Raw genomic sequence first — 144,179 nt, 5'->3', positions numbered from 1 at the left:
TTGCTGGTTGTTTAACACCTCGGCTTTCAAAGAAAGCGACCGACTGGACAGGGGGTTCTGCTTTTCATAGCCAACTTTACTGTGCTCATTTGCAATTTTCGGCAGGTTGCGTACTTCAGTCAGGCTGGAAGACACTGACGTCTTGTAACAGCCAGAACCGCTACTCGGCCGCCTCTCTGATGCATATATCTGCAAAGGTCCGTTCAGACTTAGCAGAAAGGGATCCCTTACGACGTAAAACGCCATTTTGGCGAAAACTGCCAACTTCTGAACTAACTGCAGTTTCGACCAGCAAAATTATGGGCTGTAGCTTTATGCCAGGACATTATTACTGTCTACTTGATATCTCTCGTTCGCCCTCGCAACACACATAAAGTATAATCAAATTATAGTCACAATTAATTACTATCACTGCTAGCCTAATAGGTTTGTTAATCTCTAATTATGCTATTTGTGATGTGGTCTGCCAATTCTGGAGGGAGTGACATCACAACTTTGTCAGACAGCGTCAGCAGATCTATCAGAACGCTTCGACGTTGTTCTCAACAGGGAAGTGTCGTCGCTAGATGATCGTACACAAATGTAGAAGACTTTGACGATATTTCCACTTGGCTTAGCGATGGAAGCTATGTTTAAGTGGTGTGGTAGTGGTAAATTCCTATTGGACCAAACTGCTGAGGTCATCGGTCCATAGGCTTACACACTACTTAATCTAACTTATTAAACTAACTTACGCTAAGGACAACACACACACCCATACCCGAGGGATGACTCGAACCTACGACGGGGTTAGCCGCGCGAACTGTGGCATCGCGCCATCAGACCGTGTGGCTATCCCGCGCGGCTGAAGCTATCTTTAAATATAGTTCAATGGTTCCGTGGAGTAATTGAGCCGAAACCTCTCGGTCGTGAAACAATTTACAACGGCATTAACAGAAGTCTGATGAAGAATAAAAAGACACGAAGCTAAAGACATTATATATAAAAAGTGAAACATTACACGGAAAAGCGAGGATATGTTGCACAGAGTGGAAGGTGCATAGCACAAGAAAACAGTTCAACGTAGATTTGAATATCTTGTGTTATGACTAAAGAGTTTTCAGCTGTGCTGGAAGGTTTTTGAACGTAGAACGCTCAGGACACTACTCATCTTCCTCAAAAATTGCTGGGGAAGTGAAAGTCATTTTACTGATTTCGAGTATTCGCTGAGCAAACGTTAGGGGGTTTAATTCGCACTATAATGACATTTTTAGCAATCTGAACAAATTCATATTTGCATGGGTCGTTACATCTCTGTCTCTGATGTCGCTAAATTATGAGCGGTTGTTGGCAGTGAATAATTCAATTCAACACAATTTTCGTATATGGAATTGTGTCAGCGGGAAGAGGAGACGAGACGCCGTACTCACCCTCAATCGGATAGTGAAGTGGAATACTTGTTTGTTTCGCAACCTCTCTGCAGTCCATTACGGAGCAAGAGTTGAGACACCTTTGACGGGTATTGCACTGCCGACCGAGCGAGGTGGCGCAGTGGTTAGACACTGGACTCGTATTCGGGAGGACGACGGTTCAATCCCGCGTCCGGCCATCCTGATTTAGGTTTTCCGTGATTTCCCTAAATCGCTCCAGGCAAATGCCGGGATGGTTCCTATCAAAGGGCACGGCCGACTTCCTTCCCCGTCCTTCCCTAATCCGATGAGACCGATGACCTCGCTGTCTGGTCTCCTTCCCCGAAACAACCAACCAACCTATTGCACTGCCAGTTGTGGTCGATGAGTTCGGAGGTGCCATCAGTATTTTCCTTGAGCAGTTAAGTCGTGTGCTTGTTCTGGGTTTCACCTTCTTTCTTGTCCCATCTCTACCATCATCAGTAATATCAAAAGCATTATCAGTGTGAAATACAATGCTTGATCATAACTGACATGTTTCACACTAAAAGTCACCAGGGTTGTGAATCAATAATTAGGGCAGCTGACGTATGAGTTAGAGCAGACACGAGAGTAACGCCACGAATCTTCACTTTACATTGGGAAGCTGTACTGAAAAGAATGTGTATTGTAAGGTAATGCCACTTTCCTATTACAACCAGTTATCTCTACGACCAAATGGTGGTTGTACGATTCACCATTATCACTGGCTCATCAGTTTCACGAATGTGAGATAGCTTGTGGAAAAGAATAGCAGTGTTTAAATTTTTTGTCTACTGTTGTCATGTCGTCGCAAGATGAATCACTGCAGGAAGATAATTTTGACAGAGATGAAGGCTGTTATCCGGTGGGAATTTGCGCCGTATCATGATTTCTGATTAGAGTTGATTCAGGTACTACATCAAACGTATAGGGGTTGGTCAAAAATACGAAAACACTGCGAGAAAAGCATGCCTGAACATAAATGAAGATGCTAGCCAAGCCTGCAGATTACGTTGTTGTACTGAGCCACGAACAGCACCTGAGCATTGACCCGAACACGTCGCGCCATTTGTGGTCAGAACAGTGTTTTGCGTGTTTGAGAGTACATTATGCCTGAGCTAAGTGAATTGGAACTTGGGCAAATTATTGATGTTCGTATAATGCGTGCTTCCGTAACCAGGCTAGGCGATTTGTTTGGTGTTTCAAGAGGCGCCGTATCTAAGATTTTTGCAAAACACAAGGAAAGCAGAAAGACATCATCCATTACGTCACAACGCGGAAGAAACTGTTAGTTGAGTGATGATGGACGGTCATTGAAGAGAAATGTAACGAAAAATAAGATGAAAATAGCTGAGAAAATAACGGGAACTCCAGAATGAGATTTGCACTCTGCAGCGGAGTGTGCGCTGATATGAAACTTCCTTTCAGGAGTGCTAGTTCTGTAAGGTTGGCGGGAGAGCTTCTGTAAAGTTTGGAAGGTAGGAGACGAGGTACTGGCAGAACTAAAGCTGTGAGACCGGGGCGTGAGTCGTGCTTGGGTAGCTCAGATGGTAGAGCACTTGCCCGCGAAGGGCAGAGGTCCCGAGTTCGAGTCTCGATCCGGCACACAGTTCTAATCTGCCAGGAAGTTTCATAAAGCAGAACTGAATGTCATACTTGCGAACTCCTGTCAGCACGGACGGATCTCCATAAGAAGCTAATTACAGAGAGAGCTGGAATTCCAAAACCACTTACCAGTGATGCAAATTCTCGTTACAAGAAAACGTGGTGCCGAAACCCATAAAGCCTGGACTATGGAGCAATGGAAGAATCATCACATGTATCACTTTCGTAGAAGCATATCCTGTATGACAATTCGTCTTGCAGATAAATTCTGTCCCGTTCGAACTCACCACCACGCTGAAACCGATCACTTTCATGGCGAAGGGGCGTATTGGAATTTGCTGATTTTGACGTCACTTGTCGGCTCTTCAGTGGCTTCCGGTCAGGTAAGAGAGGGCGCAAAGGGATTTACGTGGACATGGTCCCTCAGTCGTGTATTGACCACGTATTACTGTTACATTGGTCTTGCTTATTATTCGAGTATTTATTCTTCTGGGTTATTCATTCTGTGTGCTGCATACTTTACAAACAACTTTCAATTCGACAGGGCGCGGATCCCAAACATACGAGCAGTACTCAAGAATAGGTCGCACTAGTTTCCTATATGCGGTTTTCTTGACAAATGAACTACACTTTCCTAAAATTCTCCCAATAAACCAAAGTCGACCAATCGCCTTCCACAAAACAGTCCTCACAAGCTCGTTCCATTTCATAACGCTTCGCATCTTTACGCCCAGATATTTAAACGACGTGTCTGTGTCAAACAGGACACTACTAATGCTGTATCCGAACATTAAGGATTTGTTTTTCCTACTCATCCGCATTAACTTACATTTTTCTACGTTATGAGCCAGCTGCCATCCATCACACCAACTTGAAATTTTGCCTAGTTCATCTTGTATCAACCTACAATCACTTATCTTCGACATCTTCCTGTAGACCACAGCATCATTAGGGACAACTGCAGGTTGCTGTCTGCCAAATCATTTACATGTATAGAAAATAGCAACGGTCCTGTCACACGTCCCTAGGGCACTCCCCACTGGCTCCAATGAACACACGCCGTCGACGACAACATACTGTGTTCCAGACACGTATCTGAGAGCCTATTCCGTATGCACGTACCTCCGTTAACAGCCTACAGTGAGGTATCAAATGGTTAAAATGACTCTGAGCACTATGGGACTTAACATATGAGGTCATCAGTCCCCTAGACTTAGAACTACTTAAACCTAAATAACCTAAGGAGATCACACACATCCATGCCCGAGGCAGGATTCGAACCTGCGACCGCAACAGCAGCGCGGTTCCGGACTGAAGCGCCTAGAACCGCTCGCTCACAGCGGCCGGCTAGTGGGATATCGTATCGAATGCTTTTCGGAAATCTAACCACTTCACAGTGGTTTGCAGATTACGTCTATAGATGTAATGTAGTCGGAAAAAATGTCTCGGATACAGTTATTTAACTGGTACGTCACAATGCTTCCCAACGATAGTTAAGGCACGGACTCGCGTATAAACCGCTTGAAAGGGGAAATCAAGCCGGCGATTCTGTATTGCAAACTGCGGCGTTTGCAGATCATGATTCGAGCAAATATGGCTTGACACCACACTGGCTTCTCAAAATCAGAAGTCATATACGAGTCTGTAATTATAATCATTTACATGTTGCTGTGAGGCCAACCTGTGCCACTTAGTTTAATCCAGACACTCTTATCCTTCTTGGTGTTCGGTGTTTCACAAACCTAACTGCTCATGAATGATTTAACTGCTGCAGTTGCAATTTTCATTTATATTTCTGGTAAGTTCCTGAGCGACGTCTTTAGCGTTAGATACAAACGAAAAATTCAGTTGTTACCCCAAAGTAACTCCGGTGTTACTGCAAGAAACAGAGTCTTATAAATTCATTTGATTGACAATTTTCAATTCATTTCTGATTATTTTCTCGAAGTACAAAATTAACTGAAAAATTCGGAGCACATAAAGGTTTATTTTGTCATTGGTATCTTGGTATATCTTAAAGCTAAATCACATTCCAAATAGCGAGTTGTTCTATTGTTGCGCGGATAATGTGTTGCCTCATATTGTTCTCTGACACATTGTTCACAGCAAGATAGAACAAAGCACAATATCAACTGGACAAAGCTGGAGGATGGAATCTAACGCCACCTCGTTGAAGGAAGCATCCAGCATTCAATTCGAGTAGGATAATATTGGCCACTGCAATGAGACTGATAACAATACATGTTTCCCTGAATGCAATTTGCGAAGGGTTACGTGGGTAAATGCTAAGAAGTTACAGTATTGCATTTTCTCGTTTGAGATGTTTTACTTAGCTGCTCAGATGGTTTACAAAGCTTGCGTTTTACGTAAGTAAACTTACTCGTATACAACTATAAGGACCGAATGCCGTAGATTAGGGGGAACTGCAGATACTCTGCTAGATACGTTGGTGCAACGGTTTATTGTTCATCCGTGTGTAATCGGGTTTACATGAGGGCTGTAGTAACAAAACATCGAACGAGGCATGCAGCTTTTCTGCTGACTAAAAACCCCAAAACGCCGGAAATGCCGTGGACGTATAGAGGCAGGTAGCTCGAGTTGAAGGGAAAAAGCATTAACTATGTTAGTATTGTTAGAACGGAAATAAGATGACCTCAGCATTCTTTTTTTCATTTTTCCAAATTACACGCAGTCGACACATTACCGCTATCTTGACTATCAGATGTAATGATAAAAATCCAACATGTTGTTGTTGTTGTGGTCTTCAGTCCTGAGACTGGTTTGATGCAGCTCTCCATGCTACTCTATCCTGTGCAAGCTTCTTCATCTCCCAGTACCTACTGCAGCCTACATCCTTCTGAATCTGCTTAGTGTATTCATCTCTTGGTCTCCCTCTACGATTTTTACCCTCCACGCTGCCCTCCAATACTAAATTGGTGATTCCTAGATGTCTCAGAATATGTCCTACCAACCGATCCCTTCTTCTAGTCAAGTTGTGCCACAAGCTCCTCTTCTCCCCAACTCTATTCAATACCTCCTCATTAGTTATGTGGCCTACCCATCTAATCTTCAGCATTCTTCTGTAGCACCACATTTCGAAAGCTTCTATTCTCTTCTTGTCTAAGCTATTTATCGTCCACGTTTCACTTCCATACATTGCTACACTCCATACAAATACTTTCAGAAACGACTTCCTGACATTTAAATCTATACTCGATGTTAACAAATTTCTCTTCTTCAGAAACGCTTTCCTTGCCATTGCCAGTCTGCATTTTATATCCTCTCTACTTCGACCATCATCAGTTATTTTGCTCCCCAAATAGCAAAACTCCTTTACTACTTTAAGTGTCTCATTTCCTAATCTAATACCCTCAGCATCACCCGACTTAATTCGACTACATTCCATTATCCTCGTTTTGCTTTTGTTGATGTTCATATTATACCCTCCTTTCAAGACACTGTCCATTCCGTTCAACTGCTCTTCCAAGTCCTTTGCTGTCTCTGACAGAATTACAATGTCAAAAAATCTAACATACTGGATGCTTTTGTTAATAACTGTTATGAAATGTGTCCTTGACGAGTTGACGAACTTCGAGTTCAAGCAAAACCGCCATGTTTGAACGGTGATTATCCCGTTCGCAGCCCTCGTTTCACAGTAGGCAATTAGCGGGGAGCCCGCGGAGCGTGAAGCGCGCCCTGCTACAGTTACACAGTGGGGACACGAGCAGGCAGGCGTCTCTGGGCAACAGCACCAGCCGTGCAGTCCGTTCCGCTCTGTATGGCTCGCGGAAGTCACGAGACGGTGCGCTGACGTCGGGACTGGGAAGCTCATGTCACCGCGCCGTCTTTACGGCGATTTCCCTTCGCTATAACGCTGTGACGAGGAAATAACAGGCGTTTTCAATGTTATTCGCACTGAAGATCTCCTAGCTCATCGGACATAAAGCAAATAAACCCATTAATGGGGTAGAACAAATGGTCATGTGAACTTCTACCGCTGGCGCTAATCACGGCAGTGAAGTGGTGCTTATGTGTCAGTCGGTAGAACGGCATTAGAACAATAACATGGCTCGATGGGCATACGTGACAGAATGGTAACAACGAGCTAACGTGTTTGACCGTGGCCACGACCGCACCTTGAATGAAGAAGACCAATGTATTGGTGTATCAACGCGGAATGTCCAACCTGTCTATAAGGAATCGTGCACCATTCGCGGTTCTGTAGCAAGGCCTAACAACAGTGGTCGTCATGGAAATGGAAATGGGCGTTTGTCGTCATTGGCCGAGGGGCCCCTTGCGGGGCAGGTCCGGCCGCCTTGGTGCAGGTCTTATTACATTCGACGCCTCATTGGGCGACCTGCGCGCCGGATGGGGACGAAGTGATGATGAAGACAACACAACACCCAGTCCCTGAGCGGAGAAAATTCCCGACCCAGCTGGGAATCGAACCCGGACCCGTAGGACGGCAATCCGTCACGCTGACCACTCAGCCATCGGGGCGGACTGTGGTCGTCATAACCGAGGGGGACCGTAGACAAGTGTAAAGCCTTGACCGTGACAGCTGGTTTTAAACCCGATAGAAATTGCTGCTGTCAGTGAATTCACGTCCATCACAAAACAGTTTCCGGTCGAATATTGGGAAGGGTATTAAACGGAAATTTGGAATCGACTGCTCGCAGCGGCACATACACTGAGGTGACAAAAGTCATGGGATACCTCCTAATATCGTGTCGGATCTCATTTTGCCGGCGTGGTGCAGCTCGACGTTACATGACCTCAGCAAGTCGCTGGAAGTCCCCCACAAAAATATTGAGCCATGCTGCCTCTATAGTCGTCCATAATTGCGGGAGTGTTGCCGGTGCCGCACTCCGTGCACGAACCAATCTCTCGATTATGTTCCATAAATGTTCGATGGCATTCATGCAGGTGGTATGGCTGGCCAAACCTTTCTTCAAATCAATAGTGAACAACTGTGGCCTAGTGACATGGCACACTGCCATCCATAAAAATTCAATCATTGGCAACATGAAGTCCGCGAATGGCTGCAAATGGTCTCCAAGTTGCCGAACGTAACCATTTCCAGTCAATTATCGGTTCAGCTGGACCAGAGGAACCGGTCCATTCCGTGTAAACACAGCCCACACCGTTATGGAGCCACCACCACCTTGCACAGTGCCTTGTTGCTAACTTGGGTCCGTGGCTTTGTGGGATCTGCGTCACACTCGAACCCTACCAACAGCTGTTGCCAGCTGAAATTGGGACTCATCTAACGAGGCCGTGGTTTTCCAGTCATCTGGAGTCCAACCGATACGGTCGTGAGCCCAGGAGAGGCGCTGCAGGTGATGTGCTGTGACCGAAGGCACTCGCGTCAGTCGTCTGCTGCCATAGCCCATTTACACCAGATTTCGCCGCGCTGTCCTAACGGATATGTTCGTCGTACTTCCCAAATTGATTTCTGCTGTTTTTTCACGCAGTGTTGCTTTTCTGTTAGCACTGACAACTCTACGCAAAGGCCGCTGCTCCCGGTTGTTAAGTGAAGGCCGTCGGCTGCTGCGTTGTCCGTCGTGAGAGATAATGTCTGAAATTTGGTATTCTCGGCGCTCTCTTGACACTGTGGATCTCGGAATATTGAATTCCCTAACTATTTCCGCGTTCAAAGTCTGTTAAGTCCCATCGTGCGGCTATAATGACGTCGGAAACCTTTCCACTTGAATCACCAGAGCACAAATGACAGCTCCGCCAATGCACAGATGTTCTGTACCTTATATACGCGATATTGCCGCCATGTGTGTATGTACATATCGCTATGCCATGACTTTTGTCGCGTAAGAATATGGCTGTACGCCTCCTGCGCGCTAGACTAAACAGAAACTGGACGGTAGCTGAGTGGAGGCTCGTAATGTGGTCTGATGAATCGTAGTTCATTCTCTTTTCAAATCATGCATCACGTCGACTGCACCGATTGTCCAATAATCGTTTAATGCGCACTGTGCTAAGGGTGTTGTTTGGGGGTATTATTCGTACCATAACTTGGCTCCAATAATTCTCGTTACCGTGTATATGAACTAGGATGTTTATTTTAACATTCTAGATGAGCAAGCGCTGCTCTTTGATCTCTATTTCCAGGATGAAGGTACTGTGGACCACAATTCCTAATAGGGCAAAAACCGTATTCAGAAAACTGTATTCATTCGTTGCTCTTTTGATGAACACTTAGGAATCGTATATCTCCTCGAGTTGTCCGCTGAATCAGCCCATCTCAGTTCCACAGAAAATGCCTTGGACTATTTGGAATAGAGGGTGAAAAGTAGCAGTCATCAACCTCGCAATTTGGCACCTCTAACGGTTTTGATCATCAATGAGTGGATTCTACTGGTTATTCTTAAAAGAAACGTGGGCTCTTCCCTTTGCCGAATTGAGGCCATTATCAAAGGTAGAGGAAGTGTTACACGATACTTTTAGAGGATGCCCCAAACTATTAAAATCAAAATTCCACAGAAGGTAGACGACCACAGACTGCTTTGAAAAAATAACAATGTTTGTTGATACTCCACCGATACTCTCCAGATTGTTCTTCTAGGTGTGCATTTCACGGGCAGACTTGCGGTGGCGTACTGATGACACCTCTCTCAGACAATTCCATATCATTTCCTATAAATTTGTCACCGGCCGCGGTGGTCTCGCGGTTCTAGGCGCGCAGTCCGGAACCGTGCGACTGCTACGGTCGCAGGTTCGAATCATGCCTCGGGCATGGATGTGTGTGATGTCCTTAGTTTAGTTAGGTTTAAGTAGTTCTAAGTTCTAGGGGACTTATGACCACAGCAGTTGAGTCCCATAGTGCTCAGAGCCATTTTATAAATTTGTCTATGCGCAAAATCTTTGTCGAGGAAGCTGGATAATTCCCTGTGCCTTGAACGATCCAGTTACTCATATTTATCCATGACGATAAATTTCTACCAATATTAAACGCTTACTGTGAAAGTATTCTCCGTCCATTTCTGGTTCTACATCCTGCTGCACCATACATTAAACGAGTGTCTTCACATTTCTGTAACAAGTAATGCTCTATTTGCTACAGTCAGTCATGAACTACAGGCGGAGACAAACTCCGCTGTGGACAAATTACAATCGATTGCGTATTGTTTTTCAACGTCGATACGGCGGCCAGTTGTTTGTTACGGAACAAGACCACAAGTACGTGTCTCACACGCATTGCTTATTTAAGACCTCGTATCACATGAAATATTCATTTCCGATCATTGATTCCTGGCACCCAAATACACAGTTCAGGATCCTCAGTTGTCTGTATAACTTCCACGTTAAAAGTTGGGGACAATCTGTGTGTATGGATATCCTTCAATGAATACTAAAGTGGAGGTGATTCAGTAGAATGTATAGGATATTAGCTAACAAGAAGAACAGCATAACTGAGTGTAGCGGACGACCAGTGCGTCAAAAAGCAATGAGGTGCATCTCAAATGGGTAATGATACATATAAAAACCTGTGTAACAGTATCCATCTAAGTACCTTAATAGGAATTTTCTCTTATCGACAGAACTATGTGCAAAAGAAGCAAAAAACCCAACGAACGAAGACTGGGAATTATTATTTCAGAAATATTTACATTTTCGTTGCTGTTAGCTGAACCAGAATTGGAAGCGAACTGGAAGATAAAAGAACCATGTCTTACTATATATTGATAAAACTTTATCTTTCTGCTAGTATTTGACGCTCCTGCAGCCTGTCCTTTGGGAAAGCACCACGTACTCATACACATATAGTGCCTGACAAAAAAGTGAAGCAACCAGTAGGGGAAGAAGAAATTAAATGAAACTTCATGGGTTGAGAGGCTGTGTAATGTTTTCTCTGTGATTACAAAATCGCGTCAAAATCACCTACCCTATAAGTATGACACTGCACGTGCTCTAGCCTAGATACATGCACTGATTAGGTTGGGAGGGTGCCATAAAGCCGTTGTATCGTCTCGAGATGCAAGCTGGCCAACAACTGTTGTGACTAGTCCTTGACATCCTGGATACTGTTACTTGGATGGAGTCCACGTCCAAACTGGTCCCACAAATCTCCTATCAGGGACAGACCTGGGGATATTTCTGGCCACGGGAATACTCTAACATCGCTCAGACAATTCATAGAGACACAGACCATGTGTGGATGAGCATTGTCCTGTTGAAAAATGGCACCACGATTACATCACATGAGAGGCAACACACGATGATACGGGCGTCTATGACAACCGCAGTGTAGAGTTTCCTTAATCAACAACGGACTTGGCGTGAAGTCATACCTGATGGTTTGCCACAACATGATACAGATGTGCCTCTCGTAAACACAGTAAGAATGGGACTGCTTCCCTGGTCACCGCCGGCCGCGGTGGCCGTGCGGTTCTAGGCGCTCCAGTCCGGAGCCGCGCTGCTGCTACGGTCGCAGGTTCGAATCCTGCCTCGGGCATGGGTGTGTGCGATGTTCTTAAGTTAGTTAGGTTTAAGTAGTTCTAAGTTCTAGGGGACTGATGACCACAGCAGTTGAGTCCCATAGTGCTCAGAGCCATTTGAACCATTTGAACCCTGGTCACCGCCATACTCGCCGGCCACGGACATCTGAAGTAGCGCAGAGCTGCGATTCATTACTGAACACAATGTGACGCCATTCATCAGCAGTACATACTTCCCGGCCAGGCACCATTCCAAATGCAGCCGTTTGTGTTGCACTGTTAATGACAGCGTGCGCATGGGACGATAGTTCCCCAGTCCGGCTGCTGCTCGTCTCCGACCGATGGTATGGAATGACAGAATGTTACAGGAAGACCATAACTTGTTCTAGGTGCAGATGTGAAGGGGTTACGTTGTACTTGGTGCACAGTAGAGCTATCCTTCCTTGTGGTAGTCGGATTTAGCCGACCGGAACCTCGACAACATGTATACCTGCCCTCACATTTCCAAGCAGTCCAACATCGGACTTCTGTCACACCCGAATGCCCCACAACTCTGGATATTTCACGATTCGATCAGCCGAAGACACACAATGGTTCCCTTTAAGGTGCTGATAGCGCTGTCGCACACTTGCAGGCGGCATTTTCTTTTCCTTCAGAGCGGTAATTCAACATCTGACGCCGTTGACGCCCCTTATAGAGAATAATTTTTTCCACCGTGTGCAAACTCTAGCGATTGATAGATGAGAGCATACGGAACAAAAAACGTCTAGTGAGCTTATGTCCGGAAATGCATGGTTTCCATGCTAGAGACCACTTATTCAATCATACATTGTTACAGAGACTGAAGTCTAATACGCGCTGTACCACGCAGTCACAGTTACAGTATGTGCTGAAAATGGTTTCCATGTGCCTCAACGCACGCGTGTACGCTCCGTAGCATGTTCTGTCTCACACGTTCACGTCGGCCAGGCTGCATCAGAACAGTGTCAAAGGTAGCATGAATATGCGCCTCCAGTGTCTCCACATCTGGAATGGGCTTTGCATACAGGATACTTTTGAGATGGCTCCATAACTAGAAATCGCTCGGGTTGAATGAATGTCGTGTGACTAGGGCCTCCGTCGGGTAGACCGATCGCCTGGTGCAAGTCTTTCGGTTTGACGCCACTTCGGCGACTTGCGCGTCGGTGGGTATGAAATGATGATGATTAGGACAACACAACACCCATTCCGTGAGCGGAGAAAATCTCCGGCCCAGCCGAGAATCGAACCCGGGCCCTTAGGACTGACAGTGTGTCGCGCTGACCACTCAGATCCCGTGAACGAGCAGGCCATGCAACTCGACCCCCCCGTCCGATCCATCGACCAGGGAATACGCGATTGAGATGTGCCCGGACGTTAACGACTAAGTGGACTGAAGTACCATAGAGTAGCAGCCACATAACCCTTCGAATCAACAGTGGCACTTTTTCCAGTAGGGGAGGCAAAGTCACTCTCAAGAAACGCCGATAGTTCCGTCCTGTTAGGCGACGGGGAAGGAAGAGTGGTCCCAAAATATAGTTGCCAACTATCCTGGTCCACATATTCCGACTGCGCCGATGCTAATCATTCGCTGTCACCATACCATGGGGGTTCTGCATACTATCTCACAGATGACTGCTACGAAAGCTGAAGAAACAACTCTGTGTAAAGGTGGCCTGATGTGAACAGGATGAATGACATAAATTCCGGAATCATGCTTGCCTGGTGAAGAAACCAGTGACAAAACTGCGCCCGGTGTGGAACGTCTGTCGCTAGTAAGTCCTGCACATGCTGTAAGTGATAAGGGTAGTAAGAATTGTCATGAAGAATGTTACACACCGTCGTCTGGGTTACCCCCTACTGGCGGGCCAGTTGTCTGGTACTGACACGGCGGTCGCCTTCCACAGCGTTGATCACATTTTCCTCCGAGTCTGCTGTCCGAACATTCCGGATAAGTCCTTCATGGGGTCCTGCTTCCTGAAACAACCCTGTCTCAGACCAACGGCGAAACACTGTTGCAAACATTGAATACTGTGGTTGTTGTCGGTGGGGATAAGTCTTCTGATACAACCTTGTTGCCCACCGTCCGTTGCCATTTGCCTTTCCTTAAGTAAACACCGTGTCGGCAAGCTTTCGATTCGAATACGGAACCATTGTGTGCAACATTGTATCACATCCACTACAAGGTCAGTCAGCAAGAAGAGTGAGTCTGGACACAATATTAACAATAACTATGGCAGGAGAGGGCGCTAGGGCATGACGCATGAGTACCATCCTCTAGGAGGAAACCATGCAACTGTGGCTGCATGGTACAGCGCGTATCAGACCGCAGTCTCTGTAACAAAATATGATTGAATAAATGGTCTGTAGCATGGAAACCATGCATTTCCGGACGGAAGTTCATTATACCTTTTTTGTTTCGTATCCTCTCATCGATCAGTCCCTAGAGTTTGCACACAATGGAAAAAAATCGCCCTTTGTACCCTACCAGATCTGGTAACAACACTAAACACGAACAACACTAATGCACTCTGGTGACTGATGTATCTGTCACAGAGAGCTGCCATTATAATCATACATATCCCCGCCGATTGTGTGTATGTGTACGAAATTACATTGAGAGCCTTGTCTCCAGGGCACTTCATTTGTTTTGACCACACAGTGTATATGCTCTTCAAGGCACTGCACATTTAATGCCAGCGGGCCAGCCGGTGTGGCCGTGCGGTTCTAGGCGCTTCAGTCTGGAACCGCGTGACCGCTACGGTCGCAGGTTCGAATCCTGCCTCGGGCATGGATGTGTGTGATGTCGTTAGGTTAGTTAGGTTTAAGTCGTTCTAAGTTCTAGGGGACTGATGACCACAGATGTTAAGTCCCATAGTGCTCAGAGCCATTTGAACCATTTGCACCAATGCCAGCGGATACAGATGAATGAAATCGTCAGCTATGTTTCTTCTGCATAAAAATTAAATGAGGCAAAAAATGGAAATCCAATTCGTCTGCGTTTGTATATTCTACAAGGCTGTCTCTTCTCCGAGCCGTTGAGTGCGATCTTTCTCTGTGTTTCAGTAGATGCATTAAATTCCTTTATTGTAATGGATAGTTCAACCTAAATTATTACACTTGTATATTTCCTATCAGATTTTGTACTTGACAGATTTTGTACTTGACAGAGTTTGTACTTGACAGATTTTGTACTTGACAACTTGTTATAGAGTCTAATGATAGCCGGCCGCGGTGGTCTCGCGTTTCTAGGCGCGCAGTCCGGAACCGCGCGACTGCTACGGTCGCAGGTTCGAATCCTGCCTCGGGCATGGGTGTGTGTGATGTCCTTAGGTTAGTTAGGTTTAAGTAGTTCTAAGTTCTAGGGGACTTATGACCTAAGATGTTGAGTCCCATAGTGCTCAGAGCCATTTTAACCATTTTTTTAGTCCAATGATAAGTCTGTAGTAAAGTGCTCTTCCGCTGCCTCTGAGTTAACCGATTTTGACGAAGCCCGTTACAGCGTAAGGGCATAGTACAAGGTCGATAAAAGTATCGCGCACTAATACGCTATGACAAACAGTTCCTGTCAGTCCTTTTATCTGTGGAAACGCCAAAAATATCATTGAAGACTCCTAGAGGATACGGTCAGTACTAAATACAACTGTACATTCGACGTAAATATGTCCAATAATGAAACTTGAGATTAAATGCCTGGAAATGTTTTGGTAGAATCGTTTCAGTCCTATAGCGCGTCTTTTCTAGCTCTCAGATCAGGATTCGTTGCTCTATATTCAGTCAGAGTAATTAGCGTTTCGGTGCTTCATTTTAACTACATGAGAAACCCCAAACTTTGGCAAATCGTAAACTACGAGAGTAGCTTTCGCATTGCATTCTACATGCTCTTATAGAATACGTTGGGCAGCTGCTCTCATCTGTTCACTGGTGACAGGAATTGCTACATTCAGTAAACAGGGTCGTGAGGGGCCCTTCGGCAGCAACGAAAAGAACAACGACCCTAATCTTCGACGGCAGTTCTTGCCCTATCACCATACGCGAATGGAGACTCCGAACAGAGATCGTTTCTTCGGACGAGGGACTGCAGCATGTAGAACGGTACTTATTGTTAGATTTGTCGCTATTTCAGTATAGCTCCGTCAATACGGGTATCGCTGCAGACGGGACACTAATATTTGGATTAGGAAGGGCGTCTGGTGCAGCAGCTCTACACAAGTGACTCAGCTATTCACTTGGCAACAACCGAAGACCCAGAAGGTGATAAGTGCGCTGGCCGGTGAGATGGATAGTGATTCTGTTCGGGTTGAAGACAGGGTGGACAGAGCTATAACGCGTAAATTTAATAGTTTGAGGCGATCCTACCACCTCGTACTCAATGATAGTCTTGTCATAGTTTCAGCACAGCTGCAGAAACCTTTTTCCAAGCCTTCATCTTAACAGCGAAGAGGATAATACTCACGCAACGTCGTCAAAACATTGTCATTATCGTTGTTGAAGACAGCATAATAAGCTTACCTAGGCTGTTTTAATCTGCATAGATCATTTTCTTGTTCTTGAGGATGGTTTTTAGACGATCATCGTCACTTACGCAGGCTTTATCGATCGAGGTGGCGCAGTAGTTAATGCTGTGGACTCGTGTTTCTACCGTCCAGAATTAGACTTTTCATACTTTCATACTTTCCTTAAATCGATTAAGGTGAGTGCCAACTGTCCTTGTTCTCTTATTCGTTTTGTCTCTGTCTCGAATGACCTCGTCGTGATGGGACGTGAACCGTCGGTTTTCTTCCTTCCTACCAATTTAACGATTCCAAAGATCAGCTTGAAGCCGTCGGCATAATATTTTTAGACTGAATTGTATTTACGGATTAACAATACCGGGTACACTCTGCATTTTTTCTTACTTCTAGGAAGTTAAGTTCTCGTAAAATTGCTTTTCGATTCTACAATGAACCTATCTGAACATAACCTATCAGAAACTACCAATAATTTATGATATTCGCAGACTTCAGCATATTTATATCAATAGTGTTGTATACGTATTTATTGCAGACACGTCGGCAATTCCTTCAAACAATATTACGACGCTAGCTGAAATTTGGTCTGTGATCCGGAAAATGACTAACATTTCCTTAGAGTTTTGAGAAAAAATCATTGTCGTGGAAGAGGTCGTTTGGAATTGTTGTTGTTGTTGTGGTCTTCAGTCCTGAGACTGGTTTGATGCAGCTCTCCATGCTACTCTATCCTGTGCAAGCTTCTTCATCTCCCAGTACCTACTGCAGCCTACATCCTTCTGAATCTGTTTAGTGTATTCATCTCTTGGTCTCCCTCTACGATTTTTACCCTCCACGCTGCCCTCCAATACTAAACTACTGATCCCTCGATGTCTCAGAACTTGTCCTACCAACCGGTCCCTTCTTCTAGTCAAGTTGTGCCACAAGCTCCTCTTCTCCCCAATTCTATTCAATACCTCCTCATTAGTTATGTGATCAACCCATCTAATCTTCAGCATTCTTCTGTAGCACCACATTTCGAAATCTTCTATTCTCTTCCTGTCTAAACTATTTATCGTCCACGTTTCACTTCCATACATGGCTACACTCCATACAAATACTTTCCGAAACGACTTCCTGACATTTAAATCTACACTCCTGGAAATTGAAATAAGAACACCGTGAATTCATTGTCCCAGGAAGGGGAAACTTTATTGACACATTCCTGGGGTCAGATACATCACATGATCACACTGACAGAACCACAGGCACATAGACACAGGCACCAGAGCATGCACAATGTCGGCACTAGTACAGTGTATATCCACCTTTCGCAGCAATGCACGCTGCTATTCTCCCATGGAGACGATCGTAGAGATGCTGGATGTAGTCCTGTGGAACGGCTTGCCATGCCATTTCCACCTGGCGCCTCAGTTGGACCAGCGTTCGTGCTGGACGTGCAGACCGCGTGAGACGACGCTTCATCCAGTCCCAAATATGCTCAATGGGGGACAGATCCGGAGATCTTGCTGGCCAGGGTAGTTGACTTACACCTTCTAGAGCACGTTGGGTGGCACGGGATACATGCGGACGTGCATTGTCCTGTTGGAACAGCAAGTTCCCTTGCCGGTCTAGGAATGGTAGAACGATGGGTTCGATGACGGTTTGGATGCACCGTGCACTATTCAGTGTCCCCTCGACGATCACCAGTGGTGTACGGCCAGTGTAGGAGATCGCTCCCCACACCATGATGCCGGGTGTTGGCCCTGTGTGCCTCGGTCGTATGCAGTCCTGATTGTGGCGCTCACCTGCACGGCGCCAAACACGCATACGACCATCATTGGCACCAAGGCAGGAGCGACTCTCATCGCTGAAGACGACACGTCTCCATTCGTCCCTCCATTCACGCCTGTCGCGACACCACTGGAGGCGGGCTGCACGATGTTGGGGCGTGAGCGGAAGACGGCCTAACGGTGTGCGGGACCGTAACCCAGCTTCATGGAGACGGTTGCGAATGGTCCTCGCCGATACCCCAGGAGCAACAGTGTCCCTAATTTGCTGGGAAGTGGCGGTGCGGTCCCCTACGGCACTGCGTAGGATCCTACGGTCTTGGCGTGCATCCGTGCGTCGCTGCGGTCCGGTCCCAGGTCGACGGGCACGTGCACCTTCCGCCGACCACTGGCGACAACATCGATGTACTGTGGAGACCTCACGCCCCACGTGTTGAGCAATTCGGCGGTAAGTCCACCCGGCCTCCCGCATGCCCACTATACGCCCTCGCTCAAAGTCCGTCAACTGCACATACGGTTCACGTGCACGCTGTCGCGGCATGCTACCAGTGTTAAAGACTGCGATGGAGCTCCGTATGCCACGGCAAACTGGCTGACACTGACGGCGGCGGTGCACAAATGCTGCGCAGCTAGCGCCATTCGACGGCCAACACCGCGGTTCCTGGTGTGTCCGCTGTGCCGTGCGTGTGAGCATTGCTTGTACAGCCCTCTCGCAGTGTCCGGAGCAAGTATGGTGGGTCTGACACACCGGTGTCAATGTGTTCTTTTTTCCATTTCCAGGAGTGTATACTCGATGTTAACAAATTTTTCTTCTTCAGAAACGCTTTCCTTGCCATTGCCAGTCTACATTTTATATCCTCTCTACTTCGACCATCATCAGTTATTTTGCTCCCCAAATAGCAAAACTCCTTTACTACTTTAAGTGTCTCATTTCCTAATCTAATTACCCCAGCATCTCCCGATTTAATTCGACTACATTCCATTATCCTCGTTTTGCTTTTGTTGGTGTTCATCTTATACCCTCCTTTCAAGACACTGTCCATTCCGTTCAACTGCTCTTTCAAGTCCTTTGCTGTCTCTGACAGAATTACAATGTCATCAGCGGACCTCAAAGTTTTAATTCTTCTCCATGGATTTTTATACCTACTCCGAACTTTTCTTTTGTTTCCTTTATTGCTTGCTCAATATACAGATTGAATAACATCGGGGAGAGGCTACAACCTTGTCTCACTCCCTTCCCAACCACTGCTTCCCTTCCATACCCCTCGGCTCTTATAACTGCCATCTGCTTTCTGTACAAATTGTAAATAGCCTTTCGCTCCCTCTATTTTATCCCTGCCACCTTCAGAATTTGAAAGGGAGTATTCCAATCAACATTGTCAAAAGCTTTCTCTAAGTCTACAAATGCTAGAAACGTACGTTTGCCTTTCCTTAATCTTTCTTCTAAGATAAGTCGCAGGGTCAGTATTGCCTCAGCCGGCCGCGGTGGTCTCGCGGTTCTAGGCGCGCAGTCCGGAACCGTGCGACTACTACGGTCACAGGTTCGAATCCTGCCTCGGGCATGGATGTGTGTGATGTACTTAGGTTAGTTAGGTTTAAGTAGTTCTAAGTTCTAGGGGACTAATGACCACAGCAGTTGCGTCCCATAGTGCTCAGAGTCATTTGAACCATCAGTATTGCCTCACGTGTTCCATCATTTCTACGGAATCCAAACTGATCACCCCCGAGGTCGGCTTCCATCAGTTTTTCCATTCGTCTGTAAAGAATTCGCGTTAGTATTTTGCAGCTGTGACTTATTAAACTGATAGTTCGGTAATTTTCACATCTGTCAACACCTGCTTTATTTGGGATTGGAATTATTATATTCTTCTTGTAGTCAGAGGGTATTTCGCCTGTCTCATACATCTTGCTTACCAGATGGTAGAGTTTTGTCAGGACTGTCTCTCCCAAGGCTGTCAGTAGTTCTAATGGAATGTTGTCTACTCCGGGGGCCTTGTTTCGACTCAGGTCTTTCAGTTCTCTGTAAACTCTTCACGCATTATCATATCTCCCATTTCATATTCATCCTCTTCCATTTCCCTAATATTGTCCTCAAGTACATCGCCCTTGTATAGACCCTCTATATACTCCTTCCATCTTTCTGCTTTCCCTTCTTTGCTTAGAACTGGGTTTCCATCTGAGCTCTTGATATTCATGCAAGTGGTTCTCCTTTCTCCAAAGGTCTCTTTAATTTTCCTTTAGGCAGTATCTATCTTACCCCTAGTGAGAGAAGCCTCTAGCTATCCCTTCTTAGCCATTTTGCACTTCCTGTCGATATCATTTTTGAGACGTTTGTATTCCTTTTTGCCTTCTTCATTTACTGCATTTTTATATTTTCTCCTTTCATCAATTAAATTCAATATTTCTTCTGTTACCCAAGTGTTTCTACTAGTCCTCGTCTTTTTACCTATTCGATCCTCTGCTGCCTTGACTATTTCATCCCTCAACGCTCTCCATTCTTCTTCTACTGTATTTCTTTCCCCCATTCCTGTCAATTGTTCCCTTATGCTCTCCCTGAAACTCTGTACACCCTCTGGTTCTTTCAGGTTATCCAGGTCCCATTTCCTTAAATTCCCACCTTTTTGCAGTTTCTTCAGTTTTAATCTAGAGTTCATAACCAATAAATTGTGGTCAGAGTCCACATTTGCCCCTGGAAATGTCTTACAATTTAAAACCTGGTTCCTAAATCTCTGTCTTACCATTATATAATCTATCTGATACCTTTTAGTATCTCCAGGGTTCTTCCATGTATACAACCTTCTTTCATGATTCTTGAACCAAGTGTTAGCTATGATTAAGTTATGCTCTGCGCAAAATTCTACCAGGCGGCTTCCTGTTTCATTTCTTAGCCCCAATCCATATTCACCTACTATGTTTCCTTCTCTCCCTTTTCCTACTCTCGAATTCCAGTCACCCATGACTTAAATTTTCGTCTCTGTTCACTACCTGAATAATTTCTTTTACCTCCTCATACATTTAATCAATTTCTTCATTTGGAATTAACAAAGCAATTTCTCTCATAAAATGAGATCATTGTCACAGTAAATAACTCATTATCTCTGGATTAAGCCGGCCGCGGTGGTCTCGCGGTTCTAGGCGCGCAGTCCGGAACCGTGCGACTGCTACGGTCGCAGGTTCGAATTCTGCCTCGGGCATGGATGTGTGTGATGTCCTTAGGGTAGTTAGGTTTAAGTAGTTCTAAGTTCTAGGGGACTGATGACCACAGCAGTTGAGTCCCATAGTGCTCAGAGCCATTTGAACCATCTCTGGATTAAAATACAAAATTTCTTCACATTACTAGAAGACCAATCTTCTTCACACCTTTAGTATCAAGAAACACTATTACACTACTTGAATTATGAAAATTTGTTTCACATTTATCGTATGATGTCGGCAGATGGACACCATATTTCACACAGAGAACTTTTTAGTCAAGATAAAACCACTGTTCAGTTACATGTGAATATTTTCAACTAACAGTTATGATAGCCAATATGCACATGTGGCAGGTAAACTTGTAATATTTAATGCTTCCGCGTACCAGGAAATAGAATTTCAGATATTTTTGCAGCTGCCTATAGTAATAGAGCTCCTACACGTATCGTAATGTTACAATGTAATGTTTCGTATCCCACTTTTAGGAGTGTTACGTAAAGATAAGGGAGTTTTGTACACAGAGACAACAATTACTTTCGAAAATATAGGTCTGTTCTTTGTTGTTGTTAAAATGTCTCAGCATCGATGTATTGTCGTACTCATCACCCTATGCTCACTTGTCAGGAGGGGCCTCTTCGTTCGCTGTGACGACAGAAACTGCCGGTGGCGATCTCAGCTTCTTGAGAGCTTGATGACGCCCGTAGTTAGTGATCTCTTCGCATTTCACACTAAGATTTTCATCTAATATCACACGATGACTCACGATCGGATCCTCTCCTTCAATGAGTAAAGATAGCATTGGTTCAGAAGGTTCGTCGAGAACAGTATCGTGTTTTCACTCAACTATAAGCGTCTGCAGATATCCCCATCAATTCTCCTTCTTTTCGCAGTCACTTTATGTTTGTCTTACTAGTAGAGCATTGTTTTCAACGTAGCTTCATTCTTCCATCGAATGTAACTGCTGTAGTTACTAATCGCGGCTGTGGCGACGGTCTTCATACCTATCTAATGACGTTAGTCATTATAATTTAGTGGTCTTACTTGTCGGTTATCAGAAGCCGCCTCTCTAAGTATCAACAATTCTCCTCCTTTATTTCTTTCCGGATCTTCCGGCTTATGTGACTCAGAAAAATTACATTAATATACTAGAGCTGTTCACACTTAGTGACATCACCTGATAAAGGTACCTACAGATTCAGAGTACTATGATATGGTGTATGGCTACAGCCACAGAAATGGTAATGCATTGTCTTCTGTTTCAGAATAGTAACGATGTTTTTCTGCATAAAGAATGCGCCATAGAAAGGCCTTCTCGTATGTTTCTCATATACTACACAAACACAGCACTACTGTTGTATCGGAAAGATTTGGCAAACAATGTGCAAATGAAACGGAAAATATTCTTCGGGTGATTTATCCCAGCCCAAAGAGTTTCTGTAGAAGAATTTCTTTAGAATTAGGTATTTGACGTACGCATATATGGAAACCAAAGAGGTTACAGTAGAAGAATATGTTTCACAGTATCGAAGATGAACAAGTGATCACAGTTATTGAAGTAATCATTTCAGAACCCATTTTTACTAGATATTTTGTTCTTGTTTTGGTTTATAGTACACCTCTAAACGTTGTCTACCCTAAAATCTTAGTAACAACACTGTCAGACACATCAGAATGATTCTTTCGACTCTTTCGTTTCCGGACCATGGTACCGTACCTCAAATAAATTCCTTCTCCAACATATTCGAAAGTTTGTAACACCATCACTGGATCACCCTGTTTGTTAGCAGTTGACAGTATCAAGCAGACTGATGATAATGCTTTGATAAACACGCCTTCTATTTCCAATGAATTCTGGGAGACAACTACTTGGAACTGTCACGTATGTGAATGGTAGACATGGAATTAACGTGCCATTTTTTGATATGCTTTCATTATCAATGTCTCCATACAATTTCTGGGTGACATTGTACAGCGGTTTGGATATGACATATCATTTCCTAATCGTGCCTGATGCCTACCCTGTTCACTATTGTAGAAGCTAGAACTGGTTTCTCATATCTGGGAAATGGGAGTGCTCAATCTGAAGATAATGAGATGGTCTTTATCCGTCTGTATGGGTTGTGGCCTCGGCCGACTGGACTAATCTTATGGGTGAGTAATTTTCCTATAATCGCAAGTGTTTTCCATCATCTTGTGGAAATTAACTTCTGAATATCCTGGCAAGGTCGCCAGGTGAACCATCGTTTCTTCTAAGCCTCAAAGTCAGACTAACATTTTTTGTGGGTTTCCTGTGTCACTCAAGTAAAACTTCCTCTGAAAAAAATACGCTCTATTTCTGTTCACATCCTTCTCCAACTAAGCAAGAGTCGTGTCACTAATGATCTCATCATGGACGGGTCGTCAAACCCCAAGTCTCCTTCCTTCCTTCATCGACAGAACGTTACACTCTAATTGTCTTTCTCTTTCCTTCAAAGTCCTCAGATAGTTAAACCATAAGTTTCTTTTCCCTCCTTTGCTACTAATGCTCAAGAATGCCACCGATAACTTCAACGTTTTTGTGGATCGTATAGACAGATGCTATGTTGTCAATCGAATCTGACGCCTATGTTCTTCCGTAACGTACTCATAAGAATATAAAATATGGCCAAGTAATGTTTTCCTTGTTTGCACTTTCTTCCTACAGATCAGAGTCTTCAACCATCCCTTTGCTATGCTACCGACCTATGGGTTGATGCTTCAGTATAGCAACGTGCAATTAATACTGAAAAACGCGTTGGCAGGTACGTTCCGGGTCATGTTGCCAAGGGAGCATCCTAGAACTACCCTGACAGTAAATTCTCCGGGCACTGCAGATTTCGTCTTTCGTAACGCCGACTGTCTGTTATGACTGAACCAGTGAGGACGTTCACGACACCATATGCCAACTGCGAAAAAAAGTTGTTGTCTGCGAGATTTTCATCCACCCATGAATGGTGCAGCCGTTATTCACTCTGTTATAAGTAAACGTTGATTTTTAGTAAACAGAATCTCTGTAATGAATTCGTTCTTACCAAAACACCCATTTGCAAGGTTCCTACTTTCTCGGGGTACTACACACGTTAGCGATGGTAGGCATTCAAGCCCTGCTTGGGGAGATAGTATGGACCAAAACAAGAAAAAATGTTCAATAAACATGCGCTCTAAAATGCATACATTAAGAACTATGGGCACTTAAGGTATTCAGTTCAGAATCCGTGTTTACTGGACATTTCTGTACTTTGGTCCATACTACCATCTTCCAGAATAGGGGAAGTAAAGAGCTTGCAGTAGAAAAGATGTGTTTCAAAGTAGCGAAGACGAAAAGTTCTCATACCTCTTGAGGTATGCATTTTAGAGCTCACATTTAGTGGACTTTTTTTCTTGTTTTGGTCCATACTACCACCTCTAAAAGTTGCCTACCGTACAATCTTAGCAACAACAGTGTCGGTACGTATATTTCAATGTCAGAGATATCAGAACAATTTTCGCTTATAACTTCCGACTCGGTCGTTTCCGGACGAGGGTCCCCTACCCTGCTCTCCAGCATCCCTGAAAGTTTGTAACATCGTCACGGCATCACCCTCACGTCTGTTTCTTCTTGAACTGCGTGGTATAAAAAATCGTATGATTGTACGGAGTATTGGGGCCAGCAAGAGGGATGTCAGCGGACCGGTATTGGGCAAGTGTGTTAGGCGGCGGCGGCGCAGGTGCGGGACGGGACTTAGCGGCCGGGGAAAGCGGACGCGCCGGTATTTGGTGCGGCACACTTGCGGCGCAGCCAAGTGTGCCACGTCCGGCCGACGCGACCTCCGCGGCCTTCCTGCCGCCTTGTCGTCTTCCGGTTCACACCAGGCCTCAGCGGCAGCTTCACAAATCTGCCTCCGAGACCGGCGCCCTCACTCAAATTTCTCGCACTGACATTCCGGTTTTACAGTATTTCCCGAAGAGCTTGTCCCTAACGGCAGTGCGTACCAGAAAAAGTTATTGACGCCAATTCCTTCCCGATCTGTTGAACGTAGCAATAAAAAAACTGAGTTCGTATTTGGGAGAACGACAGCTGATACTACCGTCCGGCCGTCCAGAATTTGGTTTTCTGTGTTTCCCCTAAACCGCTTAAGGTGAATTCTGGGATGGTTACCTCAGAAAGACACTACCGATTTCCTCCACTATCCTCTCCGAATCCGAGCTTGTTCTCCGTCCCTACAGACCTCGTCGTCGACGGGACGTTAAACCGTATCTTGCTTCTTCTTCCCGATAAAGACGACAGAGGTGAGTTACGCAACTGCGTCCCTATGCATTGAATGTGGAAATATCAATCGATAATCTATTATCACTATTTCATAACACGTAGTCCGCCCCGATAGCTGAGTGGTAAGCGTGGCAGTCTGTCACGCCAAGGGGCCCGAGTTCGATTCCCGGATGGGTCGGTGATTTTTCTCTGCTCAGGAACTGGGTACTGTGTTGTCCTCATTATCATTTCATCATCATCAGTGGAAGGCAACGGGAAGCCACCACTGGAATCACTTCCCTAGACGCTCATGCGGTGGACCTCTCTGACGAGGCTTCCCCCAAGGCAACACCTGCCGTAAGGCAGAACACAAAGTTTTCAAAAAAGTTTCATAATACGTATGTGAAAGGTTCAGAAACGTGATGTAGTAGATTCAGAATGTAAATTACGAGCAATAAACAGCTTCATCTACACAAAAGCTTTAAAAAAAGGCGTACCGCGAAGGAATTATCCGCGAATGCGACGGAAATCGGTAGATATGACATACATGTACGGATTGGGTTGATTTGGGGGAAGAGACCAAACAGCGAGATCATCGGTCTCATCGGATTAGGGAAGTATGGCAAGGAAGACGGCTGTCCCCTGTCAAAGGAACCATCCCGGCATTTGCCTGAAGCGATTTAGGAAAATCACGGCGAACCTAAATCAGGATGGCCGGACGCGGGATTGAACCGTCGTCCTCCCGAATGCGAGTCCATTGTGCTAACCACAGCGCCACCTCGCTCGGTGAGCCTGTGCAGAGAAACAAATGATTACAATTTCAGAAAAATTAGCTGATTTAATGAAGCTAGTCAGTAACGCATTGGTCCACCTCTGGCCATTATGCGAGCGGTTATTCTGCTTGGCACTGATTGACAGAGTTGTTAGATGTCCTCGTAAGAGATTCCGTTCAAAATTCTGCCCAACTGGTGCATTACATCTACATCTACATCCATACTCCGCAAGCCACCTGACGGTGTGTGGCAGAGAGTACCCTGAGTACCTCTATCGGTTCTCCCTTCTATTCCAGTCTCGTATTGTTCGTGGAAAGGATTGTCGGTATGCTTCTGTGTGGGCTCTAATCTCTCTGATTTTATCCTCATGGTCTCTTCGCGAGATATACGTAGGAGGGAGCAATATACTGCTTGACTCTTCGGTGGAGGTATGTTCTCGAAACTTTAACAAAAGCCCGTACCGAGGTACTGAGCGTCTCTCCTGCAGAGTCTTCCACTGCAGTTTATCTATCATCTCCGTAACGCTTTCGCGATTACTAAATGATCCTGTAACGAGCGCTGCTCTCCGTTGGATCTTCTCTATCTCTTCTATCAACCCTATCTGGTACGGATCCCAGACTGCTGGGCAGTATTCAAGCAGCGGGAAAACAAGCGTGCTGTAACCTACTTCCTTTGTTTTCGGATTGCATTTCCTTAGTATTCTTCCAATGAATCTCAGTCTGGCATCTGGTTTACCGACGATCAACTTTATATGATAATTCCATTTTAAATCACTCCTAATACGCACTCCCAGATAATTTATGGAATTAACTGCTTCCAGTTGCTGACCTGCTATTTTGTAGCTAAATGATAAGGGATCTATCTTTCTATGTATTCGCAGCACATTACACTTGTCTACATTGAGATTCAATTGCCATTCCCTGCACCATGGGTCAATTCGCTGCAGATCCTCCTGCATTCAGATTTGGGTTCTCCATGATTTCCTTAAATCGCGTGAAGCAGATGCCGCAATAGTTTCTTCAACAATCTGAACTTGATTTAGGTTTCGTTCCCAGTGACCCGGTCGTGAACGGAACAGTAAAACATAATCTTTCTTCCAACGCAAACGGCCGAATATCGTAGCAAATAGTAGCACAGCTTTCTTCGAATATAGGTCCTCCAAATTTTCCCAATACACTTTCGCGAGAGCAACGACGCCTTTCTGATATAAATGTAATGCAATGTTGCCTTGCTCCCAAACGTTACCTTTTAAATTTCTCGACCATCTTTGGTACATTTTTTTTGTTGGGCTACAACAGTACAATCCGTGCAGCGCGTCGCCATAATAGTTCGAGGTCAGTTGTCGCAACTACTTGAGATAGAATCGAAATACTGGAGCGGTAGTCTAGAACTGATCCACTTAAACAACCTAATCAACATCTTTGATACTATTTTTGTCTATAAGTTCTCGATGATGTCGTCAAACAATAAAAAACTTTCTGGGCGATACACCCCACCCAAACATTTCAATCCCTTGCCGAAATTTGCTCCAGGATCATGCATCTTCAGCGACTGAACATGGGGTTTAAGCCGAGGAAGTAAGTCAGAACTCGCAGGTTTGCTCGACGCAGTTGATTAATAGTGCGCTTCCGCGTGATCTGCCAAGTTGTTGTTTCCATCTAATGAACAATATTTCGACAATCGACTAAGTTGTCTTCTTCAGGGCTTCGAATATAATCATGAAATGAAATACAATGATACCAGCATCGTGGTGCAAACTCCAAGTTTCTGAGACAGCATTATTAAGGAGTTTATCGAAATAACGATGTCAGAAAACCTAATAGACAGGGACGGCTGTTTCAATTTAAATAACGCTTAGGGTCTGGCACTCAGTTTATTAAAATCTCGCCGGCCATCACATACACCAGAGTTGGGAAACGCTGAGAGAATATGCGTTTCACGGAGCATCGGCGCAGGCTCTAAGAAAACCAATGAGCATAAAATGGCGTAGTAGGCGTCGGGAATCGAACTCGGCTACCCGGCTCTGCAAAAAAATGAGCATCAAAGGGCGTAGTGGACATCAGGAATCTAACTCGGCTCTAAATAGCGCCGTGATACCAACAATAGTCGCAGCCTGGTTGGAGTCCAGTCAGCGAGTACACGGTACACCAAAACTCGCAGCTGCTGAAGAAGATGGCTCGGTCAGGCGACGAAATATTGTGCAGAAAAGGGAAACGAAACTGGGCAGAACACCCGGCAACACGCTGTTAAGTAAGACAAGCTTCATCAAGTATTCTTCACACCGAACCACCAATGATCGAAAAAAAGGACAGTGTTCAGTCATTCAAACAGCACACTAGTGAAGAAGATCCCAGAAACGGAGCTAAAACAGTAAGGTCGGACTCCTCATATCGCGGCAGGGTGGACGCATGATTTGTTAGAAAGGTATCATACTCGTTGACGATACTAATACCCTGCGGGAGAAGATAAAGATGTTAATTAATATTTTTCTCCAGAAGGTGTGAAACAACGAAATTCGAGAAAACTTGATTTTTTGGAAGAAGTGCTTGCGTTATCAAGGTAAGCATTTAATTCTTTTTCTTCCTACTTGCAAGATTTGTTCTTTACTTATATAGCAGCATCAGTACCTATTCGACAACAGATGTTTTTCCACCACGAACGTGCGTAGGAACTCCAGTACTTAATATGTAAGTAGCTGTGATTGCATGTGCTGCTTATCAGCCCTGTTACTAACAACTTGCCTCGCAACCTTGAGCGTATATAATTGTAACTCACATTAATGAGCACTGTCACGATACGTGTCTTGTCATTTTCGGTTCGATAACTGACGATAACCGGTCGGTTTAGTATGACAGTCACTCTCTCTCTCTCTCTCTCTCTCTCTCTACCCCTCTTTGTGTGTGTGTGTGTGTGTGTGTGTGTGTGTGTGTGTGTGTGTGTGTGCGTGCGTGCGTGCGTGCGTGTGTGTGTATGGAGCTAAAGTCCCAGACAGCGTGTTCACAGCGTGTTCACAGCGTGTCACGGCTAAGTACTTCCCGTTTCCAGGTCTCACGGCCCTTCATACTCGACGCTCTTGTTTCAGCGGTTTGTGGAACTACTGAGCATTGACCTAGCACAGACACAGTAAGTGCCGTCTCTGTATATGTGCCGGCTCCCCGCCCCTCCCTTTTCCTCAGAGATCTGCTTGGCACTCTGCTTCACGGAATTTAATATCGCTGCCTGTTCTTTTTCCTTGTGATTTGACGCGGTTTTGCGTCAGTGGTGCTGTACTGGCAGCAGTAGTAGCAAGATCAAATGTAGCCGGTGTATACAGCAGCAGTTACAGTGACATGAAGAGGGTTGGATAGACTAACGTGAAGCGCTGCATCAAACGATTCTTCAAACAACAATAACCATTTTCAGATTTCATACTCGAATTTCTCCACTGCATGGACTCACTTGATTGGAATCATTTCAGGATTCTGGGAATTTTTGTGTATTATTCAAACCTTCCGAAAATGATAGACGAGCTACTATTCTTCGAAACAGTGCGTCTACATCGTTTCTTCTATGTCAAGATAAACGTTGTTGGTGACTAGTCTACCGACTGCAGTCGGCAGTATGATTGGAATGAGAAATGCAAACTATTTGTAAATTGATCACTTATGCTCATCGGTGCCATGTTTTTCATACCTAAAAATTTCCGTCCTTTCCAAATTTTTCGCTGCATTTCGTGTAGCTGTAGTTTTTTAGTATCTTAGAACATGTGTATGGAAGTGTAGCATGGACGACAAACAGTTTAGGTAGAATGCTGAAGATCAGATGCCTAGATCACGAACTAATGAGGAGATACCGAATAGATCTGGGGAGAAAAAAAATTGTAGTACAACCTAACTGGGATAAAGGATCGTTTGATAGGACACATTCTAAGACAGCAGGGGATCACTAATTTAGTATTGGAGGGAAAAGTGTGTCTGGTGGTGGCGGGGGGGGGGGGGAGGGGGCAAATTGTAGATGAGGACCAAGAGATCATTACAGTGAGTAGATTCAGAAGAATGTAAGTTGCAGTAGTTACTCAGACATGAAGAAACTTACACAGGATACAGTAACATGGCAAACCAGTCTTCGAACAGAAGAGCACAACAACAACATTTGTTATTCTTCCTGTGGAGTGTTCGTTTATGATAATATTGCTTACTGTCACAGACTATGAATTTCAGGATTCCGTGACCCGCCTGACACCGAAGGCATCACAGGTTGAACGGGGAAATGATAGGCTTGTGCCTGCCCGTCACGACATTGTGTACTTGAGCTGCAAGTTCCGCAGCTCGTGGTCGTGCGGTAGCGTTCTCGCTTCCCACGCCCGGGTTCCCGGGTTCGATTCCCGGCGGGGTCAGGGATTTTCTCTGCCTCGTGATGACTGTGTGTTGTGTGCTGTCCTTAGGTTAGATAGGTTTAAGTAGTTCTAAGTTCTACAGGACTGATGACCAAAGATGTTAAGTCCCATAGTACTCAGAGCCATTTTTGAGCTGCAAGTAGGCGTGAACCCAACAACCCACTCACTATGTGAAGGGTATCATTTAGAAACAATCCGTAGACGTGATGGCGCGCCAAAAAAATCATAGTGTGTCCTGGATACAGACTGTCTCTGCGTCTCTCTCATCTCTATTCTAGATACAAATATATAATGCGTTAGTGAATAACCAAGTCCTCTCCAGCATTTTCCAGTGCTCTAGTTTCTTCCAAACGCTGAATAGCTTTCAGTACATACATTCCTTTCACGCTGACTGAAGAAGCATGCTTTATTTGTGCATCCAATATGTTATATTTAACTTTTGACCTCGCTTTCTGCAGTTCCTCACAATTTATCTTGATGTTGATGTAATGTTAAACTGATATATTCCTTTCTGTTCGTATTTTGAAAGAGTACGACTTGGCTTGGTTCCTCTAAATGCGAAAATCGGGATAGTTTCACCAGCGAAATCTTTCCATCGTTCTCCTTCTGGACTGAAGCTCGACCACCACCGGTACTGCTGTTGACTGGTCGTCATATCTATTCTTCCTTCCTTCCAGACCGTTTTCTCTGGAGCACCTGATCTATTTCCGAAAACAAAATCGGTCTTCCTCTGTAGCCGAGCGAACAGCATGTGGAATTGAAGAATGGTATTTTTAAACCTCCTATCCGTGATCCGTCTCTAACGAGCTCGTCTTCGTTGGAGTACCAAACCCAAAGTTTCTTTCCTTTCTTTGCTCCTTCACAGGTACTTGTAACAGAACAGCTTCAATGACGTCGTCATACCAAAATACTCAAATTTCAACACTAGACAACCTTCAAGGAAGTAAAGGAAGATTGGTGTTTAACATACAGTCAACGGTGAGGGCATTAAAGATAGTATACAGGTTAAGATAACACGAGGCCATTTCATTTTCAAAGGAATCATCCTCGTTTTTGCTTTCAGTGATCTAGGGAAATAAAAAAAATCCAAAATATGAGAGGCCATAAATGGGCAATATTGAACGTACCAATTCCACCCCTGTATTTTGATCCATATCATCTCAAAGTGGCGGACGTAACTGTTCCGATTTAAGAGAGAGTCCGATGCCTTAATCAGAGTGGGGTAAATAAATGAATAAATTAAGTAACTCTTCGAAATCCAATACACATTAAATAAGCACCATAACAAGAATTATAGATATCGCATGACAATATATGCGTTGGCTTCGTCAACTCATAATCACGCTATCACTATACAACTTAACTTAAACCTTGAGCTGTACTACTGTCAGCTTGTCACCACAACTTTCATTTCAGACGATACCTTGTTGACGCAACAAATTCGTTGGCTTCTCCAATACACAACGAAGCTGTTATCTTTCGACCTATTCTAGACCTTAGGACATGCTACATTAGTGTGTCAGCACAACCTACATCTAAAACATAACATAGAATAACAAAGTAGGATATTGGGAGTACTCACTCAGGTGGAGTAGGTGGTGTCACGATTGTCAGCAAGTACCTACGCCAAGTGGAGGTATACAGGGGAACTATAATTGATTACAGCGATTACAAACGGCTATAATTATTCAATGCACAGTGATATATTGATAAGAATTACTCAGAGTGCAAAAGAAATTTCAAGTTTTTTTCATACTTTATAAGAGGTCTGTATGATGTCCGTTGATCACACGGATAGCATCTAAAAGATAATCCATTTTACACCATACTTTCTGAAGCATATGTGGAATCACTTTGCACTTTGAGTTCTAGAATATACCTAATGGATGTACGAGTACAGGTTCTAGACACATGGCTGACGACATATGGAAGTTTCAGCCAGGTAGCCGCGACCGTTCGCGATCAGCGGGAAATCCGGGTTCGAGTCCCGGTCTGGCACAAATTTTCACTGTCGCCATTCCATTATACAGCTGATAGTTGTCCATATTCGCAACTACGGGTACATTTCATGTATTTCATAACGGGTGTAGTCGCCGTAGTGGCTGCATGTATGTCCGAAGAAACACTGTAACGTAATTTGGAATAACACAGGTACTGCAATATCGTATTTCGGCTATTGAGCGTACAACCATCAAGGCTGGTCTCATCTTCATACACTGTCTGATCAAAAGTATCCGGTCACCTATTAGTGCACATTAATACGAGATGTGTCCACCTTGTAAGAAGGTGGGTAGGACGTCAAACGGGTCGACTTGCAGCAGGAGAGTCACCACAGGACATTTTCGTTTGTACTGTCTATACTTTTACAAATAAATTCATAAAACTTTGTCACCATGACCAGGAAGGATTGAGGACTCACACTCATCGCAGTGGAAGTTCAAAAACGTAGCAAAATACCTTTTTTTTACATGTGAAATTTCATCATTTTTTCACTTATTACTGGCTGCACTTGTTGCTATAGGTAGACTTTTCTTCCTAAGTAAGAGAGATTCTTCGATGAATTTTTCATAGCATACAAACAGTAGTTACAGGTGTATGAAACTCTAGAATTTTCCAAATCTATTAAAAAACTGTGGAAAAAATTGAGATAATTAACTATAAAACTTGAACTATTTCTAAACATGAAGTTTAAAATGTAACAGTTCACTCATTCTCTCTTGCTTAGGAAGAAAAGTGTACCTGTAGCAACAAATGCAGCCAGTAGTAAGTGAAAAAATGATGAAATTTCACATGTAAAAAAATGTGTTTTGTTACGATTTTGAGCTTCCATTGCTATGAGTATGAATCCTGAATCCTTCCTGGTCATGCTGTTAAAGTTTTAAGAATTTATTTATAGAAGTATATACAGTGGAAATTAAAATGTCCTGTAGTGTCTCTCCTGCTCCAAGTCGGCCCGTTTGACGCCATACTCCCCCTTAAACTAATACTAGATTAGATTAGATTAATACTTGTTCCATAGATCATGAATACGACACTTCGTAATGATGTGGAATGTTTCAGGTTAATAAAAGATGTCTGTACAAGATATTACATTACACAAAATATTGCATGACACTAATGTTTAAGTTGTTGTTTTTTTCCCTTAATTTATATCTAAAAATTCAGCCAATGAGTAGAAGGAGTTGTCATCTAGAAATTCTTTTAATATATTTTTAAATGTTAGTTGGCTATCTGTCAGGTTTTTGATGCTGTTTGGTAGGTGACCAAAGACTTTTGTGGCAGCATAATTTACCCCTTTCTGTGCCAAAGTCAGATTTAACCCTGCATAGTGAAGATCATCCGTTCTCCTGGTGTTATGGGTATGCACACTGCTATTACTTTTGAACTGGGTTGGATTATTAACAACAAATTTCATAAGTGAATATATATACTGTGAGGTTACTGTGAGGATCCCTAGATCCTTAAATAGATGTCTGCAGGATGACCGTGGGTGGGCTCCAGCAATTATTCTGATTACTCGTTTTTGAGCAATGAATATTTTTCTACTCAACGATGAGTTACCCCAGAATATGATGCCATACGAAAGCAGTGAATGAAAGTAGGCATAGTAAGCTAATTTACTGAGATTCTTATCACCAAAATTTGCAATAACCCTAATAGCATACGTAGCTGAACTCAGACGTTTCAGCAGACCATCAATGTGTTGCTTCAAGTTTAACCACCCATCAATGGACACACCTAATAATTTTGAAAATTCTACCTTAGCTACAGACTTCTGTCCAAAGTCTATATTTATTACTGGAGTTGTGCCAATTTACTGTACGGAACTGTATATACCGTGTTTTATCAAAATTTAAAGAGAGTCCGTTTGCTGAGAACCACTTAATAATTTTGTGAAAAACATCATTTACGATTACATCACTTAGTTCTTGGTTTTTGGATGTTATTACTATACTTGTATCATCAGCAAAAAGAACTAACTTTGCATCTTCATCAATGTGGAATGGTAAGTCATTAATGTATATCAAGAACAGTAAAGGACCTAAGACCGAACCCTGTGGGACCCCGTACTTGATAGCCTCCCAGTTTGAGGAATCAGCTGTTGTTTTAACATTACATGAACCACTTATTTCAACTTTCTGTTTCCCAGAGTCCGCCGTTAGAGTTGTGCGTGATGTGATGAAGGCTGACGGCACGGTTTGCGATGTGTTGCAGAATGAAGTGGGTGCTGTGCGTGGCGCTGCTGGCCGCGCTGGCCTGTGCTGTCTGCGACGCCGCCCCCGCTGCCGCCCCCGCCGCCCCCGCAGAATCTTCGCGGGCCGTCGACGGCGAGACGGGCCGCCAGCAGGCGGGCGCGCCTGCAGCCTCGACTGACGACGACGACGACGATGACGATGACGACGAGGACGTCGACCTGGACGACATAACGGACGACGATGACGACGACGACGACGACGACGAGGGCGCCGCGGCGGCCGCCGACGACGATGACGACGACGACGAGGACTACCTGGAGCGCTTCGTGGAGGACATCCTGGGAGGTGGGTCGTAGCGCCGGCGACCTCGGCTTCTGCTGGCCCTCCGCGCCAGGCTGCTTACCCAGCCGTGCCCCACACGAGCCTCGTGTGTCGAGACACGACCAGCAGCGGCCGTGCTACCCGTCCCGACAGCCAAACCTCAGGTTCTCCACGCGAACGTCTGAACTGTAGGCAGTGAAACGGGATTCAGATCCCGAACTCTACGTTGGGTAGAATCAGTCATGCCATCCCGATTACCTAGGAAACGTAGGATCAGTTTATTGTAGATATTGAGGACCCCTTCCGCGAAGGGATTACGTATTTATTTACGGTCAGAATACATCATCTCGTAAGCCAGTCTTCCTTCTCCACCAGTCAATCACTTTCAATAACAGAGTAGTTGTAACTTATCGCTTAAAACTGTAAGTTATTGTAATTAAGCTTTCGATTATTTATATATAACGGTATCCATCGTCGTACACGTGGTAGTATGTATGTTGTATATTTAATTGTTTAAATTCTCTCTTACTCTTCCAAAAAATTATTAAAATTCCTATCTTGTTTGTCCTACACTCCGCATTCTGTAGCACATGTGGCCCTCATTTACCTCCAGATAGGAACAATGAGGCACTAAAATGTAGTCACTGAAGAAAAACCGATCTTGATGCATAGTTCTTGATTTGCTCGAAAACATGTTGTTTGGTGAAAAATAAATTCTCGCACGCAGGTAATAGAATTGAACTTCAGTGGATTTTAGCAAAGAAGGCTTTTAAACAAATGACACGTCTATGTCGTGCTATATTGGTCTCATCGGTTGAGAAGTACTGCATTGCCCCAATCTTCAGCATGCCTCCGATGTTACACTCTTTTTTTCCTAACTTCTATCCACAAATACACAATTTTATTACAAGAACATGTGTGCTTTCAACCTCTCAAAAACTGAAAACGTAGCTCTGCTTTAACTAACCTGATTTTTCTTCTGTTGTGTAAATGAGGAAACAAAAACTACTTCCTCTCACGTATTCAGTTAATTGTTTTGGGACGCTTGGGAAACTGCCCGAGATTGTAGTCCACTAATGAAGCACTATTCATTAACTTATGTCATGTAACAAGCCATACAATCCGTTTGTAACTAACAAAGCGTGTCAATAAAACGATTTTTTAACTGTGTGCTTGGTGCTGGTTAATACTTCTTCCAATAACCTTTCCTTAACATAAATGATCAGTTCCTGTGAAACGTAGACTGTGCCTCTTTTTCTATTGCAGTGCGTGTTTTTCACGGTATTGTTCGCCTGGCAATTATCTATAGAGCAATGTACAGCATTACACTCAACAACACTCCGTTAGTATTTCTTGATTCCAGTGCAGTGTTACTTGTGTTCATACAAACAGCTCGGTGACAAAGTGACAAGTGGTGATAAAAGTACCTGCAGCGACTGCTCGAGCAGAAAACTACGCGCTAGAACGCCCTATGCATGAAATCTTTGAACTCCTTGGAGAAAACAAATAGCGACAGTTTTGAATAAAATTAAAAAATAGCGTGTAAATGAAATTCCTTGGGAATTATATTGTATTTTTATGGATCCTGAAACTGTCATGTTCCGGTCTGAGTAGGCAAGAGTTAAACCAATCAGTACTTAAAAAGTATCAAAAGTCGTACAGCCCTGTCTATGCACACTAGGTACATGAAAACATACACACTCAAAGAAAGAGAGTAATTATCTTTCCTGTCTGTAGGTTGAAATTCTATTAAACATAATATTTATGTGAAAGATTTTTACTAACAATGAAAGGAGATTTAACTGGAGCAGCAGTGCAAGAAATGTTACATTTTGTACGAAATTGTTCCACGTATACTTAACAGATGTTTGTTCTACCTTAACGTATTATAGGATATAGGTTCCACCTTTTTGCGAACACACCGCTTTTTTTTACCCAGATATGTTTCAGCACCTTTGTGCCATCGTCAGTGGGTTTTTTGTTTACTGAAAAACTGTAAAAAGTGAAAATATTTTAGGTTATAATTGATTTAACAAAATGAGACCTAAAGAAAGATTTTGTTCGTTTTGCTTCTTAGCGTAATTTTAAATTATGTGGTTTTGCAGGACCAGCTCTATAGTGTCCTGCACTGATAGCTTGTCATCTGCAGACCAGACGATGTAAATGTAAATTTCGTCGGCAGTTTAACACATGCCTTGATTTTTAAAAGCATGATATTTGGCGTGTGAAAATGTTTTGCGTATATAATTGTTACTACTCACACTTTGTTGTGACTGATTCTTCTTCTTTGGGTAACAAGAAAAAGCAGTGTCTTTGCAAAAAGCCGGAACCCATAGCCTATAATTTAGCTGCAAATATTGATAGATAGAACGACAGCTGCAGATTCAAAAGATGAATACTTAACAGGAGTATGTAAAAGAATAGAAGCTTTCAAATTTGGCGTTACAGAAGTATGGTGAAAATTTGACGTTACAGAAGTATGGTGAAAATTGGACGTATAGATCCAGTACCAATGAGGGGGCACTGAATCGAGTTGGGTAGAAATGAGATTTATGGTACAGTTTGGTTAGAAGATGGAATAGTTTGATATGACAGATTAAGAGGTAAAAAAAGGAATAGCTAATTCGGTAATGGTGAGATTGAGGGGGGGATTCAAATTGTAGGAGTAAGCCACGACTTGAATACAATACTAAGGTTCAAATGTATGCGGACTGCAGTAGTTATGCAGAGATGAAAAGACTTGCACAGGATAAACTAACGAGGAAATGGTGCATCAAATCAGTCTTCGGGCTAAATATTACAACATGGGCAGCAACAACAACATATCTAAAGGTTTTGTGAAATTTATGAAGGAATACTAGATTCCAGCTAACATGCCGACACCTAAGAATCCCATCAGGATAGCCATGCGCGTTAACACGCTGCTTCCGGGGAGACGAACCAGAGGATAGAACCCGGCCGGCAGATTAACTGAAAGAGCCGGAGAGCTGGGCAGCCTGGATGTGGCCTTTAGGCGATGTGTGCGGTCAAGGTGAATACTGGGCTTGTAACAAAACGTATAGAAAAAGCGTTCTCGAACTTTCACGTGGGATAACACTAGACGTAGACAGATGGGATACACAGATTCCGTCCCGGGAGGGGGTGGGGGGAGGGGGCAATAGAAGAAGCATCTGGCCACCCCCTAAGAGTCAAGAAAAACTGAGAAGTCACTTTCATTTCCTTACGAAAATTGTCTTGTCTGTACTACATTCACGGAAATAACAATTCGAAGTAATTTAACTTCTAAAGCAGTTTCGATATTGTATTGAAGTCTCAGTTAACTTAAAAAAGTTTCATGTATCTGAGGGGATAGCAAGAGAAATTTAATAGAGTAGTCATTACTGAAAAGTCGAACTCACATACGTTAGCATTTATCGAAGAAAATGAATTGTAGAATTAGATGTGTCATTTACTTTGCAAGAAAATATTTTGGGTATTCCAAGGAACGACTATATAGCAGCTTTTCGGTAGCGTGGCAAATGCTCTCGTCAGTTTATAAAGTGGAGACAGAAACACCAGACGCGAAGAAATCAGAAAGATAATAAAATACGCTGCGAAACATAATTAAAGGACCACTTTTTCGAAACCACGTGATAGTCTTCCATTGCGATGTGTAAGTTTGCAGGTTGAGTCAAAGGTGCCAACAACGTATGTCTGTAACGGTGCAAAAGTGTTGCGCCCGACGACGTCACCATTGGGCTCGACGATGATCCAAACAACATGGTGTCGACACTTGCGAAAAAAAGGCCAGAGCTCAGAACTGTCGTCGAGGCCTAGGACGTCGTCGCTGGTCGCCATGCTTTTGCAGCGTTACAGAGAAACGTTGTAGGCACCTTTGAGCCAAATTTCAAACTTGTACTTCGCAATTACGGAGTTCCGGAAAGTGGTTCTTTAACTGTGTTGCACAGTGCAGATTACAGACTCGTTTATCGCGCCTTTGAATGATGCACGAAATCATGAATAGCAGCTGAGTTGTTCATACGTTAGTGACGCAAGGAGATCACTTTTTGAAATTTCAGCAGAGAAATATCCTGCAACAGTTTTAAAAATTCTAAAATTCTGAAACTTCCCGGTAGATTAAAACTGTGTGCCGGATAGAGACTCGAACTCAGGACCTTGCAAGGTTCGCAGGAGAGCTTCAGCGAAGTTTGGAAAGGGAAGACGAGATACTGGCAGAAATAAAGCTGTGAGGACCGGTCGTGTGTCGTACTTAGCTAGCTCAGTCGGGCGCCCCCTGTAATAAAAAAAGACTGAGAGAATGGATCCACGATGGACTTGAACGGTTGTCATGTGACGTCCTCCCCGACCAAATGGAAAGAACAATAAAGGCAAAGGTCACTAGTTCGAGTCTCGGTCTGACACATACTTTTAATCTGCCAGGAAGTTTCATACCAGTGCACGCAGCGATGTAGAGTGAAAATTTCTTTCCAAAATTCTAATTTACACTGAAATTTCAATTCTCGATCGGCTTATCCTCTGCAGTACATGGTTTTCAACATCATTCAAAGGTACGTCGAATGTTCCTCTAATCAACTTTATTTCTATCTTTGAGAAAAATCATTTCACAAAGCATTTTATTGTTCTCATCCATTTATTTATTTTTAAGTCTTGCTGGAGATAAATAAAATGTTCAGCATCCTGTTAGTATTAAGAATATGTGGATCAAGACAAAGAAAGTTTCATTTTATGGTATGATTTGCCATTTTTCGACACTTTATTTACTTAGCTAGCAGCTGCTGTTCGTGAAATATTTCAATTTTCCCCTCAAGTCGCTAATTATGTTAGCTTAATTATTTTGATTACTTTCAAGCAATTAATCTCTCTCTCCCTCTCTCTCTCTCTCTCTCTCTCTTGATTTTTTTTTTTCAAAACTTAACCTCATGTTGGTCAATTTCGTACCCCATTTGCCTACTTGTCCGTTCCCCACTCTTGGTGTGGCTACCAGAAAAGTGTTTTTAGCGCTCTGCGAAGTGACATTTACTTTTCTCCGAAATGTCTTATTTTAACTGTAATGTAGAGAAGTGAACCAGAACTTTTTAATACGTCAAATACAGATTATTTTGTGTCACACTTGCTACATACGACCACAGTCAGGTCTAGAAATTTCTTGAGCTGAGTAGCAATGTAGTTAATAATTTGGCGCTACAGATTCCATTGTGTAATTATAATTTGCAATGATCATCAGGCACAGTTTCAGAAGGGTGAGTGCGATTTTTAAAGAGCTATTCATTTAGAAATTATCAAACGTAAAGATCACAAAAGTCAAAGATGAGAGAGAGAATCTCCATATTCCGCTGGACAGATTGTTTGACTGGCTTATCACGGTTAAATGTTTTACAATAGCATCAGTAATTTTTCCGCTGTTTGAACGTATAAGCAGTTGACTGTCCTGTAACTCAGAAATCATATAAGGCTCAATGTTGGACAGTATGTAACTCCTTCTGACGCTCATACTTTTTGGATACTACTTTTGTCTTTGAAAAAACCACGTAGAATATATTACAAAACCGATTTTAGAGACCATTAAGATATCAGTAGCAGCTCACTGTCAGTAATGAGACTGTCACAGAGTTAACGTCACTGTTCAAGCTCACAAAACAGCTGAGCACTAATGCAACACGACAAAAAATTCCTAAGTAATGGAATCAGTCTCATTTCTCTTTTGACACATCAAGTAAAATATTCAGAACACTAGCCAGTTACACATTCGCCAAAGGAACTAATCCATTCAGATTATCGCCTTGCAGCTTTTACGGACACGTGTAACACGTAGTGAAAATTTACAGAGTTCAGTCTGAACTGCAGCTGTCAGTTGATAAATTGACCAGTTTTTCGATATGTTTGACATCGGAAAAAAAGCTCTGCAGCATTGTAATCGTGTATAGATGCTCAAAGAAAATTTGGTCACGACAACTATATTCACAAGCGAAATGACCGCTTTTTCTAGGCGCGCAGTCCGGAACCGTGCGACTGCTACGGTCGCAGGTTCGAATCCTGCCTCGGGCACGGATGTGTGTGATGTCCTTAGGTTAGTTAGGTTTAAGTAGTTCTAAGTTCTAGGGGACTGATGACCACAGCAGTTGAGTCCCATAGTGCTCAGAGCCATTTGAACCATTTGACCGCTTTTGACAGAAACCATCTGCCTCATCGAGCTGATAAAGAAAGACAGCTGCCTTAGAAGTGATATAACTTGCACTACATTATACTAGTAGTGACCGCTACCTGCTTCGTACCATAGTCGTCACATTAAAACCCCTCTCGTAACGTAAGTAAAACTAGAGGATGGTGGTATATGAGAAGAGCTTTGGTGAATTCCGTTAATAATGAAGCAGGATTAGGGTTCAACGTTCTGTACCCGTGGAGCAAATTGCACGAAACAGCAAGATACAGTACGGCAAAAGTTTGAATCAGCCGGACGAATAATAATAAGAAGAATAATTCTCCTATGGCGAAGCCAAATCATCTATTATATTCGTTAAGGCTAAATATTGAATACCCAAATACTTCCCCCCAGTTCGTAATTCCGTTTTATAAATTCTTGATGAACATTCCATCTCTCTCTCTCCCCCTCCCCCCCCCCCTCTCTCTCTCTCTCACTCTCTCTCTCTCTCTGTCACACACACACACACACACACACAATCATAATAAACAAAATACAAACTACACGTCTCCGTAACTCACAGGACGCCACCTAAAACGGTTATACTTTCCAACAGGCACGCTAGGTATGTTATTCAGTTATTCAGAACGTATACATGCCATCTACAGCTTAGGTCAAAAACTTTCAGAGCATTCCTTGTAACAAGAAAATTTATTATATGTGCATAAAACTGCGAGTACTTCTTTCATTCCAAATCAGAACTAAGCGATCAACGGGTACAATGTACCAGCTACTAAAATGGTTAATATACAATTATTAATCGATATGAAGTAAGAAGTAGTTGAACAACCTCCTGAGAAAGCTGACGCATTCCTCTCATGTAACAACGTCTAATGCAGCTTTGGACTTACTTCATTTTTAAGACAGCCGCCATTCTAGGTTAAATTCCACTGGATGAAAATAAGAAAAAGTAATGATACCCCATTAATATAAAAGTAGTGGTCAATATTTCTTTATTAACATTTGACCATCATGGTCAAATAAACCATTGACTCTTAGCTTTACAGCTAAATCAGTGCAGGTTGTTGACCATAACAACAGATTTCCAATTGCTGCTGCTCTTTGCACTTCAAAAATCATAAAAAGTTTGGCGTAGAAAATTCTCCTAAGCTGAAAATCAATAACTATAGGTTCCCTTAACCAGTACTCTCAGTGAGAAACTCAATATTAAAGTCCCCACAAACAGTCGTTCTATAGTTAAGTCTGCGTAACCTTATTAAAAAATGTTTCCACCTGCTTCAGAAAGCTTAAGTAACGTCCTCATGGTGGTCCGTAAACATTAACTATTACAAGTATGTGTATGTCCTATCCTCTTTTGTGGCACAGCATTCGAAGAATTGTTCTGTAGGATAATCATTAACCTGAAGGATCTGCTACAGTTAGCTTGTAACTCCAAGAAGAATCCGATCACTTTCAAAGATTTCTATATGACAGCCTGATATGCAGCGATCTGCTTTCATCCCATACATCCTTCCAATTTCCTATTTGGATATAGGAGGTTAGTTCTTTTTATTAATGAGGCTTCTGATGTTTTCATTAGCTGTGCAAATAATCTGTTACCAGAATCATTCAGGTACAAACAAGGCCTTATGTGACGTACATAATTTGCATCCAAATTACGGAAATACTGAAAAACGTGAACTGGTAGCCCCCTTGAAGATGAAGCACAATTCTCCTGCAAAATTTCACTTACAGGGTTTCGGAAACCAATATTAAGTGAAGCTCCAAAAGTAAGCTCCCGTAGGAATCATGAAGACGATATTACACTGACTGCAGCGTGCACCGAGGTCTTTTCACGCTCAATACTCAATTCAAACAGGAAGAAACCCCGACACGTGGTGTTGTGCTAGGTGTCCTCAGCTATGCATTTCGTTGCGGTTTTTCAGAGATTGTATGCAGATGTAAAAGGTTCTTAGGGAAGGAACAGCCTTGTAATAGTGTGGTAGAACTTTTCTTTGGGGAATTTCATATCGGACCTTAATAGCGGCGCTACCGCAATGCTTTGTGTGACAAGTAACATCACGGGATAACATCTCGACACTCAGCGTTGACTTTAGCTGCTGCACAAGCTGTCAGATGTAGGACACGCCTCTTCCCACGGTCTGGTGGTTTCTGGCGCGGAGGTCCCGGGTTCGATTCTCCTGGCGTGCAACGGGGTCCTCTAAGCCTCGCGAAACCAGCAACTAGATGAGTGCATTTTTATTAAATAAGTATTGAGAGTTACATGAAGGGCGCCGAAATCATTGACACCGTGCAAGGAGCCAAAGACCATTCTTTTATTTACTTACTAGACATTCACAAATTCTATTCCGATTCAGCGGGTTTCATGCTATATTGTAGTACATCACTCGGCAAAAGCATTTGCAGTCGTCTGTGGTTCAAGAACATTGACTTCATGCAGCACATAATTGGATAATTGATGACTAGCAGCTTTACATTCATTGCGAAATTCGTTCTCAAAGACATGGATGATCCATGATTTTGCAGGTAGAGCCCCCCCCCCCCCCTCCCCCCGAGCTCGATGATGTCTATAAATCAGATTAAATGGAAGACATGACCGATTCTGGACTTTCGAAGTGTTACCAGCCTACTACTTTCACTGTGGAAACGGTTTGAGTGTGCACCTGAGAGTTGAAATCTCTCTCTTTTTTTTTTTTATACCAGTAACACTTGATTAAAAGATTACGATACATGGCTGGGAGCTCTGTAATCCACTATCACGTTCTGCCTCTGTGGCAGAAAACAGGAGCATCAAAAGCTTTAATGTACGAGAAAATAATGAAGTTCTCAGTTTTAGCAGAATAACAGGAACGATGCAGCGATCATAGTTATAATGAGTTGCTTGTGTGCAGCCTAAAATGAAGGACTCTGAGATAGTGAGGCTCACTTCCTCCTTTAAGCTCAGTTCCGAAGCTCAGTCGGTAAAAACGGGAACCCTTACAGGATCGCTCTTTTGTCCGTGTGTCTGTCTGTCTGGTCAATTGTTAACAATTATTTTTATCAGGAACCGGTAGACATATCAAGTTGAAATTTATATCACATACCAAAGGCTGTGGTTCCTTGATGGAGTAAAAAATTTAAGCTTCTAAGTCAATGCAACCAAGAGATCAGTCATTTGTGTCACATATTTTGATACTTGCAAATCCACTCATTAAAACTTATAGGGTACTTCCCGTTGATCTAGAATCATGAAATTTGCCAGGAAGCAAGGTTACACAGTACAAGTAAAGTAAAAAGAAACCGAAAACTATTAATTTGTAATTATATCACACGAAAAAATATTTTTGTCATTTTTTTGGCCATCTGTCTGTCTGTCCGTCTATTAAGACCTCATTTTCTTAGGAACGAGTGGGTGTATCACCTTCAGATTAATCTCACACGCATAGGTTTGCCGTTCCTTGGTAGTATGAAACATTTAATCTTTTAAGTCAATGCAATGAAAAGATGTGGTTATTTATGTCGCATATTTTTATACTCGCAAACTCACTCTTCAAAACCTATAGGAAAAGTCCCATTGACATAGAATAATGAAATTTGGCAAGAAGGAAGATTTCAAAGTATAAGTAAGAGAAGATATTCTAAAATTGATAAACTCTAATTATATCACACAAAAAGTAACTTTTTGCCGTTGGAACTTACATTGCACCCATAGAAAAATATTACTGCGTGCAAGTATAAAATATAAGTTGAAGTCCTGATTTAGTAAGTAAACAAAAATATTTTATTAGATCTTCTCCCTCTACATGTATAAACTGAAGTCATCTGCTCGCTTCTTTACGTATGTACGGTTAGTCTCAGGAACTACAGTAGAAATTTTGATTCGGACTTCCAATGCCCGCGACCGATGTCTCGCCAGTATCGATACCGATAACAGGCGAAAATCGTTGAGATTCCAGTTTCCCGGGATGGATGAACTACTTATATGCATAATTAAATTTGTACGTAGCCCTCAGTGTATGAGACCAACTGGACAATTTTAGTTAAAATAGTCCCTAAAGTTCTAGAGGCGTAGCTGACTCAGAATTGACTAGATCGATAGATAACTGAAAATTAAGGATTTTTCGTTATCATATAAGGAGTTCAGAAACGCATATCTTCTGAGAAATCGAGAAAACTGACTTTACGAAAGCCGCTTATGTACCAATTAGGCTAGCAGCTGCAAAGGCTCTGGCGGAGCGACTAAGGCTGTAGAGCGAAGGACCTGTCTTCGATTCCCACACGCTTTCTAGTTTTTTTTTCGTATACGTTTTTCTCGGTATCGAAATTGGTAGGAATAGGATGGTTAATAACATAAATAAATCAATAAGGAATAATTCTAAGACAGGTAAATATATTTCTCAAACAACTTCGGTTAGTGAATAATTAAAATTTTAATCTTGCTCGTTTTAGATAGCTTCACGTTCCTTTAAACAAAATTTCAAAAAACCTGTGGATGCAATAATGATCTGTAGTATCATTCACCGCCAACTTTCAAAAAGAAACTGTTACACCTGCCTAATATCGTGTAGGGCCCCCTCGAGCACGCAGAAGTGCCGCAACACGAGGTGGCATGGAGTAACTAATGTCTGAAGTAGTGCTGGAGGTAGCTGACACCATGAATACTGCAGGGCTGACCATAAATCCGTAAGAGCACGAGGGAGAGGACATCTCTTCTGAACAGCACTTTGCAAGGCATCCCAGATACGCTGAATAACGTTCATGTCTAGGGAGTCTCGCGGCCAGCAGAAGTGTTTAAACTCAGAAGAGTGTTCCTGGAGCCACTCTGTAGCAATTCTGGACGTCTGGGGCGTCGCATTTTCCTGTTGGAATTGTCCAAGTCGGTCGGAATGCACAATGGACATGAATGGATGGAGGTGATCAGACATGATGCTTACGTACGTGTCACCTGTCAGAGTCGTATCCAGACACCTCAGGGATCTCATATCACTCCAACTGCACATGCCGCACACCATTACAGAGCCTCCACCAGCTTTAACAGTCCCCTGCTGACATGCAGGGACCATAGAGACATGTGGTTGTCTCCATACCCGTACACGTCCATCCGCTCGATACAATTTGAAACGAGACTCGTCCGACCAGGAAACATGCTTCCAGTCATCAACAGTCCAATGTCGGTGCTGACGGTCTCAGGCGAGGCGTAAAGCTTTGTGTCGTTCAGTCATCAAGAGTACACGAGTGAGCCTTCGGCTCTGAAAGCCCGTATCGATGATGTTTCGTTGAATTGTTCGCACGCTGACATTTGTTGATGGCCCAGCATTGAAATGTGCAACAATCTGCGGAAGGGTTTGCATTTCTGTCACTTTGAACAATTCACTTCAGTCCTCGTTGGTCCAGTTCGTGCAGGATCTTTTCCGGCCGCAGCGATGTGGGGATTTGATGTTTTACCGGATTCCTGATATTCACGGTACACTCGTGAAATGGTTGTATGGGAAAATCCCCACTTCATCTCTACCTTGGAGATGCTGTGTCCCATTGCTCGTGCGCCGACTATAACATCACCATCAAACTCCCTTAAATCTTGGTAACCTGCCATTGTAGCAGCAGTAACCCATCTAACAACTACGACAAAAGCTTGTTTTCTTATAGTATATAGGCGTTGCAGACCCCGCAGCTGACTGAAGGAATGTGAAGGCGTGTAATAAAGTGAATAAAAGAGCAATTGTAGGTCTATCAGGATTAAAATTTTAAATATTCACTATCTAAGTTCTTTGAGGAATATACAGGGTCTTTCACAAGTCCTATCACAGGCTTCTAGGGTTTGTAGCGGGGACTAATCAGATAAAGTTTCAACTGGGAATCCACGTCTGGAGATGTAGTGCTTGGATGTAAAATCAGTTTTAAGGTCGGATCGAAGATCAGATCGCGGTACGCAAAAAGCAGAGACAGTGATGTCTGACATGTGCACTCTACAGCAGCTGTTCCGTCGCATGCTCGCGTACGTGCGATCCACACCCTGGCGCGCGTCCGTGAAGCACCGCAACCAACCCTCATAGTTTCTCGCAGCCGTTGTTGGACGAAAACGGCATGTGATGGACGGAGGCGACCCGAATTCGTTCTCGATGCATGCGTTGTGCGTCTGTTGCACTTCGTACCGCACCGTTAAGTGGGAGTTTTGAAAGGGATCTGATCTTGAAAACTTTTATTACATTCAAATGGTACATTTCCGGACTCTGGTTTCTTTCATAACATTGTCTATTTAGTTCCCTCTACAACCCCTGGAAGCCTATAACACGAGTTGTAAAACCACATCTATTTACCTACCTTGTTACTATTCGTTGTTGATTTATTTACTTCGTGAACCTCTTATCACCACCAATTTCGATACAGAGAAAAATACATACGAAGAAAACTGCAGAATGCATCTAGGAATCGAACAAATACCCTCTGCTTCTGACCCAGTTTCCTTGGTTGCTCGGCCGGCACCTCTTTCTTTGACAGGTGTTAATCTTATGGGTGCATAACGATCCAGCCGATTTTCATCCGATTGCGCTGCATGAACTTTAGTTCTAATTTTCTCAAAAAAAAAAAAAAAAAAAAAAAAAAAAAAAAAAAAAAAAAGATACAGTGAATCCAAATATTTTAGAGCTCTTCATTTTAGATGTTACATAAGCGATCTGCCAAACACAAAGTGAATATTGTGAAAAAAAAGAAACGTACTTGTGCCATCAGCAGTATGTTTATTCTCTACCTGTTTCAATTAGTACAACCATCTTCACAAGAGAAAACTGTAAGGTACAAAAAAGACGCACATAAAGTATGTACAAGCATAATACAAAGTGAGTCATTAAAAAGCTCATATTATAACCATAGTACTTAGACAGTGTACATCATTTGCTCAAAAATTATATTCGTCAAATATTACCCTCTATTTATTCAGAATGTTCTGTAAACCAATCGCGAGCAATTTTGGCCTGGTGACAAGGAATAAGAGGATAGTGCACATCCAGAGCTGTCATTTGTAGTCAGGTGGTTCATGTGGAATGTTTCCGACGTGATTATGGCCGCACGACAGCAATTAACAAGCTTTGAACGCGAAAAAATGGTTCAAATGGCTCTGAGCACTATGGGACTCAACTGCTGAGGTCATTAGTCCCCTAGAACTTAGAACTAGTTAAACCTAACTAACCTAAGGACATCACAAACATCCATGCCCGAGGCAGGATTCGAACCTGCGACCGTAGCGGTCTTGCGGTTCCAGACTGCAGGAACGCGAAAAGGTAGTTGGGACATTCAGAGGCATGGGACATCAGTTTAGGCGTCAAGAGTGTGCTGAGACTACCAAATGTTAGGCTTTACCTCAAATCACTGACAATGCAGGGGCCGACAGCCTTCAGTTAACGACCGAGAGTAGCATTGTTTGTGTAGAGAATGTAAATAAAGTTTGACATAAAAATTTCATCTTTGTTTTGGAACATGAAAGTCGTAAATAGCTGCAATTAGCCTCCAAGTAGCCGAACACATCCATTTCCAGTGAATGAACGATTCAGTTGGACCAGAGGACCCTGTACATTCCATATAAACACAGCCCACATCATTATGGAGCCACCACCGGGCTTGACAACTTAGGTCCACGCCTTCGCGGCGGCTGCGCCACACTCGAAGCCTACCATCAGCTCTTACCAACTGAAATCGAGACTCATCTGATCAGCCCACGGTTTTCCAGTAATCTATGTCCAAGAGAGGAGAAGACCTGCAGGTGATGATGTGCTGTGTCGGTCGTCTGGTATCGAGGCCCATTAACGCTAAATTATGCCGCAATGCCCTAACGGATACGTTCGTCGTACGTCCCACATTGATTTCTTCGGTTATTTCAAGCAGTGTTGCTTGTCTGTGAGTACTGACACCTCTACACAAACACTGTTGCTCTAGGTCGTTAAGTGAAAGCTTCGTCACCTGCATTGTCAGTGATTTGAGGTAAAACCTGACATTTGGTATTCTCGGAACACTCTTGACACCGAAACTGAATGTCCCATGAATCTGAATGTCCCAACTACCTTCCCGCGTTCAAAGCCTGTTAATTGCTGTCGTGCGGCCATAATCACGTCGGAAACACTCCACATGAATCACCTGACTACAAATGACAGCTCTGGAAGTGCACTATTCTTTCTTTCCTTGTATACGCGATACTACCGCCTCTGTATATGTACACTATTGGCCATTAAAATTGCTACACCACGAAGATGACGTGCTACAAACGCGAAATTTAACCGACAGCAAGAAGATGCCGTGATATGCAAATGATTAGCTTTTCAGATCATTCACACAAGGTTGGCGCCGGTGGCGACACTTACAACGTGCTGACATGAGGAAACTTTCCAACAGATTTCTCATACATAAACAGCAGTTGACCGCCGTTGCCTCGTGAAACGTTGTTGTGATGCTTCGTGTAAGGAGCAGAAATGCGTACCATCACGTTTTCGACTTTGATAAAGGTCGGATTGTAGCCTATCGCGATTGCGGTTTATCGTATCGCGATATTGCTGCTCGCTTTGGTCGAGATCCAATGACTGTTAGCAGAATATGGAATCGGTGGGTTCAGGAGGGTAATACGGAACGCCGTGCTGGATCACAACGGCCTCGTATCACTACCACTCGAGATGAAAGGCATCTTATCCGTATGGCTGTAATGGATCGTGCAGCCACGTCTCGATCCCTGAGTAAACAGATGAGAACGTTTGCAAGACAACAACCATCTGCACGAACTGTTCACCGACGTTTGCAGCAGCACGGACTGTCAGCTCGGAGACCATGGCTGCGGTTACCCTTGACGCTGCATCACAGACAGGAGCGCCTGCGATGGTGTACTCAACGACGAACCTGGGTGCACGAATGGCAAAACGTCATTTTTTCGGATGAATCCGTGTTCTGTTTACAGCATCATGACGGTCGCATCCGTGTTTGGCGACATCGCGGTGAACGCACATTGGAAGCGTGTATTCGTCATCGCCATACAGGCGTATCACCCGGCGTGACGGTATGGGGTGCCATTGGTTACACGTCTCGGTCACCTCTTGTTCGCATTGACGGCACTTTGAACAGTGGACGTTACATTTCCGATGTATCACGACTCGTGGCTCTACCCTTCATTCGATCCCTGCGAAACCCTAAATTTCAGCAGGATAATGCACGACCGCATGTTGCAGGTCCTGTAGGGGCCTTTCTGGATGCTGCCCTGGCCAGCACATTCTCCAGATCTCTCACCAATTGAAAACGTCTGGTCAATGGTGGCCGAGCAACTGGCTCGTCACAATACGCCAGTCACTACTCTTGATGAACTGTGGTATCGTGTTGAAGCTCCATGGGCAGCTGCACCTGTACACGCCATCCACGCTCTGTCTGACTCAATGCCCAGGCGTATCAAGGCCGTTATTATGGCCAGAGGTGGTTGTTCTGGGTACTGATTTCTCAGGATCTATGCACCCAAATTGCGTGACAATGTAATCACATGTCGGTTCTAGTATATTTGTCCAATTAATACCCGTTTATTATCTGCATTTCTTCTTGGTGTAGCAATTTTAATGGCCAGTGGTGTATATATCGCTATCCCATAACTTTTGTAACATCAGTGTACATAATCTGTATATAAGAGTGATGTGACCCTCACTAACGGCAGTGGTGCGCTGTCATTTGCAGATGACGACGACGATGACGATGACGACGTTCCAGTGCAGCCGGTGGTGGCCGCGGCGCCAGCGCAGCCCGCCGCCCCCGCGGCTGTCGCTCCGGCGCAGGCAGCGCCTGCCGCTGCCGCCCCCGCCGCCGTCGCCGCCGCCGCAGCCGCAGCCGCAGCCTCCGAAGAAACGGCCGCCTCGGCGGACTACACAGCGCCGGGTGAGCAAGCGCAGCCGCTGCAGTACGACGACGCGGAGGCGGACGCCGAAGTGGACAGCCAGGCGGAGGCGGAGTCCGCCGAGGAGGCGGCGGAGGCCGTGCCCGACGCGTCGGAGGTGCGCCCGGAGGCTGTCGCGGCGCCGCCCCCCGCCGTCCAAGAGCCGGTCGGCGCCGGCGGCGACGACGACGACGATGACGACGACGACGACGACGACGACGACCTGGGCGTCGGCGACCTCGACGAGGACGACGACGACGACGATGACGACGACGATGACGAAGACGACGACGAAGACGACGACGACCTGGACGTCACCGACGACGTCATCGAGGCGAAGAGATCACGTGAGTCCGCAAAAGCCAATCTTGCCTGATTACGCGCCCGGTCGCGGGGCGCCCGGCGAACGTACGAACACTCTCGCGCGTCTCGTTATTTATTTTAATTTATATATTTATTTTAAATATTTATTCGACGCCTACGTGTGGAAGATGAGAAGTGAGCGGTTGGCTTGGCAACTACGGAAGAGACACGTGTGGACTTCTCACAGACTACCTTTTTTTTTGTGGTGCGAAAAGGGCGCTACCTTTGGGCTGAAAATAACTCGACCAAAGTAGAAAGACTATTAACCTTCTTCTGTTGCCCTGTACACTCGGAAATCTGTGCTGCCTATAATGTACGCATGGAGGATGAGTCCTGGTTTCGCGACCAGTAAATGTCACGTTGTGTGGTGACTGTAGATGCTCAGGGATCTAATGTGTACATTTTTACTGACTGAATCCGTGTAATGTGTCAGAAATTACAGAGTGATTCAATACACAAATTTTAATCAAAAAATGTGTTGTTATTTGAGCAGAAACATGTACCTGTCGAAAACCTCAAACTACTAAGCGGCGTGACATCTACTAATTCACGATAACTGTTCTTATAAGACTAATAATCTACTAACGACCATCTAGCACATTTCAATGTAACACTGATAAAACAGTACGAACATTTTAACCCATAAACATAAACATGTGGTTTCGGCATGAAATATCACTTCTTTGTTTATTAGCTGTGTGACTGGCTTCTCACCTAACTGTTTTCGAATAACTGAGGGTGCTTCGATTTGTTAAGACTTGAAATTCGGAAACGCCTTCGTAAATATATCCTTCTTATAATCAAGGAAGTTCAGTATAGTTTTCCATCTGTCGTCTACCTGAGGTTGTGAAACTGTTGGTTATTACCGTTCAAAATTTCCTGCGAAATATTGCATGTTTCCTGATTACGAGAACTGTCACTGGCTAAAATCTCTAATATTAAAAGAACCATTATTAATCCGCCTGTAAATGCTTCTAACTACATATGAAATGTATTTCACAGTTCAATTCTCTTCAGATCCCAATTTGTACTCCTAAATTGTGATAGGAAAGTGACGAACATTTCCTTAACACAGAATAAGTCAAGGATTCTACCACGAGTTCGAATGACTGATAAATCTCACGAAAAGGATCTCTCCCTCTCTCTTTCTTTCTTTTTTTGTCAGTCAAGGTGATGTCAAAGTTTTATCATTTCGATCTATAGGGCGTTTTGGTCCTGTCTTGCAGGGCAATTTCTGTTAGCCTGGGTAAGATCATGTCAGTTTAGGGCAGTCAGGAAACACCATATCTTTTTCTTACTATTTACAGCTTTCTATCTGTCATGCAATACACGTTTACTGGAAGATCAATTAATAAAATTTGCTACGTGAAAGAAACGACAGGTCTTTCAATGGGATAAAATTAAAAGAACTGCTTACTGCACTCACTGAGTTTATTACATCAACGGACATCTACGGTTTAATCATCATATTTGAACTGCCCTAGTACAATTTGTGAACCGACTGAAAGCGTTAACTCATCACTGGCTCCTCTTCCTCCGTTCCAAAGATCACAATGACTCTCCCGAAATGGCAATAGCAGTCCAGAAAATGGATGTAGTGAAAACTGTGGCTTTAGTACAAGTGTAATGTCGTAACTGCAAACGAAGTTATTTTGCTCTTGGAGGATCAGGGGCAGAAAAATCCATCCTCCATTAGAATCCCAATCCTGCGTTCGTTCTCTGTTTCTACAGCACTGCTGGCGGCCACTGGCGCAAGACCAACTTCAAGTCGCTTCCTGAGGCATGCTCGAAACAGCAGTTTTAACCTGTTTTAAATCAGTGGATAAATGCCAAGTTTCCTATCCTCTGGGGTTCATCCCAGTCGGTACTAGAAATTTTTTTTCCTCGAACTAATTCCTTCTTTCACCACAGGCAATAACATGTAATGTAAAACATGCAAAGATGCACTGTGGTTCGGAATCCACGATAAACTGTAGGTATCCCTGTAATTTGTTTGTGTAAATCAGTTCAAAGATGGGGTAATGCAAGAGCATATCACCTACAATAGAAGCATGCCTAGTGAAACAGTGCGGTGTTGAAACTAAGCTTTAGGTTGAGGACAACATATTTTAAATATCCAACACGGATCATGCTCAGCCAAGACTTATACTGCATTTGACGTTTGAGTTGGTTTAAAAACAACTTGTATTTACTTAGTTCCTCACTGGTGCCTGTTAGAATAGCTTACGGTCCTCAACATTTATATGCAGCCAAAGAAACAGAACTGCTGATCACAGAGTCCACGCAAGAGGCCCAGGTGTTCCTCCCGTCCCTTTTTCCCCACTTCTGCGCACTTGATTTATTTAGGAGAGCTCATATGCGATCACTTGACTTATTGCGCAGAAGCGTCTGGTTCGACTTCTTCGGCTGGCGGCTGTTTCATTGATGATCTGCCGCTTCACCACCACTACTGGCTTAGATTCTCAAAGAATTATCCTCCATCGTCCGTGATGAGAATATCAGTCTCTCGCGCTGACCAAACGTCTGATTATCAGCCAAAGAATCATCGGGAAGGACCAGAAGAAGTCGCTTCCAGGCAACAAGCAAAGAATTCGCTGTGAAAGTCGGATAGATTACACACGAATCACTTGCCTCAACATTATAATTACGAACCAGTCCTGAATGTACCGGTGGTGTTTTTGAAACAGGGCTGCAATAACGTTGCACTGCATGACAGGGGTTGCCTGAGGGGAAAAAGACCTCTTCTGTATAAGAAGCTCCTTCTTTTGAGTTTGTCAGAAACATCAAGACTCATTCCGTACAATCCAGCACGTTCTCTCCCCATTCCTTGTAAGTTCACCGTCAGTTTTTACGAATGAGGGCGTTGTACAAGTTGCCTCACGTTACTCGATTATAGAAGGAGGATTTTGTGATCTGTTACTAGATGTACGTACATTGCAATCCCAATCTACAACGACCAAACATTTTTTTTTTTCTGAAGAATTGTCTAAAAGGAGGCGAGAAACGTGAAGATGAGTGCATGGCTTTTTCCCATCCGCACATGTGGCAGATTGTATTTGCTCGTCCCTCTAACTTCAGTAAGAGTGTGGCCACCGCCGTCGTTCCTGGAGAATTGGACAGTCCTATTAACAACAGCGAAGTTAAAACTATGACCTTATAACTGACACCTTGTGCTTCCTGTTACTAACAGAGAGTGGTGACTTGGCTTCGTACGCTTCTAACGCTTTTGTGGGAGACGCCTGACTAACACTACACTGACAGACTGGACCATCAGACACCCAACAGACTACCGCCGCCAGCCGCCAACCGCCAACCACCAGGTAAGTCCGGGCTCCAGCTCAGCAGCATCGTCACAACATCTTCGGCGGCATCCTCGAGGTAAGTGACCAACACCTGTTACAGGACACCGAGCATTCAATAAGGGCGTCGTAGATATACATTTACACACACTATCTGATCAGTAGTATCCAGACTCCTGTTACTGTCCACCCTTCGCCTTCATGACGACGCGAACTCTGCTGGCCACACTATCAGGAACTGTCTGAATTCTGCGAAGGAAACGCAGCTCATTCTTCCTCAAGATCCGAAACCAGAGAAGGTAGTCATGCTGGACACTGGGGTCTAGAGTGAAGTCGACGTTCTGACTAATAGGTGTTCCGTTTGGTTCAGTTCGGGACTCTCGGCAGGCCAGTCTATTTCTGGGATATCACTGTCCACAAATCATTATCTCACAGATGTTGCTGTATGACAGGGTGCATTATCATGCTGATACAAAAAATCATAACAACGATAAACAGGCCCATAATGTTCATTACTCCAAATTACTCGTTTCCAATCATCCACTGTCCAGTCCTCGAGCGTCTCTTGGCATTGGCTACAGAAATGTGTGGCCTGCGAGGAGCTGCTCGAACATATTAACCCATTCTTTTTGACTCCCTATGCACAGTCATTGTGCTAGCTGGTCTGCTGGTAGCACTTCAGAACGCAAGAGTGATTCCTTCCACTGATATGATGCAATGCACGACAGTCCCTTTCCGTCAGTACATGACGTCTGCCTGGTTTTCATTTTGCTGTGATTGCTCATTCACATTTCCATTTCACACTCACATCACCAACAATCGATTTGGTAGCTTTAGAAAGGTTGAAACGTTCAAATCGCTGTGAGCACTATGGGACTTAACATCTGAGGACATCAGTCTCCTAGAACTTAGAACTACTTAAACCTAACTAACCTAAGGACATCACACACATCCATGACCATAGCGGTCGCAAGGTTCCAGACTGAAGCGCCTAGAACCGCTCGGCTACTGCGGCCGGCAAAGGTTGAAACGTCCCTGATAGATCTGTTACTATGGTGACATCCAACGACTAGTTCGCTGAGGTGCTCTGACCGACCAATCTTGCTGTTACTGCTTCTCTACTGACAACACAATACTCCTCCTTTTGTACTTGCGGGTCCACCTCTCGTGACGTGTAAAAAATGGTAAAATGGCTCTGAGCACTATGGGACTTAACATCTCAGCTCATCAGTCCCCTAGAACTTAGAACTACTTAAACCTTACTAACCTAAGGACATCACACACATCCATGCCCGAGGCAGGATTCGAACCTGCGGCCGTAGCGGTCGCGCGGTTCCAGACTGAAGTGCCTAGAACCGCTCGGCCACACCGGCCGGCAAGTGACGTGTAGTTGTCAATTCCACATCACATAGGGGTGTCCCGATACTTTCGATCGGATAGTGAACATACTCAGCAAACCAATGTACAGTACTGGCAGAGTGTAGTTCGCCCAAAATTAACGGTTTACTGTCCCATTACATTCGCCTATTAAGGTCTCTATGCCAGATATAAGATGCTGACGGCAGAATGGTGGCACTGTCTTTCTCGAATAAAAGTTCTCAAATTTGGATAAAATCGTTTGGGCATTAGGCCGCGTAATTATGAAACACTAAAACAACTTTCCTTAGGTTGTTGCTCTCTTTATCTCCTAGTGGCGGCCGGAGTGGCCGAGCGATTCTAGGCGCTTCAGTCTGGAACCGCGCGACCGCTACGGTCGCAGGTTCCAATCCTGCCTCGGGCATGGATGTGTGTGAGGTCCTCATGGCAAAATTATTTGTTGTACACGATATATTGGATAGACTGTACACCCTCTGCCCTAAAGAAGAATTTAATAATTCCAAATGCAAAGAAGGCTAGTGCTGACGCCAAAATTAAGGTAGACATCTTTGTCTCAAACAATTCACTGCCACAGCGAAGTTACATAACGAGATAGCGAGAAAAGAAAAAAAAACTTTTCGAGAGTTCATTGTAGCCTGTTTTTCCGGGTCACCGCGAAGGTGAGGAAATGCTATCGTTACTAAGCATGTTTCTTCCAGGGAGTGCATTATGTAATGAAGTAGGACAACAGTCCGATGGGTCATATGCCAGTCACAGCGCAATGAAGCCATCCGTAGCACTGTTGAGGCGTCCGTTGGTATGAAAGTTTTCATTATACATTCAAACCCGAATGGCTGATACAACATTCCGGTTGAACTAACTCTTTGAAGTTTCCTCTTCCTTAGACATAGTTGAGCACTAAACGCCATAATCTAGTTTCTGTTTCGAACTATTTGAATATTTGTATTAAAAAAACACATAATTTTTCGGGAACGGTCTAAAAACAAAACTTTTCTGTCTACGTTTCGCCTTCTATCTGAGTTAGAGTTATTCGGTCCGTTATCGCCCGTGAGAGTTCAAATTCTATTTTCACGTCCTCATCAGCGTCTGTTAAGCTCCATATGCGCAACGCAAGAACAGGTGAACGATCAATGAGACCTACTTACTGCGTGTAATAACTGGAGGCTGAACCGGCCAATAAACGCGCAGACTTCTGCCGCGCCTGCGCACTAAGGTGATATGTTCCTTCCCTCACTGTTTCACTGTTACGAAACGAACGAATACTAATTAAACAGCAATAAAGAGCTCTCCATTGGCGACCATGATGATTAGCGTTCGTACAAATGGTTTTTTCTTTTTTCTTTCTACTAGTACGGGTATCGTTCCTTGAGACAAAGCAAGTTTAACTCTACCATCGGCAATAATTCATTAGATCAGACTTCCCTCTATGCGTTATTTTGAGCTTCGCTTATTGCTCAGCATCAGTGGCATATACCGAATTAACTCTGCCAAACGTCCGCTCACGCGTGGCACACACTCGAAAGTCACGAAAGGAAGCACAGAGCGTCGGGCTGTACGTGAAGCCACGCATTCCCAGCATCAGGTGTAAGAGCCTGAACAGACAACACATTGTTCAACACATTCTTGCCGTTGCGGAAGCCCGCGAACAACAATATGTTTGCTTAACATCTGTGGTATTCACGCTACACATACTGTTAAGGCGTTCAGAGTTTTTGGGTAGTTTACACTTCCAATTTTCGCTCATTCTCATCGCAATTTTCAGTCAAAATACCCAATATTTCATGGTTCCATCAACAAGATCCAGTTTTTGTTGTTGTTCGGAAGTCAAACTTGAGAATTCGTTCGAGAGATGGTTGATGGAAACTGTCATATCCTTATTTGGAGCTGCTGGCTTGCTACTGAATGAACAATGTCAACTGTCTGCGAAATACCTTTATATATCAGAATTCGAAGCTATGTGCTGAAACTTATTTTAGGTTATGCTTGCGGATCTTGGGAACATTGGAATGGGGTCTTTATCCTTTCCTCGTCAGAAAGTGTGCCGCGCAAGCGGCCGAAATAAAAAAAATGCAATATCCAAATATGATTTCTGAATGAAATACCAGTTGCATAATATTTCCTCATATAGGGTGATCCAGCTACCCCTGCCTATCGGTTTTATGCAATCTTAAACACCTTCAAACACCACTTGCACAATTTTTACATTCCCTCCGTCGCAACGGGCAAACTATTAGCGCTACGGAAAAAATAAACAAGACCTTTTTGTAGAATATTTAATGCAGTTTTATTTTGTACTGGGATACGTTTTCGCTATAGGGCGGAGATTTCGAACTATTCAAGAAAAACGTACGAAAGTGCCCTTCAAACACGTTTTTCATGAATAACTTGAAGACTGTGGCTTCCAACGAAAACACACCCCAGTTCAAAACTTAACTACATTAAACTTCGTACAAAAAAGGCCGTCTTCTTTTTTTAAGGACTAATAGTTTGTGCTTAGAAAGCGAGAGAATGTAAATATCTCGTGCTTTGTATCTGAAGACATTGCAGGTTGCATAAAACCCATAGGTAGTAGCAGCTGAGTCATCCCGCATTCAGAATGCAGATGACATTACTCTTACCCGCACTGTACAGTTACGCTGAAATAGTTATCAATTGCATATCCGAGTATGTACAGAACTGATCCAAAAAGCAAGTACCGTTCGCGCATGTCTCCCACGCATCTGACAACGCGATGGTCGCACTTGCGCAGTTGCATCCTTCAATTCGAGAAAGAAATAGCTTATCCATTTTGTTTCACTATGTTAACGTTTGAAGGCATTATTTGACGGCAATCACGTTAAAAACTATCCATCGGTCCGTCCGCTGTGAAAGAAGTGCCGTTTTCAAGTTTTTGAATGTGACAGATGTTCGACTGTGAGATTTTTATAATCAGATAAGTGAAACTTATGAAGAGAACGCGAAAGTGGGTTTGGTTGTTTGACGAAGGAAGGGATAATGTCCACGACGAAAAGCGCAGTGGACGCCCGCCGTTGTTTACCGTTGTATTGGTGCGCTGCTCCACGACCAAGTTCGTTACAACAGGCGAATAACGATTTCTGATGGGTCGCTTCATTTTCAAAAAGAGTCGTGATCTTTATTACACAAAACTGTGACTGAACACAATTGCACCGAAACGATTGTTTGGAGCAAGAGAGCCGGCCGAAGTGGCCGCGCGGTTCTGGCGCTGCAGTCTGGAACCGCGAGACCGCTACGGTCGCAGGTTCGAATCCTGCCTCGGGCATGGATGTGTGTGATGTCCTTAGGTTAGTTAGGTTTAACTAGTTCTAAGTTCTAGGGGACTAATGACCTCAGCAGTTGAGTCCCATAGTGCTCAGAGCCATTTGAACCATTTGGAGCAAGAGAAAGGGGGGGGGGGAGGGAGGTGTATTTTTAATATTTTGGAAGACGAATGGCGACTTGTAAGTAGCCACAACAAGTTTTCCGACCGCAGCATGTTAAAAACGTGTGTAATACTGACTTTTAAATCTCTTTCTTGAAAGGAAAACACCTGAATGCACTTTTTTTTCTTTCCCTGGGAGCTAGGGGGGAAGGGGAGCGGTTCCCCGTTGCCCATAGGTGTGAGCGCCCTTGACTGAACATTTGCGCTACAAAAAGTCATGTGCGCGATGGGTACCGAAAACATTAACTTTTGGTCAAAACGGAAATGCATGGGAACATCCTTGGAGTTTTTCCGGCGTTATGTGACAGAAGGAAATGATTTTTTGAAAAGGATTGTCACAGGCGATGAGACATGGATTTGTTACGAGACATCTGAAACGAAACGACAGTCACTGGAATAGTGTCATACTGATTCCCCAAAACCCAAAACAGGCACCTCTATCTTCAAGATAAATCGTGTGCACTGTGTTTTGCGACTGTCGAGGACTTTGTTAGTGGACTGGATGGAACGACACGCGACAATCTGTGAGACACTGAAGAGTTAACGGCGCGTGATACATGACAGGCGTGGACTACTGACTTGCGGTATTGTGTTCGCGCATGAGACCGCGTTACCGCAAGCTGCACTCGTAGCGAGGACGCTTCTTGATTCATTTCGCTGGGAATAATTCTGTCACATTTCTTACAGTCTCGACCTAGCTCCGTCCGACTTCCATTTGTTTTCCCATCTCAAGTAATCTTGCCTATTAGCACTGTGCGAGTAATGTTGAGATCAATGTAAACGTCCAAATCTCGTTCAAGTCGCAGACGGCCGAATTCCATGAAGCAGGTGTGTTGCAGTTAATGACAAGATATGACACATGCCATATTCGCATGGTGAATATGCCGAAAAGAGGTTTAAGGTGTGTAGATTTTTTTGTAATAAAATACACATGATGACAAATTGTTGACCTTTTCTGATATCCACAGGGTACTTGCTTTCTAGATCAGCTTTCTACTATACTTCATGCCAGTTTGACGTTCCTGAATGTGGCATTCATACTGTTGCAGTTTTAATGGCCAGCAGCATAAGATTCTTGTGTTACGTGATTTTGAGGCAGAAGCGAAGAATCAGACTATGTCCAAATGCCGGCCGCGGTGGTCTCGCGGTTCTAGGCGCGCAGTCCGGAACCGTGCGACTGCTACGGTCGCAGGTTCGAATCCTGCCTCGGGCATGGATGTGTGTGATGTCCTTAGGTTAGTTAGGTTTAAGTAGTTCTAAGTTCTAGGGGACTGATAACCACAGCAGTTGAGTCCCATAGTGCTCAGAGCCATTTGAACCATTTAATACCAAATGATCGTGAAGGAACGTGTAGAGGCTCTAGTTGTCACCGCCAGACATCGTTCTGCTTCAGCAGTTAAATCTGCACCTGCAGACGTACGAAATAGAGCCATAAACGTATTCGGTTTCCGTAGCAGATGACGCATTGGGTGCGTGACAGGTGTGGCGCGCGGGAGCTGGTGCCCGCTAGCGGTATGGGGGGGGGGGGGGGGGGGCAGCCAACCAGCCAGCAGGTAGCAGCGGGCCGTCGACCTCTGCTCGTTGTCCCACATCGGGATAACGGCCTACGGCACCCACAGCCGCGTCTCGAGTCGATATCAGTCGAAGCGCAGCCATTCACTTTTTACCCTTCCATTTACACCGCTGCGTAAAGGAGGCACGCCGGAAGAAGTGACTGGCAGTTTAGATATTTTCGAATGAACGTTTCACTAATCTCGGGGCATAGAGGAAAACAGCAACATCTGAATTATTGTCTAAGCCACATTGAGGTCATGAGACACGAAGCACTAGCACGGTTTTTAACGAAGATCGGGGGGGGGGGGGGGGGGGGGAATCGTGGTCTTATTGAAAACAAATAAACAAAAAACAAACTAAAGGAACCCGTCGTTAATGCACACATCAAAAAAAGGTTTGTATCACCTCAATTCCGAGAGTTCCGGAACCTATAGAGAAAATTGCAATAGAGGTCAACATAACCATCATTTCCGCCCTTTTTATTGCTCATGAAAACCACACATTGCATATTGTACCACCACACAGCAGAGCTGGTGGTCCAGATTGCTGTACACACCGGTACCTTTAATACCCAGTAGCACGTCCTCTTGCACTGATGCATGCCTGTATTCGTCGCGGCATACTATTCATAAGTTCATCAAGGCACTGTTGATCCAGATTGTCCCACTCCTCAACGGCGATTCGGGGTAGATCCCTCAGAGTGGTTGGTGAGTCACGTCGTCCATAAACAGCCCTTTTCAATCTATCCCAGGCATGTTCGGTAGGGTTCATGTCTGGAGAACATGCTGGCCACTCTAGTCGAGCGATGTCGTTATCCTGAAGGGAGTCACTCACAAGATGTGCACGATGAATGTGAATTGTCATCCATGAAGACGAATGCCTCGCCAATATGCTGCCGATATGGTTGCATTATCGGTCGGAGGACGGCATTCACGTATCGTACAGCCATTACGGCGCCTTCCATGACCACCAGCGGCGTACGTCGGCCCCACATGCCACCCGAAAACATCAGAGAACCTCCACCTTGCTGCACTCGCTGGACAGTGTATCTAACGCGTTCAGCCTGACCGGGTTGCCTCCAAACACTTCTCCGACGATTGTCTGGTGGAAGGCACATGCGACACTCATCGGTGTAGAGAATGAGATGCCAGTCCGGAGCGGTCTATTCTGCATGTTGTTGGTCCCATCTGTACTGCGCTGCATGGTGTCGTGGTTGGAAAGATAGGCCTCGCCATGGACGTTGGAAGTGAAGTTGCGCATCATGCAACCTATTGCGCACAGTTTGAGTCGTAACACGACGTCTTTTGGCTGCACGAAAAGCATTATTCAACATGGTGGTGTTGCTGTCAGTGTTCCTCCAAGCCATAATCCGTAGGTAGCGGTCATCCGCTGCAGTAGTAGCCCTCGGGCGGCCTGAAGGGGGCATGTCATCGACAGTTCCTGTTTCTCTGTACCTCCTCCATGTCCGAACAACATCGCTTTGGTTAACTCCGAGACACCTGGACACTTCCCTTGTTGATAGCCCTTCCTGGCACAAGTAACAATGCGGACGCGATCGAACCGTGGTATTGACCGTCTAGGCATTGTTAAACTACAGACAACACGAGCCGTGTACCTCCTTCCTGGTGAAATGACTGGAAGTGATCAGCTGTCGGACGCCATCCGTCTAATAGGCGCTGCTCATGCATGGTTGTTTACATCTTTTGGCGGTTTTAGTAACATCTCTGAACAGTCAAAGGGACTGTGTCTGTGATACAATATCCATAGTCAACGTCTATCTTCAGAAGTTCTTGGAACCGGGGTGATGCCAAACTTTTTGTGGTGTGTGTAATTTGGCGAAGACAAGTAAACCTAAATTAGAACTTCGCTCATGCAGTGCGATCGCCTTTTTCAGTGTGATATGCTGCGGAGGCAAGATTAAAGAAAAACCGAGACTTGCTCATAGCATTCGTCAACGTGGAAAAAGCGTTCGATATTGTGAAATGATACAGGATTATCAAAATTCTGAGAAGAAGCTGCAGGGAAAGACGGCTTATATACAATATGCTCAAGAAACAGGAGGGAACAATAAGACTAGAAGACAAAGAGTGAAGTGCTCGGATTAAAAACGATGTAAGACAGAGATGCAACCTTTCACCCCTACTGTTCAATCTATACATCAAAGAAGCAATAAAAGAACGGTTCAAGAGCGGGATTAAAATTCAGCGTGAAAGGATATCAGTGATAAGATTCGCTGGTGATATTGCTATCCTCAGTGAATGCGAAGAAGAATTATAGGTTCTGTTAGAGTGAATGAACAGTCTAATGAGTACAGAATATGGGTTGAGAGCAAAGCGGAAAAAGAAGTAATGAAATGTAGCAGAAAAGAGAGTAGCGAGAAGCTTAACGTCAGGATTGGGGATCACGAAGCAGACGAAGTTAACGAATTCTGCTATGTTGGAAGCAAAATTACCTATGACGGGCGAAGCAAGGAGGACGTAAAAAACAGATCAGCACAAGCAAAGAGCGCATTCGTGTCTAATATAGGTCTACCGGTATCAAGCATTGGCCTTAGTTTGAAGAAGACATTTCTGAGAATGTAAGTTTGGAGTACAGCACTGTGTGGTAGTGAATCATGGACAGTGGGTTCAAATGGTTCAAATGGCTCTGAGCACTATGGGACTTAACATCTGAGGTCATCAGTCTCCTAGAACTTAGAACTACTTAAACCTATCTAACCTAAGGACATCACACACATCCATGCCCGAGGCAGGATTCGAACCTGCGACCGTAGAGGTCGCGCGGTTCCAGATTGAAGCGCCTAGAACTGCTCGGCCAATGCGGCCGGCCATGGACAGTAGGAAAACCGCAACAGAAGAGAAGCGAAGTGTTCGAGATGTGGTGCTATAGAAGAATGTTGAAAGTTAGGTGGACTAATAAGGTAATGAATAAAGATGTTCTCCATAGAATCAGCGAAGGATGGAAAATATGGAAAACAATGACAAGAAAAAGAGACACGACGATAAGACATGCATTAAGGCATCAGGAAAAACCGCCATGAACTTGAGGGAACTTATAGGGTAAAATGTGTAGCAGAAAACAGAGATTGGAATACATCCAACAAATAATTGTAGACCTAAGGTACAGTACTACTGTAAGATAAAAAAAATGTCGTGTGACTAGGGCCTCCCGTCGGGTAGACCGTTCGCCGGGTGCAAGTCATTCGATTTGACGCCACTTCGGCGATTTGCCCGTCGATGGGGATGAAATGATGATGATGATTAGGACAACACAACAACCAGTCCGGGAGCGGAGAAAATCTCCGACCCAGCCGCGAATGGAACCCGGGCCCTTAGGATTGACATTCTGTGGCACTGGCCACTCAGCTACCGCGGGCGGACTGTTCTAAGATGAAGAGGTTAACGCAGGAGAGGAATTCGTAGCGGACCGCATGAAACCGGTCAGAAGAAGAACGAAGTTGCGAATTGAGGTAAAACGTTTATTTACTACTACTTTAAAGCGCATGAAATGTCGTCAGGTGTCATAAAATGTCAGTCCAACGTACTTGATATAAATAATACCATGTCAGCAATAACAAAATATAATATGTAATGTTCTATTACTGCCGTAGTCAATAAAAGCCTCGCAAGTAGATAATGATATGGTCAGTGTCGTAAATTGTGAAGAATGGGGTTCATTACAGGTCGCAGTGTAGCGTTCATGTCGATGGGTACTTCGAACCGCTAACAGCATATTTATGTCTTGTTTCCTTTCGCATCTTGAGCGAAGGAAAGTAACTATCTACGAGCGGCAGCCATAAAGTTTCAACTGTTATCTCAAAAGATTCGCTTTTGTAATTAATTTTTTGTTTGTTTGGAGTCACATGTTGCTGTTCTGATAAACACTGAAATTTTCTTTGCATAGAGCCGTAGCAAGCCGCTAGAGGAGCCAAAACAAAATGGCACTGTCCACTGAAACGTAATGAAATGTCGTGCGGCGAGGGCCTCGCGGCGGGTAGACCTGATCGCCTGGTGCAAGTCTTTTGAGGTGACGCCACTTCGGCGACTTGGGCGTCGATGAGGATGAACCGATGATGATTAAGACAACACAAACACCCAGTCCCTGAGCGGAGAAACTCTCCAACACAACCGGGAATCGAACTCTAGCCCCCCAGCATGTAAGCCGGCGCGCTGTCTACTCAGCTACGGTGGCGGACACTGTTCACTGATAAAGTCGAGTTGGTTTTGTTTGCAATAGCGACGTGTTTCAGTACGGTGGCATATACATTTCAGTGTGTACCAGCACTGTAGAAATGATTTTCTCATGCTCCCTACGCGAGTGTGATAGCGGAAGAACTGCCCAACACTTTTCTTAGAGTGTTCTGCGTACTTGTCAACCTTGCAAGTTACACGCCGTCCAATCACGTTAACGTGACCACCTGTCGAAACCTCGAATAGCCACCCTTTGCAGCGAGGAACGCTACCCAACGCGCAAGAAGCGAGTTAATGAGGTTCTCGAAGGTATCATCAGTGATGTGGAACCAGTGTCGTGGCCAGCTGCACTACGTTTGTCTGTTGAGGATTCAAGGTGCAAACAGCCCGGCCGAGGTGGTCCCACAGATTATCGATTGGGTTTAAATCCTGAGAGTTTGGTGGCCAATGCACGATAAACTCATCCTGGTTCTCTTCGAATCACGCACGTACAATGCGAGCTGGTGACACGTTGCATTGTCCTGCTGGTAGATGCCATCGTGCCGATGAAAACCAAACTGCATTGTTAAGTGACATGCTCCCCAATGATAGATGCGTAATTGTTTTGATTCATTGTGCCTCCCAGAGTGACGAGATCACCCAGGCAACGCCACGAAAACATTTCCCAGATCCTAAAGCTCCTTCCTCCTGCATGAACCATTCCGACGATTGTTGCAGGGCGTTTGCTTTCGGACGTTTCACACCATACACGCCAATGGCCATCTGTCCGATAGAGCATAAAACGTGGTTCATCTGAAAAGGCCAGTTGACACTACTCAGTGGACGTCCATTTCCGATATTGGCGTACAAATTCCAGCCACCGTCACAGAAGAGCACCAGTATGGTTGCAAGAAATGGGAACCTGCTGTGAAAGGTCATAGCGGCAACATTCGCTGAACGATCGTCGAGGAGACACTGTTGATAGCCTTCGGTTTATCTAGGCGGACAGTTGCTCAACAGATGCACGCCTATTCGTCCTTTCACATCTACACAGCCGTAGTTCTCGCCTGTCATCTACGGCTCGTGGTGCACCACAGTTGCCAGTTTTGGAGTTTGAGTTAAAAACTTGTAGATGCTCTGTACACTGTTATGTCTCCATTTTCTGTGTGTATTGTAGTTTTGGTGCTGTTATCTTGTGAAACCCTGGAGACACTTATGAACATCCCTGTATTTATGAATAACCCTGAATAACCTTGTAATGATTACGGTGAAATGATGAGTTTCTGTTTCGGTATAAGTAAATAAAATAATTTTGTAGGCCGTAACTTTACAACTGTGTCCCCTAGTTCGACTTCTAATGCCGTTTTGAATGTAATATTTATACAACAAAATTATGTGGAACGAATAGTGTTGCAGGTCACTGTCTTTAGAAGCCATATGAAGTAGATCAGACAATGCACAGAGAAACGAAAAAATATTTTATATGACGACAAAAGCCGGTCTTCTACGCTAGAAGAACAAACACACAGTTATGAACATTTCCTAGCACTAATTTCTTAGCTTATAGCTACCACATTGTTTCGAAATAACCTTTATACTCTTCACACCGCACAGGTACTGATGTCATCATAAACGAATTTAATGCCATTGCTTCTAGTTGTATTTAAAGGGTCGATTTACTGTGAATTATTCAGACACTGATGAAACTGTATATCGAAGACGCGCCTTGGAAACAAATGCTCCATTCATCCACGCGAGTGTATACAACCAAAAATCTAAAAAATGAGTCAAATGGCTCTGAGCACTATGGGACTTAACATCTGAAGTCATCAGTCCCCTAGAACTTAGAACTACTTAAACCTAACTAACCTAAGGACATCACACATATCCATGCCTGAGGCAGGATTCGAACCTGCGACCGCTCGCCACACCGGCCGGCCCGAAAATCTACTTTCAGGTGTGAGTACGAAGGCTTTTCAGCCGGAGTCATTTTCTGTAGCATTCTTCGAGTTTGACTTACCATGACGAAGGACAAGTACACTATTGACTAGGACTTTGGTTAATTTTACAATATGGTGTGACTACAGAAGATTATTACGGAAACTGCAATCATACTTCGATTGAAAATTTCTGTAATTCACCTATGTACGTATTAATGACCTGTCGTCACGATATTTGTCCGCCCCGATAGCTGAGTGGTCAGCTCGGCGCTCTGTCACGCCAAAGGGCCCGGGTTCGATTCCTGGCTGGGTCGGAGATTTTCTCCGCTCAGGGACTGGGTGTTGTATTGTCCTCACTATCATTTCATCATCAGTGGAAGGCAACGGGAAACCACCACTGGCATCACTTCCCTAGACGCTCATGCGGTGGACCTCTCTGACGAGGCTTCCCACATGGCACAAAGTTAAGACACGATATCTCGGGAGTAACCTTAAAGCCCCACCACAGTTAATCTTAAACTACGTTTCCGACCTTCCGACAGAATCATTCTTTCGCTCCACGGCCAAATCTCTTGAGAACACATGTCAGACATCAGTCTGGTACAGGGCGGGGCAAACAAAAGTGGCCCAGAGAACAGAGTTCCAGAGCACAAAGAAATCCAGCAGGGGAAAGGAAATACAGTATTAACCTGACTATAGCAGGTGTTGAAAGTGACCACAATTCATGTCTTGACACTTGTCAGCAAGTTGCCGAAGGCGTACCGAAGCTGCACTGCTGGAATTGCTGCGATCTCATCCGAAATGTTCTGCCGCAGTTCTTGAGGACTATGAGAGACGTTGCGATACACCCTAGACTTGAGGGCTCCCCACACAAAGTAATCGCACACTGACAGATCAGGAGCCCAGGTTGGCCAGCTACGGCCGCGATCAGACTGACCACTGCTGCCAACTCTGTCAGACGTGAAGATTGTGTAAATATGCTCCAACGTTCGGCAGGCTGAAAGGGCAGTTACCCCACCCCGTTTGAAGTAACTGTTGGTCTTTTCCTCATCCGTTAATACTGCCACAAATAGTTTCAAAATGCTGGAAATGTAACGCGCCGGAGTCAGCGTCTGATGAAAGAAGACGGGACACTGCACACCAAACACCAACCTTCTAATCACGCAATAGTGTTTCGCGGAAGTTATGAGGATTCTCCGCTGCCCAGAACCTGTGATTGTGTCAGTTGATATAACCACTCAGGTGAAACCAAGTTTCGTCAGACATAAAGAACAGAGCCATGTCCAAGCCATTCATTGTTATCTCAGTACACAGCCACTCACAAAACAGGAGGCGCTGTGGAGCGTCTGCTGGTTTTAATGCATCAGTAAAAGACACTCGGTAAGGATGCATGTGCAGGTCCAGATGGAGTGTTGAGCAGGAAAATTACACTTTTAAAAGCTATTAACGTTAGTTGACATTGCGGCATCGACTGATGCTAAATGCATATTGTTTTAAAGTACGGGTGAGTGAGCGGGCCGCACAAGTAACTGATTTAGACCGTATGCGGCTCACAGGTCGCAGTACGACGACCACTGCTCTATGGCTTATCGTACCTGCATGCTGTATCACTGATCAAAGGTGTCCGTTACTGCTAATTAATAACAAGAATGAGACAAATACGAAAATATCATTTTAATGTCCAACGGGGTGTGCCCGATATATACCATTCCATTTTTGATGTCAAATGAATTACCAATGAAATACGGATCCAGATAGTATCGTTATCCTCATTCTCTGCTTTCATCGACAACTGACCCGTTCGTGTGCTATTCAAATTATAGGCAAGCTTTCTGACCGTGAAGTTTCTCGCATTGCAGCACGGAAAGCGCTTCGATGGAACAGATCAACGTGACCCGGACTAGTGGATACGATTGGATGTGAATGCATGCATATAACCACACCTCGTGATGCACAAACCATGTGTACACCCGCCACGTGGTCCACACCCGTTCGCAGTATAAGCTGGGCTGTGTCAGTGTGAGTGGAGCAGTGCAAGGGGACGTTGGTACTCACAGTGGAGCAGAGGGTTCGTTGCGGAAAGTTGCGTGACAATACCGCCATGTTCAGTTGTTTGCTGAGGCGTTTAATGGTGTCAAAGTGCCAGCAAAGACTGCCGCCGGCCGAGTTGTTCTAGGCGCTACAGTCTGGAACCGCGCGACCCCTACGGTCATAGGTTCGAATCCTGCTTCGGGCATGGATGTGTCTGATGTCCTTAGGTTAGTCAGGTTTAAGTAGTTCTAAGTTCTAGGGGACTGATGACCTCAGAAGTTAAGTCCCATAGTTCTCAGAGCCATTTGAACCATTTTTTGAAAGACTGCCACACAGCATGAAACTTCCTGGCAGATTAAAACTGTGTACCGGACCGAGATTCGAATTCGGGACCTTTGCCTTTTGCGGGAAAGTATCCTCTGGGCTACTCAAGCACGACTCACAACCCGTCCTCACAGCTTCAATTCTGCCAGTGCCTCGTCTCCTAACTTTCAAACATGATCTCCTACCTTCCACAAGGTAGGAGACGAGGTACTGGCAGAACTGAACCTTTGAGGAGGCGTCGTGAGTCGTGCTTGAGTAGCTCAGATGGTGTGGCTCCCCCCGTCGGAGGTTCGAGTCCTCCCTCGGGCATGGGTGTGTGTGTTGTCCTTAGCGTAAGTTAGTTTAAGTTAGATTACGTAGTGCGTAAGCTTAGGGACCGATGACCTCAATAGTTTGGTCCCATAAGAACTTCCCACAAAAAAAAAAAAAAAAAAAAATGCCGGTACGGTAGCTCAGCGTGTTCGGTCAGAGGGCTGCTCGCCTTCTGTAATAACAAACTGAGTAAAGGAATCAACTATCAACTTGAACGGATGTTTTGTGACGTCCGCCAACTTCAAACGCAACGAACAGTACCGAAAAAAAAGAGAGAGATAGAGAGAGAAAGGAAAAGATGGTAGAGCACTTGCCCTCGAAAGGCAAAGGTCCTGAGTTCCAGTCTCGCTCCGGCACACAGTTTTAACCTCCCAGGAAGTTTCATATCAGCGCACACTCCGCTGTAGAGTGAAAATCGCATTCTATAATGCCACACAACGTTCAGTCCGAAAATGGCATCAGACAGCATCTATTTTGAACAAGTCGGAAAACATTCCTAAACGTGGCCGCGCACAGCAAGAAATGTGGCTGCAGTTCACCAGAAAATGCTTCAAAGTCCTGCCAAATCAACCCAATGCCTGTTGCAAAAGACCGACATAACACGTCGATCATGCAAACGAGTACTCCACCTGGACCTTCGCCGTTCGGGGTGGCCGAGCGGTTCTAGGCGCTACAGTCTGGAACTGCGCGACCGCTACGGTCGCAGGTTCGAATCCTGCCTCGGGCATGGATGTGTGTGATGTCCTTAGGTTATTTAGGTTTAAGTAGTTCTAAGTTCTAGGGGACTGATGACCTGAGAAGTTAAGTCCCATAGTGCTCAGAGCCATTTGAACCATTTTGAACCTGTATCTTCACATGCATAACTACCGAGTGTCGAGTGTCTGTTATTGACGCATTAAAAAGAAAAAAGCAGTTGCTCCTCACTGCCTCCAGTTTTGTGAATGGCTGTTCACAGAGTAATAATGAATGGCTTGGACATGGATCTGTTCTATATGTCTGATGAAATCCGGTTTCGCCTGAGCGGTTACGTCATCTCACAGAATCACAGGTTCTGGGCAGCGCAGAATCCCCATAACTTCCACAAAACACCATTGCACCATTGCATAATTAGAAGGCTGGGGTTTGGTGTGCAGTGTTTGTACACCGTCCCATCTTCTTTCACCAGATGCTGACTTCGTCCCGTTACATTTCCAACATTTTGAAACCATTTGTGTCAGTATTAACGGAGGAGGAAAAGTCCAACAGTTACTCCCAACAGGATGGAGTAACTGCCCTTTCAGCCTGCCGGACCTTGGAGCACATTTACACAATTTTCATGGCTGACAGAGTTGTTAGCAGAAGTCAGTCTGCTAGATACCTAGCTGGCCATGCTGGTCTCTTGATCTGCCAGTGTGCCATTACTTTGTGTGAGGAGCCCTCAAGTCTAAGATGTACTGCAGCAGAACATTTCCGATGAGATTGTAGCAATTCCAGCAGTGCAACTTTGATCCGCCTTCAGCAGTTTCCTCACAAGGGCCCAGAAGTGCCAATGGATTGTAGAGTTCCTAGATAACAGAACGCAGCATGTCACTCTCAATGGAGAGAAGTCTTCCGAAGTAAGAGTGATTTCAGGTGTGCCGCAGGGGAGTGTCGTAGGACCGTTGCTATTCACAATATACATAAATGACCTTGTGGATGACATCGGAAGTTCACTGAGGCTTTTTGCAGATGATGCTGTGGTGCATCGAGAGGTTGTAACAATGGAAAATTATACTGAAATGCTGGAGGATCTGCAGCGAATTGACGCATGGTGCAGGGAATGGCAATTGAATCTCAATGTAGACAAGTCTAATGTGCTGCAAATACATAGAAAGAAAGATCCCTTATCATTTAGCTACAATATAGAAGGTCAGCAACTGGAAGCAGTTAATTCCATAAATTATCTGGGAGTACGCATTAGGAGTGATTTAAAATGGAATTATCATATAAAGTTGATCGTTGGTAAAGCAGATGCCAGACTGAGATTCATTGGAAGAATCCTAAGGAACTGCAATCCGAAAACAAAGGAAGTTGGTTACAGTACGCTTGTTCGCCCACTGCTTGAATACTGCTGAGCAGTGTGGGATCCGTACCAGATAGGGTTGATAGAAGAGATAGAGAAGATCCAACGGAGAGCAGCGCGCTTCGTTACAGGATCATTTAGTAATCGCGAAAGCGTTACGGAGATGATAGATAAACTCCAGTGGAAGACTCTGCAGGAGAGACGCTCAGTAGCTCGGTACGGGCTTTTGTTAAAGTTTCGAGAACATACCTTCACCGAAGAGTCAAGCAGTATATTGCTCCCTCCTACGTATATCTCGCGAAGAGACCATGAGGATAAAATCAGAGATATTAGAGTCCACACAGAAGCATACCGACAATCCATCTTTCCACGAACAATACGAGACTGGAATAGAAGGGAGAACCGATAGAGGTACTCAGGGTACCCTCCGCCACACACCGTCAGGTGGCTTGCGGAATATAGATGTAGATGGATGTAGATAGGTGAGCTATGGTCACTTTCAATGTCTGCTATAGTCAGGTTAGCACTGCATTTCCTTTCCTCTTCTGTGTTTCTTTGTGCTCTGGAACTCTGTTCTCTGGGGCACTTCTGTTTGCCACACCCTGTAGATAACTGCATCATGTGCTAAAATTCTGGGGTTACTATTAACATTGTCTGCATGGTCATTAATGTACAACGTGATCAGCAAGGGTAGCAAATGCACTTCCCTGGGGCACAGCTGAAGTTATTTCTGCATATATCGATGACTCTTCATCAAAGATAATATACTGCGTCCTCCCTACTAAGAAATCCTCAACCAGCCTGAAATTTAGTTTGATACGTCACTAGTTGAGGTATTCTGACATTGGCCTCTCAGTATATATATTGTTTACTATCGTTTCTTGTTAACAATATCAGTCTATTACCAAGAATTAGCAACTTTCACTCAATTAATGCTGGGGAGAAATCCAATCTGCATTTGGCTCGCACTTCCTTGACTCTTGTGCTGAAAGGTGTGCAGTATACTGCTGCATCCATTTTCAATAAGCTACAAGAAGAATTCAAAAATCTTAGCAGTAATCCAAGCGCTTTCAAATGGAAACTGAAGAGTTTCCTCATGAGTCACTCCTTTTATTCTGTCGATGAGTTCCTTGAAAAATTAAGCTGATTCCTATATTATATTGTGGATTGCATTTACTTAAACTTGTGGCCTGGCTTGCCTTTTTTGGGTTCATAGATATTTTATTTTATCTCTTATTGCTATTATGTCGTAATTTCATGAACTGACACGTTCCATGACCTCGAAGATTTGCTCCTCAATTTGGACCTACGGAACTAGACGTGTAAAATAAAAAATAATTAAAAGTCATGTGATCGTACTTTTGGTAATAAGCGTAGGTGTGGTGCTGCATCAAAAGCTTTACGGAAATCAAGAAATAGCGCATCTACTTGACAGTCTTGATCCACGGTTTCAGGATGCAATGTGAGAAAAGAGCAGATATATAGACAAGCAGACCGAACAAGAAATTAATTCTCCCTGTGAGATATCACGGTGGTACTGTAATGTCGCTTCTAGCCTTGACAATGGCGAGGAAGAGAGTCAACAACATTCTTTGGGTATGCCGCATCCAGATGAGGCTACTCACTGATAATGAAGCACCAGATTGCAGGGATTCGACTGCTACGTTTCACCAGCAGTTCTACATATCCTCAGGCATTATGCATGGGTTCAAGACTGAGTGATACACCGGGCCATTCAGTATGGAATAGGACGGCTTGGTGGCTGGGTGTTCGTCGCACCAGGAAAATATGCATGCAGCCCCATCTGCAAGGCTGTTGTCATCCTGGAAGAGGGGATCATTCATCCTGAAGATGTATAAAAAAAGACAATGCTTGGTCATCTAGAATGCTGAAGTTAACATCTTTGTTCATGTTCGTGGTAATCTGAATAAGTGGACCCAAGTCATGGTACTAAATCAATCCGAAAATACACTCCTGGAAATTGAAATAAGAACACCGTGAATTCATTGTCCCAGGAAGGGGAAACTTTATTGACACATTCCTGGGGTCAGATACATCACATGATCACACTGACAGAACCACAGGCACATAGACACAGGCAACAGAGCATGCACAATGTCGGCACTAGTACAGTGTATATCCACCTTTCGCAGCAATGCAGGCTGCTATTCTCCCATGGAGACGATCGTAGAGATGCTGGATGTAGTCCTGTGGAACGGCTTGCCATGCCATTTCCACCTGGCGCCTCAGTTGGACCAGCGTTCGTGCTGGACGTGCAGACCGCGTGAGACGACGCTTCATCCAGTCCCAAACATGCTCAATGGGGGACAGATCCGGAGATCTTGCTGGCCAGGGTAGTTGACTTACACCTTCTAGAGCACGTTGGGTGGCACGGGATACATGCGGACGTGCATTGTCCTGTTGGAACAGCAAGTTCCCTTGCCGGTCTAGGAATGGTAGAACGATGGGTTCGATGACGGTTTGGATGTACCGTGCACTATTCAGTGTCCCCTCGACGATCACCAGTGGTGTACGGCCAGTGTAGGAGATCGCTCCCCACACCATGATGCCGGGTGTTGGCCCTGTGTGCCTCGGTCGTATGCAGTCCTGATTGTGGCGCTCACCTGCACGGCGCCAAACACGCATACGACCATCATTGGCACCAAGGCAGAAGCGACTCTCATCGCTGAAGACGACACGCCTCCATTCGTCCCTCCATTCACGCCTGTCGCGACACCACTGGAGGCGGGCTGCACGATGTTGGGGCGTGAGCGGAAGACGGCCTAACGGTGTGCGGGACCGTAGCCCAGCTTCATGGAGACGGTTGCGAATGGTCCTCGCCGATACCCCAGGAGCAACAGTGTCCCTAATTTGCTGGGAAGTGGCGGTGCGGTCCCCTACGGCACTGCGTAGGATCCTACGGTCTTGGCGTGCATCCGTGCGTCGCTGCGGTCCGGTCCCAGGTCGACGGGCACGTGCACCTTCCGCCGACCACTGACGACAACATCGATGTACTGTGGAGACCTCACGCCCCACGTGTTGAGCAATTCGGCGGTACGTCCACCCGGCCTCCCGCATGCCCACTATACGCCCTCGCTCAAAGTCCGTCAACTGCACGTACGGTTCACGTCCACGCTGTCGCGGCATGCTACCAGTGTTAAAGACTGCGATGGAGCTCCGTATGCCACGGCAAACTGGCTGACACTGACGGCGGCGGTGCACAAATGCTGCGCAGCTAGCGCCATTCGACGGCCAACACCGCGGTTCCTGGTGTGTCCGCTGTGCCGTGCGTGTGATCATTGCTTGTACAGCCCTCTCGCAGTGTCCGGAGCAAGTATGGTGGGTCTGACACACCGGTGTCAATGTGTTCTTTTTTCCATTTCCAGGAGTGTATAACAGAACTATCTGCAGCCTGAGCAGCATCCTCTACACACTGCAGTTCAAAAACCTCATTAAACCGTTACCGCACTCGACGTGCTGCATAATTTATAAACGGTAAAACTGCGCGTCGTCGGATCACACTACAAGTGTCAAATCAGGTACTGTCAGTTTCTGTGTTTTTGACCTACTGCGCACATACAGATTTACGTGTCATTGTGAGAAATGGCCTTTTGTGAGGTACCCGATTCAAAATTGTCCGTTGCATACAACTACCTTCACGATGTTTGCATGGAAAGTGATTGACACTGACCTGCATTCCGTGACAGCAGCATTTTTTGTCGGAATTGACAAGGAGTGACACACCTTTCCAGTTTAAATCGGTTAGAATATTTTTATGGTCACTGTTCTTAGACTGTGTTACATGACAACGAGTGATACAACATTCCTTGTAGACACGCTCAGCTGTCTCGTTGAAACACCGATAAACAGGACAACTCCATTCACGGTGTGGTCATCGGTACGTCCATACACGATAGCCCCTTTCTACCATTACGTCACGTCTCCATTTGACCCGTCTTACTGCACTGATTCCTTACAGTCGACTGTCACACGCACAGCGTTTCATTATTCCGACTTACGTCAGCGATGGAGTCTCACGTGACGGCTTGGCAGAAGTACTACGGCATCTACAGTGCTCTAAAGTGACCATTGTGCTCATTCAAGGCGGTGACTAATATTTTGCCTGAGGAGCTTAACTATCAAACAATTTACATGACTCAGGCTGGGGCAAATAAAAGTGGCCCAGAGAACAGAGCTCTAGGATACAAAGAAACAAAGCACAGAAAAGGAAATACAATACTAACCTGGCTGTACCAGATGTTGAAAGTGACCACCATTCATTTCTTGGCCCTTTCCGGCTCTGGTCAACAAGTTGCTGAAGGTGGATCAAGACTGGACTGCTGGAATTGCTGCAATCTCATCCTAAATGTCCTGCTGCAGTTCTTGAAGAGTATGGGGGATGTACTGATGCACTTTAGACTTGAGGGCTCCCACACAAAGTAATCGCACACTGTCAGGTCAAGCGACCTGGGTGGCCAGCTAGGGCAGCGATCAGACTGACCTCTGCTAACAACTCTGTCAGGCGTGAAGATATGTAAATGTCCTCCAAGGTTCGGCCAGCTGTATAGGCAATTATTCCGCCCTGTTGGAAATAACTGCCGGTCCTTTACTTCTCCGTTAATGCTGCCACAAATGGTTTCAAAATTGTATCCTCTCGTCCGGACTACTTTTGTTTACCCCATCCTGTACCTTAACCTGTCACCATCACTACCAATATTCGCACACAAAACTAGTGTCATACACTGGTTGCTATTAACAGTTGTATTCCTGCCTGCTATGCCGTGCTGGACAGTTTCTCAAAGATGTCATTCCAAAATGACGACTACTCCGAAATGGTTTTATTGTGTGTTGGCGGATGTGACCTTCAACATAGTTCCGTAAGAAGAAACTCAGCAAATCCCAGTTTTTCATTTGTACTTCCGCTGTTCGAGCAGGGTCCTCAAAGCTCACTGCAAGCAATCTAGTCGGCAGGGACAGTCGCTGCACACTTAATGCTGTCTGCAGTTATCGATGAACGTGCGAGTCATACGGACTATGCCTTTAAAGAGTTAGCGAGAAACGGATGCTGCAGCGACCGTTGACCTCAAATGCCGACGTTGGCGACTGAAGAGGTAGCATTCACTGCACAGTATTCAGTCGGTGGCTTTTCGACATTTCCTGTTTCCTAACATATCAGCCACCATACATAGTTCAGTCAAAGTAAGCTGCTTCATGTCTAAACTTGCTAAAATACTATAAATATTAAGTTGCGTAAATTCCCCTCTATAGAAATTTATGTAGACAGAGCATCAACGAAATACGTAAGCAAGCAAACAGTTAAAAGGCTAGATACGTATTGCATGCATTAGGATATCACTGACGAAAAAAAAGAAAAGAATAAATTTTCGAAACCTTTACAAACGCTAAAAAATACATTTTAGAAAGTCTTTCGAAACATTAGCTTGCCGAAAATGATTAAAGTCCCCCTTGACAAATAATTAAAAAATAATTTCTTTTTTAATTGGCATCTGAGAAGGACTAATAACGCCATTATCGTACATATAAGGTTTAATACATTTTAGAACAATACACACATAGCATTTGGTACATGGCACATCAGCATATAATTAAGACGTGGTTATGTGATTGACATCCTCTCCTTTACCGCAGTCACACACTGAGGATGCGGCCAACCCAGAACGATGTAGATGCTTCCTGTGAAAGAAGGCGCTTTATAGTGTTCGTGAGTCTTCAGAAGCATCGATGTTTCTCATGCCGTAAGTTAGTAATCAACAGCGAGTTTACTTTGACATAACCTTTACCTTTATTCTCGGAGGTGTCTTGCCATTCTGTGTCCCTTATCTCTCTGATTATTAGCCTGACAACGTTTAAAAAGTCTGTAGTTGGTAATTCCATGTGTTCCATCTCTCTATAATGGATGGCTGCTTTATTTAGCTTGTCTACTGTTTCAGTGCCAGGATTTCCGCAGTGTGATTTTATCCAGCACAAGGTAACATCCTGATTCCTAATTACGACCTTTGATATCAGATTCTTTATGTCATATGCTATCGGATGGTTGGATTGTCCACTATCTAAATGCCTCAGCAGATCTAGTATCGATCTGCAATCAGAAAGGATGACGAACTTACAACCTACGTGATTCTCAGCGTACAGAAGGGCTCGATATATAGCTAAAAGCTCAGCTGTCATAATTGTTAGTATACTGAATCTCATTCCATTAGGACAGTTGCTATCCCCGTAAAAAATAAATGAACTTACTCGCAGATATGAATTAAAGGGATATAGGACGAGGATAGTGTGAGGTTGGACTAAAACAGATTGGTGCACAACTTGTGATCGCCTCAAGCGCTAGTCGAGTGGAGTGTAGCATCAGCTTTGTTGATGGTCGTTGGCAAAACTTGGTGCAGTACATAATAACACTGAGGGGCTCGGCGAGTGTAAAGTTTCCATCAGCACCGACGGTGTCTCATGCCTTCACTTTATAAGACACCGTGGAACCATTTAAAATTTAAACCGGGACATGGTCGCATGACAGAAATTGTACACTACCACCTCTACTCCACCGGTCATTCTACAGCTGTGAACAAACCATTGTTCCGTCTACCTTTTTAAAAGATGTTGGCTATAGTGATACTCCTACTCCTGATTCGAGACCATCTTACATTAATCATCTTAGCCATGGATGTGGAGGAGGGGGATGGGAAAGAAATTCAAGAATGATTGATGTGCTGTTGAAATAGAAATGTAGGCTCCTATAAAATCCAAGACGTGGACGGCTAAAACAAGAATATTGGCAGACAGTGACTACTGATAATGTTTGACGTATGACAAAGTGAAACAGGTGAACTTCTTTAGAAACCATGTGTACCATGACCATGTACTTTCTATCGGCATATGGAAGTGATGCCAGCGCTCACAGCATTCACAGGGCCTTATCTGCTTAAACATATGGTATAATATAAAATACAGAATTGCAGAATGGCAGTATTTAGCAATGATTACAGTAGAACAATATGTTTTCTCACTGCAATATAGAAGAATGCACTGAAATGACGTAAATGATAACATCTCTTGTCAATTAGGGGGGAAACTCCTACAGGTTCCGTAGTGACTGATGTAATGTTTTATTAAGGTTAGGACTTCTTTTAGTCGTTTTGTTAGAATCTGTTTTTAGGTCTCGATGGGACATTACCTAACTGTTACTGCGGAGTGTAGCTGCTCTTACAAACAGCAGTCCATACAAGCAAACCAATTGCATCTTTTCCTGTGGTTACTCATACTTTAGGTATTGGAGCTATGCACGGTTCTGTTTAAAAAGGCTGGCCGCAGTGGTGGAGCGGCTCTAGGGGCTTCAGTCTGGAACCGCGCGACCGCTACGGTCGCAGGTTCGAATCCTGCCTCGGGCATGGTTGTGTGTGATGTCCTTAGGTTAGTTAGGTTTAAGAAGTTCTAAGTTCTAGGGGACTGATGACCTCAGATGTTAAGTCCCATAGTGCTCAGAGCCATTTGAACCATTTTGTTTAAAAAGAATAGTTTGATGTAGTCATAGGGTCAAGCCGTGAACGTCTGCTTTCATGCCCCACACCTAATTTGCTGCAAATAATAACGTGTAGCTGTGATGCTGCAGTCAAGTAGTCTATGCATTGGCTAGAATTTCGAGTGAATAAAATACACAGAAATATAAAATAAAAGATAACTGAAGAATTTAATAAAAAGGGTTCTACTCTAACGTCTGTAATTGATGTATACGACAGAGAATAATGCTGAATAATGTTAATTCAAGAAAGGACGTCTCAAATAAGGGGAAGTGGTCCTACTATAGACAGTTAAAAAAAAAAAAAAAAGCACTCCGTCTTCAGGCCACGAGTTGCCTATCGGGACCATCCGACCGCCGTGTCATCCTCAGAGGAGAATGCGGATAAGAGGGGCGTGGGGTCAGCACACCGCTCTCCCGGTCGTTATTATGGTATTCTTGACCGAAGCCGCTACTATTCGGTCGAGTAGCTGCTCCTCAACTAGCATCACGAGGCTGAGTGCACCCCGAAAAATGGCAGCAGCGCATGGCGGCCTGGATGGTCACCCATCGAACTGCCAACCACGCCCGACACCGCTTAACTTCGGTTATCTCCCGGGAAACGGTGTAACCACTGCGGCAAGGCCGTTGCTATATTCGGGTAAAGTACAGACAAAAAATACCCTTATCAAATGCAGTAAAGTTAATAGTTCAGAGTATAACATGATGATTCACAAATTAACGCACTTGATACGAAGATACTCTGCCTATTCTCAGTTTCATAAATCAAGCGGTGAAAGTCCTACTATGGAGCACATTCAGACCTAGCGAAATATAAAGTCCCCTCAGAAGTATGATAGCGACCGTTCACTGCCCAGGAACAATCACCTGTATGACTGAATAGCACACGTTCCTCTACACAGGTCTTCCTTCTCCCACAACTCCACGCAAAATGTCCCGAATCGCTCCCTTGAGCTTTTGACTCGAAAAGCCCCCATCTCCATTTGACTCCAGTAGAATTCCGCCACTGTCCAACTGTCATTGGCTGAAGGCCGTCCCCACCGAAAATACATCACTCTACAGATATGATTTGATTTAACATGGCCACTTCGTGGACTAAACAATGTTACAACAACATTTAAATAAAGACATGTTATAAACATTCTTTCACACTCAGATAATTTACAATAATTATAAATAAAGATTTGTCCGTAAATAAATATGCCAGAATTCTTGTGCAAGTGCGCTCATGTTAAATGACTGTAGATTATCGCTAAATATTATTTAAACAATCATTTATGCCTTTTTAACAGAAGTATCTTTCGGTATTCTTTTCAGTTGTAGTTTCCATCAACACATGCCACTGGCCACTTTTAAATTAGAACAGTTTTTTTAATAGCACTTGCAATCAACATTTAAATGAAATTATTGGCAAAATAGTAAACTATTCATTAAATAAATAACAAGTATAAAAAACATGAAATACTCATGCTGCATTCATTTGCTGTATAAAAATGGAGAATATGATGTTCTGACAAACATTTGCATAATGAAAAAGAGGTAAAAAAACTTAGTAAATCAATTTTAAAAAAAAATAGATACAGATACGTAGCTATAGTGCAATGCTATCATCTGGGGTATCGTTTGTTGAAATCGTATGAAGGAATTAAAAGTTGTTAATTCAGAGGTTCTTTGTGTAAATGTTTATTCACTGTGAAATATTAAATCTGCAGTTTTAAAGATATTGAAATATAGTTGTGTCTTTTGATGTGCTGCAATTTTCGGAGATCGCAGGTGTATTCAGATTTTCGCTAACATCTGACAGTGAGCTATTGTTGAATCTCAAATAACTGTAACATCTTTAAATTTTTCTGATGCTCCGACATTTCCTGGAGCATCTCCTGTACGAGTACCTACGAATAACAGCCGTTGAAATTCCCAGCTTTGGGATTTTCCCCACATCTGGTCTTCGCTAACGCATGTGGCTCCAGCGGAAGTGGCAGCCCGCCCAGCCGCATCGTGCTATCGGCAGTAGGGCTGCACACCTTCACAAACAAATTCAACTTACATTATACCAGTTCTAGGCGCCCGACTAGCTTCCCTACATACTCGTTACATTACATCGAGCTAAAATTCAGTTTGTATAGTAAGAGCACGTATAACGCCCATTCTATTAAGTATGTGGGCTAGTACGATATCCGTGTATAATATTATATGTAGTTGTAATTACCTCTCCAAATCTGTTCAGCAGTTGCCCATATAATTCCTCCACACTATGGTTTTGATTCCTCACCTGGTAAGTAACGTTGCAGAAGGAAAATCTCATCTAATGTTAAAAACAAATGGGCTTGCTTTGGAAAATCACTAAAGATATACAATATTCATCAGAACACTCAAAAATTTGATCGCCTACTTTCACAAACAGGAAACTGTGCTGGGAAAGGACAATAATACTTGACAAAGAGGGTAATACCATCTGATGCCCTGTGGTGACCTATGATTTCTCAAACTGGGGAACAATCAGGAATGGGGTGCCACAAGGTTCGGTCTTGGGTCCTCTGCTGTTCTTAATATATATTAATGACTTGCCATTCTATATTCACGAAGATACAAAGCTGGTACTTTTTGCTGATGATACAAGTATAGCTATAACAACCAACAGACAAGAATTAACTGGTGAAATTGTAAACGATGTTTTTCAGAAAATCATTAAGTGGTTCTCTGCAAATGGGCTCTCATTAAACTTTGACAAAACACAGTATATACAGTTCCACACAGTAAATGGAATGACACCATTAATAAATATAGATTCGATCAGAAATCGGTAGCTAAGGTAGAATACTCAAAATTTCTAGGTGTTTGCATTGATGAGGGGTTGAACTGGAAGAAACGCACTGAGGATCTGCTGAAACGTTTGAGTTCAGCTACTTATGCTATTAGGGACATTGCAAATTTGGTGATATACATCTGAGTAAATTAGCTTACCATGCCTATTTTTATTCTCTGCTTTCGTATGGCATCATATTCTGGGTTAACTCATCATTGCACAAAAGCGTGTAATCAGAATAATTACTGGAGCTCATCCAAGATCATCCTGCAGACACTTATTTAAAAAGCTAGAGATCTTCACTGTAGCCTCACAGTATATATGTTCACTTATGAAATTTGTTATTAACAATCCAAATGAATTCAAAAGTAATAGCAGTGTACATGGCTACAACACTAGGAGAAAGGATGATCTTCACTACTCAAGGTTAAATCTAACTTTGGCTCAGAAGGGGGTAAATTATGCTGCCACAAAAGTCTTTGGTCACTTAACTAATAGCATCAAAAGTCTGACATAGCCATATAGCATTTAAAAGGAAATTAAAAGAATTTCTTAATGGCAACTCCTTCTACTCATTAGATGAATTTTTGGATGTAGTAAGTGAATAATTTCCCCAACCCCCACAAAAAAAAAATTAAGTGTCATATAATATTTTGTGTAATGCAATATCTTGTATAGACACCTTTTATTAACGTGACATGTTCCACATCATTACGAAGTGTCGTATTCATGATCTATGGAACAAGTAGTAATCTAATCTAATATAATCTGTTCTGTTAGTAACAGGTCTACAGACTTAAGAGCACTTCTATGACATTTGTTCAAGAAATATCCTTTCTGAAAATGTGAGAAAGGAAATTTTGTCATCAAATGTTCTCTACATAATTTTGCTGCTGCCAACTTTACATTTATTTCAGGTTGACTGTTTGCAAAATGGCTATAACACAGAATTACTGTATCCCCTGTTACAAGTCCACATTATTTCAGAATACAGCATCAAAGTGGTATTTCTGATTTAGGAAATAGATGGACTGGAAAACCATAGCATATGATGCTACACATCAGATTTTCAGAAATATTCAGTCAGAGCTGACCTATTGAACTCTTAGAGGCTTTACCGGTTTATGCTCAGGAACCTGTCACTCATTTGTTAACATCAGTTTCATATGACTGGATCATGTGTTTCATAATGAACCATGCAGCTGATAAGTATCTTCACAACAACTAAAAAATCATAAATATTCTATGCCCATCCTGAAGTGCACAATACTAACAGACATGGCAGAATGTCGCTATTAGCTGAACCTCATGTGGTAAACTGTCTCTTTCTATTGTACATTAACTTACAACCTGTCTTCTTATGTTCACACCACTCTAGCAGTCTACATCAGTGCTCTGCTAACTGCTATAAAGTGTGTGACAGAAGGAACTTCCCATTTTACTGCATCTTAGGGCTTTTCCCCTCCCATACACATATGGAGAAAGGGCAGAATGTCTGTTAAATGGCTCTGTGTGTGCTGCCATTAGTCTAATCTTGTCTTTGCAGATTCTACTGGAATAAATTTGTACATTTCTCAGTTAATACTGGTTTTTGAAATTTCTGTAAATAGGGCTTCACAGGCTGTTGACATAAGTCTTCAAACACATAGTACTTCAGGTTTTTCAACATTTCCATCACTGTCTCCTATGAGCCAAACAACTCTGTGATCATTCATTCTGCCTTTTTTGCACCCATCTACATCAATATCCATACAATGCAAAACCACTGTCAGAGGGTATATACCACTGTACCAGTTATTACGTATTTTTTCCATTCCATTCCATTCACACACAGACCACTGGAAGACTGGCTGTTTAAATGCCTCTATGCATGCAGTAGTTAATCTACTCTAATCCCCATGGGAGCAACATTTTGAAGGTTGTAGTATGTTCCCAGAGTCATAATTTAAAGCTTTCGCAAGATGGCATATGCCTTATCTTCAGGAGTCTGCCAATTCATTTCTCTCAATATCTCTGTACTCTCTCCCAAGGGGCAAACAAATCTACGACTATTCGTGCTGTCCTCTGTATACGTTCAGTATCACCTGTTAATCCTGTTTGGTACTGATTCCACACAAATCCATCTGTGACTCATTGATGTTATTGTCATACAATGCTACATTTTTTCATGTTGTGAAATGCTTAGTTTCACATTTCTGAACATTTAAAGCAAGTTGCAAATCTTTACACCACTTTGAAATCTTAGCAAGATCTGACTGAATATTTGTGCAGCTCCCGTCAGACTATATTTCATTATAGATAACAGCATCATCTGCAAAAAGCCTGAGGTTACTATTAACTTTGTCCACAAGTTTATTAATATACAATACGAGCAGCAAGATACCCAACATATTTCCCTGGAGTACTCCTGAAATTACATTTACATCTGTTGATGACTCTCCATCCAAGATAACTTGCCACTTCCTCCCTACCAAAACGTCCTCAATCAAGCCTCAAATTTCACTTGATACACCATATAATTGTAATTTTGATAAGAAGCAGATGTAGTAATGACAAGGGGAGGCCACGATATTGGGATCACGGATTTACTTCAAGCTTTGTGCTCCTTTTGTAGACCATCAAAACAGCATAGTGTGCTAGTAGTAAGGTGCACTACTCTGGAAATTCTGAGAAAATTGCAAGAGAAGTTTTCTTCGTCTATTATGTAACTGATGTATCTGTGCTTAGGTGCCAGACATTAGAGTTCATGGTGGTCAGGTCTTTAGCATTCGAACTATGTAAGATAAAGGCACGTGAGGTGACGGTTCGAATCCCACTCAAACCTGCATTTTTGTAAAACAAATGTAAATTCTGTGATATTAAAAAAAATTGCACCGAAATAGCTCATTCCTTCTACATTAGCTACATCTCACCACTATGCAGGTTAACTGCCAAATGGGGCCTGCCTCTGTGTCTGCAGCTCGAAGCATTGAAGTGCAAAATAGTTCCGGTACCTTACCAGACTGTATGCACAAGGAATTTCCCAAATCATGACAGGCATACATTTTCAGGGAAACACTATGTGTTTCTTCATTTACTTGTTGATAGTGATAAATATGTTTGTTCTAATAATTAATTTTAATTAAAAATAGTAAGTAGTCAAATAACATGAAATTCACTAAAACTTCATGCAAATACACATGGTTTGTCTTTTTTTTATTATATTACCTCTCAGATGTTATATAAATTAAATAACATGACCAGTGATTGAAAAAATACATATTACTAATTAAGTTTAAGTGGGAGTTGAACCATCGCTTCACACACATTCGTCTTTTGTAGCTCAAATGCTAACCACTTGACCACCACGAAATCTAATGATCGGCATCTACCCACAGATAGTTACATAATAGACACATAAAACTTACCTTGTGATTTTCTTTGAATTGCCAGAGCAGTGCACCTTATTACTTGCACATTATGTTGTTTTAACAGCCTACTAAAGGTGTACAAAGGCTGAAGTACATCTGTGGTCCCGAAGTCATGGCCTCCAACTTGTGAGTCAAATGCTTTTCAGACATCAAGAAATACTGCATCTACTTGACTGCCTTGATCCACTGTTTTCAGTAAGTCATGTGAGAAAAGTGTGAGTTGGGTTTCACGTGATCGATGTTTTCCAAATCCATGCTGGTTGCTATGGAAGACACCATTCTCTCCTTATTTTGTATGGTCCCACACACCCTAGTAGCATTCTACAATAGGTTGCACAAGTTAATTACATAATATGAAATTATGTTTTACAACTGGGGGTCATGACATTATCCACCATTCTCATACATTTCATGCTACAACTGCCAGTAAAATGCTCTTTTTACCTAAATCTAAGAATTACTTAAAAATAAAATTCATATACTCAGAACTATATAATATCAAATGTCATATCTTGTAATCAAAACTCTTAATTATTTACCTGGGGCAGGTGAAAGGAAGGAAGGAAGATTAGGGTTTAATGTCTGAACCAACAGGTTATTAGAGATCAAACACAAGCTTAAATATATTACTGGCTATGCTCTTAGACTCTATCATGGCGGTCAGCTAAACTGATTAAGGGAAACCACAAAAAACCTAAATAAGGATACCAGGATGTAGATTTAAAAACTGTTCTTCCCAAACAAGAGTCCTGCATGTGACTCTTCAGTTTCTTGTGGTACAATTGACGAAAAATGTTAAAAACCGAAATGTGCAGTACCCATGTTTCACAATAATACCGTGTATTTTAATTTTTAATGTGTCTATGTTCTTTTAAGCACCAACAGAATATTCCATAAATCTGATGCCATCATAATTCATTGGGTCGGGCTGTATCTTGGTGTCCAACAGGCAGTTCAGTGCCTTTACCACTACATCATCTCATTGACTGTAAACAGCTGTATAATAGCAGACTAGGAATGATTTTATATAGAACAAAATGTTATTAAACTGAAGATATTGATAGGAGTGAAAACTTGAGATATAATAAAGTATAGTCTTCATGCTTTTAATCACAATGTCAGGAAATAGGATCAAAAATAACTCTCAAGGAAGATTAGAGTTTAACATCCCATCAACAGCACAGTCACTAGCAGCAGAGATAACTATCAATTACTGCAGGAAGTTAGAGCATAAAACTATCATTGGTGCATATTTATATGCACATTAGCATTCTTTTAACAATACTGCTGATGTCATATGCTGCAAAAACCTTGTGTTCATACTAAAAGTGAATATAATGAACCCAGATGAAGAGAATGTGATGCTGATAATGCAATCTATGTACCACTCTCTGATCATCTACCAATCACAAAACACATTTATACTATATATCTTGTCACACATTGATAGATATGAGACCTCTTACACCAAGTATTGTCTTATAGGTATTACATGAGTTGTAGGGGGGGGGGGGGGGGGGGGGATAACAGTGGTGACACATAGGGCTACTCACAAGAATTTCAGTTGCTACTAATAGAGTATTACAAAGAGGGATTGTTTGAAATGGACAGTTAGGTGCTGGTGCTATGTGAGTTGTGCCATACAGAGAATGATAATGGCATCACCAGACTGTTTACAAGAGATGCATTTTCTGCTAACAGTGTATAACAAAGTGAATGTTGCTTCAGTATTACTGCATGCTATGATGATTTGCAGAGATCTAAAATCGATGCACATTTTTATTTTAAGATACTAGCTAACATTATCATAGAGAGCTTGATGCAGATGCTGATCTAGACTCTTCAGTGATACATCTCTTAGTTTTACAGATGCACTGTAGGTCAATCGTGTGTTTGTTTCTTTTAGTAGTTCACAATCAAGTCACCTACTTATTTATGTAATTAAACTGATATTATGTTTATAATGACATTATTATTGGCCTAATGTTAAAGACTAACCAGGAAAGAGAGGGAGATAAATTAAAAAAAAGAGAAATAAAAAGAAAGTCAAATTGCATCTCTAATAACATTATTAGAAATACAGTTCTAATGACATAACAGTTGAGGATATTTTAAAGGTCAACAAATACAAAAAGAGAGAGAAACTGAAAACAATGACAAGTTTTAAAAAAAGGCCAAGATGCGCATGACAGCTATCACTCTTGCTTCACAATATGTAATCAATGACTGGTCCAAATCAATAAGTTATTTTGACCTTTAATCTTCAATATTTTACTGTTGGACAGTGTAACATTTTATGTAAATTTCCACACCATAAATTGAGTGTAGACTTATTATTCCAACCATCCTTTTCATGTTTCAAGCTTGAATTGAAACACTTTCATTCCTAGATTATAATTTTCAATATTTTACTGTTGGACAGTGTAACATTTTATGTAAATTTCCACACCATAAATTGAGTGTAGACTTATTATTCCAACCATCCTTTTCATGTTTCATGCTTGAATTGAAACACTTTCATTCCTAGATTATAATTTTCAATATTTTACTGTTGGACAGTGTAACATTTTATGTAAATTTCCACACCATAAATTGAGTGTACACTTATTATTCCAACCATCCTTTTCATGTTTCATGCTTGAATTGAAACACTTTCATTCCTAGATTATAATTTTCGAAGAGATTATTTTATCCCAGCGCCATGCATTATTGAGACATACACAGGCAAGATTTTATACCATTTCTCATTGCAGGCTGTGACACAAACATCATCAACCTAATTTCTATGGCTATTGTAACAACTGGGAAAAAACTGTGCTTAATATTTTCTAATGTGGATTACATTACCATAATTATTTTGCGTTACTGGTGGAAGTTATAACTATGGCAGAAAACACTAAGTGTAGAGATTATCATGTTGACTGCTGTTTATTTAGGAATGTATCATGTGATGGCCCCCCAAAAAAATTCATTCCATGAAATGACAATATCTCAGGGATGTGTTGATCATATCAACAATATCTCTTAAACTATGAGACTGTAAGTAAATTTGATTGCAGACAGCAGCACATAATCAGCAGATCATAAACTACACTCCTGGAAATGGAAAAAAGAACACATTGACACCGGTGTGTCAGACCCACCATACTTGCTCCGGACACTGCGAGAGGGCTGTACAAGCAATGATCACACGCACGGCACAGCGGACACACCAGGAACTGCGGTGTTGGCCGTCGAATGGCGCTAGCTGCGCAGCATTTGTGCACCGCCGCCATCAGTGTCAGCCAGTTTGCCGTGGCATACGGAGCTCCATCGCAGTCTTTAACACTGGTAGCATGCCGCGACAGCGTGGACGTGAACCGTATGTGCAGTTGACGGACTTTGAGCGAGGGCGTATAGTGGGCATGCGGGAGGCCGGGTGGACGTACCGCCGAATTGCTCAACACGTGGGGCGTGAGGTCTCCACAGTACATCGATGTTGTCGCCAGTGGTCGGCGGAAGGTGCACGTGCCCGTCGACCTGGGACCGGACCGCAGCGACGCACGGATGCACGCCAAGACCGTAGGATCCTACGCAGTGCCGTAGGGGACCGCACCGCCACTTCCCAGCAAATTAGGGACACTGTTGCTCCTGGGGTATCGGCGAGGACCATTCGCAACCGTCTCCATGAAGCTGGGCTACGGTCCCGCACACCGTTAGACCGTCTTCCGCTCACGCCCCAACATCGTGCAGCCCGCCTCCAGTGATGTCGTGACAGGCGTGAATGGAGGGACGAATGGAGACGTGTCGTCTTCAGCGATGAGAGTCGCTTCTGCCTTGGTGCCAATGATGGTCGTATGCGTGTTTGGCGCCGTGCAGGTGAGCGCCACAATCAGGACTGCATACGACCGAGGCACACAGGGCCAACACCCGGCATCATGGTGTGGGGAGCGATCTCCTACACTGGCCGTACACCACTGGTGATCGTCGAGGGGACACTGAATAGTGCACGGTACATCCAAACCGTCATCGAACCCATCGTTCTACCATTCCTAGACTGGCAAGGGAACTTGCTGTTCCAACAGGACAATGCACGTCCGCATGTATCCCGTGCCACCCAACGTGCTCTAGAAGGTGTAAGTCAACTACCCTGGCCAGCAAGATCTCCGGATCTGTCCCCCATTGAGCATGTTTGGGACTGGATGAAGCGTCATCTCACGCGGTCTGCACGTCCAGCACAAACGCTGGTCCAACTGAGGCGCCAGGTGGAAATGGCATGGCAAGCCATTCCACAGGACTACATCCAGCATCTCTACGACCGTCTCCATGGGAGAATAGCAGCCTGCATTGCTGCGAAAGGTGGATATACACTGTACTAGTGCCGACATTGTGCATGCTCTGTTGCCTGTGTCTATGTGCCTGTGGTTCTGTCAGTGTGATCATGTGATGTATCTGACCCCAGGAATGTGTCAATAAAGTTTCCCCTTCCTGGGACAATGAATTCACGATGTTCTTATTTCAATTTCCAGGAGTGTATATTCTACCACCTTTCTCCCCCAGTTACAAGTTTTGTAATAAATGAGTTTTTTTTATTCCTCTAGACTTTCACCTTATTCCTCTAAGTTTTATTTCACAGCACTACCACTGTTTAAAGATTTTTTATGGGAAAGTTAAATAATAATATCATTTGAAATTGTCTTTATGTAACATGCCCATATTTTATTTGGGTAGTATTCCATTGTTTCTCATCTTTCAAAAACCTGTCTTACCTTTTCCTCTAATTTCTACAATTGACGCCTTTCCCATTCTAACAATCTGAAGAGTTGGTTCATAGTAAGTAGACTATATTTTCATCATGTTTTGTGCAAAAAAGTAATCATCTAAGGGAAACATCATAACCAGGTATGTGGATCTATTAATAACATAAATTCAATAAGTATTTTTTTAAAAGCAGCACAAGCGGCGTATTCAACATAGACTATTACCAAATGAATGAAAAATACATATAAATATTATCTCAAATGTGTCCAAATGAATGAAAAGTACATGTACATTTTATCTGCGGAAACAGCTTTACTTTCCAACAGTTGATGATGCAGTATTGCCACATTTCTAGTAATACTAATGAAGATACCTTATAACCATTATGGTGTTTGAAATTATGAGGAATCTACCTAGTTGAGTCTTCTGAACAACAGAATTATTTTTTTCTTTTGGTGGGAACACAATAGGAAATAATAAAATTGCTACTATGAATTCATTCTTACAGATATTATGATGAACAACAGAAATCTAGAAATTTATTTTTGAACCTTTCCAATATGTAAAATTGTGTCTAATGACAAAAACTACAAATAGATTTTATATGATTTCTAGAATTTAGAAGGTGCTCTAATTCAGGTGTAACGATTTAAGAGAAAATGTCAACAGATATAAAACTGCAAGTTACATATCTATAGAGCTTCTACAATAACCATCTATCCATCCATCCATCTATTCATTCATTCATCTAAATATGATCAACCCTACAAAATACATGAGCTTCAATTATTTAGATTTTTTTAAATACCTGTTGTTCCATATTATTAAAGCAATAGTTTAAAGGTTTAAAAATTCAGCAACACTAGTCCACCAGGATACATTACACAGTAATCATCATGGGTTGTGCAAAAATATGTTTCACTCATGTGTATAACTATTAAACAACAATACCATTCATAACAGCAGATATACAAGTTAAATAAAAAAGGAATAATGATTATCTTTGATGAGGGGGTACCTTTATTTGAGTGGGGTTGGAGATACATTCCCTTTTTACAAATATTAATTCTAAAATGAAATGATTTCTGTTTGTTTCAAATACACTAGATCTAATAAAATAATACAATATATGTCTAAAACATTGAGTGAATGGTATCATAAAAACTACAATGTGCAAGAAAGATTCCCTGTCGTCACACACTTAACACATATTTTACATTGTTTATATAGTTGCTGAAATTTGAGAGTGAAAGATATTTTAGAATCAGTTGAACCATGTATATCACATCTTTTAATGATTGGCAAATGTGATGCGGATAACTGTGTACTATAGCTGTGATGGTTGTCTACCCTACTCTGACTCAAACTGGTATCATCAGATTTCAGTTTATGTGAAGGTGGTTTACAAAAATATTGAATCTCAGTGGTGTGACACATGTTAACTAAATTTCCTCTATTGTTGACCTATGTAGCTTGTTTCACATCAACCAGTGTGAGCAGCAGAAATCAGTTATAGACCTTCTGTTTGCTCAAATGTTTGTGAATGACAATGTTAAAATTGTCCTACCTAATATTAAATTTCTCTAATGTGAGTCTTAGAGATTCTCATCAACCACAATATTACATGTTAATGTGCTCACTGACAATTATACCACTATCAATAGTTTCTTTTCCAAATGAAAAGAGTACGCATAAGTCACAAACATATTTTATGCTGTGTGCCAATATGTTCCCACAGATCTTCTTCAAACAATCTGTAATAAAATTTGATGTTTGTGAATTGCTCAATTGTATTATGACGAGACTCTTCTTACTCTGTAAATGTGACTGGCCACAGCACATGAATATGCTTCAGTTTAGTGTGTTCAGTGGTTTGTTACAACTGTCAAAATCTGTCTCTGTGCAAACTCCTTTAACACATCGAAATTTCTGGCAGGTTAAAACTGTGTGCCATAATGGGACTCAGAACAATGGACTTTGCCTTTCACTTGCAACTGCTCTACCAACTAGAGGCAGGAGACAATTTACTGCTAGTAATAACACTGTGAGAGCGAGTTGTGAGTCATACTTGTGTAGCTCAGTTGGTTGAGCACTTGCCTGTGAAATGCAAAGGTCTTAGGTGCAAGTTCTGGTCCAATACACAGTTTTAATCTGCCAGGAAGTTCCATATCAGTTCACACTCCATTCCTCGTGAAAATTCATTCTGGACCTTTAAGACATGTTGGCATTTGGATATCAGGCAGCTCACTGTACCTTTTAGATGTACCATGTACTACCCGAAAATTGTTTATTCTTGTACATCTTGACTCATTACATTTTGCAAAAAGTACTCCTCACCTGAATCTCCAAAATGTTTTGCAAGTCACATGTGGAACAATTCAATGCAGAGCTTAACAGATTGCGGCAGCACGTAAGTCAGTAACACATTGAACATTTCAGTCCCATTTGGCTGGTATATCCCATAAATTATGGAACAGTATGCACACAATCCCTGCAGTTTCCAGTATTAACAACAGACTACTTTTAGAATAAAAGAGAAAAAAGCTACAGGTGGTACCACACAGTTCATAAATATTTTAGAAAGTCCTATTATGTACTACCAAAAGCTGATGCTAAAACAAATACTTCTTCACTATCAGTTTTGGATAAAATGATCATCAATGAACAACATAAAATGATTACATCAATCTGTACATTGTCATAACTATATATTCTGGTGACAATAGTGACTGAAGATATTATAAAACCTTCAATTTTACAATTAATACACCCAAAGTAAGTATTATGCACAAAAATTTAATATGTGAAACAATAAATAAAGAACACATGAAATATAATAAAATGTCCACCAATAGGGAAAAAATAATAACAAATACAGGTATAATATTCTTTGACTTGCCCTAGATTAAATAACAAAATCTAAAAACATCAGCTAAGAATCAGATCAAGAGAAAGGCAGATATTCAAGAAAAATTATGATATTTTCAGATTAGCATGACAATTAAACAATGGCCACTGTACACATTAACTTTCAGCTTGAATGAATCACATAAAAAACTGCATTTTGTTCTGAAACCTCTGCTGAGTGGGTCAGTTCATTTGTTTTTCATATTAAAGATACATACATTGACGAGACTGCCACGCCAGAAGAACAAAGTGAGTGACCATTACAAAACATTTTCGTGCAAACATCAGTCCAGCTTCCAAAGTGACATCGCCTCTTACTAAGTTTTCTCTTCTTCCCCAAGATGACAACAACATTTATGAAAAGACTATGTAACATCAGTAGGACCTTATTGTAAAGCTGTTTTGTAATGCCATTTAGCCTGAAGATGAGGTATAACCCTCGAAAAATGTAGCTACATAAATAAGTACTACAATAGTTGACAAAGTTTGACTGATAGTGGTAATTTAAAAAAACCTTTACATTTTTCTGGAGACAGTCATGGTCGAAAAATAGTCAAAATGGCTTCAAATTCTATTATTTAGTTATTTCACTATGTCAGTTTTTTTTTATCTTGTGATCTGGAAATACTGGGACAGTGCTCAAATGGTTTAAATCATACCTAACTGGAAGAGTGCAGAATGTTGAAATAAGCAGTTCACATAATATGCAAAAAACTGGTGATTTCTCCAACTGGGAAACAATCAAGAATGGGGTACCGCAAGGTTCGGACTTGGGTCCTCTGCTGTTCTTAATATATATTAATGACTTTCCATTCTATATTCACGAAGATACAAAGCTGGTACTTTTTGCTGATGATACAAGTATAGCTATAACAACCAACAGACAAGAATTAACTGGTGAAATTGTAAACGATGTTTTTCAGAAAATCATTAAGTGGTTCTCTGCAAATGGGCTCTCATTAAACTTTGACAAAGCACAGTATATACAGTTCCACACAGTAAATGGAATGACCCCTTTAATAAATATAGACTTTGATCAGAAATCGGTAGCTAAGGTAGAATATCCAAAATTTCTAGGTGTTTGCATTTATGAGGGGTTGAACTGGAAAAAACGCACTGAGGATCTGCTGAAACGTTTGAGTTCAGCTACTTATGCTATTAGGGTCATTGCAAATTTTGGCGATATACATCTGAGTAAATTAGCTTACCACACCTATTTTCATTCTCTGCTTTCATATGGCATCATATTCTTGGGTAACTCATCATTGAGTAAAAGTTTGTTCATTGCACAAAAGTGTGTAATCAGAATAATCGCTGGAGCTCATCCAAGATCATCCTGCAGACACTTATTTAAAGAGCTTGGAATCTTCACTGTAGCCTCACAATATATATATATATATATATATATATATATTCACTTATGAAATTTGTTATTAACAATCCAAATGAATTCAAAAGTAATAGCAGTGTACCTGGCTACAACACTAGGAGAAAGGATGATCTTCACTACTCAAGGTTAAATCTAACTTTGACTCAGAAGGGGGTAAATTATGCTGCCACAAAAGTCTTTGGTCACTTACCTAATAGCATCAAAAGTCTGACAGATAGCCATATAGCATTTAAAAGGAAATTAAAAGAATTTCTTAATGGCAACTCCTTCTACTCATTAGATGAATATTTGGATGTAGTAAGTGGGTAAATTTCCCCAAGCCGCCCCCCCTCCCCCCCCCCCCAAAAAAAGGAAAAAGAAAATTAAAATATTAAGTGTCTTGTAATATTTTGTGTAATGTAATATCTCGTATAGGCACCTTTTATTAACCTGACACATTCCAAATCATTACAAAGTGTCGTATTCATGATCTATGGAACAAGTACTAATCTAATCTGCAAATGAATACATACACATGCTTCAGAGCCAATTTTTGTTTGCTGTGCCATCAATTTTGACATAATGAGGTCATGCAAAACTTTTGGTGCTGTGTGTACATAGACCTATGCTTTTTAAAGCAATATCATCTCTCTCTCTCTCTCTCTCTCTCTCTCTCTCTCTTCCCCCCCCCCCTCCCCCCTCCGTGTTACAGCATAGTCGTGAATTGTGCTCCATAATCACTCTGCAGTATTTGCAGCTGTTGCGTTACATTCTCAAAAGCCACTGGATTGCCCTTATGTTGGCTTTCCTCCCTTTAGTTGTATTTATTGGATTTATTTATTATTTACTTGTAGGGGACACTGACATTAATGGTCCTGCATTAAAAGAGATGCCACACAAAACAATCCTCAGTATGCACGTGTATAACAACAATGCTAACTGGATATCTTTTGCACTCAATCAAGGGTAAAAAGCATAATCAATGAATGAATGTGAGTACTAACTGCAAACAGATTAGAGCGAGAAAGATAGACATCTTTGTTAATGCTAAATCAAGAATTTTTATGCCAAAATTATCTTAGGAGAGAGCAGCAATATTTGTTCTGTATCAGCTATATTATAAGCAGTTAAAAACCATTATTTTATTTACACCATATCATGAATATTACAACCGAAAATTTGTTATTTTATTATATTTCTTTTTATTTTATAGGAGCGATGGATGGTAACAATGCTGTTCCACCTATTTATATAACAAAGTACAATCGTTTTGTGGATAATATCTTAGATCGAATAAATCAGGTTCTGCGGAAGAGTTATGATCCAGTTAATGTACGTTTACATGCAAACAACAACAGCAAGAAAAATGGCACAGCAAGTAATAGTAATAAAAAGAAAAATGGCAACAAAAAGAAGAATAACAGTGTTCGGAGACCAACTAGTGGGCAACGAAAACCACATATTACAGGCAGAAAAAGGTAACTTATAGCTAATTTTTGTACTTTCAATACCTAAAAACATCAAGAAACTAAGAAAATGTAGTAAATATGTTATTTGTGTCTTTATTATGTTTTCAACAAAAATAATCAATTTTTGACAGTATAATTGGATTGATAAGAAAAATCAGTTACAAGTAGCAGCAGGAGCAAACACACATAAGAGTTAAGGAAATGTGCAAGCTTTCAGAGCCAGTGGCTGCTTCTTCTGGCAGAATGGCTGAAGGGGGAATAACAGGAATGAAGCAAAAGGACAGCCGAGGTTTAGGAAATGGGGAGAGTTATGGAAAAGTCACCCAGAATGCTGCATCAGAGGAGACAGACACATTTAAAACTTAAAAATCAAACCTACTTTCAAGACTATTAGTTTCTTCCTCAGTGAGCAAACAGGGATTTGTATGCCAATTAAAGCCAGTAATTGAGAAAAATCTTTTCTACCTGAGAATATTAACCTATTTTCTTTCTTGTAAGAATATCCTCAGTAAGAGTGCAACAGTAACAGTACCTTCTTTCATCCCTGAGGAAGGAACTAATAGTTGCAAAAGCTAAGATTAGGTTTTTTTTTTTACTTTTAAATGTGTTTTTTAAGAGTAACTGCAAATTGTTCTTGAATATCATGGCAAACATCCAGGAAATCAGGTTCCAGCAAATTAGTGTACATACAGTGAGATATTTCACAATGTAGTTCTGGTGTTGGCTCATATGGGCTGTGGACCTCATATTAGTTAAGGAGGGAATGAAAGAGAGTTTACTGACACCTGATCATTCTGTGGACTCAAAATCTGTCAGTCACGCTGCTTGAAGTTGTTTGAAAAACACGTTCATTAGGAGAGACTGACTTGCTCATATAGCTTGATGCAGAGCACAGAGCACACTAGCTTAAGAGAGAGGAAGGTCAGGCAGAGCAGGGATGAATCCTTACACCAGATTAACAAGTTTCTTGGATAATTTTGAAAACCTTCACTCCTTTTTGTCTTATAAAATTATCTGCTGGTCCACTGAACCTAAAGTAAATAAAATGTTTATACAGAAGAAGCAAGTAGTAACAATATTATGTAAAGTGGCTGCACATCTTGCACAATTCTTTTTAAGGGTGCATCACATCATCTTTTCAGATAAATCTCAGTTCTGTACATATATTCATGATAGATGCACCCATGCATGGAGGCTCTGAAAAGAATTTGCCATTGTCGTATGGGCCTAGCACATGGTGTGATGCAATGGCATTTGGTACGTAACACAACCACCTCTGGTTCACATAGCCGGTAATTTGCACAGCAGCAATGTCTACCAGTACATATTAAGGGTGGTGGATGTGCACTGTCTTAAAGGCCTCTGTGATGTTATCTTTCAACAAGATTTAAATCTCCTCAGTTTTTTTTTCTCTCTCTCTGACTTATTCACTCTTTCACTCCCACATTACAATATGCCGAAATTGACTTTTCACCAACAATTTACAATTTTCTTTGACTTCTCATGTAAGAACTGTTTTGCATGTTGTGTACAGGGTGGTCTGCAACAGTCTGAAAAGCTTGTAACAGTGTTGTAGGGGAGGTTGGCTAAGAAATAATTGGTAAGAAAAAAAATCAATACACTGTGCCACTTCCAAGTTATTCATCATAGAAATTCGCCAACCAAGTCAGCAAACATGCAAATTTGAGAAGCTTGCCAGAGACAGTGTCACCAGACTTATTTTTCATTTAGTTTCATCAAACCAAACAAATGTAACTTTTGCTCACCTAGCTCATATTTATCACTTCCAAGAAAGCCACATTTTAACTTTTAATGAGCATTTGAACTAGTTGTAACACACAGACCCACAGATGTCTGTGCTTTACTGCATTTTAGCATGTGCAAGTGCTTGAATTTGTGCACACAACAACCCGATGTCTAACTTCAATGATAAATAACTCAGAAATGATGCATCATGTCAAATTTTTTTCTTAACCATTATTTCTCTTCACAACCTCCCCTGCAACACCCTTACAAACTTTTAATACCATTTCTGTCCACCCTGCATATTTCCTCTGTCTTTCATTTCACTAGTAAGCAATTTTTCTGATGTACCTCTTGTCACAGTGGATTATTTTTACAAAAGCGTGTAATGTTTTTGTTAACTAGTGCTGTCAGATTCGCAGTTCAGTACAGTAGCAACTCATTTATTCATCGTGTTCCACTGATTCAATATCATAGATACTCAGGGCATGGGACAAGTCAATTTATACATAATCAAAGTGAAGAACCTGTTATAAACCACATTAGTAGTCGTCCTTTATGAACTGCTATGAACTAATCATGTTTATGCAAGTCAAATTTGACATGGGAAAGTCAATTTATTCATAATCAAAGTGAAGAACTTGTCAGAAACCACATTAGTAGTTGTCTTTTATGAACTGCTATGAAATAATTGTGTATACACAAGTCAAATTTAACACAGAAAATACCCAGGAAATACACTACTTTAAAAGCAAAAATAATTCTGTTTCTTTAGTTATATTACATAGCCGGTAGCTGCCGTTGGTGGCTTAATATCTGCATGACCTCATTCATATGTACCTTAAAGCAACAGTCGTCTACATCCCTTTATACAGCAAACATTGACCCCCCTCCATAACCAAGACTGCTAACACATGTCTGTGTAGCAGTGCTTGACCCAGAGATAAGCCGGTCTGAATCCTAGAGGTGGATGAAATTTTCACAGCCAGTATTTGGCCACCAAGGGTCGAAGAGGTGGTAGCATAAGATTCCTGATCACCAGTACTTGCATCACTGTCCTGGATTAAATTTAAACCTCTCCACAGTGCCTCATGAAGTGAGGGCAAGTGATGTTAAGAGGTGGTCCATTCATCAGGCAGGGATATTAAGCTTGTCAGCCTCGAGGAATAGGCTATGTATAGGCACCAGGTTTCACCCATTTTCTATCGTCATCACACAATACTACACTACACTATACACTACATTCATGCCAGCCACTATGAACAATGTTTTGACATAAGGTTGAAGCAGCATCAAATGACGTACCTACATTTATCACCAGAGGTCAGTTCAACTTGATGCACCACCAAGCTACACCCATAGTTGCTGCCACAGGTGACAGCTCTGCATACTAAATTTTGCACCATTTATACCCTCAAATCACCCACCAGTTTAATCATGTATTCTTCTTACTATACTGTATATGCATAGTAACTAAAATTTTATTATTTGTTGCCCTTCCTGGTGCTGGAATGTTAATGGCCTGTGGTGCATATCATTCTTCAGATTATTCTTAGTACTGTGGATTCTAAACATTATATGTTAGTTCTGTTCATTTAAATTCTTTCCTTCACCCTGTTATGTCTTCTGCTCTGGGTTTTAACTGATTCTTCCTAACTGCCCACCACTTGGAATTTTCTCACTTAATTTATATTATTTTTTCCTGAGAAGCTAACATTTCAAATGTGCTTTTCTCTGCAGATTATATGTGACAAGTATGGTTATAAAATACAGGAAGCATAATGGATATGGCATGTTACTAACGATTTGTTTAGCTAGCCTGCTTTAGACTTTTTGATGTAGTCATTCTGAATAGATAAATCAAACAAGCTTTACACATTTACTGTTTAACATGCTGTGGTATGAGGCTAATCAAATTGATACACTAAAGTTTTCTATGAATAATTTGTCAAGAGTCTACAGAAATGTTACCTCCTTACTATTAGTGTCCCTTCTCAGAACCATTTTCATTGTTGTGTGCTGAGTGCTGGAGTGACTGTTCTGTTGTAGAGATATCTGCTGATTGTTCAATTTAGTGTGCTGAGTCAATTCTCATTTCCTTTCAACAGTACAGTTATTTGGTTATTAATTTAGCTTCATAAGTAGCACGAAATTCCTTTTTTTTATCACTTAATCAGCTGTCTGAATATTGAGTATCAAATTTATACTCCATATCTGACAAGATTAGATTACAGGAATTTTGTTATTGTAGATGGGCATACTTGATCATGGCAAGCTACAGGAAATATATAATCTCCTTGACCCAAAATGTGTTGAAGAAATTCAAAAGATGTTGTTTGAAGAGGACAATAATGAACCTCAGAGGATTCTGAAGATGAAGTAGTCTCAGATTGTATTGAAAAAGCTTAAGTTTAACAATAAAATTCAGAAACAGATGAAGATGAGAAAGAAGTATTTGAAAAGAAAATTATCATTACTATATTGATAGGCGCAAAGATAAAATATAATGAACTTCCACTATCACAGAGAGTAAGTTTCACCACCCACGGTATTATTCAGAAGTAGCTTGGGACTATAGGTGCAGCAAAAATGCCCTCTGCATGCTGGAATTGCCTCATAGTAGATGACTTTTGTCCATTATAGAATGTGTACAAATCAGCATGTACAATATTACAAGAAATATGCATAGTTTACCCATGCTTGATATGGTAAATATGAGTGGAATCAATACACAAGTGATTCATTCTGGTAACAATGAAAATTTTATCAGAAGGAAAGGATTCCTAAAACACCTACCTCCTGCATTACTTTTGTCTCATTTGATTCTTATATATTTGGACACCTCAGGATTTCATACAGATCATCAGCAGAGATTGAAACAGTAGCAGCCAATATGAGAAGAAGATGCAGAAGACAAGAGCAGAAATGCAGAAAATGGAATTGGGGTCAACAGGAAAAGTTGCAATACCCACACTGTAAAGGGAAAACAGAAAAAAAATATAGTTGCAAAATATGCCAAAAACCAATCTGTTTGATCCACAGTGTAACTTTTTGCTCTGATTGCAATAACATTCCTCATTTGTTACTGTAGTCCAATGGTGGTAATGAGACAACTGAATGGTTAATATTTGTATTGTTGTACGATTATGCTCTCTTTGTCTATCTGTTCACATATTTGCAATTTGTAATATGTTTAATTAGTGTAATGAAATGAACACTCAAGTGAATAAGCAATATGATCAATTTGGTATTCCACACATGATCTCAGTAAGGCGAACGACGCACCTTATAGGTAGGTTAAGTGAACCACATTTTGTTCCCATAGTTCCTTGTCTGTGGGGGTAATAGTCAGTTAGTCCTAGGGTTTCATCTCTCTATGGTTTCTCCTCTAGTAATGATCTGAATATGTGAAAATTGCCAAGATACACCATGATTTTGTTCCCGATAAACTATAACTAACTGTGCAAGTGTGGCCAAAGCTTAGAGAAAAGCTAGGACACACCATTTCCAACAAGAACAATACCCAATTAAGCACTTTGATACTCAAACCTCTCCTCAAAATTAAGCACAGCTGCACCCCTTTTTTAGTTCTTTGTTTACTCTTTCCTAGTATTTTTCTAGTGTATGCTCTTCTTTTACCTTTGATTTTGAATCTACTGTGTTAGTAACAGTCGTTACTTTGTACCTGTAAAAATCTATTTTGTTTCACTTGTTACTAGTCCATTTTTATTCTGCACTGTATTCTCCTCAGGTTTTTTTTTTTTTTTTTTTGCCCCCCCCCCTCTCTCTCTCTCTGACTTATTCACTCTTTCACTCCCACATTACAATATGCCGAAATTGACTTTTCACCAACAATTTACAATTTTCTTTGACTTCTCATGTAAGAACTGTTTTGCATGTTGTGTACAGGGTGGTCTGCAACAGTCTGAAAAGCTTGTAACAGTGTTGTAGGGGAGGTTGGCTAAGAAATAATTGGTAAGAAAAAAAATCAATACACTGTGCCACTTCCAAGTTATTCATCATAGAAATTCGCCAACCAAGTCAGCAAACATGCAAATTTGAGAAGCTTGCCAGAGACAGTGTCACCAGACTTATTTTTCATTTAGTTTCATCAAACCAAACAAATGTAACTTTTGCTCACCTAGCTCATATTTATCACTTCCAAGAAAGCCACATTTTAACTTTTAATGAGCATTTGAACTAGTTGTAACACACAGACCCACAGATGTCTGTGCTTTACTGCATTTTAGCATGTGCAAGTGCTTGAATTTGTGCACACAACAACCCGATGTCTAACTTCAATGATAAATAACTCAGAAATGATGCATCATGTCAAATTTTTTTCTTAACCATTATTTCTCTTCACAACCTCCCCTGCAACACCCTTACAAACTTTTAATACCATTTCTGTCCACCCTGCATATTTCCTCTGTCTTTCATTTCACTAGTAAGCAATTTTTCTGATGTACCTCTTGTCACAGTGGATTATTTTTACAAAAGCGTGTAATGTTTTTGTTAACTAGTGCTGTCAGATTCGCAGTTCAGTACAGTAGCAACTCATTTATTCATCGTGTTCCACTGATTCAATATCATAGATACTCAGGGCATGGGACAAGTCAATTTATACATAATCAAAGTGAAGAACCTGTTATAAACCACATTAGTAGTCGTCCTTTATGAACTGCTATGAACTAATCATGTTTATGCAAGTCAAATTTGACATGGGAAAGTCAATTTATTCATAATCAAAGTGAAGAACTTGTCAGAAACCACATTAGTAGTTGTCTTTTATGAACTGCTATGAAATAATTGTGTATACACAAGTCAAATTTAACACAGAAAATACCCAGGAAATACACTACTTTAAAAGCAAAAATAATTCTGTTTCTTTAGTTATATTACATAGCCGGTAGCTGCCGTTGGTGGCTTAATATCTGCATGACCTCATTCATATGTACCTTAAAGCAACAGTCGTCTACATCCCTTTATACAGCAAACATTGACCCCCCTCCATAACCAAGACTGCTAACACATGTCTGTGTAGCAGTGCTTGACCCAGAGATAAGCCGGTCTGAATCCTAGAGGTGGATGAAATTTTCACAGCCAGTATTTGGCCACCAAGGGTCGAAGAGGTGGTAGCATAAGATTCCTGATCACCAGTACTTGCATCACTGTCCTGGATTAAATTTAAACCTCTCCACAGTGCCTCATGAAGTGAGGGCAAGTGATGTTAAGAGGTGGTCCATTCATCAGGCAGGGATATTAAGCTTGTCAGCCTCGAGGAATAGGCTATGTATAGGCACCAGGTTTCACCCATTTTCTATCGTCATCACACAATACTACACTACACTATACACTACACTACATGTGCATCCATTACACTCATCTACATTCCACGAATACACATATGACACATCTCTCACATACCCACAAGCAAGGGGCTAATGTGCAGGTAGAAGGACACGCATTCCAACCAGGTGGCTGAACCAACCCTGTCAATAATGCCGAACAACATTTAATTTTTGTGAGGATTGCTCTCTATCCTGTAGCTAAATATCTTACTGAAATTGAGGCCATTAGAGACAAATTACAATTTCATATTAGACAATAAAAGGCCAGAGAATCAGCTACAGTCTTTTTGTTGGAACCATGTCCTTGTCCTGCATGTAATCAACATATTATTAAATGACTGATGTTATAGCAGCACAGTTACAATTACATTAGTGATTACCAGAGACTGAAGTGATTAAGATCAATTATAGGACATGGCTCTGAGAACTAATTTGTAAACACTGCTCATCACTAAAAGTCAATCATTGAAAACAGACTCATCTTTCTCTTTGTTGCTGTAGGTGTTATTGTTGTTGTTGTTCATTTTCCTGAAAGTAAATGGGATATGATTTCAGCAAAAGGTATCTTGGGTCTTGGAAGTGATTAAGAACAATATGTTAATCTTCCTATTGGTTCGAATATTGTGGCATAATTCTTTCATTCATTAAGTCATCAACAAAGGATTTCTGTCTTGTACTCAGATCAATGTAAACAGGTATTACATGTAACTTATTTAAAATAAAACACCATATAAAGTTACATTAGTATATATTCACCACATTTGAGTAACCACAAAAGAACCTTTTCACACATCATGAAACTTCTCTCCATTGTAGCTCACATCCAACTCTCTACTACTACTATTCAAAGATGCATAGATTCATATTGACAGATCACAGAGTCTCACTGATATTGATTTTTCAATGCAGATGACACTTTATACGTGGAATAGCATACAATAATAATTATTGTGTTTAGTTAAGTTTGTATAATCAATTGTAGTCTTTCATAATAACAGGAAGTAAATAATTAAGACATAAAAAAATATGGATCCCCAAATACTGATATAAACCAGTGATCATACATTAAAAATTATGCATTACCAATGTTGCAAAACATTATAATAGTAAAAAGTTGTATCATGTTGACTGATTGGTTACAGCTGTGTTGCCATCGGCTGTACTCAACAGTCACACAGATTTAATCTTGTTATGCATGGTAGTGTTCACATGATGTATTTATGTGAGCATTTATTTAAAACCTAATTTAAGAGATATGAATGCTGATCTGAAAATCCCATTTTTTCTGAATACATAACCAGTGTCTTATCCAATGCACAACCTAATTTAGTATCTCAGGCATATTGTTCTGTAATGTTAGTGTGGTGTAAAACCTGAATGTCTGTAGCTGGAATCAGATGAAAATTGAATGTACATTTTGTTTTCAATTGCACTTGTCCCATATTTTATGTGTATATATTTACTAACAGAATGCCAGTCAAAACTAGTTCTAGAGAAAAATTATTTCTATGTGAGAGTATAAACTAAGTTTCTTTTTTCTTAATAAATTAATCCTCAGCAACAATGCAACAGTACCTGATGAATCACTGAAAACATCAGTGGTTGCTGTGTCAGAACAGCTGAAGGACTACCAACAAACTATCACAGCGACAATAGAACCAACAAGGTTACAGACCAATGTACTAGCAAGCACTGTGAGACCAACATTAAGCAGCCGAGCAAGACCACCTCAGAAGAAAAAGCAACCACAGACAGCACAGAAGGCAGGAAATAAAACTAACAATAAGGTACTAAGCTATTTGCAGTAACAGTCACAATATATGTACCCCAATCTTGAATTTACCAAAGATATACAAAAATACATACTGTTGTTTTTACATTCCTCACTTATTATGTAATGAGACCTCTTGTTCAACATTTATTTATGCTCAGAACCACAAAAAAGTGGAAGGAAAAAAAAACTTCAGAAATTTGCTAGTGAAAAAGTACAGAGGTGTAATTGTAAGAACTATGCATAAACTGAAGCCAGATGGGTTGTGGGTACTAAACATGTATGTTCAAGTAAATTTCTGTCGTAATGTTATGAGGTACTGGCATTGGGATGAAGCCTCTAAATAATCCATGTGATGAACCAAGCACAGTGTAAGCAACCTCATTTGTGACTTAAATCTCACTGGCAGTTCAGTAGTTTTTGTGCTAACATGAAAAAAATAGTATGTTAGCACACCAGCTGATATACATTGTGGTTCATACCAGGAATTTATCTCTTTTGATGAAATAGGTTTTATCACTGATTGAGATACTGTGGAGCTGTGGAAGGTATCAAAAGAGGTATTACATGTCACATGAGAAGAGCAGTAGCATTGTGAGCCTGTTTTCACAGGATGACATGAAAAATGTGTTAACTGCTTTTATAGAAAATCTGGTTGACATATGTCTGACTAGAAAAGTATTGCATGACAAGATCTGCAATCATACTCTGTTATAGGAGGATCAATGTATTCTTAGTATATTGCAACAGATACATTTGCAACAAATGTCAAAACTGCATTGAATGGAATTATCCATCAGGTTCAGATTCTGTTAATATGTCCATTGTTATCTTTCACTTCTTTGTCTGAGCTCTCATAAAATATCAGTAATTTACAATGAAGTTTGGTCAGAAGAAATTTCATTACATAGCACATTTTACTTTAAAATTATAGCACTATGCCCTGTCTGTTATAATAAATTATCAAACTTGAACTCTTTCTTTCACAGACTAAATCCAACAGACCTCCAACACGTGCAACTCTCTATGGCCTTGCTTCCATAAAACGTGATGGAGATGTAACAGTCAATATGATGAGCTCTCACACAACTGTAAAATCACGCTTCAGTCTGGGACCTCTGATGCTTAAAGTTGAACGAGAAGTAAGTAATAATCTAAAAGTATGTTCTACTAATATCACTGTACAACATTATGACAAATTGTATGGACATTTATAACAGAAAAACAACAACAAAATGTCCCCTGAGAAGGCATTGCTACAATACATGCCAATTGGTACATTTCTGTCAAGGTTTTTGTCTACAAATGATCCTAACATAAATACTTTTGGATTAAAGTCTTTCAATCATCAACAAGCAGAAGCATTGAGTGAATGTTATATTAGATTAGATTAGATTAATTATTCATTCCATACATCCATAAAAGAGTGAATCCTCCTGGGTGTGAAACGTGTCAGATAAACACATTACAAAAATGTTATTAGAAAAACTTGAGTTTCATTAATTTTAATGATCCTCATTCAATAAACAGTAAAATGATGTACATGAATTAAATTTAAACTTCTAATATTTACAGGTTTAATACTTACATCTGCTTTCATTAAATCCATCATTCAGACATTTCCTAGTTTCTTGGCTATTACAACCAAGTACTGTCAAAAATTAAAGTAAATTATTTATTTCAGTGATCCTCAGTTAAGAACAGTCAGATTATGTACAAGATTTAAAATTAAACTTCCACTATTTACAGACTTAAGACTTACATCTGCTTTCCATACATCCATCATTCACACAGTCGGTAGTTATTTGGCTGTTACAACCAAGTATTCTCAAAAATTAAAGTATAATAAATTTTCATTAAAAAGGTCTACTGCACTTGTTGAGAAACTCATGGATGGAATAGAAGGAATTTCCCACCAAAAATTCTTTTAAACTATGTTTAAATTGTGCCTTGTCTGAAACTAAACTCTTAATGATTGCTGGTAACTTATTAAAAATATGTGTTGCTGAATACTGGGCTTCTTTCTGGGCAAGAGTAAGTGATTTTAAATCTTTATGTATATTGTTCTTATTCCTAGTATTGATACTGTGTACTAAGCAGTTAGTTGGAAAAAGAGATGTATTATTGACAACAAACTTCATTAAGGAATAAATATACTGAGAAGCTGTGGTTAATATGCCCAATTCTTTGAATAGGTTTCGACATGATGTTCTTGGATTTGCACTACTCATTACTCTTATTATACGCTTCTGTACTCTAAATTTTTTTTCTGTTTGTGGAGTTAGCCCAAAATGTGATACCATATGACATAATGGAGTGAAAATAAGCAAAATATTCCAGTTTTTTATATTTATGTCTCCTATGCACAGGACAATCAGCCTCATTTCACATGCAGCCAAAGTGATGTTAAAAATAATTAATAAAAGACTTGAAAAAGTAATAGAGGAGAATCTTGGCGAGGAGCAGTTTGGCTTTAGACGTAATACGGGCACCAGAGATGCAGTAGGGCTCCTACGAATCTTGGGAGAAAGGTTTATTGAAAAAGGAAGAGACCTATATATGTGCTTCATCGATTTAGAAAAGGCATTTGACAATGTGGTTTGGGACAAGCTGGCGACTATTATGAGGGAAAAGAGAGTGGACTGGAAAACCAGAAGACTTATAAACTCATTATACCTTAATCAAAAAGTTTCAGTTAAAGTGAGAGGAGAAAGTACAAACTGGATCAGAGTAGGGAAAGGAGTAAGACAAGGATGCTGTTTACCACCTACTCTTTTCAACCTGTACTTGGAAAATATGATTGACCAATGCTCATTAGATGACAAAGGAGTAGAAATTGGAGGAAGAAGAGTAGGGTGCTTGAGATTTGCTGATGACATGGTCCTTCTAGCCACAGGGGAAAAAGAATTACAGGATTTGGTGGACACCATTGCAACTAACGGAAAAAAATATGGAATGAAAATTAACACAAATAAAACAAAAGTATTGGCAATAGGAGGAAATAAGGAAATAAAAATTGTGCTGAATGGAGAAACACTAGAACAGGTGCAAAATTTTAAGTATCTTGGAAGCAGGATAGACCCCGACTGGAAGTGCACCACGGAAATTAAAACAAAGATAGCAATGGCAAAAGAGGCGTTTTATAAGAAAAGGAGAATCTTCTGCAGCAGTTTGGACAGAGAACTCAGAAAGAGACTCATAAAATGTCTTGTATGGAGTGTTCTTCTATATGGCGCTGAAACATGGACTATGAGAAAAAAAGACAGAGATAGGCTGGAGGCTTTTGAGATCTGGACATGGTGGAAGATGGAAAGAATAAGTTGGATGGACAGAGTAAAAAATGAAGAGGTACTGAGAAGAGTGGGAGAGAAAAGACAGTTACTAGATGTAATAAAGAGAAGAAAAAGAAATTGGATTGAGCATATATTAAGAAAGAATGACGGACTGATAAAAACAGTTTTAGAAGGTTATGTAGAAGGGAAAAGGAAGTGAGGAAGGAAGAGATTCCAGATACTGGATGACATGATGGACGGTACAACATACAGCAGCCTTAAGAAGGAAGCAATGGATCGCAGAAAATGGAGAGGCAAAGGACCTGTTAATATAGCAGATAGCTGATGATTATGATGATCTCCTATGTCTGACATCATTCGCATTGCAAACACAGACTTGTTTAGGTACTTTAGCAGTTCATTATTTTGTTGCTCCCAACTGAATTTATTATCAAGTTGTAATCCCAAGAACTTTACACTCTCAACGTCTCCTATTTCCATGTCATCATATTTTATACACACATCAGAAGGAAATCTCTTGGAAGTTCTGAACTGCATATATTGGGTCTTTTCAAAGTTTAATGACAGTGAATTGGCAATGAACCACTTATTAATGTCAGTAAAAATTTGATTGGCTGCCCATTCTAAATTTATATTTGATTTACTATTTATTGCAATGTTTGTATCATCTGCAAATAAGACAAACTTGGCATCTGTGGCATCTGGTAATGTAACAGATGACAGGTCATTAATATCCACAAGAAACAGTAGTGGACCTAGTATGGAACCTTGGGGAACACCACATGTAATTTCTTCCCAGTCAGATGATGTCTGATTGCCTACTGCTGCAGTGTTATGTAATGACACCCTTTGTTTTCCATTAGTAAGATATGACTGAAACCACTTTGCAGCACTACCAGTGACACCATAATATTTTTATTCACTTAAAATAATGCTGTGATTCACACAGTCAAACAGCTTTGACAGGTCACAGAATATGCCAGTTGCCTCTAATTTGTTGTCCAATGAATTAAGGATATTTTTGCTGTAAGTGTAAATAGCTTTCTCAACATCAGAACCCTTAAGAAACCCAAACTGTGACTTTGACAGTATGTTATTTTCACTAAGGTGCTTAAGTAGATGCTTGAACATAACCTTTTCAAAGATTTTTGAAAAAGCTGGCAAAAGTGAGAGCGGTCGGTAATTTGACGGCATTTCTTTGTCCCCTTTCTTGTGGAGAGGTATAACTTCAGCATATTTCAGCCAGTCTGGGAATGTTCCTTTGACAAGTGATTGATTAAACAAATAACTTAAGGTATGACCAAGCTCACATGAACATTCTTTTATTAACTTTGTTGATATGTTATCATAACCACTAGAATGCTTTAATTTCAAGGACTTTATGATGGATTCTATTTCTTTGGGTGAAGTAAGTGTCAATTGCATTTTACTGAGATTGCTCATGTGCTCTGGTCTCAGATATTCCATTGCATTATTTACTGAACCTGACCACCCCATGCTATCAGTAACAGAGACAAAATACTTGTTTAAATGGTTTGCAACACAACACGCATTTGTTACCAGGGTTTCATTTTATTTTTAGAGCAACTTTGTTCCTCCTCATTTCTGGTCCTACCTGTGTCTGACTTAACTATATCCCATATTGTTTTTATTTTATTGCTGGATGTATTTATCTTCTTCTCATAATGCAGGTGTTTAGATTTCTGGATAACCTTCTTCAATATTTTGCAGTAATTTTTGGAATGAGCTATAATGCTAGTATCAAGGGTGTCCCTACGTATCAGGTAGAGTTTCGTTTTTGTCTCACATGATATCTTTATACCTTGTGTGATCCATGGTATCTTATTAGACTTCTGCTTAATTTGAGTTACCTTCAGGGGAAAACAATTTTCAAATAAGGTGCTAACTTTATTAATGAATGTTTTGTATTTTCCATTTGTGTCTTGGATGCTGTAAACTTTCGTTCAATTAATTTCTTTGAGCAATCTCCTAAATTTCTCAGTTTTTGACTGTTTTATTGGCCTTCTGTATTCAGTTCTGATAGATGTTTTACCCTGACAATTTTCAAACTTTAATGTTAGGTGTTGCATGTCATGGTCAGATAGCCCATTTACTACTGGTTTTGTAATGTTGCTTAGCTGCCTAGAATTTTCTATAAATATATTATCGATGGCAGTCTTAGACATTTGTATACCCTCGTTAGGAAATTTACAGTAGAAATTAAATTGAATGACAATGCAACTGATTTCCGTAACTGTTCACCGATGGTGTTTTTCAGGACATCTATATTAAAATCACCAGCAACCACTGGTTCTTTGTTTTTTAATTTTAGATGAGATAACAAATCTTCAAGACCGTTTATAAACAGGTTGAAATTTCCTGAAGGTGCTCTGTATATGGCTATTATTATAAAGGACCTATTATGGAATGCTATCTCTGTTGTACATGCTTCTAAGTGCTGCTCTAAGCAAAATTTATTAATGTCAATATTCTTAAATTTAAAACTGTTTTTAACAAATGTGGCAATGCCTTCTTTCTCTGTATTTTGTCTACAGAAGTAGGAGGCTAACTTAAATTCTGTAAGGTTTAACATATCTATACCAGTGGTCACATGATGTTCAGAGAGGCAGATTATATCAACTGGGTTTGATGACTCTAATTCATCAATGCACAGAAGTAGTTCATTAATTTTACTTCTAAGCCTTCGAATATTTTGATGCACTAAAGATAGTTGGCATTTCACATTTACCAAGATGAAATCGGGTGGAAATAAAATTTCTGCTGATTGCTGTAAATTTTTAACCAACAGCTGTGTTCGCTGATCCAATGTGCCAGGATTATGCTGTTTGACTTCTTTATCAAACTGAAGGTTTGTTTCAATCTTTACTTCTCTCAGAACTTGACTTCATTCTGTCCTACCTATCCTAAAAAAGGTGCTGCTCCAACACCTATGACCACTGGTATACTACCACCCATGGCAGTGCCTCCCCCCCCCCCCCCCCCTACATTTCCTTCTATTAGCCCAGCCAGTTTACCCTTCCCTTTCCTGTTGAAGTGTAGGCCATGTCTAGTATAATCCCACCTACTGAGAGAATCAACAGGAACCAAACCATGTGACCCCACACCCGACCCAAGCAGCCGTTCCAACTCCTAATTAACTCTCCCGACAGAAGAGTTTAAATGAGGTTGGTTATGGTGTCTCAGAACAGATGCAAACTCAACACTGGTATGTCTTGTTGCTGATGCAATCTTTGCCAGGTCACACTCTATATTGTACCCATGATCTCTGTCAATACTATTGCCCGGCTCACCCAGAATAATCACAGTGTCTTCCTTGGTAAAATCTTTACAGAGTGAACCTAAATCCTCTGTCACCTGACCCAGGCCAGCACTTGGTTTCAAAAAATTTGTGACCTGGTATTCTGATCCTAACTGGTCCTGCAAAAGTTGGCCTACACCTCTGGCATGTGAACTACCTAACAACAAAACTTTCTTTCTCTTTGCTGACTTCCCTACATTCTTATTCAATTTTCTACTGAAAGTTTGTTGTGCCCTCTCTACACCTACCTCTGCTTCTAACTGAAGCAACAGGTCAAATTTATTCTTCACATTCACCACAAAGCTGTCTGACAAAGTTCTAGGTCTGTTACTCCTGTTACCTGTTGCCACTTCCCGCCTCTCTTTAACCTTCTCCCTCCTTTACCTGTTCAGATCTTCCCTAGCCTGCTCTAACTGTGCCTGAAGGGCAGCAATTTTCCCCTGCTGTTCCACTATTTTCCTATCTCTACTGCATATCCTACAGAACCACTGATGAGTCTGATCCACTTCCCCATTTCCCACACCACTACAGTCACCCCAATGGAAAATACTACTGCACCCATCACACCAAACCCCAGAGCTAACAATTCTACAGCATGTCAGGCACTTTTCACTCATGGTAAAAATCTTACTTTAGCGAGAATAAGTCAAATTAAATTTCAGAAAAACAAGAAAACACATTTACGAAGGATTAGGTATAGTCTCAATCGTATGTAAACAAACTTACTTTAGTGACAATAAGTTAGATTACCGAAAAGAAGTAAACTTGCTATCTTTCAGAGTAATCCTTTTGTGAGCTAGTGTAAAATACACACACGCATGTCTATGTCCCTGCATGGTGCCAGGTGAATGAACATTGCCAGTGATGCATTTCAGCAGATAGACGGTTGTGGTGGAGATAGTGTCAGATCGGGTGGATAGTGGATTGAGAGGTCGGAGGGGTGACAGATACATGGGCTAGGCATGTAATGCACAGTTGTTGGAGCTGGTGGGGAGCAGCACCTGCTGAAGATGATGTGAATTTGGAGAAGTGACAGAATGGATGAAGGAGAAATTGTTAAGTGGAGGGTGTGAGGACAGTGGTTACCAGAGACTGAGGCTAGGATGTTTACAGGAGAGAGGATGTGTTGTAAGGATAGCTTCCTTCTATGTAGTTCAGAGAAGCTGGTGATGGCGAGATGGATCCAGATGGCCAAAATTGTGAAGCAGCTATTGAAATTGAGCATTTTGTGCTCAGCTGCATGTCATGCCAATGGGCAGTCAACTTTGTTCTTAGCAATAGTTTGGCTGTGGCTGTTCATCCTGGTGGATTGGCAGGTGGTAGTCATGCCAAAAAAAGAAGCTACACACTGTTTACAGGAGAGTTGGTGTATTACATGATTGTTTTCACAGGTAGTCCTGCCTCTGATAGGGTAGGGTAAGCCTGTGACAGGCCTGGAGTAGGTGGTGATGGTTGAGTGGATTGAGCAGGTCTTACTCCATGGTCTGCCACCAGGACATGATCCTTGTGGCAAGGGGTTTTGAATGAGAGTGGCATAGAAATGGGCTAGGATGTTGCGTAGGTTGGATGTGCAACAGAACACCACTTTAGGAAGAGTGGGAAGGATCTTGGGTAAGATGTCCACCATTCCAGGGCATGATGAGAGATAATCAAAGCCCTAATGAAGGATATGCTTCAGTTGCTCCAGTCCAGGATGATATTGGGTGATGAGGGAGGCACCCTCTGCAGTGGATTCTTGTGGTGGTGCAAGGATTGGGGTGTATGAGGACATGGCATGAGAAATTTGTTTGTAGACTAGGTTTGGGGACTATACTTGTCTGTAAAGGCCTCTGTGAGATCTTTAGCATACTGACCAAGGGATTCTCAACACTCAGCGTACATTGTTCATGGCTGGCTATGCTGCATGGCAGGGATTTTTTGGTGTGGAAGGGGTGGCAGCTGTCAAAATACAGGTATCATTGGTGGTCAGTTGGTTTAGTGTGGACAGAGGTGTGAATGGAACCATCAGAGAGGTTAATGCCCAGGAAGGTGGCACATTGGGTAGAAGAGGACAGTTAAAATGGATGGGAGAGAATGTGTTGAGGTTGTGAAGGAATGTGGATAGGGTGTCTAGGCCTTAAGACATAATAAAGATATCATCAATGAACGTGAACCAGACTAGGGTTTGATAGTTTTGGAAAGGTAGGAAGGTTTACTCTAGATGGACTATAGAATGCTTGGCATTGGAGGGTGCCATGCAGGTTCCCATGGCTGTGTTACAGATTTGTTTTTATATTCCTCCTTTGAATGAAAAGTACTTATGAGTCAGCATATAGTTGGTAAGATGTATAAGGAATGAGGTGGCCAGACTTTTACAAAGTGTAATCTAAGACACAAAGAATGAAACACAATTTAAAAATTCAGAAATGGGAATATGTCATAGTTTCATAGCCTTAATGTTTACCTCTAGACATTTGGTGTGAGTAACAGCCTTCTAAACACATTGTGCTGGACACTGAAGAATTAAGCTTATATCTAAATCCTGAAGACCACATTACACAATGAGAAAACAGATAATGATGGTACTTAAAATAAGAAAAGATTGATAATAGCTATTTGTTGTTCATAAGGCAAGAAATTTCGTTGGAAAACTTTAACTTCTCATTTCTAACTTTTTTTTATTGGAACAAATAAGAATATGCAGCTAATCTTAACATATTTATTTACAGTTTGGGAGAGGAGCCAAGAAAGACATTCGTAGTGCTGTTGCCACAACAACAGAAATGTCCGGAAAATTAAATTTAAGGATAATGAATGGTGGCGCAGCAACTCTGCATTCAATCAGGGTACTTCAACCAAAACAGGTATGATGATCTAAATTGTGAGCAATGCACCTGGTATGATTGCATGGGAAAACTGAACACAAATGAGTATGGCTGATGAGTTTGAAATATGTTTTTCACTTTTCATCCCCTGTCTCTTACACTGATTTCAACATCAGCTCCCTAGCCAATCATCTTGCATCCAAATAATTAACCACTAATTTAAAAAAACCTAAGTAAATTGAGGATATTTGCATTATCTTTCTTATTACCATTTTAACTTTTTATACATATGTAAGTAAATGATCAACAGGAAAAGACTCTGTGAAAGTAACGCAGACTGCCTGACAAAAATAGTGAAGCACCCAGAAGACATGTCTGAATGTCATTGTATCTTTGTACACATACACACCATTAGCAGGTATGTAAATGATTAGTGACAGGTAGTGTCAGTGACAGTTAGAATGGCCATAAGAGTACCTTAGTGCTTTTTGTGTTTAGTATTGTTATCAGGCCTGGTAGGGTATATGAGGCGCATGAACAGCATCAGATGTTGAGTGATCAATTTGAAGGACATTGAGATGCAACACACTTGTGTGACACAGCATTATGAACACTTGATAGAGTTTAAAAGAGGCCTTATTGTTGGTCTCCATTTGGCCGGCAGGTCGGTTCATGCAACATCCAAATTTGGAGGGCATTCAGATATGACAGTGGCCCGATGTTGGACTGCATAGGAACATAAGGACAAACATATTCCTGTCAAGGTTCCAGTCAACTACATCTGACCACTACAAGGGAAGATCAATATATTGTGCACCAAGCACATTGTAACCCTTGACATCTGAATCTGCCACCTGAGAACAAATAATGGACTCTCCACAACATTCTATTCTGTCTAATCCTGCACCATAGCTCGGAGATTAGCAGCAGTCGGTCTTTGGAATTACTGTCCCTTGTGTAGGCTGATAACCCCACAATACAACAAGGTGCTATTAAAATTGTGGCCCTTGGATATTAAATTTCTGAAGATGCTCACTTTTCTCTAGTGGCACATGTCAGCTAAAATTGTATGTGACTTGTGGCTGCTCCACAATTTTTATTTCTAACACTTGCCATTCCTCCTTCAGGAGATACCTGTGCTCGCCACAAACGTCTGCGTTAAGAGTGGTGCCATGACCAGAAAGCAATAACTGCTGAGGACAGTGTCATATCGTGTTCAGTGCTGAATTGTGGTTCTGCTTAATCACTGATGACCCTTTTCAGTGAGTTTGTTAGTGACCTGGGGAGAGGTTCCATTATTACAACGTTTTGGAGAGGCACAGTTGTGGTACCCCTGGCATCACAGTGTGAGCAACTATTGAGTATGACCTCAAGTTAGAGCTTCTAGCGATTGAGGCTAACTATAATAGCACAACAGTACATCGGGGACACCCTACATCCTCATGTGTTACCTCTCATGCAACAGTAATGTGGTGCCATTTTTCAACAGAAAATTGCCCATCAACACACGACACATCTCCCTGAACTGTCTGCAAGATGTGAGGTACTCCTATGGCCAGCAAGATCCCCAGATCAGCCCCAATGTTACATGTATAGGGCCAGCTTGGGTGTCATCTCTGTCCCAGTACCAGTACCCAGCACATCAAGGACCAGTTACAATAGTAGTGGGCCAGCTTGCCTCAGGAGAGATACAAGGATTTATGACACCCCTCCCAACTGAATCAGGGCATGCATCCAGGCCAGAAGGGGATGCTATGTCATAGTGATAAGTGAGCTCTTACTGCCAAATTCTTAGTGAACTTGATTCAGTTTTGTAACCACAGAAATAACATCAAATACCCTCTTAACTCATGAAGTTTCAGTTTGTCCTCCCCTTCTGGTGGCCTCACATTTTTTGTCAGACAGTGCATTTACTATACAAAAAGTGGGTTAATCATATATGTTAATTTCACAGGTGCGAGTTGAGAGTGCTGACAACCATGATAAGACTCGCGAATTTATTTGGCGCCGCTCCAGTCACATTGCTTATCTTGTATCACAGAAGTTAACACGAGCAGCCAAATCTATGCTCCAACCACCGCCTACAGTTGTTAAGTCCTGAAATGATTATAATGATTCTCTGAAACAAGCATTGTACCTGCTCACTCAGTGCAAATGAGGCCTGGTTACATTAACCAGCTCTAGTGTGTTGCATTTTATTTTGTACACTGAAATCAGTTCAGGACTAAATGTGTTACATGTTTCTATTTATTTATTTATTTATTGTGTTATGTGTTTCTATTTATTTATTTATCTATTTATTTATGTACTATTTGTAAAAGTATTTTTACACATTTGTATAAATGACACATGATAATAAAATATCTTGAATATGTCAGTAGATCTGTTTTCTATGCTTTTATCATCAGTTGTGATGGTGGATGAACTTAGATACTTCAATGAATCTTTCATGTAGTCTGTAATTACTGCTTTGTATGAATACTTCACTATTATTTCTTAACTGCAGAAACAGATCTAATTAGAAATAGACAAAACATTATTAATTAGGATAAAATAAGTGTTACACAGATTTTTAAAGACTTTATCCACAATGAACTGAGTTACTGTTTATCACAATATTTATACAATGGAACTGTGTTTGAAAACATTTGCATTTGAAATGGCTGGTACACATTTATCTGATGAGTAGGAGTGACATGCTCCTGATCCATTGTAAAGGAAAACTGAAATTCATAATATTGTAAGAACATTTGTTGGCTAGTATAAAATTTCTCATCTACTGTGCGTCCTTGATAAACTTCTTCCCATTGTTGATCCCATAAATTCTCTCCATGTACTATTACAAATTCACAGTTTATGATTCCATGAAACTGTATGTTTCACTTATTAGTTAAATCTGATTTGTTATGACTTTGTGTTGCCAATGTCCGAACTTGATACTCACATGAACCATTTAATGAGGGGTTCACACCTGTTTCATGGAAGATTGTTGTATTTAGAAATAAATTAGAAATAATTGTATTATATCCTTCTGTTCTTGTTGTGAATGTTACTGTGGGATCAAATCAAGTCAGGCATCATGAAATTCAAGTGTCTTCAGTCAGAACTACCTATGATCACATAAATATTAAACTCTCCACATACAGTTACTTCCAAGTGATTTCCTCTAAGTTTTTGTGGCCACCTCAGTAGTTGCTTAATGAAACTGGAAGAATTTGCTGTACTAAGTCAGTATACTGTAAGAAGTGCTGTCTTGTATGTTTTCAAGTCTGTTACTGAAGTACAGGAATCAAAGAGTTGTTCAGTGTTGTACTCATTTATGTCGATATTCTGGGACTTTATTTCACTTCTGGTGTTAGCTGCTTGCTTCTGCCTTACAATGCACACCTACAGTAAAGTGACACTAAACTGTATCCTCTATGGTGCATCTGTTCATTTCTTTGCCTTTCAAATGATGTTCTGTTAGGCACAGCTGAACTGTTGAAATACCTTTAAATTATTCAGTTTCCTACAATGATATGAGAAGAGTTTAACAAGGTTCTTTATTTGGGCAGAGAAGTTTAAATTTATCATCATCACTACCGGTAACTTTTGTGTTGTCCAAGCTGTCATTTGCTGTTTCTACACTGATTGTTGCAACTGTGTCTATAATTATTCAGCAATTTTTTCTTTTGGAAGAATTTACCCAAAAAAGTTCCAGTAAAAATATTGGAAATCACAAGGACTGGACAGACAATGTTCAGATTACACAGAATGTATCAGAAATTTGTTATGAAAGAGAAGTTCAGAAGTAGATCATGTTGTGTGCAGTGCAACTATGTGAAGAGTGATGCATTATACACACACATATGTGACTGCTCCAGTCTTCTGAATAGATCCTTAAGCTCTGGATTTACACATTCAACAGAATGATTCATCTTACATTTGTTGCATTGATCAAAGGATGACACAATCTATAGATGGGTGTGAAGAGAATTCTCAGCTATGTGCATGATACCATCCTCCGCTGCATAGATGAGCTCATAGTCCAAACTGTTCTTAGCATCCACAATAATCACTCCATAACCTTGTTTCCCAAGATTTATCTCCAGGAAGCCCGAGACGCAGGTGATATCTTTGTACGTGTAGTATTCTTGAAAGAATTAGTTACTTGGTAATCCTTGATGCTGTTTGACCTATGTCTGTTCCATTTGTGCTTTTCAGATTAAATTCAGCACATATCACACCATCAAATTAATAATCTTTAGCAATCGCCATAGGATTGTCCAAATTCTTAACATTGTATATTGAAAACCATGGTAATATAAGTACTGCCTGCTCATGTTAATCATTGGTGTACTATTGATATTTTTAGGTAATAATTCGTTTTGAATATGCGTCTAAATATCTACTATGACTATACTCAGTTTTGTGTGAGAGATCCTATGACTCATTTCCTTTTTATCAACTGAAGACACGGAGTCTGTAAACAAGTCTTCAATCATGTTTGGCACTTTATGAATGGCTGTTCTGGTTGCATATGCTATACACAAAGACCAGTTTCAGCAGCATCTGCCATCACTGGGTCTTTTACAAGTAGGAAATATAAAAAAAAATATTTATGTGACAAAAGGGCAAGCTGTACAGAAGATCTAGGGACACACAGAAACATTATGAAAACCAATTCCAATATGGAACAATGGGGAGAGATTTGTGGAGAGAAGAATGGTGTGTGATGACAACACATTCTGTAGTTAATTTGTTTTTAAAAGATTTTTTCAATAGGCTGCTTTAATTTGCCTGAGCCAGCTGCACCCTGCATCCTCCCTCCCCCTTTCATCCACCATAGTATGGCTAACAGTCATATACACCAGCCATACACACCATTAAGAATATTATGATTCCAGTATTATCTCAAACAGCCTGTGCATATGGGTGTGGTGTGGGAAAAGGATGTATCCAAAGGGTGGAGAGGCGGGTGAAGTGTTCCAGGGAGTCCAGACCCTTCCTATCACCTAAAAGAAATTACACATGATGTAGATGCTGTGTAGTGAAATTGAAAGACATTTTTATTTTCAGTCCTATGACGAAAAAGGGATATCCACTATCAGTAGTCAGCAAGGCCAATGCTAGTTTTAAACTGTCTTTACAGCTTTAGCACTATAACCTATCACCCATTGCTGTTTTAGCCAGGACCAACTACTGGCCTTACTTGAGTTCATTTGTTATTTTGTTAATCAATTCAGTTCTTACTTGCAGTTGAATTTAATGTAAGTGCTACCATTTACTGTTTTTGTGGTGTGTGCTGTCGTAACAAGAAAGAAGAGGAAAATTGATTTTGATTCACTTGCTAACATTACAGGTAATTTAAAAATATGAACTCACTACTGCATAGCCAAATTACCTACCTACAGCAGATTAATGTTAGCACTGGAGTCAATATTTGGAGGCTGGTAGAACTTTGGGACTGCAATACTTCAGTATTTCACAAGGCAGTGGAGTAGTAAATATCATAACAAATAACATTTAATCAAAATCGGTGCATAAAAATACATTTGGATTAGTCTCTGTTGCCCAAACATGATGTTGATGAACAAAAATATTGCCCAAATGATGATGGTTGCAATTCTTTAAAAAAATTGCTCAATACTCTCATTAACAAAGAGATAGAGGGGCTGGCCAGTACTTACCTCAGCTCAGTACAGCCGATAGATACACAAAAAACAGAACCAAAAATTTTAAGTTCCTAGCTTTCGGAACAAATGTTCCTTCATCAGGGAGGAGAGAGGGGAATGAAAGGGAAGAAGGGAAAGTAGATTCAGTTACTCACAACCCAGGTTATGAAGCAACAGGGAAAGGAAAACAGGGAGGGTAGCAAGGATGGAGGCATGGTTGTCAGAGTCACTCTCATTACTAGACCAAATGGCAAAATATTGCACAATATTGTCACATGGGTGGTATTCAGTTATGAAAACCAGTACCTATCTGGAACAGTGGGAAGTGGTATGTGATGACAGCACATTCTATAGTTTGTTCATTTTTAAAAGATTTTTTCAGTGGGCCACTTCAATTCATCTGAGCTGACTGCGCCCACTGAAAAAATCTTTTAGAAACAAATTAACTACAGAATGTGTTTTCATCACACCTTTCATCCAGTACCTATTTACACTCTTGTGCAATTCCAGGCACAACTAAATCTTAAATATGCTGTCATTTGTGCACTATCAAATGAATAAACATGCAAAGTTAAAGGAAAAACATGCAGTGTCAGAATTCAATTTTTTGTTATGATGTATTTTATTTTAAAACAATATACAAAACCAGTTTTTCCAAATTCTCCCCTGACCTGGGGTAGCTCTGCATGTTGAGATGCTGAGCTAGCAGTCCCTGGATTTGGGGGGTGATATGATTATCCATCAACCGGCAGCCTTGAAAATGTTTTTCTGTGGTTTGCCATTTTCAGTTTAGGCAAACCATGGTTGGATTCATATGATACACCACAAACAATTCCTTTCAAATACCTTTATTTCCTGACAGATTCCAATTCCCGTAAAGATGCAGCCCTCCACTTAAATGAAAAGAGCAGCGTCAAAGATGAGCCAAGCATCTCTTCGGAGATGCCTGGGGGCATATGATAAATAAATAATAATCCAAATTCTCCTCATGTAGGCTCACACATTTGTCTCACAGGACATTCTTTAATGCAGAAAATGATTTTTCTTACATTACAAGCAATTTTTTCCACCTAAAATTATTCTAGCTTCTCTGTCTAACAGTGATCTCTTTATTCCAAATGTCCTTTCAGTAACAATCAGAGTGTACAAAAAATTAGTGCTTGTGTATTCTAGATCACTTCCTTAGCTCCAGTCCAGACTAAAGAAAAGAAGTAGACTGTAAAATGACCTTGGAGGATGATGGAAGACTGGAGCATGACTGCTTCTTAGCAATTTGCCAGAATACAGCATTCCCAAGAAACGATTATACCCCTGCTTGGTGAAATCATTCTCAGGGTAAATAGTTTATCATTCTTTATGAAAATTTATAGAATAAATGAAAACTATGAATCTTTTTAAGCTTCTCTTTAACAAAACAGTCCCCCCTTGACAAAGTCCTCTCTATCTCCTTGCCTGGGGGCATTTTATACTTATACAAACCATAAATATAGCCTGCAGAGGGCACTAGTGTTGCAGTACATGAGTGACCAGAACCGTGCATTTAACAGTTTAAAAAGGATGTGCATAATTAATTAAAATGATTTCAAATAGTAAAATGTGTGCCTGGCAATGAAAGCAGTATGTAAAAATCAAATCTATACTTAAAATCTTTTATAAGGTAATAAAAGACTTTTAGTAGAGACCTCCTAGTATGACTAAGTAAATAACTCAACATTGTGTGAAAACTGTAATAAAATTTGTAAAAAATAATATAGAATCTGTTAACAGAAACCTTTCAGCATGACCAAGCAAGTGGAAAATTGTCAATGAAACAATAAATATTTAATTAAAAGTCTGGATAGTCATAATGCATTCAAAGTAGAATCCAGCTGGCTTCACTCGGAACATCTCTGTAAGCTGTTCAGTTTTCCTGTAGAGTTGCTTGCAGAAGAAAGTCCCAGTCTCTATGTCACCAGAGCCTCATTCACAAGGCTTCACACTGAGTTGCAGCAGTGTGTGTGATGCTGGTAGTACTTGTAAGTTCTTGTATTAATTAAAGTAGGCATTCAACTTACACTCATTCTGCTCATTCAGCAAAAACACCAGTCGCCATTTTCTGTATATGTAGATTTCAACTTCCTCTAATAAGCAAATTCCTTTAGTTTTGGGACAAGACAATGCCCAGTCCTTGAAATAGAAGGAGGAGGAGGAGGAGGAGAAGCAGAAGGAGGAGGAGATGGAAGAAAGCTCTCTGCCATAAATATACACTAATTTGAACCTTATATCTGTCTGAATTTTGTCAAATAATATTAGTTGCTCCACATGTCATTTGGATATTTATGTTTATCATATTAAACTGAAAATTCGGATTAATGAAAACACATGCCAGCCAAGAATCACAATTAACATAGACAAAACAAGAAGAAGAATAGCCATAAATGCGCAAAAAGCTTATTTATTGTCACACTAGTCAATTTCATCTTCACCAATGACTTCACCTTGGAAGGCATGACTGACAAATAAATTAGTGGATCATTCTATGTGAACCAGCATGTCCCTGCCCTACACCAGTCTTCTCATATGCTGCATGGAAGTGACATTCCCCAACACCTGGAAGCTGTATCACCTGATGCTGCACAGATTTATTCATGGTATATTTACAGTCTGAGCTCAGAGTAAAGAAGAAATCTTCCATTTCCCACAACAGCTTAAGTCTTTCTCACAATTCAAATTCACCTGGTCCTTTCTCATATCCAAATTGATATTCCTTGACGTCAACTTCCAGCCCAATGGTGCTCATGCCCAAACCTTAGACAACATGGAACCAACCAGTAATAATAATAATAATAATAACTTCATTTCATCCGCTGACAACTTTTCCTCATCCAATGCTCCCTTATGTGCAGCAAAGCAATTTGTGACAAAAACATATAACACTCAATCACTCAAAAATAATCTATCTATCTATCTATATCTGAATCCCGCTCCAGCTACTGCCGGGTCTGGGTGCTGACGAGTCCTCTCCATTTGGCTCGGTCCTCCCACCACTTTTCTTCCTCCACTTGCTGCCAGGTCACATCTCTCCTTTCAATAGATATTCTCACTCCCATTTTCCACCGTGTTCTTGGGCACCCTCTAGGTCTTTTCCCATCCATCTTTAGTTCTTCCATAATTTTGGGGAGTCTCTGCCCATGCATCCTCTTAACATGCCCATACCATCTTAATCTCTTTCTTTCAATTTCTTCTCTCATACTTTCTTGTTTGAGGTACTTTCTAATCTCTACATTCATTACTCTGTCCATTCTTGTTTTTCCCTTAACTGCTCTGAGAAATTTCATTTCATTTCCTTTCTAATCTCTACATTCATTATTCTGTCCATTCTTGTTTTTCCCTTAACTGCTCTGAGAAATTTCATTTCCCCTGCTTGCAGTCTGCTCCAGTCCCTTTCTTTCATTGTCCATGTTTCTCCACCATAGGTGACAATAGGGAAGTAATAATTCTTATACATCAAGAGTTTTGCTCTTTCTGAAACTTCATTATTCCAAATCAGATGTTTTATTGTTTGGTAGAAATTGCCTCCCTTCTGTAACCTCCTATTAATTTCGTTAATACCTCAAAAATAATATCAATAACATTTCTTAGGCTTTGCTGTCTCACAGATTTTGCATACAAACAAATTTCTCAGGCAGATTCCTCCTCTGACCACGTGATGAACATAGCTCCCAGTTTCAGTAAAGTCAAAAGAAATTCTAGAATCCTGCACCATCCAGATCTTGAATGCCTCTTCACATTGCTCTCCCAAGATTACAAATATCTAAAGTCAAGCCCTAAAACAAGTTGATTTCTCCCTGGTATCCTATCCATACCATCTGCTGTGTCATTTACTCAATTACTTCTTTAGTTTTATTCTTGCCCCACCTTCCTCAACCTTTTTTTATCTTCTTCCTCTCAATGATTTTCCTGACATCTTTTCTCATTTCATCCTATATCTTAATTCTTTCCCTCTTTCATTTCTCTTCCTCTTTAATTCGTCCTTGCTTTTCACTGGAAGAGAGGAGAGGGAAAAAACAGACTGTCAGTGGTGGATGACAAATTAGGATTAGTACTGTTAATAATTTCTTAGTTCTTGTGGATGTCCATTTCAAAGTCCACTTTAAATTTTTTTCAAACTCATTGTCTTTAATAGTAATGATCAGGTTTAACTTGAGTGTTACAAAATAACATGAAGATCACAGAAATAAAAGCTTCTCAAATTGCCTATGTAATTCACTAACCATATAGGACACACCAAATATTGTTATTCATTTGTTAAAACATACAATATTGTTGGTATTATTCAAATATTATGCTTGTTATAAAATTAGAATAGAAAATAGAACATTTAGTAAACAGAAAAGTACAATTGTCAAATTACAGAATGAACTGAGCTTATAAGCATATAGGACATGAACTATACATAGACAAATTGGTAATATTAAATAAATAGTCTGCAGAAATATACTCTTCAAAACAAAGTTTGCTAACAAATTATTCTTTGTCTGTAAAGCAGACACAGTCTCTCACATACAGCTTCCATGATCAGACACATAGAGGAAAATATTATTCCTACAACTAATACACAGATAATAGGAACAACATTACTGATTTCCATGACATTGCTTTCAACTTTCAACTGCTGAGATGATGTATCACGAATATTGTAAAAAATTAACATATGATTCAGCAAACCAGCTCCTCTTAATATCTGGATGCTGTAAAATAAGTAAGAATATTGTTACAAAATTTCTCAATAAAAATATAGCCAGGTATTTGTTTTTGATCTAGCTATGCATGAAACATATCACCATAATATACTAAAAGACAAATTGTTTGTGGTGACATTCTGAAATTAACACTGTGGCTGTCTCTCCCATACTACTACTTTCATGATACTGCAATGTCTCCAACTATTTTTCTGTACATAGTTCATTAACAGACATCTTATCTTATGTTCTAAAATGATACCACATTACTGCAGTTCAAAAAGCTAATACGGATAGTCATAAGGCTTTAATTATCACCTTGAAAGAAGTCAACCTCCAACCATTAAGCTTGGTGGTGATGTAAGTTCTTCTCTACACACTCACTCTTCAACAAGGCATATTTTCCTCACTGGAAGATATTTAGTAGGAACCTGCATCTTGGCTTTTCAGGAAACATTTCACCTTGAAAATCCCCTTCTCATCATTCTGAAAATGCCTGCCACACAACAGTTTCTTTATCTGAGGAAACAGGGAGAAGTCACTGAGTTCCTCATCAGGAGAATATAGGGGAGTAAGACAAAATATGATAGCCCAAAAACAGCAGCAGGTGTTATTGAATCCTGTGCAGAATGAGCTGGGGCATTTCATGAGACAAAAACACTCCCATGGACAGTTTCCTGTGAAGGAGAATTTGCCCCTTATGAGTATAATCTGTTAGACTACATCGTGGCAGTTGCAAAAAGCACTCAGTCTCACCTTGGTCAATGATGGTTGGGTCTTCAGCTTTTCTGCTTGCTTGCTCCTTGTTTTGGGTCAGTGATATACACAACACTCATTCTTTGTGATTAGGAAGCTAAAGAAATCATCTGTCTTGGGCTGACACTGTTGCATCATTTCTGTTACTGTCTCGGTTGCGCAGGCTTTTGAATAGGTGCGAACAGCCATAGAATATAGCAGGCACTGACCTTTGTCACATCAAAATGTAATGCAAGACATTAGAAACTGATTCATGAGTGGTTTTTATTTTTATCACTACCATCTTGCCTGTGATAAGCCAGCCTTTCACCGTCAGGCCCTTCAGTTCCCCTTTGATTCCCAGTTCTTCACAGACAGAGATGGTGTACCACTTCATTCTTTGTCATTCAGATGTGTTTGACCACACAGGAAGTTATGCACCACCTAACCACTATGTCAAAAGAGGGTGCATTGTTGCCATACATTTACATCATCTCATCATGGATTGTTGCTCCACTGATTTCCTTCAATGGCTAAAAATGAATTACTTTATCCTGCACAATACTCCACTTTATCAATGGGCTGTGCCATTTTGTTTTTAGTCCTCTCTGCTAACAATTATTGCACTTTGTCACAATAATGGATATTCCTGGATGAAAAAGTACATAAAATAAGGGAAAGGCAACCACTCCCCATGACTGTCAAGTGTGTAGCACACAGAAACATGTAACAGAAAACAGTATTCATATTAGCTTTCAAGTTCTTGCTCCTTTCCTACTAAAAGTACACACATTTACACACCCAATTACACAGATGCCCAGGTGCACACCTCCATGAAAGTGGATCTCACTGTTCCCATGGAGTTTGCATTTGAATGTCTGTATTGTGTGTGTGACCACATGTACTATTACTATAAAAAGAGCAGGAGCTCAAAAACTAAGTGAATACTGTTTTCTGTTGCGTGTTAGTATGTGCCATGCATTGGTCAGTCATTGTTCTTTCCTTATTTTACATAGTGGTTGCACTTTATTGTCTATACTTCAGCCCCACAACAAAATGCACTACTTCTGCTAAAGCACATGTCATAAGAAACACATCAATTTCCTTAACTCACAGTTCCTATGACTTATATCATTTTGACTGTGAACATTAATTTTCATTCTAAAAATCACATTCTCTCAAGAAACTTAAAATGACAATAAAATGACTAAAATAACTCCAAACTTCCAGGCATTGGTGGTGGCCCTACAACAATCTTAAAGAAGAGTGCTCTAAACCCAGTTGCAGTACTTAAACACTTATGTGACTGCTCACTTCAAGCGAGCTTATCCCCAATGCTTTGAAAACATCTAAGGTTATTCCAATATATAAAAGAATTTACATAGGGAATGTAAAAACTACAGGCCCATCAATATTTCTTCCCATATTTCAAAAGTATTAAAAAAGGTCATGTCGGCCAAATTCATGAAATTTGTAAATTAAAAAAAAAAAAAAAAATAGATCTTCCACTTTCAACAGCTGCAGTCCCCTTAACAACCACCACTACTACTTGAAAATAACAGCTGAATAACAACTCCCACATACTGGCAGCAACAGCTGTACTCTTTGACATAAGACTGGCCCTGATACAGAATCTTGACAATGCATTATCTTCTCAGTATTATTACAATTAATATTGTATGTAAATGACAATGAAAAAATAGCACAAATAATTTCAGATGTGATATCAAGGCCAAGAGAAAATAAAAACATGTTTTTAATTATCTGTTTTGTGAATTACAAAGCTTTCAGTGCTAAAGTTCATAAAATGAGTCTTTTCAACAACACCGCAGGAGATAGAGGCTAGTGTTGATATCCATAGTGTTCATGCCAAAAAAAAAGTGAAAATTATACCAATAAAAACAGCATGTGTGTGAATTGTAGTGATGAAATCAGAAAGTTAAATGATCGTGTAAGTAGTCTGCAGCTAACCATTAATATCCAGATGAGTAAACTAAAAAAACTTAAATCTGAAAAGTTTGTACCAACAGCAAACTTGCCTCACAGTAATCTCAAAATTTCAGGCAAAGTGAAAAACAAAGTGCCACATTCTCAACAAAGCTTATTACATGAACCTAATATCATGTTCAGAAGCAGATTCAGTGTGCAATCAACTGTGCGAGATAAGAAACATTGCGCATGTGGAACTACAAATATGCAGAGTGATAGATCTGAAAGAATGCTTAACAACTCCCTTACTTTCACGAAATAAAAAGAGTCTGAAGGACCTGAAGCAGATGACTTAAATACCAGGTGTTTGTCCAGTGCTGATACTAAATGTTTGGGCTATGGCACTGGTGGCCCTTCTAAACATGAAAAGAAACCTGAATGAAAAAAAAAGTAGTTGTTATGGCAGACAGTCATGGTTGTGGATATGCCCACCTTCTGAATGGTCAATCCAGTGTACAAACAATTGCTTACATAAAGCCTGGTGCTTCTATGTCAGAAGTTTGGAAACATGTACAATCCACAGATATTGCTGACTTATCTTTTGAAGACTTTGTTGTGCTATAGTGGGTCAAATGACGTGTAAAAAAACAAAACTCACAAAACAAAACAAGAATTAAAAGGTGCTTAGGACAGTTGACAAACACAAATGTTTTAGTGCTGAACATCCCACATCGGCATGACTTACCATCTTGGTCATGCATAAGTAAAGAAATAATCAATGCTAACCAACAAATTTCATTCCTTTGCAAACATTTCCAAAATGTACAACTCATAAATGTTAACAATATTGGGCGCAGATTCCGCACATTACATGGATTGCACATTAACAATATGGGGGAATAACTGCTTGTCAAAAAAATTAAAGAAATTATCAACAAGAGGCATCAAATAATCAAAAGCAAAATCATCCTGGATTTGCCCCCCCCCCCCCCCCCCGCTACCCACTTGATTGCCCCCCCCCCTCTCCCCCCTTGCCCCCTCCCTCCTCCCAAAGTTCAAAGGAAACAACGCCAGCAAGACTTCAGTCACCAACATCAGCAGCAAGAAAGAAGAAACGAGGTGCCTCCAATATTCAGTCACAGCAATAACAACGAATGCAGTAACAGCTCCACCAATTGCAGACCCAGCTCTAATACCAGCAGCAAAATCATCAACAGTAACATCAGCAACTGGAGCAGCTGAAAAATTAACAGGGGAGCTAGACACAGAAGAAAATTCTGCAGCCGATGATAACAGAAGAATAAGTGCAGTAGGGAAAAGAAAAGCAGTACTCCCAGTACACCTGAATGAATTTTTATTGACAAGATAAAGGTAAATGAACATTTAAATATGCCAAAGTCTAAAAAATCAGTTAATTTCATGCTGATTCATCAAAATGTCCAATTAAATCAAAACAAATTAAGTGAACTTGAAATTTTATTTACTGATAAGTTAGAAAATGCTTCTGTAATGTGTATAACTGAACACTGGCTGCCTAAAGATGCATGTCAGTCACAAAACTTCCAGACTTCAATCTTTCATCATTCTCTAGAACTATATCTAGTCATGGAGGGTCATGGATATTTGATAAAACTGGTATTGATTACTGTAACATAAAACCCATTGAATTGTTAGCTGAAGAGAAAGTTTTTGAAGCATCTGCAGTTGAACTCTCCTCATTAAAATTAATAATCACCTGTGTATATAAGAGCCCTGATGGGAACTTAAATGATTTCTGTCATCAACTAGAAGCAGCTTTAAATACTATACAAAACTTCAACAAAATAGTGATAATATGTGGAGTTTTTATTATTGATTTTGAAGAAATCTCAAAAGACCAACAAAGCATAATGGCCCTACTGGAAACATATAACATAAAAGCCACCATACATTCTCCTACAAGAGTTACACCAACATAAGCTCAACAGTTGATCAGATATTAATAATCACAAATGTAAATCACAAATTCTACATCTGCATCTACATCCATACTCTGCAAGCCATCTGATGGTGTGTGGTGGAGGGTACTTTGAGTAGCTCTATCGGTTCTCCCTTCTATTCCAGTCGTGTATTGTTCATGGAAAGAAAGATTATCGGTATGCCTCTGTGTGGACTCTAATCTCTCTGATTTTAATCTCACAGTCTCTTTGCGAGATATATGTAGGTGGGAGCAATATACTGCTTGACTCCTCAGTTAAGGTATGTTCTCGAAACTTCAACAAAAGCCTGTACCGAGCTACTGAGCGTCTCTCTTGCAGAGACTTCCACTGGAGTTTATATATCATCTCCGTAATGCTTTCGCGATTATTAAATGAATGTGCTGGAAATCTTCATACTGGCTTTAAAAGAAACAAGAAAATTCAGTAAGAAACAAACAAACGTTTTTATACAGAGACTAAGTGAAGAAACCTGGTACGAAGTGTGTACGTGTGAAAATACCAACAAAAAGTTTGAAAAATTCATGGAAAACTTCATGTCATACTTTAAAGCTGCATGTACATTTAAAAAAATGTCATCTTAACTTCAAAGAGAACAAATGAGTTACAACAGGTATTAGAATCTCTTGTGCAGAGAAGAGAAGATTGCACAATACAGCAAAAACACAGAACACACCTCATGAATTTCATTATACCTGAAGAATTACAAGAAGATGCTCAAAAATGATGTAAGGAAAACTAAAACAATGGAAAATGACAAATACATTGAAAATTAGAAAAAACAAATCTAAAGCTATACGGGAAGTTATAAAAAATCAAACCGCAAGTGAAGCCAAAAAATGTAAACTTATGTTATGGAGGACAAATTATTTCTTGCTCAACAAAATTTGCAGAGACTTTCAACAAATATTGTGTAAACATAAGTAAACAGTTGGTGAGTGGACTGGAAGAACACAACAAAATATCGACTCCATCATCCAATAGCATAAGAAATGTTTCTACGGCATTGCCCTTTCACCCACAAATACAGAAGAAATTTTATCAGTTATAAAAATCTTGACTACAGGGTACTCATGTGAAATTGATGGAATACCACAGATGTGATTATTAAAAAATTCTGTCTTCGCTTGTAGCTGAACCAATGACACACTTGTGCAACAGCTCACTGGCATCAGGAACCTTCCCTTCATGCTTAAAAACTGCAAAACAGAAACCACAGATCAAGAAAAGAAATGCAGAAGACATTTCAATTATATGTCAATAGCTCTACTGCCTGTATTTTCAAAAATTTTATAAATTTTTTTTTATAAAAGATGATTTCGTAAATAAACATAAAATTCTCTCTCCCTCACAGCATGGTTTCAGGAAAGGCTGTTCAACTGAGAGTCCAATATTTGAATTTCTTCATGAAATCTATGCTAAACCGGATGAGAGTGAGTTTGTGACAGCCATATGTCTTGATTTATCAAAAGCTTTCGACATCATTGACCATAATGCCCTACTGTAGAAGCTTGACCAATTAGGAATTAGAGGTACATCCAATGAGTAGCTCAGGACATACCTTGTGGCCACAAACAGATGGTTGAAGTGCAATATACTGACCATAACAAAATCAGCTACTACTATTCAGGATATGAAAATGTGAAATACGGCGTCCCTCAAGGATCAGTAATAGGACCCATCTTGTTTCTCCTCTATGTCAATGATCTTATATACAATAAGTATTGCCAAACTGCCCTCCAATTTGCAGGCGATACAAGCTTCCTTATTAGGGGAAAGCAGAAGAAAAACTAAAAGACTCTGCTATCCAAACAATGAACAGTGTAGAGCAGTGATTCAGCTATAACAAGCTATTTATAAACAAAGAAAAGACAGTAGCACTGAACTTCTACAATCTAAAAGGAAGGTACCACCCAAACATACAAATAGGACTATGGGACAGAATTCTTGAAAGTGGTGACAGATCAAAATTTATGGGATTCTGGCTCCAGAACAACACAAAATGGGAGGTACACATTGAATGTCTGCAAAGAAAACTAAGCAATAGCAGCTACATGTCAAGGATCTTAAAAAGTTGTTGCAGTAAAGCCAGCCTGATAAATGTATACTAGTCCTATGTGCATTCTGTAATTAAATATGGCATGATCTTCTGGAGTAATGCAACAACAAATACTAAACTTTTCACATAAAAATTTACAATAATCTGCCTAACCATATTAAATCAGTAAACAAACTCAGCAGTTTTAAGGCTGAACTAAAAGCATATTTAATTGATCATTGCTATTACAGTCTGACAGAGTACCTAGAAAGCAAACAACAAAAATATAAAAAAATAAAATTTATGAATATTCTATTGTGTATGTTGTCTTGAATGTTTGTCGTATACATGATTCTTTGCTAAATTACTTAAATATCTAGTCCCTAGGAATGCAATACAAATTGTATTTTATGTTTTAAAGACTTAACCATGTCCAATATCCTTGTACATATTCTATACATGTAGGATTATAAGGACTAAAATAAATAAATATTACAATATGTAAATTATCACTATTATTAAATCAGTATTTCAGTTTCCCACAGTAACGGTACCTCAAATGTCAAATATTTATCATTCTACATTAAAAACAGTGTTCCAGTGCATTCTAAAGACTAGTAATGTAAAGTCTGTTTAGATAATGATCATTTAGTTCAGACAGCTTATAAAATTTGATTAAAGTACCTTCTCCTGAAGTTTAATTTTTGACATTAGCATTGCCGTAAAATGGTCAGTATAAGTTGACAATTGAGACATGACCTGAATATGTGTAATTAAATTATAGTGTGTTGTGATCTTTAGCAATCACATGTATTGATAAATACAGTTTGTGATCATAGTCTGTTACACTACAAGCTCCATGGTTAATTTGCTGGTGTCAGCAAACACTGATAAAACTACACTTTATTTTTAGGCCTGTCTATTTTGATTTATGGAAGTAGTGTCAAGTTAAGGCAATTCTCTTCTCGTAAGGGATGCTAGAAGAGGTTGCCTGTAACTGATTTATGGTGTCAATGTTGCTATTTCTCCACTGCTACCTTCACCAATATACCATGAAATTTTTGAATAGGTCTACTACACCCTATATTTTATTCAAGCAAAAAACATTAAAACTTGGTGGTAAGCCATCAGCACTATCATCTGTAAAACACTATACACAAAAAATATCATAATTACATATAGTAAGTCTACAGAGCCAGCTTTGTGTACAGACTCATACAAAGATTCACTAATTTCAACAATCATGAAAAGGATAGATTGCTGCTCACCATAAAAAAGGCACGATGAGATGCGGATAGGCAAAATGAAAAGACTGTTGCAGACTGAGCTTTCAGCCAAAGCCTTCTTCAGAAAAGATAGGGAAACACACACAGATTCACACAAGCAGCACACCTGACACACACATGACTGCTATCTCCGGACTCTTGTCAGACGGCAACTCTTGCATTTAAGGAAAGTAGCGATCTGGAGTGGGACCGCAATGGGGAAGGGATAGCAGGGTACATGTGGTGGGAGAGAAGAGCACTGTCTAATGGAGCACGCAGGGACTGGGAGGCAGCGGGACAAGACTGCCAGGCAAAATGTTGTTATAGTTGCGGAGGGAGGGGGGGGGGGGGGGAGGTTATAGGAAATCGCATTTGCACAGTTCAAAAAAGCTAATGGTGGAGGGGAGGGTTGAGATGGTTCTGGTTGTGAAGCAGCCGTTTATAGCACACATGTTATGTTCAGCTTCATGTTGTGACACAGGGTGGTCCACTTTGTGCCTGGCCATAGTTTGGTGGTGGTCATTCATCCTGGTTGACAGCTGGTTGGTAGTCACAAGAAGACAAGAATGCTGTGAAATGAATGAAGCAGAGCTGGTAAATGACATGGCTGCTTTCATGGGTGACCTGGTCTCTGATGTTTTAGAACAAGTGTGTGACAAGAGTAGAATAGGAAGTGATGGGTGGGTGCATTGGGTAGGTCTTGCACCTGGATCTTCCTCAGTGATATGATCCCTGTGGCAAGGGACTGGGACTGGGCGTGGCATAGGAAGGGACTAAGATGTTGTGATGGTTGATTGGGTGATTGAACAACATGTTAGGAGGGGTGGAAAGGATCCTGGATGTGATGTCCCTTATTTCATCACGATAGATAACCAAAGCCCTGATGAATGATGCGGTTCAGTTGTTCCAGTCTGGGGTGGTATTGGATGATATGGATGGTGCTCCTTTCTAGCTGGTTTTTGGGGATAGTAGGAGGTTTGGGAGTGTGTGGGGATATGACAAGAGAAATCTGTTTGTGGGCAAGGTCTGGGGGATAGTATCCATCTGTGAAGGCCTTTGTGAGACCTTCAGCATACTGGGCAAAGGAGTTCTTCTCACTACAGATACACTGTCCTCAGTGGCCAGGCTGTATGGGAGGATTTTTAGTGTGGAAGGTGACACACTGGGTTGAGGAGGACCAGGTGTAGCAGATGGGAGAGGTTGTGAAGGAATGAGGACAGAGTGCCTCGGCCCTGAGTCCAGATAATAAAAATATCATCAATGAACCTGAACCAGTCCAGGTGGTTGTGGATTTGGGAGGCTAGGAAGGATTCTTCTACATTCCAACAAACAAGTTGCTATAAAATGTTGGCATGCAGGTGCCCATGGCTGTGCTGCAGGTTTGCTTGTATACCTTCCCTTCAAAGGAGAAGAGGTTGCACCTCGCCATCTTGGTGCACTACTATCCAGAACTATCCTATCCACAATGTTCCTCTTCTTCAATCCCTCATAGCACCCAAACCCTGCCTAGCTCACCTTTCAACTTGCCACATCCCCAAAACTCCCTACCAACTCTCTACTAAATCCAGAGACAAAGAACTCATAGAAACCTGCTGTTAAACTTTCCACCAATATCCTCAGCCCAACTGAAGTTTCCATCCTATCCAAAGGGCTCGCCTTCAGCTCTACATCAAAATTTAACCATGTTAGACTTGTAAAGATCCACTCTCCTTCTCATGAGCCCTTCAATGGAAATACTTCTTTGCCATCTATCCCTTGTACCAAAACCAACCTAATCCCAAAACTGAATTCTGCCTCTCCCAGTTCATACCACCATTGAATCAAGATTCTCCACGAACACCATTGAATCAAGATTCTCCATGAACCCCCCCCCCCTTTCCCCCTCCCCTTGCACCAAACCAACCCCTGATTACATCCAGATACTCCTTATTGTCAACCTGGCCTGGCCTCTAGAAAAATGTAAGTTAATGCAGATAAGTAGGAAGAATAAACCTGTACTGCTCTGATGTGGTATTACTAGTGTCCTGCTTGACACAGTCAAGTAATTTAAATATCTGGGCATAATGTTACAAAGCAGTAAATGAAATGAGCATGTGAGAACTGGGGTAGGGAAGGTGAATGGCTGATTTTGGTTTATTTGGAGAATTTTAGGAAAGAGTGGTTCGCCTTTAAAGGAGACTGCATATAGGATGCTGCTGTGACCTCTTCTTGAGTACAGTTGGAGTGTTTGAGATGAGACTGAAGAAAAACATTGAAGAAATTCAGAGGCAGGCTCCTAGATTCATTATCAGTGGGTTCAAACAACACATAAGTGTTATGGGCATGATTTGTGAACTCAAATGGGAATGCCTGGAAGAAAGGCAATGTTCTTTCCAACAAACATTATTGAGAAAATTTAAAGAACAACCATTTGAAGTTGACTGCTGAAAGATTCTACTGCTGCCAATATGCATTACACGAAAGGGCCATGAAGGTAAGATATAAGAAATCGGGCCTCATACACAGGCATACAGAGAGTCACTTTTCCCTCACTTTATTTTCGAGTGGTATGGAAAAGGAAATGACTAGTAGTCTTAAGGGTACCCTCCACAGAGTATCTATGTAGATGTAGATCATCTTTCCCCAAGTCCCTTCCTAAGAACACCAACCTTTCAGCAGGAGAAAGGATAGCCACACATAGCCTCCAACCTGACCCTCACCTGCAGACCAAGATTCTGCCTCTGCCAGTTGTCCACTTATAAACTCTTCCAGAATGATCCCATTCCAGAAGTCCAACGTAACCCTCGGTCCCTGCTTAAAGCCTTAGGCCCGTCTCAGAATCTCTCCCTTGAATCCATTTCCCTCCTCCCCACTGTGACACTGCACACACACACCTTCATGCTCCCCAAAATCCACAAATCCAACAATCTTTGATAACCCATTATAGCTGCTTATTGCATCCCCCTCAACCCCCCATCCCCCCAAAAAGGCATTTCAGCTTTCATTGACCAACACCTCCGACTAATTGCCCAAAATTTACCCTCCCACATCAAAGATACCAACTACTTCCTTCACCAGCTCTCAACAGTCCCCACCCCTTTAACCCTGGATCCCTACTAGTCACTGTTGATGCCACTTGTCCATACACCAACATCCCTCATGCCCATTATCCTGCCACTATTGGACACTACCTATCCCAACATCCTTGAGATTTCAGACCCACTACCTCATTTCCATACACCTTACCAACTATATCCTGATTCACTACTATTTATCCTTTGAAGGGAAAGTATACAAACGAAGTTGCAGCACAGTCATGGACACATGTATGGCATCCTATGCTAAACTGTTTGTGGTCACCTAGAGAAAACTTTTTTAGCTGCCCAATACCTCAAACCCCTGATCTGGTTCAGGTTCACTGATGATATCCCTACCCTTATTCCTTCACAGCCTCAACATCTTCTCTCCCATCAACTTCTCTTGGTCCTCCTCAACCCAGTGTGCCACCTTCTTGGACATTGATGACCTCCTCTCTGATGGCTCCATCCACACCTCCGTCCACATTAAACACACTAACCATCAACAGCACCAGCATTTTGACAGCTACCACACCTTCCACACTAAAGAATCCCTCCCATACATCCTGACCACCCAGGAATGGCATATCTGCAGTGATAGGAGATCCCTTGGCCAGTATGCCTTCACAGGTACTCTCCCCCAGATCTACTCCACAAACAGATTTCTTGTGCCATATCCCCACACACCACCAATCCTCCCACCAACCCAAGAACCAGCTACAAAGGAGCACACTCTTCATCACCCAATATCACCCCAAACTGGAGCAACTGAACCACATCCTTTGCCAAGGCTTTGGTTACCTATCATCATAACCTGACTGCTGCTTTCATTCAATGCAATAGCTGCAGTCTGGCCAGAGCAGCCAGGGATAGTGGTCATGTGTGCATGGGATGTGCCTGCTTGTGTGAATTTGTGAGTGTTTTCTGTTCTTTTCTGAAGAAGTTTAGGTGACAGCTCAGCTTGTAACAGTCCTTTCATCGTGCCTGCCAGCAACTCATTGTGTCTTTTTTATGGCACAGAAATCTATCCTTTTCATAACTGTCAATATTCCAACCTGGGTTTCCCATTGTTAGATTCAGTTATTCAGTTTCATGAATAACAGAATTGCTATCAATTACTTAATAACCCCAATGAATGTGCAAATGGCGGATATGGAGGTACTGATATGAATTTCAACACCTGTGTCCAGTGGGGGACTGTTTACTGTGTGCTATTAATTATGAATTTATGGTTTCCACCACTGCTAGGTTTAACAGAAGTATAATTGCTAAACATTTGCTTATTGGCGACTTATCACTTGGAATTTATTCAATTTAATTTGGAACTATCTCATAGTAATTTCTGTTGTGGGTCAAATAAATATACTGCCAAGAACTATTACTGTGTCATTTGTGGTCTAATACACAACTTTAATTTGTTGATAAAGAAATTAATTTTATTCAACATGCACTCTTGACCCTACGTGAAGCCTATAATGGATTATATGAAAACATCAAATACAACAGAACACACTTGCACTATTCTACTTATACACTCCTGGAAATGGAAAAAAGAACACATTGACACCGGTGTGTCACACCCACCATACTTGCTCCGGACACTGCGAGAGGGCTGTACAAGCAATGATCACACGCACGGCACAGCGGACACACCAGGAACCGCGGTGTTGGCCGTCGAATGGCGCTAGCTGCGCAGCATTTGTGCACCGCCGCCGTCAGTGTCAGCCAGTTTGCCGTGGCATACGGAGCTCCATCGCAGTCTTTAACACTGGTAGCATGCCGCGACAGCGTGGACGTGAACCGTATGTGCAGTTGACGGACTTTGAGCGAGGGCGTATAGTGGGCATGCGGGAGGCCGGGTGGACGTACCGCCGAATTGCTCAACACGTGGGGCGTGAGGTCTCCACAGTACATCGATGTTGTCGCCAGTGGTCGGCGGAAGGTGCACGTGCCCGTCGACCTGGGACCGGACCGCAGCGACGCACGGATGCACGCCAAGACCGTAGGATCCTACGCAGTGCCGTAGGGGACCGCACCGCCACTTCCCTGCAAATTAGGGACACTGTTGCTCCTGGGGTATCGGCGAGGACCATTCGCAACCGTCTCCATGAAGCTGGGCTACGGTCCTGCACTCCGTTAGGCCGTCTTCCGCTCACGCCCCAACATCGTGCAGCCCGCCTCCAGTGGTGTCGCGACAGGCGTGAATGGAGGGACGAATGGAGACGTGTCGTCTTCAGCGATGAGAGTCGCTTCTGCCTTGGTGCCAATGATGGTCGTATGCGTGTTTGGCTCCGTGCAGGTGAGCGCCACAATCAGGACTGCATACGACCGAGGCACACAGGGCCAACACCCGGCATCATGGTGTGGGGAGCGATCTCCTACACTGGCCGTACACCACTGGTGATCGTCGAGGGGACACTGAATAGTGCACGGTACATCCAAACCGTCATCGAACCCATTGTTCTACCATTCCTAGACCGGCAAGGGAACTTGCTGTTCCAACAGGACAATGCACGTCCGCATGTATCCCGTGCCACCCAACGTGCTCTAGAAGGTGTAAGTCAACTACCCTGGCCAGCAAGATCTCCGGATCTGTCCCCCATTGAGCATGTTTGGGACTGGATGAAGCGTCGTCTCACGCGGTCTGCACGTCCAGCACGAACGCTGGTCCAACTGAGGCGCCAGGTGGAAATGGCATGGCAAGCCGTTCCACAGGACTACATCCAGCATCTCTACGATCGTCTTCATGGGAGAATAGCAGCCTGCATTGCTGCGAAAGGTGGATATACACTGTACTAGTGCTGACATTGTGCATGCTCTGTTGCCTGTGTCTATGTGCCTGTGGTTCTGTCAGTGTGATCATGTGATGTATCTGACCCCAGGAATGTGTCAATAAAGTTTCCCCTTCCTGGGACAATGAATTCACGGTGTTCTTATTTCAATTTCCAGGAGTGTAGATCAAATAGTCAACATACACATGCTTGTAACACATCAGTCTTTACTTATTTTTATGGGAAATGCTATCCCATCATGTTCTTATTCTCATGTAACCTACTTGCATACTTGTTATGCCATTGGGGACTCTATATTCAATTGGATCTGTCCCTTTCGTAGTCACAAAATCTATTGGGTCTCTGTTGTTTGTGAATGTGTCTAGGTTACTGTGATTTCCAGTGTTGCAAGATCTCTTGATATAATTTCAATCTCCATCTTTCTCCTCCAAATTGCAATATATTTTGTGGACTACCACCTATGCAGGGAGAAATGACCATTGTAATAAAATAAGAGAGATCATAACTTGCACAGGATTTAGGTGTTCATTTTTCCCACATGCTGTTTGAGAGTGGAAAGATCAAGCAACAGTTTGAAAGCAGATCTATGAACCCTCTGCCAAAAACTTTAGTTTTCATTGTAGAGTAATGAAATACATGTGGGTATAAAATGAAATAAATTTTAATGCCTAACAAAACTCAAAGAAATTGTGTTCATGTGCAAAGTCAGTGAGACACCAAAATTAATGCCCAAAGACACATGGATGGCAAAAACAGAATTTGAAGCTGAGATCACTCCACACTATGCTCAGCGCTTGAAAGAAAACACAGATATAATATTAGTTAAATCCATCTGTTGTAGAATATTTTGCACACAAGTACCTCAAACAGAATGATCTCCTCCAGGTAAATGAAGTATTTCTTGCCTTCCAAAAAGGATTTTATTCAGTACCATACCAATGCTTGTTAGTGAAACTATGATTTTATGGGTTATCAAAGGAAGGGGAAGAGGCCCAGAGGAAGACCAAGAGATAGATGGGTGAAGGGAGTAAAGGAATGTGTGACGAGAAGAGGAGAGAACTGGACGAAGGTGGAAGATGGGGAATGGTGGAAAGACAGAACACGATGGAGAGGCTTGTGTTCCCGACAGACCCAGCCAGTGGCTGGAAACTGTCCAAGATGATGATGATGATTATGAAAGGAAATTTATGACTGGACTGAGAATTTCTTGGTAGAAAGTGAATTACATTGGAAGCTCTATGTGACTGTTTGTTGATATTGCTGCTATACAGAAAAGTTACAGTGCTAGAAAACTGTAGTGAAATGCAGGAAGATATACAGATGATTGATGGATAGTGCAGGGATTGGAAGTTGACCTTCAGCATAAACAATTTAATGTATTGTGCATAAATAGGTAAAAAGTATTGTTATTAAATGACTACACAAGAGCCAAACAATCACCAGAAACACTCACATCCATTAAATCTGAAGGAGTAAGCATTCAGAATTATTTAAAGTGTTATAACCACATAAAATGATTGTAGGAATGGAATAACATTCAGTGAAAAATTTCTCAGGAAATTTCATCCACCCAAGAAGGAGGTATATTATAATACCTTTGTTTGAGCAATTCAACAGTGTTTAACAACCTAGAATCCTTAGCAGATAGGACTGGTAGAGGAAACAGAGCAGAGTAGTTCATTTTATCACAGTTAAGTAAGTGTGAAAGCATTATGGAAATGCTCATCCACCTCCAGCATATGCTACAAGAGAGGCATTGTACATTACAGTGCAGTTTAATGTAATTCCAGTAGTGTATATTCCTAGAAGATACAATCAATATATTCCATCCTCCTACATGTATCTGCTAAAAAGATCAAAAAGGTGAAATTAGAAAAATCTGAGCTCACATGGGGCCTAACCAACAATCATTCTTCCTGGGCACTATTCACAACTGGAACTAGAAAGAGGGAAGTGACAGTGATACACAAAGGGTCCTCCGCCACACGCCACAAAGTGGCTTGTGAGGTATATATGAAGATTTTGACTATGTAGATGTTACTGCTGAAGTAGCTGTAAGGAGGACACAGTGTGTTTCTTAGATGGAGAGGTGTCAAGAGGTGTAGAACTAACTTCAGGTATACCCCATGGTAGTAGTGGTGAATCGTGTTGTTCATGTTATACATAAATGATGTAGCAGATGATATTAATAGTAACCTCAAGATTTTTGCAGATGATACAATAATCTGTAACAATGAGCTGTCTGAAAAAACACCTGAACAGGCATTTAGTCAGATTTTGATGAGATTTCAATGTGATGCAGTGATTGGCAATTTGCTTTAAATATTCAGAAGTGTAGAATTGTGCACTTCGTAAAATATTATGAGTGAAATATCAATGAGCTGCAACTGGAATCAGTCAAATCATTCAAGTACCTGGGTGCAAAAATTTGTAGGTATGAAATGGAATGATCTCATAGGCTCAGTCATAGGTAAGACAAGTGGCAGACTCCAAGTCATTGGTAGGACACAGGAAAATGCATTCAGTCTACAAAGAAGATCCTGGCAAAACACTCACTCAAACCATCCTACAATTTTTCTCAAATGTGTGGAATGCATACCAAATAAGACTGACAGGGAATACTGACTGTATGGGAACAAGATAGAATAGCAGTATAGGGAATAAACTGTCCCCAGTAATATCCGCACATACATATATTTCGACAATTATCATACAAGTGCACAAAGTACAAGGTATAAGAACAGAATGAATTGACATGGTGGCTCAGATGAGTGACCTGAGTTCCAAAGATTAAAGCTGTCTATGGTCGCTATGACCTATCGATACCACACAGATCCCCCCCGCAGTACGGAGTACCGCATGTGAGTCTTGAGGGAAGACCATGGCATTGATGCTGTTGGTGGTCGTACAAGCTGGTAGATGCATGACTGGGACCTCCACCCCGACTGGGGTGGGGTGCGGAGGTGGGGCGATGGGAGGCAGATCCACCTTGAAGTTATTGAGCCAGCGAGGACGGATGATGCAGCGGCCAGCCTGGGAGCAGGCGGGTTGAACGGCGGATGGCGGTGTGTAGGTGTGGCAAGCCCAGATGCTAATTGAGCTGTCTGGCGAGATGAAGGTGCAAATTGTGATTGGGTTGCACTCACGAAGTGGGGGTGAGGCTATGCACAAGACTGACGTTTAACTGGTCGTTGGGTGGTGGGGCTGCAGTGTCCGTGAGTAGAATGAGAACTCGGTCATCGAGAGTCACAATTGAAATGTTGTACACATGGTGTGGGGATACGTTGCAGTGCAGGGTGACTATGGGAGAGGGTGTCTCCATAGTCAATGAGGTAGCAGCGAAACCCGCACACGGGGTGGAGGGTGACATGTCTGAGAAACTCGCAAAAGACAACGGGGAGGCGTCAGGTGAACACAAACGGCATGGTGGCCTGAGGAGAAACATTGTCAGACTCCATGGCAGGAGGGAGACTGGTGGGAGAGTCATTAGGAGGATAAGACTGAGCCAGCAGAGGGACATCGGGGTCCATGAACGCTGTTTTGAGTCAGTGCAATGAAACAGTTTGCGGACTGTCTTTGACGATGATGTCGAAAGTTGTATCGCCTCGCCGGAGGAATTTAAAGGGGCCGAGATAAGGTGGTTGCAGAGGTTGTCAGCCCAAATCATCTCTCTGCATTACTTGGGAGCAAGTGTTGAGAGCAGTTGGCACGTAAGTGTCCGGCGAGGAGTGACTGATAGGTGGGTGCAGGCGTGCATGTTTGAAGAGGGTACACATGTGACTTATGAAATCCAGGGAGGGGGTGGGGGGGGGTCTTCAGAGACTTGTGGCTGAATGAGTTCCCCTGGTAGGATGGGGTTCTCCCCGGAAGCGAATTCTGAGATAGTTCCCTGTAAGTCAGGCTCCAATGTTGAACGGAGGCCGAGCAGTACCCAGGGAAGTGCTTCGGACCAGAGGCAGTCGTGGCACCTGAGCGCTGTTTTTAGAGTGCGGTGCCACCGTTCCACTAAGCCGTTGCTTTGTGGGTGGTAGGCTGTGGTGTGAATTTTCTTTACGCTGCAGACATTACATAAAATGGTGAACAGGGAAGACATAAACTGCCGACCCTGGTCAGTGGTGATGGTGGTCAGACAACCGAACCTAGCAATCCATGAGGAGATAAAACCCTTGGCCATGGTTTCGGCAGTGATGTTAGGTAAGGGGACTGCTTCTACCCAGAGGGCTGTATGGTCAATTGTGGATAGAATGTATCTGTGGCCCTCCGACGGTGGAAGAGGGAAGAGGACCGATAAGATCTGTATGTACATGATGAAATCGTCCTGGAGAGATGTCGAACTTGCCCAGTGGTGGGGTGATGTGCCGGTTGGTTTTGTTGTGTTGGCAGAGGCCCAGGTCTCACAGTCCCATTTTACATTTTCCCAAACAAAACGCTCGGAGATGAGCCCTGCTCGGAGACAAGTCATGTAGTGGCATGGACGCCAGGGTGAGGCATGGACGCCAGGGTGAGCGAGGTTATGCAGAGTGTCAAAGGCATGCGGGGGGGGGGGGGGGGAGGGGGGAGCAATGGGCGTAATTGAATGTACCGGTAGAAGAGTCGCACCACACCTCATCCACAACACCAGGGAATTTAGCTTTAGTAAACACAAGGGATGTATGAGGGTCCATGTGGAGAGTTTGAGATTCCTCGTCAGAGGCTTGTAGGGTGGACAGGTTGGATAAGTCAATGATACGTAAATAGTATTGATCCACGGAAAAAAATCTGTGGTGATGATGTCCATGCCTTTGATGTGGCGAATGTTGAGTGCAAATTTGGAGACTAGATCAAAGTGACAGAAATGCCGAGGGGGTGGGTCCTTGGGGGGTTGCAGAGAGCATCTGCGAGTGGTTTGTGATCCGTGAGGATGAAGAACAAGGTCAGGTTGGGCAAGTATCACGGCATGAGCTAAAGAAGTCTTTAATGCATTGAAAGCCTCTAGCATAGGTGCAGTCCAGCGAATGGGTTTGAGTCCTGAAGTCTGTTTACCCAACAGTGAGTCTGTCAGCTGGGCCTGCACGGAGGTGGCAGAAGACAGGTGAAGACGGTAGTAATTTATTGTGCTCAGGAAACATTGGAGGTCTTTTTAAGTAGCCGGGGGTGGCAGTGAAGTGATGGTGTATATGTGAGACTTGGGAGGCTGTATTCCATCAGTGGAGACAGTGTAACCCAAGAAAGTGACAGAAGACTGATGCAACTGGAATTTTTCTTTGTTGACCTCAATGCCGTTGGAGTTCAAGGTCTGGAGGACCATAGATAAATGATTTTCATGTTCCTCAGCTGACTTGCTGAAAATGAGTGTGTTGTCCAGATATGTGAAGCAAAACTTGAACTTTCGTAAGATGGAGTCAATGAAACAATGCCACATTCACGCCGCGTTTTTTAGGCCGAATGACATGAAGTTGTATTGGAACAAACCAAGCCGCATGATAATAGCTGTTTTATGGATGTCATCTGGTGCTACAGGAATCTGGTGGTAAGCATGTTTACAGTCAATAACACTGAAGATTGTAGCACCCGATAACATATGAGTGAAATCATTTAGGTTAGGCATGGGGTAATTGTCAATGACAATATGAGCATTTAAACATCTGTAGTTTCTGCACATTAGGAAAGAACCATCATGTTTGTGGATGAGGTGGATTGGTGAAGACCAGTTGCTGTCTGACATTTGCAGGATACCTGCCTCCAAAAGTTCATTAATTTGCTGCCGGTCTGT

At 41.7% G+C, this 144,179-nt stretch overlaps 1 protein-coding gene across 1 annotated transcript; it reads left to right on the top strand.

Moving 5' to 3' along the window:
• Positions 1-50,822: 50,822 nt before the first annotated feature.
• LOC126236092 (uncharacterized) lies at positions 50,823-116,527 on the top strand (the record flags this gene model as incomplete). Its single annotated transcript, XM_049945161.1, has 6 exons — positions 50,823-51,243; positions 95,725-95,989; positions 104,633-104,861; positions 105,835-105,987; positions 114,166-114,300; positions 116,216-116,527. Coding segments are annotated over 6 exons (1,350 nt in total), but the record flags the coding sequence as incomplete, so codon positions are not given.
• Positions 116,528-144,179: the final 27,652 nt, after the last annotated feature.

This window comes from Schistocerca nitens, chromosome 2, assembly GCF_023898315.1.
Source record: "Schistocerca nitens isolate TAMUIC-IGC-003100 chromosome 2, iqSchNite1.1, whole genome shotgun sequence".
Taxonomy (NCBI): domain Eukaryota; kingdom Metazoa; phylum Arthropoda; class Insecta; order Orthoptera; family Acrididae; genus Schistocerca; species Schistocerca nitens.
This window is presented reverse-complemented; position numbering and strand designations above follow the sequence as displayed.